Raw genomic sequence first — 144179 nt, forward strand, 5'->3', positions numbered from 1 at the left:
AGCCTAGGAAATCTCAGCCATGTCACACTTTATTAGTCATGCAAGCCCTTTAAAGCATGCTAGAAGAACCCGCTTCCTGGGATTGGCGGTAGCAGTGCTGAGAAGTGCCGTGCTGACTCTTTTAGGATTGATCTCAAGAAGCAGGATGGAGGGGAAAGCATGAAATCTCCTAAACAATGAGTGATTTTTCTTTTCTTCCTTGCAAGATTGACAAATGGGATATTCAAATGAGGAGAAAATGTATAAAGTGGGATAAATAGTGTTCCTGTGGCCTTTTTCTTAGACACGCCATCCACCCTCCCACCTCACTTTGAATTTAGAGATACATATAGTTTAGTTGCTAGCATTTGATTAACTATTTAAAGTACAGACAGGGAGAGAAAGTAACCTTTGGTGAGTACCTTCTTTGAGAGTACTTACCTACCTTCTCATTTCCTCAAGTTCTAGAAAATAATGCAATAGGCAAGTGGTGTGATTCTTATTTTACAAAAGAAAAAAATAAGAGAGGTGAATAACAAGGGCCATAACTTGTTATTCAAGGTGAATAACTCCTAAATTTCATGTTCTTTCCACAACTGTTACTGAACACAAGTTCGTGTGCCTGTTGTACAGTGAGGCCAAACAAACCAAAACGTTGCAGTATGGAGCAGAGAAAGGTTTATTGCAGGGCCATCCAAGGAGAATGGATGGCTCCTGCCCCCCAAAACCCTGAACTCCCTGAAGGATTTCAGCAAAGCATTTTTAAAAGGTGAGGGAGGGGCTTGGTTGGCTGCTGCAAACTTTTTGGTGCCGGGATCCTTTGTTCTTGCAGCTGTCCATGTAGGTCTGGTCACGATGTTCCCATAAACCTCCAGCAAGACACATGTTATTCTCTGTTCTACAATGTTTTAATCTGTATATGAATGGAAAAGTGTTATACCCTTAAAGGTCAGAGCCTTGAGAATGGGCTATCCTGTATATTTCAGGCTCTAGGCAACATTCTTAACTTGAAGCAAAAGCAATAGAATACAAAGGTTAGGGTAAAAGGAACAGGTCTAATAGGGAGTAAGATTTATTCTTCCCTGTTACACAACTAGAGTCAAGGTAAGTACATTGAGGAGTTAAACTTAATCGTGGTTTTGAGATTTAAATGGCCCTGTCTTTATATTGGCTTCCTATTTCCACGTGCACAGTGCTCTGTCAGTGCTGTGTAGTTGCCCTCTGCAAGACCAAGGGTCAGGACATGTGTTCAAGCAAAAGCTGCAGACCTCCAGCTACCTAGCACTCTCCTTGGGGTTGGCCCAGCTTGCTTTGGCATTTGCCAAACACAGTCTCCCATCTGAAAAAAGAGACATGTGTCTGCTCTTCCATAGCACCTCAAAATGAAAGGCAAACCCCTTTGCCATATAGAGGAAAAAAGAAATCTCCATAGCTTTTGTTCATCTGTGATTCTATGGCAGGTTGATAATTTAAACTCTCTCCTAACAAATCCTTCCTGTAAAATTTCTGGAGTTTCTAAATAAAGATAAATGCTTAATTCAATATGACAAGATGCCTCCAAGCAAAGAGTTGTCACCTCAGTGTCCTGACCCCACCCCATCTCCCCTTTCCCAGGAATTAAAAGCCCAATAAAAACACCAGTAGGGATTTTCTGAGATCTTTTCTCTCATCTAGAAGAACTTAATCGGATCCATGACCCTCTGTGAACTGGCTCTCTGAATGTTAGTGATAGAAGGGGCCTTGGAGATGAGAAAACAAAAGTCAGTAGAAGTGAAGTGATCCATGCAAGATTTGACTGTTACTGACAGAACCTGAGGTAAACCCAGGTCTTCTGACTGGAAGTTCAATGGATAACAGCATGGTAGAGTTGAAGGAAGAAGCCTCTACTCATTTTTTAAAAAAATAATTAATTAATTAATTAATATTTTTGGCTGTATTGGGTCTTCATTTCTGTGCGAGGGCTTTCTCTAGCTGTGGCGAGCGGGGGCCACTCTTCATTGTGGTGCACGGGCCTCTCACTATCGTGGCCTCTCATTGCGGAGCACAGGCTCCAGACGCACAGGCTCGTTAGTTGTGGCTCACGGGCCCTGCTGCTCCGTGACATGTGGGATCTTCCCAGACCAGGGTTCGAACCCGTGTCCCCTGCATTGGCAGGCAGATTCTCAAGCACTGCACCACCAGGGAAGCCCAGAAGCCTCTACTCTTGACGCCCCCCTCTTGATAAGCTACTTGACCTTAGGAAACTCTTAACCAATCTGAGTCTTAATTTCTTCATCCAAATCAGGATGAAGAGTTGTAAAGAGGATTAGTGATAATAGAGTACTCAGGTGAGTACTGTCGTGGAGTGGGTGCTCAATAAATGGCAGCTAGTATTACTTATTTAGGGGAGAAAACACTAAACGTTATAGGGGTTCAGAGAAGGAAGAGACCAGCATATTGGAAAGGACAATTGCTAAGAGAAGGATGTTGAGTTCAGCCTTGCAGATCTGATAATGTTTGGAAGGGAGTAAGAACAGGCCAGGCTTTCTCGATAGGATAATGAAATGAATACACTCTTGTAGGCAAGACGGCAGAGCTCCAACTTAAAGACAATGAGCAAATATGTTTGATTGGAGCGTTAGATTCAGGAACTTGAGTTGATAGAGATCAAATTGCCGCAGTCATTTTGAGAAGAACTTGAGCATCGTGCTAAGAAGTTAGAAATGCAAGTGTTTGGGAACCTTTTAAGTGTTTTGACCGGAAGAATTATGGAACTCAGTAAATCAGTCAGGTGATGACATGGAGGGTAAACGGGAAGACGGAACAGCTGGAGGTTAGGAGAATCATAGCGAGGTTCTTGCAGCGAGCAAGGCTGGAGAGGAGGAACGCGAATGGCATTGGTGGCAGCTGAGATGAATAGGAAACAATGAGTGTGAAGGATATTTTAAAGGAAAAGTTGGCAGGAGGAATCAATACTATTGTAGGAAGGAGAATTTAATTAGCTTTGTAAAGTGGAGAGAGAATATTCATAGCTTATTGGGTTGAATACTATATTTTAAAGAAAAGATATCTCAATCCACAAATTTAAGAGAAAAAGAACATGATAAATGATTAAGCCAAAATGACTAAAAGACTAAGAAATGATAAAATGAACTCAGACAAAGGTTAAATGTTCAAGATCTGCAAGTCTTGGCTCAAACAAAAACCCTTAGGGTTAACTTTCAACATGCATCTTGGTGATTCATCAAAGTCTTTTCACTAATGGCAGATCTAGTTGCTGAAAAGTGATGGTTGCATATTAAAATTGGTAGCATACACAGCCTTTTTTCTACCTTCCCTTATTTGTACAGGGAGGTTCACCAAGTCTTTATGAGCCTTTGTTAATGATCATATATATTTTTAACTTAATAGTAATGCTCAGAGCCTCCTCTCTCCAAGAGTGTTTGGCAGAAGGCTGGACTCTGGGCTGTCCCTTGAGGACAGGGATGTAGTCAAATAAGGTCCAGAAATGTCATGTACCAGTCAGAAATCGGTCAGGAGACAGAAACCTACCAATTATTTTAACAGAAATAAGTTGATATAAAGATATAAAATTGTTAACTACTAACAGAGAAGGCAGAACAAGAACACTAAGTTACCACAGAGGTAGCAACTGCAGGAAGCAGTGATCTCCCCTAGGACTGGTATTTTAAATATGCCAGCTGGTATTACAGGGCTGGTTCTATTAAATCATAGAAGCTTGCAGGAGGGACACCAAGTTGCTGAAACTTAGACCTCTGAGGAGGTGGTACAGCTTGTCAGGTGCTAGACTCTGAGCTTGAAGGAGGAGTCCCCTTGGGTCTGTGATGTAGACCTCTGAGGAGGGGAGCTAGCTGGCTAGTGCTGGCATCTTGGATGCAATGAGGCTGGTTCTGCAAGTGTTGGAAAAAGAACAGACTGGATTCAGCTGCTGCTAGGAGAAGTATTTGCTGCTGCCAACTCAAAGAAGTGCTGCTAGGGTGACACGGGAGTGAAACAGGCAGGAAACAAACAGGAAGTTCCTCCTCCATCCTCCCTGTCTCCCCCAGAGCCCTCTAGTGGCCGAGCATGTCAGGAGGCCAGTCATCAAAGCAGAGTCCTATCCCAGCACTGCAGACCCAGTAAAGAGCATGGGTTGAGAGCTGAGACACAATAATTTGATAACTGGCACATGCCACTTAGTGTATCAGTCTCTTGGATAGTCACTGTGTATATTAAAGGCTCTGAGCAGTTCCAGGGAAAAGAAATCAGGTTCGGTCCCCCTTCTTCAATATAATGAAATACTAATGTAAAGACGAATGGGCTGGATCAGTACATATTGGCATAGAAAAATACCCATCATGGATCACTTTACTTTTATATGAAAAACAAATTAGATGTTTATATAAAAATAGAGAAAGGCTGAAGGCTACACACTAAACTGTGAATAGTGGTTATCTATTGCTGGGGAAGTTATTAGTCAACGGGGTTTCTTTCACTTTCTACTTCACTTCTATAGTGTTTGAATTTTAACATGAGTGTATATTATTTCATAATCAGAAAAAAATGATGTCACTTTTGTGGTTAAACAAAAAGGACTGCCTTGGAAAGGCAGTCTTCACAGTGCTATCAGTGTTCCTGTTAATACGTGGCACCAAAATGAATGTAGTATTTTTGGAGAAAAGAAAAAAAGAAGGTAAGCAGCATTTACTAAACACCATCTACATGCCAAGCTGTTTAATCTCCTTATTAATCCCATTATTCCCATTTTCCAGATGAGAAACAAGGCTCAGAAATATATGTCATTTCCCCAATACCTGATAAAGAGAAGGAGTTACTACAAACCTGCTACATTCTACCACTTCATTATCTATTTTGTAGATGTACCTTAGGTTTCTTACATTTACTTTGTTCTTTCTCCCTGATAATTTTAAAAAAATATTTTAATATTATATTCCTATAATATCTAAGGAATTATATCTTATTTTCCTAACACACTTTAATCCTTTTGAGGGATGTTATGAGCCCCCTCACCAATTCATATGTTGAAGCCCTAACTTGCAGTACCACAGAATGTGACAATATTTGGAGATATAGCTTTTAACAAGGTGATTAAAATGTGGCTGTTAGGATGGGCCCTAATCCAGTCTGACTGGTGTCATTATAAGAAGAGGAAATTTGGACACACAGAGGGATACCAAGGGTGCATGTTCATAGACCGAGGGGTGACCATGTGAAGACGTGTAAGAAAGTGGCCAACTGCAAGCCAAAGAGAGAGGGCTCAGAAGAAATAAAACCTGCCAACACCTTGGTCTTGGACTTTTAACTCCCGAACTGTACAAAAATTTCTATTTTTTAAGCACCCAGTCTGTGATATGTTGTTACAGCAGCCCTAGCAGACCAATACAAGAGAATTATTATGGTTTATACTTGTTTAAATTAGCTACTAGTGCTTTGCATACAGCAGACACCTTGTAAGAATTTTGATTTCACTTTGATCATCTTCCTTACATTCATTTATTTGATAAGTCTTACTAAAGCACCTCCCTGTGTCAGGCACTGTTCTAGACCCTGGGGATAAACAGTGGGCAAAACAAGAAAAATCACTGCCATCAGGAAGCTTAGATTCTACTTGGGGAAAAGACAAGAAACAAGATAAATAAGTAAATATATACTACTTTAGACAGTGATAAATAAGTAACATATAATATGTTAAATAGTGATAAATGTTAAGGATAGAGGAGAAAAAAAGGTAGGAAGAGGCTGTGGAATGGGAGAGGGGCTGTCCAGGGAAGAGCTTATGAAGTAGGTGATGTTGGAATAAAGATCTTTATCACTATTAGAATCAGTTACCCCTGAAATCAGAGGGCAATCTGGAATAGGTTTACAAGTTCATTTTCAACTTCTCAGACTCCTAAAACTCAGCTAACACTTCCTGCTTGCTTCCAAATCCAAACCTGCGTTGCAATAGGTCATTAGCAGCTAAGAGGTACACAAGTCAATCCCAGACCTGCTTCTCACTGTGGAAAACTGATTATTCCCAGAGCAGCTTTTCTGGTTCAGAAACACTCCCTCCCCCTGACCCCCTTTCAAAGCTTTATCGTGGCAATCATTTAAAAAGAAGACAGAAAATGCCTAAAAGTTATTTTCATCCAGTCAAAACTGGAAATGGCTTTTAGCCTGTGTTTGCATACCCACTAGAAAGGACCTACAGCATTTTCTGTTTGCTCACACAGCTTTAAACAGCAATAGAAAACAGTAAAGGGTGGTAGTTGGAGAAGAGCAGAAAGACTGAATCATTTCCAGGATTTACTGATGTGCTGGCTAACCTCGACTAAATCTCCTTAACCTCTCTTTCTTGAAGCCATCATTTCACACAATAGCAGGGATAAAGAAATTTGCAGTTTTGATGTTGTTATCAAATGTTTAGAGCTTGTGGTTAGAAGAGACAAAAGCAGGCTGCTGTATTTGCATAGCATTATCATCTCCCTTCCTCTCTGCTTGCTCTGGTTTCTGTTGTAATCAACCCCAGACAGACAGTTTCTCTCCTAGCCTTCCCAGACCCCTAGGAGACAGGCTGCCTGTGACCTCTCTGGTTCCCTGGCTCTTTGGGGACAGCCATTGCTCAAGCCTGGTGGCTGGGAGCTAATGGTTAAGCCTGTGGCTGCCTTGACCTGCAGAATCCCCTTGTTTTAGCACAATTTCAGCTTCATGATACCTATCTGTACCTGCAGGGCAATGTCAGTTGCAGGAAAGAAACCTGATGGACAGGAAGAAGTGAATGAATTTCACAGACTCCACTAAGCCACCCTGATTCCCTAGGAATAAAGGGGATGGTCCAAGAAGGCAGCCTCCCAGAGAGGACCTTCCCTTGGGATGCCTCTCCCAGGCACTGGTCCTGAGACTGGTGGAAGCAAATCTTCTGTGTTCCATAACTGCAAATGTGAGATTCCAGCAGCCATGAAGAGCTCCCTTCCGGGCTCCTGAAACACACAAGTAAAGGCGGCACAAGGTGAAGAGGCTCTTGGTAATTGAGGCCTGGAGGCTACTTAGCAGCATCCCCAATTCAGCCCATTCCTAGGACCTCATCCACCCATGCCAGATCCCCTTAGGATTCCCCCATATGACAGATGGCTCTCCCGGATGGCCAGTCGGCACAGATGTAATCCCAGCCTTTAGATAAATAATAGCCCTTAGTGGCATGGACAGTAACCTAAATTTCTCCAATTATAAGTCCAGCAAATGCCACAGTCTTGGAAAGATGCTGTTTCTAGGCCCCCATGGTCAATTTAAGGACAGAGGCACTGCACAGAGTAGCAGATGGAATAATGTTTGGGAAAAGCCTGAGTGCTGGACCCACTTCCTTCACCAAAGGGCAGAATGACCTTGGGCAAGTCACTTCCCCACTCCAGGCCTCAGTGTACTCATTCATACTGATGGCAGCCCTAGGTCTTAATAGCCTGTAATCCATGTGTAATGCACATGTCAATTTCAGTATCTGCCCTTTGAGATCCTACTAAAGCTCATTTGAAACTCACCCCACTTGTAGTAAGACCCCCATCCTCCTAGGATCTGGGAATTGAGAGAAGGAAGAGGAGAAGACTCATGGCTTTCCCCTCACTTCTGGCTCTGAGATCTTGTTTCACGTTAATTCCCTCAGTTGATAGCTCATGTGTGTGAATCCAGCTCTGGCTTCTAATGATCTCAATATAGCAGTTTACTTTCTCATGGATTTCCATCAATGAACAATCACACATACAGATGCCTTGCACAGGGCCTTTGTGTGGGAGGAAAACCTAAAACATTGAGGAGGAGAATGAGGGAAACCATAGACTTTATCTTACACACACTGCTACTTAGAAATCTGTCCCTGCCAACCTGGGCTCCAGACTCTGACCACATGGGTGGGACCTCTTTCTCCCTCTCCACTCCCTGCCTCCTCTCAGGAATAAAAGGAAATCCTCTCACTTTCTATGTAGAGCAATTAATTTCCTGTTCTACCCTTGTCTCCCAATTCTGTTTTTTTTTTCCAGACCTTGTTCTGGAGGTTTTATTGTTTCACCCCCAAATGGCCCAATAATGTCTTTTCTCCATGTAGTTAGTTCCTTTCTAAGAGGAATTGTGGTGCTAGCTGTTATGCTGACTCACACTCATTTAATCCCTCCAGACTGGTGAATCCTCAGCATTTCAATCAAACAAGAAGGGGTTGAGTACCTGCTGTGCTTGGCATAGGGGCTGCTCACTATGGGATCTAAAAATGATGTATCCAAATTGATACCTGCTGAGGTGGGAAAACAAGATTAAAACACACAGAGAACTGATTATAATTAATTGGCAAAATATATGCTGGGAGAGGTTAAGAAAAGAAAGGACCAACTTGATACAGAGGGATCTTCACAGATGATAAATCTTGAGAGGGGCCCCAACAGGTTAGGCTGCCTGCACCAGGTAACTATTTCTGGAGAAGCAGGTAATTTTCAAAGTCTAAGAAACAGAGCTACCATCCTCTGAGAGGTGGAGTGATACTGTATTTGAACACATGCATTGTTGGGAAGTTCAGCTTGAGCCCATGTGTGATTCCTCCAACACAGAGATAACACTGATCCTCACCTGGTTTCCCTCTGTTCTCCCTCTTGGTGAGTGCTAACTATAAACCAGGCCCTAGTGTAGGCCCAAATCCCCACCCTCATGGAGCTGTATTCTGGATAGCTTAGTCATGGGGCTGGTGAGTGTGCGCGCTGGATTTCACCTATCATCAGGAATAGGCACCTGGAGTCTGATTATCAGCCCAGCTGCTTGGGTCAGTGACACACATCCGGGAGAGCATGACTAAGGGCAGAGTACAGTTTGTAAGTGTAGACACTGAGAAAAACGAAGACACAAGCCCAGGGCCTCTTAAGCAGCAAGTATGCACTCACTCTCTCATTCATTCTTTTTTTTTTTTTCTTGCTGTACGTGGGCCTCTCACTGTTGTGGCCTCTCCCGTTGCGGAGCACAGGCTCCGGACGCGCAGGCCCAGTAGCCATAGCTCACGGGCCCAGCCGCTCCACGGCACGTGGGATCCTCCCGGACCGGGGCACGAACCCGCGTCCCCTGCATCGGCAGGCGGACTCCCAACCACTGCGCCACCAGGGAAGCCCTCTCATTCATTCTTTCACTGGTCATTTTTAGAAAGTTCCGTATGTGCCAGGGCATAGAGAAGGGAGTAAAATTCATTCTTTCCCCTGTGGAATTTCAGTCTTTCAAATCCTGTATGATGACTTCCATGATAGAAATGGGTAATGAGAGCTCCAGGAGCACAAAGGAAGAAGCAGCTAACCTTCTAGGTCTAAGGGTCATTAGGGAAGGCTTCACAGAGGAGGTGACTTTTGGAAGAGAAGTATCAACTCTCTAGGCATGAATTGAGGCTGGAATCTACAGAAGGAGTCTTCCATAAATAGAAGTTCAAAATAACTGTCATAAGGTTGTTGAGGGTAGAGTAGGTGAGAAGAGAGGACAGGATCATGAGACATCAGCAGAGGGTAGTGTCCTTCATTAAACCATGTTTCCTAGCAACGTGGAACTGCTAGATCAACGGGCTCAGACGTTCACACTGTCTCTTAGACAACACTCTGGTATTGGTGTGAAGGGTGAACTGAATAACAAGAGGCTGGTAAACAGTAACACAGGTGGGAAAGGGCTACAGTCATCCAAGCGAGATGTGATGAGGGACTCAACGGACGATGATTGAAGAAATTAGAGTTGGCCTAGCCATAGTCTAGCTGTTGCTTTGTGAAATAAAAATGCATTATTAGGAGTGTGATAATGTTGTTATCAATGCATTTTCTTTGTATTAAAAATTGTACTCCATGATTAAAATGAGAGGCATTTATCCCTAGCATTCTGCTTGAAGGTGGCCTGTAAGAACCTGTGATAGTGGCTGCTGTGGAGTTGCAAGCTGGTCTGCGAGCCCCTCTTCTCTCACAGTGATTGCCTGAAGATGTGTCTGGTTGCTGAAAAGAATGGGCCTCTTTTGCTGCCTCTCCGTAATACGATGAAGTCCCCAAGTGCAAGGGGCAAAGTGGGCCATTCGGCACAGAAGTGATTGTAAAAGTTGACTTTTGTGTTGGCTCTAGATTCTCTGACATGCCTCCCATGCCGTGGTGTGAGAGAAGAAAAGGTGTCACAGGTCTCCCCCCGAAGGCAAGAGGCAGCACTCACCAGGAGCTTCTGCCAACCTGGCAGTCTGGTGCTACAGCCAACGTGTCCTCCAGAAACATGGAGCTGAAGGACATCGTGGCTGGCCTTTCCTCCCTCCCCTGAAAGCTGCTATTTAATAGTGAGCTCTCTTTTTGCTCCTCTAAATATTTCCCTGAATCTTTATGCTTAGGTGTGAAGTTGTTTTGCAAGGGAGTTCAGATTTTGCAGCTGGATTTTGGGAGGCCATAGAGAAAGAGTCCAATAAACTCCCTCCTCCTAAGCTACAAACACCAATTAAACAACTATGCTTGCACCTGCAATGGCAGAAATTGCTTTGAAATCCTCAATCCATAGCGGTAATTGCCAGATCATATGTAGAAATGTGGGATTTGGAGGTCATTATGGATGATAGTGAAATGGCCCATTTATTGCCCTTTCTTGGCCAGAAGGTTCTTGAGTGAGTTGTTTTCTCTTCACTGGCTCTGGCTATAGAATGCTAAACATCTCATCAATGGAGCCAAAATTTCAGCCCATTATTTGCTGAACAGTATGAAAATGAAATAATATGAAAATAATGGGGGAAAGGGGAGTACAGGGGAGGGGTGGGAAGGGGGTGAGCTGTCTACACCATTCCAAACATTTAGATTGGCTCAAGTTTTCACTTAATTGAAAAGCTCTTTCTCAATGGTGTGTTACAGACACAACTCTTTTGAGTGTCAGAGTGACTCTTAAGCCTGGCTTCATGAAAATTCACCCCCTTCTCCTGGTCAGGCAGTTATTTTGTTCTTTCAGCTTGGGCTTTCTGAGTTTTTGGAATGTTATCCCGATGGTGGTGTGCTAGGCCCAAAAAGTGTTCAATGGAAAATGAGGGAGCGAAGATGTGGTTTCCTCCTCGTCAGATTCTAAGGCAAAGCCCCAGTGGATATTCTCCCAAATTCCCCTAAATCCTGATGGTTTATAATAAATAACCAGGACCTTAGGTGAGTAATGTAAGGAATCAGAGACTGACTTAAGCTGTTTCTCACGAAGCATCATCTGATCTATAATATCCCTCTTTAGTCCACTTCCAAACAATCTATCTTTTTTTTTAACTTTTAAAATTGAAGTATAGTTAATTTATAATGTATTAGTTTCAGGTGTACAGCAAAGTGATTCAGTTATATATATCTATTCTTTTTCAGATTCTTTTTTTTTTTTTTAACATCTTTATTGGAGTATAATTGTTTTACAATAGTGTGTTAATTTTCCCTCTACAACAAACTAAATCAGTTATACATACACACATGCTCCCACATCTCCTCCCTCTTGCATCACCCTCTCTCCCACCCTCCCTATCCCACCCCCCCAGGCGGTCACAAAGCACAGAGGTGATCTCCCTGTGCTATGCAGCAGCTTCCCACCAGCTATCTAATTTACATTTGATAGTGTATATATGTCCCTGCCACTCCCCCACTTCGTCACAGCCCACCCCTCCCCCTCCCCATATCCTCAAGTCCATGCTCGAGTAAGTCTGTGTTTTATTCCCGTCCTACCACTAATCTCTTCATGACATTTTTTTCCCTTAGAGTCCATATATATGTGTTAGCATACGGTATTTGTTTTTCTCCTTCTGACTTACTTCACTCTGTATGACAGACTCCAGGTCCATCCACCTCATTATAAATAACTCAGTTTCATTTCTTTTTATGGCTGAGTAATATTCCATTGTATATATGTGCCACATCTTCTTTATCCATTCATCTGTTGATGGACACTTAGGTTGCTTCCATGTCCTGGCTATTGTAAATAGAGCTGCAATGAACATTTTGGTACATGAGTCTTTCTGAATTATGGTTTTCTCAGGGTATATGCCCAGTAGTGGGATTGCTGGGTCGTATGGTAGTTCTATTTGTAGTTTTTTAAGGAACCTCCATACTGTTCTCCATAGCGGCTGTATCAATTTACATTCCTACCAGCAGTGCAAGAGGGTTCCCTTTTCTCCACACCCTCTCCAGCATTTATTGTTTCTAGAGTTTTTGATGATGGCCAATCTGACCGGTGTGAGATGATATCTCATTGTAGTTTTGATTTGCATTTCTCTAATGGTTAATGAGGTTGAGCATTCTTTCATGTGTTTGTTAGCAATCTGTATATCTTCTTTGGAGAAATGTCTATTTAGTTCTTCTGCCCATTTTTGGATTGGGTTGTTTGTTTTTTTTGTTATTGAGCTGCATGAGTTGCTTATAAATTTTGGAAATTAATCCTTTGTCAGTTGCTTCATTTGCAAATATTTTCTCCCATTCTGAGGGTTGTCTTTTGGTCTTGTTTATGGTATCCTTTGCTGTGCAAAAGCTTTTAAGTTTCATTAGGTCCCATTTGTTTATTTGTGTTTTTATTTCCATTTCTCTAGGAGATGGGTCAAAAAGGATCTTGCTGTGATTTATGTCGTATAGTGTTCTGCCTATGTTTTCCTCTAAGAGTTTGATAGTGTCTGGCTTTACATTTAGGTCTTTAACCCATTTTGAGTTTATTTTTGTGTGTGGTGTTAGGGATTGTTCTAATTTCATACTTTTACATGTAGCTGTCCAGTTTTCCCAGCACCACTTATTGAAGAGGCTGTCTTTTCTCCACTGTATATCCTTCCCTCCTTTATCAAAGATAAGGTGACCATATGTGTGTGGGTTTATCTCTGGGCTCAGATTCTTTTCCATTATAGTTTATTACAAGATATTGAGTATAGTTGTGCTATGCAGTGGGTCTTTGTAGTTTATCTATTTTATTTTTTTTAAGATATATCTATTCTTTTTTAGATTCCTTTTCATTATAGGTTATTACAAGATATTGAATATAGTTCCCTGTGCTATACAGCAGGTCCTTGCTGGTTATCTATTTTATATATAGTAGTGTGTATCTGTTAATTCCAAACTCTTAATTTATCCCCCCAACCTCCAGCTATCCCCTTTGGTAACCATAAGTTTGTTTTCTATGTCTGTGAGTCTATTTTTGTTTTGTAAATAAGTTCATTTATATCATTTTTTTTGGATTTCACATATAAGTGATATCATATGATATTTGTCTTTGTCTGACTTACTTCAATTAATATGATAATCTCTAGGTCCACCCATGTTGCTGCAAATGGCGTTATTTCATTCTTTTTTATGGCTGAGTAATATTCCATTGTGTATATATATTGATACCAGGTCTTTATTCCTTTGTCAATGGACACTTAGGTTGCTTCCATGACTTGGCTATTATAAATAGTGCAGCAGTGAACATTGGGGTGCATGTATCTTTTCAAATTAGAGTTTTCTTCAGACATATGCCCAGGATCATATGGTAACTTTATTTTTAGTTTTTTAAGGAACCTCTATACGGTTCTCCATAATGGCTGTACCAGTTTACATTCCCACCAGCAGTGTAGGAGGGTTCTCTTTTCTCCACACCCTCTCCAGCACAAACAATCTATCTTTCAAGGTCACGTTGTCTTGTTTGTTTGTGTGCTGATGTTTGATTGAGCCCTTACCATATAGCAGACGCTGCTTCACATTCATTATCTGACTCAACCCTTTAAGCTGGATCCTATCACTATTCCCATTTTACAGGTGAGAAAACTGAAGCTTAGAAGGATCAAATAATAGTGTTAAGGACACACAGCTCCTCTGAGTTGAAGCAGGATTGGAAAGCACAGTGTGTTGCTCCAGAACCCTTTGCCTTAATTGATAAGCTAAGTGGCCTCCCAATTAAAGACCGAGCTCTTCCTAAAGCCTCTTCTAATGACCCCCATCCACAGTGCAGTCTCTGTCCTCTGAATTCCCTTTAGAGTTACTGTCTGCAGTACATATCTGGAAACTTCCTATCATCAAGTGAGTATTAGGTAACTTAAACAGTTTTTCTTGTTACCTTTAATTACCATTTAATTCTTGTGCTTTGTCTGTGAATTTTCTTCTCAAATGTATTTTAAATTATGGTAAAGTGCAGGCCGTATCTTCAGTGTCTTTACATTTGTTGTAGCCCTTCAAATTACACAAGGACCCAGGGGTGATGCAGAGATGGCAGGCCTACCTTACTTATTATCATCAGCAGCTGATCATTTGCCACAGTGAACTGAGTCGTGTTGAAGCTGACTTCATTTGGAGGCTCGCACAGTCCTTCTCTTCATTTGGGGAGCGTGTCAATAGGTGCTCTGAAACATCACAGTTCTGCTCAGAAATTTGGAGCTCTGAGTTATGGGTGAGATTTACCCATTTCTTAGTAATGGCTGGAACACTGGACAAATTTTGAAGGCTAGAGGCATTTATCTGACTTGAGTGTTGGCATTTTGGTAAGATCCCTCCCCAGAGTGTTAAATGGGGTCTTGAGAAATAGGTAGGGTAGGCAGCCAGTGTACAAATGTATAAGACTTCTTTTCTGGAGATTACACAGAATATGCCAGCAAAACTTGCAAAGTGGTTTCTGTGTTCTTGGAGTTGTCACTTTTGTCACTTTATTTGGCTGTGAAGCTGATTTTCACACAGGCCTGGTGGTTGTTAAGGTAAACACAAGTATAGTATTAATATCCCCTGCATATATTTAGGTAAAATGACATCCATAAGGTGAAGTCAAGAAGTGCTTTGCTTACTCATAGTTCTTGGAAACTGCACACATACCAATTGAATACTTATGTTCTCCATGTTTACTTCCTGACTAGCAGTATCTTCTCCTCAACTTTTACAAATTTTTAGAAATTTAAGCATACAAAATATGCTTAAAATATCAAGTGAGTATTTTGCAACCACTCTACTTTGAGAATCTGCCAGACCTACTCAGAGCATGATTCTGAGATATTTTGCTTTGAAGCTTTGGGAACTGGGGAGTTCATTCATTCCTTTGGCCTCCTAGGCCATTGACTGCTATTAAGTAGACACATATTTCTTCTAATTAATCACCCTTATTTTGCAAGAATCCTCATTGCACTCTTGAATTGACCTCTGCCACTTCTTATCAGCTCCAGCATATTTTAGGAATAAAGCGACCCCTCAGCCAACGTGATATTCAGCAGTAATTGCTCTAGCTAGGATAAGGCTCACTCCAGTCAGGACTGTGGTTGGCATTCAGATTGCTTAGGTGGCTCCAAAGTTTGACTTCCTCAACTGTGACTAACAGTATTTTATTTTATTCTACAGTGATGAGCTATTAACAGTTCTGTAGTCTATTTATGTATCACCCCCAGTTCTCTGTAGATCACTAGTACGCATTACATATTTGGTTCAAATATATATAAACCTAGTCCTTGACTTCAAGGAGTTTACGATCTATTTTGGAGAGAATAATTAATGACCCAATAATGTAAATTAACTAAAAATTCAATGTAAAGTGGAGCTTCCAAAAATTGTACAGTAAGTGCCAAATGAATGGTAATTGTAAGAATTAAAGGAGGAGATCACCATGGTCTGAGGCATCAGAACTTTGCTAAGAAGAAAGAGCTAGCGATTATTAAGTACCCGCTGTATGTCAAGCTCCAGACTGTTTATTTTCTCATAGTTAGTCTTCAAATAGAATCCAAATTATTTAATTTTAAAAAATTGTATTAGTATTTTTATTGGGATTGCATTAAGCCTATGAGTGCTTCCCAAATTCCAATATTTAGCCCATTCTTCTAGAAGTATTGAACATCTCTACGTTTATTCTACTCTTCTTTTGTACCACCTGGTAAAGTACTATACTTTCCTTCATATGTATCACATTTCTAACAAAGTTGTTTCTAGGTATTTTATGTGTTTAGCACTATTATGTATGGATGTTTTTTCTATTACATGGCTATACGGTCTAAATGGGTATTGTTGAAAAGCTTTTTGTTTTTTTAAATACGGTAAGTCTCCTACATATGAACGAGTACCATTGCAAGAGCACGTTCGTAAGTCCAATTTGTTCCTGAGTCCAATAAAGTTAGCCTAGGTACCCAACTAACACAATTGGCTATATAGTACTGTATGGACTGTAATAGGTTTATAATTCTTTTCACACAAATAATACATAAAAAACAAACACAAAAAAATAAGGAAAATATTTTTAATCTTACAGTACAGTACCTTGAAAAAGTACAGTAGTACAGTACAACATCTGGCATACAGGGGCTGGCATTGAGTGAACAGGCAAGAAGAGTTACTGACTGGAGGAGGAAGAGGAGGTGGGAGATGGTAGAGCTGAAGGATCGTCAGCAATAAGAGATGGAGGGCAAGCTGCAATTTCACTCACGCCTGACGTTGATGTCACAGGTTCTGGTTCCTTGCTGGAACCAGATGCACATTCGCATCTTTGAAAGCTCGCAACTTCAATGTTCATATGTAGGGAACTTACTGTATGTTGATTTTGTATCTGACCACTGTCTTGAACCCTCCTCTTGATTCTTTTGTTTTGTTTTTTTGGCTGCATTGGGTCTTCGTTGCTATGCACAGACTTTCTCTAGTTGTGGCGAGAGGGAGCTATTCTTCATTGCGGTGCACAGGCTTCTCATTGTGGTGATTTCTCTTGTTGCAGAGCACGGGGCTCTAGGTGCCCAGGCTCCAGTAGTTGCAGCACACGGGCTTCAGTAGCTGTGGTGCGAGGGCTCAGTAGTTGTGGCTCGTGGGCTGTAGAGCACAGGTTCAGTAGTTGTGACGCATGGGCTTCATTGTTCCGCAGCATGTGGGATCTTCCTGGACCAGGGTTCGAACCCATGTCCTCTGCTTTGGTAGGCGGATTCTTAACCACTGCACCACCAGGAAGTCCCCTCCTCTTGATTCTAAGAGGGCTCATCCTGAGAGAGTGTTCTGATTGTCTTCAAGTTTTTATGTTTAATGAAAGGCCATCTGAAAATAACAAATTTCTCTTCATCAACTATAGGTACACGTCTCCCTTCTATTTCATGACTGTTGCATTGCCTGGATCTTTCAGAATAGTAGTCAACAGTTTGGTAATATTTTATATTCTCTTATTTATAATTTTACTAGAAATGCCTCTAATTTAGTGATTCACAACTTTTGGTATACATTAGAAATGACCTGGGAGAAGACCCTCAGGCATGTGTATTTGGGATATGGGGAGAAGAATCTCCACAAGTAAATTCTGAAGTACAACAGTTTTACTATTATCACTACTAGTGTTTATTATTGATATCATCATCATAGAATTTGTTTAAAATGTTTTTATACATTTGTACAATGTGTAAATAACAATGTACAAATACAATGTGTAGGTATTAAACAGCATTTAATATAAGTGATATTATAGCCCTTACTGAGTATCTCTAAATTCCAGTTACTGTACTAAGCACTTAAAATGCATCACTTGAATTATGCTCACACTAACTCTATGTGGTAAGAAATTATAATGCCAATTTTATAGACAGAACCAAAGCAGAAAGATTAAGTAACTTAGTGAAAATCTCATAGGCAGAAAATGTATAGGCAGAATTTAAACCTAGGTCAGAATGATTACAGAGCACGTTACCCATAACTAAAATTGTTTATGGTTAAGTGTGATGATCAATGATCATATTAAGCATCCTTCTATCCCCAGTTTTATGAAATATACTTTAAAACTTTTACCTTCTGCTTGCTGAGTATTCATTGACATGATTTTTCTCCTTTGCCCTATTGATGTTATTCATTATAGGGGTAGTTTTCTTAATATTAAATCACTTATTCATTCCTGGATAGTTTATCTGATTGCAGAGGGAAATTCTTTTAGATGCTGTTGAATTTGATTGGCTAGTATTTTATTTAGTATTCTTCTACCTACATTGATTAGGGTCATTGATCCATAGGTAGGGTGTGTGTGTGTGTGTGTGTGTGTGTATGTGTGTGTGTGTGTGTGTGTGTGTGTAATAAGATTGGGTTTCAGGGTCATACTTCTTTCATTAAAAAACAAAACTGTGTAGCTTTTCAGCTTTTCCTATGCTCTGAAACAAATTATGTGGCAGCAGACTGATGTGATATAGTTTTCAACATTTGAAGGGATTCACTCATAAAGCCTCGTGGTCTCTTGACATGGTTTGTAGATAATTCTTTAATAACTTATAAAATTTCTTCCATGGTGATTGATCTATGGGAAATCATTCCTTACAGGTGAAAAAGGTGTCATTGTTATTTTCTGAAACCTGCTCATTATTGAAGACTTGGAAAACATAAAAAGTAGAGAGCAGCAGAAAAATAATCACCAGAGTCCTACCCCCAACATCCACTGCCATTAGCATTAATGGATTTCTTTCCACTTTTTTCAAACTCACAGTTTATTTTTTAAAATAAATTTATTTATTTTATTTATTTTTGGCTGCATTGGGTCTTCACTGCTGCACGCAGGCTTTCTCTAGTTGCAGTGAGCAGGGGCTACTCTTCGTTGCGGTGCGTGGGTTTCTCATTGTGGCGGCTTCTCTTGAGGAGCACAGGCTCCAGGCGTGCGGGCTTCAGTAATTGTGGCACGAGGGCTCAGTAGCTGTGGCTTGCAGGCTGTAGAGCACAGGCTCAGTAGTTGTGGTGCACTAGCTTAGTTGCTCTGCGACATGCGGGATCTTCCTGGCCCAGGCCTCAAACCCATGTCCCCTGCGTTGGCAGGCGGATTCTTAACCACTGCGCCACCAAGGAAGCCCAAACTCACAATTTTTGAATTTATGCTGCACACTGAATTTTGTATCCTGTTCTTCTCAATTAACATGATAGCATTTTACTTTTATTATAAAGATTGTTTTAAAATACTGAGTAATATTCCCTCATTTTCAGGGTACTCTATCTGGATTTAAGTTATGCACGCTTGTTTAAAGATTGCATTCTAACTCAACTAGCTGTGGAACAAAGGAACAAAGGAATGATAATAAACAAATGAATCATTATTAAGAACCATCATGTTCAAGCTGTGAGTGCATGAGAGAGCCAGGGTAGATTTCTGTGCCCTCCAATTTAACTCACTTGTATTTTAATATTAAATATTCAGTTGATTGATAATTGTGTCATTCTGCACTAGGAATAATCAGAGTGGAGAACAACTCCATTGGTGTAGGGGAATGAGGCAAGAGGATACCTGGAAAAATGGGCAGCTTTATTGTATTTTAAAGGACAGATAGAAATTTCTAGGACAATGGCAAATAGAACAGTCAGAAACATAGGGACGTGAAACAAGGAGGTGTTGCGGGGGAATCAAGAGGGAAGGACAGGTGGTAGAAAGTAGGCCCAGAGAGGTGGGTGCTGTTAAGATCAATGAACAGCAACCCTCAGTAGCCAGCGATCTGGATGCCAAGTGCAGTTGGACCCTCTAACTTAGCTGTTCCTATCAATATCATCTCAGCCTGCAGGTGCTGTCAAATTGCCAAGTTTTAAAAAATATTTTTTTAAGGAGATGCCTTTTTAATCCTGATATTCTCAAATTCTGATTTAGTAGATAATTATCATCTGCTTAGTTGTCAGTAATTGGTTGATGTCTTTGTGTTCTCCCAGAAGCAGACCCTAAGACAAGGATTTGAGTACAAGTAATTTATTTGTGAAGTGATCCCAGAAGGTATGAGTAGGGGAGTGGGAAAGGCAGAAGAGGAAGTAAAGGCAGCCAATAGCATTACTGTTGTGGGCAACTGGAGCTTCATCCCACCTGGGAACTCTCAGAGTATAAAACATGACCCCCAGAGTCATCCCACCTGGGAAGCAAGGGAGCTGGGGTATGTATACACCACCTCCTGCCAATAATCCAGTCAAGGATTGCTGAGGAACAGTGGGTGGTTAGTTCCCAGCATGCTTGGCCTGCTATGTATGCAAGCAGAGTAGGCTCTGGAAGCCTGAGAAAGACCTCAGGTAAAGAGGGACAGATGGAAGTCAGGCCAGCATGCCCTGAAATAAGGCTCAAGGGGATAGAAGTGGGGTGCTGACAACTGGATGTTTTGTACTCTAGACGTAATATAATAAACTGAAATATTCTAGCTTGAGATGCTACATGAAGCTTCTATTTATTAGGAATTATAGGAGATGAAGCAGTTGGAGGGTAGAGTAGAGGTGATTAATTCAGCTTTAGCCATGTTGAGTTTTTGGTGTATCAGGTAGAAGTGTCTGCTGGATAGATACGGAGCTCAGAAAACAGGCTAGAGACGTAAATTTGGAGCATATAGGTTTCTAATTGGTAGTTAAAGCTATAGAACTATTCCTCCTAGCTTAAGTTATTATTCACAGATTTTATCAATCATTTTAGTTGTAATACAGTCATTGAAAAAAAATACAGGACTGCAACATTGTTTTAAAGACATACCTCCAGGTTGCCATTGATTATCCAGAACATATTTCTGTATTAAACCCATTCAGACAGCAGAAGAAATCCTGTCAAATTTCTAAATGAAGTTCAGATATATTATTTCTTTCTCATTTCCCTGTTATCCCAGATTAATAACCAGGTAAGAGGAGGGACGTCTGACTTCAGGAACAAACCATTAGCAAATTATATTTCTGTTTACAATTCTAGTCACAAAATTATTTGTTCATAGTTTTAAGTGATGCCTTTTGGCTTGATCCAGAGTCTTTGCATATGAATTGCATTCCAAGCCTGGCTCTCTTTTAAGTTTTTGTATATTGTTTTAAGAGCTTTGGCGAACTAAACATAGTTTCGATGAGCACTCTTTCTCAAGGAGGAAACTTAAAAAAAAAAAGCACCAATGATGATTTAATTTAGAAAATAAAAGTAAGCCAAAACAATCTTAATGAGGGTACCAATGGTTTCTCTTTCTCAGCACTCAGGTCTCGAGTTGTGACATAGCTAAAACAAGAGAAAGCATTTTGGGGTTTCATTGGAGAAATGGTCCCTGGGATGAAATTCTCCTTTGACCTGACTTCAGACAGAACAGAGCAACAGGATGGGGTTCTCCGTGCTTTCGGTATGTATGTGATTGCTTCCTTGTTATGAATTGCTTTTAAATTATTCCGTTTGCTCCTGTTTACCTCATTATTCTTTGAGCATAAATCTTACCCTCAAATAATTTATGCATAAAGGAATCTGATAGAGGAACAGAACAGGCTCACCACGTGTCTCTTGCTCATTACAAGTGAATAAATAAATAGGAATACCAAACAATCATTCTCATCAAAAGAATGTGGTGGGTTTTTTTCTTTTCCTAGACATCTCTAATAATTACTAAGGGATTAGGGGAATCTAACCACTGTGAAACTTGGAAGGGGCCTATCAAAATCAGCACAGTCAAATATCCGGGATTCAGCCTTGGTGACATTATTTTCTGCCATAATAAACCTTTTCATAATTAATTGGAGACTTTATGCTGTTGGGAGCTCAATTCTCTGGAGATAGTGTGGGGTTGGGGTATGGTGTGTTTATTGGGGGAGGGGGTGGTCATAGTAGAGCACTATTTTGTCATGACACGATTCGGAGAATTGATATAATCTTTCGCCTTGAATTATCTGCTTATGCATGCTCACCCCAAGTTGATGATGAGCAAAAGAATGAATCTCATTGGCCCACATGGGTGTTATGCATATACCTTTAGTCTTATTAGCACAGCACACCAACGAGCTAAGTATTCTCACTTCTGATAGCCTTCTTTCTCTTCTATCAGATCTAAGAGTCAAACGTCCAGTGCAATTCAGTCTCACTTTATGCCCATAAATTGATCACTCAGAGTCTCTCACGCTGGGGAAGGGACTCCTTCCTGACTCTTCTTTGGTATCCAGGGCCTCATCCTAGATAGTGAGCTGAGGGAGGGCAGAGGATGTTGGGTTTCATCCCAGCCTAAATACAGATTAATCCCATCTGAAGTTTAACCCCATTGTAGTAGATGTGTGCCCTTCTTCCCAGATCCCTCTTCAGAAATTAAAAAAAAAAATGTTCCCCGGGTGCTGGGAATGCTTGCTGAAGGCAGCCCTCAAGCCCTTTCTGGGAATTGCATTGGGTGAGGAGAACTGTCCCATCAAAGGTCACACACACCTCCTTCCGCGGGCAACCCACATGCAATTCAATGACTGATCGACATAAGGGTATGAAAGCCAAGCTCCCTACCCCAACTCAGGACAATTTGGGAAGACCGTCCCAGCTCCAGAGCTGCCCACTGGGTCCCTCGGGGCTTGCACTGGGACTTCATTACAGCAAACATCTTCCTCTGCCCAATTCTGTTTCCTTCCCCTCCCACCCACAGGTGCTGTCCCCAGGAGCTTTCCCCGTTAAAAGCCCCGCGTGCTAATCTCCATCTCCGAGTCTGTTCCCCAGGGACCCATTCAGTTCTGATGTGTGTAAAGTAGCGTTATTTTATGTTATTTCATTGGTTATACCCCAGCTTGTTCCAAAAAAGATTTAGTTCAGACAGAGTCTGATTAAGCAAAATCCAGTGGCTATTGCTGCCACTTTAGTGACTCGGCTCTTTTAGCTGATATACATATGGTGGATCATCAGAATGAATGAGGGAGATGAGAAGGCTTTTAAAATAGAGATTCCCAGGCTCTCTTCCTTAATCGGACTCTCCAATGAGGCCTGGAGATGTGTATTTTGTTCAAAGTCCCCCCGGTATTCTGAAGTACAGTCTCGTTTCAGAATCATGGCTCTAGCCCATGCTGGCATCCTGACTTACTATGGAAAACTCAAGGTACCAAGCCCCCAAAATGGTTCTTCCAGTGCCCTGACAGAAATGTGACAGTTATTAATAAGTTCAGGATGGATCACTTATGTTGTCCTCTCGGCTCCATGAGAAAGGTATCTCTGGGGAAGTTCCCAGGGTGTTTTTAGGTCTGCCCTCTAACAGGTATTCAGATCTAGCCAACAACTGATACAAGCTCCAGACCTAGGAGCTCTAGTACCAGCTTGACTGTGCTGTGCTTAGAGGAGGAACACAATTCTTCGGCCACCAAAGAGGCCGGGGAGCTCGAGGCTTTGGGCCCAGATATGCCAGCCACTGTGCTCCATGAGCCAAAAGACACGCACATGCTCTGGGAACTTTGGACAGCCCTGGGACAACTGATCAAGTTTGCCAGCGTGAAGCTGCCTCTGGGAGCCGCTGGAGAGAGTGCTTGGGTATCGTACTAGGTCTTAAGAGCATGCTTCATTCCCCAACACAAAAGCCTCGTCTTTTTGGTGAAGATGAGTCAAGTGCTCGGTTGGGTCAAATGCTTTCCCTGGTGTTCTTGGGAAAACTGTTGAAGTTTGAAGATTTCTTCAGGGCTCACCCAGGACTGTTTCTCAACATGATGGCACCCCCATCCTCCAATACCACCCCCACCACTGTCACTCCTCTACTCTCACTTCTTTATCTGGTGCTCAGTGGCATAAGCACGTTATCTTGGAAGCTATTAAATTAATCCTTTCTTAAGGAGACTGGAGACCTTTGGGAGTCAATTTCCAATGGTGGAATTTCAGTCACTCTGGCAGAACATGGGGAGATATTTTTTTAGCACAACATGAATTCCTAGTTCACCTTCAAATCGTACAGGAAAAGAGACTGCCTCTTGTGTCTAACTCTGAAGCTGTCCCAAGGAGGGCAGAAGGGCGTGCAGGGGACTGGCCTGGGACAGCCAAGAGAATTTACCTACCAGGTCTCCAGTACAGGAATGCTTTAAGCAAGGGCACAGCTGCTGTGCTTTGAAATCCATCACTGCATTTGCACTGAGGCCATGCTTTCCATGGGTTTCTCTTAGCTACAGACTGAGGGTGGCAGAGATCATAAGGCCCCCATTTCTGGGAGACACAGAACTCCTCTGCCAGGCCACTGAGGTTCAAGGGCCCACCAACAACCTTGCAGACCCTTCCTTAGACTGCATGGTGGTCTGGGATTCTCTTTCTCTCCCCCTTTTCCACTGAGGAATCAGAGTTGCCTGGTGGTCTGACAGCTTTTTCAGAGTTCCCAGCTTTGCCCCGTTTCCTCTCACAGGCACTTCCTCTAATAAAATCCCTGCACATTTAATCCCTTCTTGGCTTCACCTTTTCCAAAACTCAGATTAATGAACCAGTCTTCTGTCTTAGCTGCCAATATTTGACTATTTACTAATTAACTCCTTCCACCTCCACCATCCCCCACCTGAGAAGAGTAAGAAACAATCCTTTCCATTGGGATAAAGGGTTTTACACTCAGGAAGCCTCAGAGGAAACTTGGCATAAGATATAGCAACCACCAAATAAAATAAGATATTAATTAGAATAGCTTGAAATCTTAAAAAGGACATTCCTATCTATTATTAATTTAATCTTCCTAGCTACTCCAAAGAGGGAGGAACAGCTAGTGTTTATTGAGCACCTGGCACATGCCATGCACTTGCCTCACAAGTTTCACAAGATGCATATGAGTGTCAACCCAGGTGAACAGATGAGGAATCCGAGGCATGGAATGGCAGTGTAATTGCTTACTCCAAGGTGACACTGCTAGCAAGAGATGAGCCGGTATTCAAACAGTGTTGTTGGACCTCAAAATCTGTGAGATGCCCACTTGCTGGGGCTAAAATAAGGATTTCTACTCCAGCCTTTTGACTGTAGAATGGTGAAACTGTTAGTTGCCTCGGCAGCTAGGCAAGCACTAGGGGTCATTTCCTGACCATGCTGATGAGCCAAGGGTGACCTCTCTGATGCTGTTAGTATAGAAGAAGCTCTTTGGAAGATTCTCCTTTTGCTATGACTAGAGAAGAACTTAGAAGAAAATTATACCAAAGTCTTTTGCATTCTGGAATCCTTCCAACTCCCAGCATATCATACCACTCTAGTCTAGAACAAGGATATGAATATATATATATTCCCCAAAGTTAAACAAGTTGAGCACAGATCCCAAATTTTAGTTCTTTACTTATGTGTACATTTATTGATAAATTATATAAACATGCTATTATGATTTTCTTATATCTCAAGGCACAATATATGTAATTGCATCAAGGTTTATGTTTCGTGGGAGTACGTATAAGTCTGTATTTCCGATAGTCTTTTATCACTTCTAATTTTTTTAGCTGACCTCTGGTTTTATCTAATTAGATCATCACTGTTTATATCATATAAAAGGGCTTGCTCATTCTGGAGGTAGGAGTCTAAGCTGAGATATTTTCTTATTTTCCTTTGTACTTCATTAATACATAATGTCTTCTGTGAGTCAGGTCTTCATTGGTCTCCTTTCTTTTCTGTTTGTCTGGTGAGCACAGGCTCTGGCAGCTTTCATTCTGGGCTATCTTTTCAAGGATGTTTATATAGCAAACAGCCTTGAAACAGAAAAATAGTGGTTCCTTCTAGAGCAGAGAACAGGTTTGTTTGCTGTCTAATATAAAGATAATGTCTTTCTCTGGGGCAGAGTGTGGGCAGGTTTCTAACAGTCCCTTTATAGAATATTTGGGCTTCCTTCATCAGACTTTGTTCAGCGGTGACAGCCAGGCTGTCCACGTTGGCCCTGAGGGACTTGGGGCAAGGAGAGCTAGGAGAGGCATGCGGCTCATGCTGCCTGTTGTACTGTGAGTAGTCAAGTATTTTGTCTCTGACCCAGGAGTCTTCTGCCAGTTTCCATGAAATGTGGCAAACCAGCTTATCAGCTTGCAAGCAGAAAAACCTCAGACCCCACCACAATTTTTTTTTTTTTTTTTTTTTTTTTTTTTGCGGTATGCGGGCCTCTCACTGTTGTGGCCTCTCCCGTTGCGGAGCACAGGCTCCGGACGTGCAGGCCCAGCGGCCATGGCTCACGGGCTCAGTTGCTCCGCGGCATGTGGGATCTTCCCGGACCAGGGCACGAACCCGTGTCTCCTGCATCAGCAGGCGGATTCTCAACCACTGCGCCACCAGGGAAGCCCCCCACCACAATTTTTTACCGTATCTTTGATATTCTTTTTTTGAAGTAGAGCAGGAATCCTTTTTAGTCATTTGTCCAGTTTACAAGGGTTAGTTTGCTTAAAACTCGATAATACTGACAGCCCACTTCACTGCAGACACAGTAACTCATATCAACACTCAGACATGAAGGCCAATGCAAGGGCCCCACTGCTCACCCATCCTTGTTGTGATGAGCCCGCCCGTTCCTTAAGATGGCTCACCTGACACACAGACTGAGAGAGGCCACAGGTCAACCAGTATTTTAATTGTTTGTGAAGCTATTTTCTTTCCTTTGTAGATAAAATACAAATATCAAAAGAAATCACCGTATCTTCTTTGCACACTACCAAAGGATAACCTTGACACCCTCTTGGGGACTACTGCTTCTGACTGTGTCTTCCTCACCATTACCTTAGTAGCCCTGTGCTGTTTATGGAGCACCTTAGGATGAACCAGCCCCTGAGCTAGGCACTTCAAATGAAGTGTTTTATTTACTTCATATGACATCTGAGCAACGCCACATCTTTTCCACATTTGAGTTAACTGTGGCTTAGATGCATTGAGTAACTTCTCATAAAACAAGCCTCTGTGGCCACAACCTGAGCTCTAGTACTGCCTCCATTTTGTAGGTGGCAAGATGGAAGGTCAAGGTGACTGACTAGTCCCTACCCAGCACCAGTTCCTATGCATGGCAGTACCTTCCTTGTCAGGATGGCATAGGATATGCCCTTTAGTCTTTGCTGAATAACTGCGGTTATGAGCAAAACTTGATTAATTTCTACTTAATGAAGTCTCTCTTGTTCTGAAACAGTATTAGAAGAAGACATTTAAATATGTTCTTTGTTTTTGTGTTTTGAATATGAAGATTGGAATTTTGTTCCTTAAAGATTTGGGGGGAGAGAGGGTGGGCAGATTTGGGATAAGAGAGAGCTTTGATTAGTTTAGGAAATGAAAGGATAGCCCATCAAGTGAGTCTGTCACACTTAGGGATATATGCACGATTAAAGACATACATGCATGGGAAACAATTAATCCAGCTGGTTCCACGGTTAAGATATGATAAATTATCCTCCTCAGCAGAGACTCCAGCAAGTCAGACACATCGGATCCGAGCTCTTGAGCACTGTCACACTTCACGCCTGCAGGTCTTTAAAAAGATTGATTATCCTGACATGCTCTGAGAAGACCACCATCGTGCTCCACTACTATTTTCCATGTTCTAAAAATGATATTTCAATTTACTAGAACTCAAGGAAACTTTCAAAAACTGCCAGGCAATCTCCTCCTCTGAAGTTTTAGAGGGAAAATCATCTAAGCTTCCAGAAGTAGGAAGAATGCTTGTGTTTGTGTGGATGAGGAGGCAGGGAGATCAGCGGGGAAGCTGAAAGAAAGGGAGAGGGGGAGGCACAAGTTTCAACAGGAGTTTAAACAGATGTGGCAATTTGTGGTGCATCCTAACCATGAAACACTGCTCAAATGCCCCATTGTATTCTGTAGCAAAGGACTAGACGGAAGTCTTTCCGGGAGTTACTGAATACATTTTTGTTGGAGGCTGCAAAGCCACATGGCAGGGAAGGTTCCCGAGGATGGATGGGTGGCAGGAGGATCAGGAAGGCAGGACAGAGAGGCAGGATTGGGGGTCGGGCAGCAGCAATGGGATTTCTGGAGTTAAATTATCTGCAAGTCTTTCTTACTTTCACATCCTTGAAAGCCCTGTGATATTTCAGTCACTAGCTACTTCTGTCTGGGCCACCCCCAAGATGATTCTGGCTCATGCTCATTTTATAGTTCATGACGGTGTGCTATAAATGCAGAAACAGTGGAGACCCATCTATCGCCTGAGACCGTGTCTCACAAGAGGTTGGCTGCGTGTTTCTGGACCTTTTGTGGAGGAGGAAGCAGAATGTGAATAAAGGTATCAAGAAAAACAAACCAACTCACCTGTAATCTAGGTAAATGTAAGTCAACAATTGTTCTTGACCACTGGTTATGAAATTTAAAACTTTCCTTACTGTTAGAAGAGTCTTTTTCTATCCTCGATTATCTTTCAAAACACCCCAGCCTTTAATTATAGATGAGCATAGTGAGATCATAGGGTTGGCATCTAGCCCAACCTCCTCATTTCACAGAAGAAACTTAAGCTCAGAGACAAAGGGTTTACCTGAGATCACACAGCACGCCAGATCCAAAACCAGGTCTGGAACCTAGGGGCCAGTGTTAAGTATCAGTTCTCCTTTAAAATGCAAAATTTCCTGGAAGGATCAGAAATAAGTATTTTATATCTCCCCTGAAATGAGTTTTCCCCTTGGCAGGAGAAGGATAGACAGCTGAAAATCTTTGGGTTCTAGAGAGGTTGAGGGCATAGAAAGGGTCACAAGAACTCTGAAAGCAAACTGTTCTTTAATATCACTGTCCAGAAGCGTGCAGTCCACACAGTCATTTTCTCAAAACTCTGCTGTCATTATGTCACTCTCCTGCTCAAAAATCCTCCACAGGCTCCATCATCACCTACAGAATAAAAACCAAACTCCTTAACTGCACAAAAACCAGCTTCAGCTTTCCTCCATACCCCTCTCCTGTAATGATTTCACACTTGGTCAGGCACCTATTTTGTACTGGGCATTGTGAAGAGATGGGGGACACAGAAGTAGTGGCCAAACAAGGTCCTTTCCCTCATAGGGCTCACATTCAGGAGCGGGGACAGCGACCAAGTAGAGAAAGGAATGGACAAAATACTTATGGCTTATGTTGACTTATGAGAATAGCAAACATGATGAAGTGACAAAAGTAGCTAATGATGGTGATAGAGGGGAGGGGTGAGGGAGTTCCTAACTACTTTATCTGGAAATGACATATGAGCTAAGATCCAAAGGCACTGATGAGCCAGCCCTGTGAAGAGCTAAGGAAAGAACTTTCTAGACAGAGAGAACTGTAGTTTCTCCAACCAAAAGGCTAGCTAGTGCTTACCTGTCTTCACTTCTTTGCTAATGCCGTTTGTACTGCTGGAAATGACTTTCCCCCACTTGCCTAGACTGGCCAGTCCCATTGGAAGCAATGCTTGTAAGAGTGGGCTCTGGGTTAGATGTGGTTGCTTCCCTGTTCACCACCTTGGGCAAGTCACTTCACCTCTATGGGCCTTAGTTTCCTCATTTTTAAAGTGGAGATGATAATGAAACCAACCTTAGGGGATTACTATGAAAATTAAGTAGAATATTTCATATAAAACACTTAACATAGTAAAACACTCAAAAAGCAATAAATCTTGGTTATCTACTCTTCCAGACCCAGTTCAAATCATCTGTATACTTTGTGAACAACAGCAGCCCCAAAGTAGAATTTATTTTATTGGACTTTTTATGTTTCTGGACCTGAATACCCACCTGACCCCAACTCCCCCACAATTTTCGGTATCAATATTTTCTTGTATATTTTGTGTAGCTTTTTCATTCATCTCCCCTAGTAGATTGTGAACCCTTTCACTATGATTGTGGCTGATCCTTACATTGCCTTGCTCGTAATAAGTTATACTATATGTGTGTTCAAAGTACATACGAATGGTTGTAGTCCTGGTTTTATTTGCCTGAGTGTGGTGGCCAGACCCTACGATAACACCCCCAATTATCTGCTCCTGGTATTCATGCCCTCGTATAAGCCTCCCTGCTTCACAGGCAGGTGATACTAGTGATTTGCTTCTTTTCAGTAAAATATGGCAAAGGTGATGGGATGTTGCTTCCATGACTAGGTTGTAAAAGTGTGACTTCCATCTTCCTAGCAGAGTACCTCTCTCTCTCTCTCTCTCTCTCTGTCCCTACTGAATCATAATTAACAAATTAGTTTCAGGTGTACAAGGTATTTCTATACATTATGAAATGGTCACTGCAATAAGGCCATCCATCACCATACAAAGTTGTTACAATACTATTGACTAGATTCCCATGTGTACATTCATTACATCCCTGTGACTTATTTGTCTTAGAGCAGGAAGTCTGTACCTCTTAATCCCCTTTACCTGTTGCATCCTTCCCTCCACCCCCCTTTCCTTTGGCAACCACCAGTTTGTTCTCTGTACCTGTGAGTCTGTTTCTGTTTTGTTTTGCTTTGTCTGCTGTTGGCTTTGTTTTTTAGATTCCACTTGTGAGATCATACAGCATTTGTCTTTTTCTGTCTGACTTATTACACTTAACATAATACTGTCAGGTCCACTCATGTTGCCTCAAATGGCAAGATTTTAATCTTTCTGAATTAGTGTTCTCATTTTCTTTGGATAAATACCCGTAAGTGGAATTTCTGGATCATATGATAGTTCTATTTTTAGTTTTTTAAGGAATTTCCATATCACTTTCCATAGTGGCTGCACCAGTTTACATTCCCACCGACAGTGCGCAAGGGTTCCCTTTTCTCCACATCCTCTCCAAGTTGTTTCTTGTCTTTTTGATAATAGCCATTCTTCTAGGTGTGAGGTGATATTGCACTGTGGTTTTGATTTGCATTTCTTTGATGATTAGCGATGTTGAGCATCTTTTTATGTACCTGTTGGCCATCTGTATGTCTTCTTTGGAAAAATGTTTATTCCGGACCTCTGTCCATTTTTAGTTGGGTTGTTAGTTTTTTCTGATATTGAATGATATGAGTTCTTTATATATTTTGGTTATCAACCCCTTATTGCATATATTGTTTGCAAATATCTTCTCCCATTCAGTAGGTTGCCTTTTTGTTTTGTCAGTGGTTTCATATGTTGTGCAAAAGCTTTTTACTTTGATGTAGTCCCATTTGTTTATTTTTGCTTTTGTTTCCCTTGCCTGAGGAGATATATTCAAAAAATGTTACTAAGGTCAATATCAAAGAGGTCACTGCCTGTGTTTTCTTCTAGGAATTTTATGATTTCAGGTCTAAAATTTGAGTCTTTAAACCATTTAATTTTTGTATATGGTGTAAGAAAGTGATTCAGTTTCTTTCTTTTGTGTGTAGCTGTCCAGTTTTCTGAACACCATTTATTGAAGAAACTGTCTTTTCCACATTGTATATTTTTGCCTCCTTTGTCATAGATTAATTGACCATATGAGTGTGGGTGTATTTGCTGACTCTCTATTCTGTTTCATCGATCTGTATGTCTGTTTTTTTGTTGTTTGTTTGGGGGAGTTTTGTTTTTGTTTTTGTCTTTTTTGCTTGTAGCATACTGTTTTGATTGCTATAGCTTTGAAGTATAGTTTCAAGTCTGAGAGCATGACACATCCAGGTTTGTTCTTTCTTGAGATTGCTTTGGCTATTCAGGGTCTTTTGTGGTTCCATACAAATTTTAGGATTATGTGTTTTAATTCTGTAGAGAATGCCATTGGTATTTTGATAGGGATTGCATTGAATCTGTAGGTTGCTCTGGGTACCATGAATATTTTAATGATATTGATTCTTCTAATCGATGAGCACAGTATAGCTTTCCATTTATTTGTTTCATTTTCAATTTTCTTTCCTCGATGTCTTATAGTTTTCAGAGTAAAGGTCTTTCACTTTCTTGGTTAAATTTATTCCTAGGTATTTTATGCTTTTTTGATGCAATTGAAATGGAACTGTTGTCTTCATTTGTCTTTCTGTTAGTTAATTATGTGTATATTAGTTTATGCAACAGATTCCTGTATATTAACTTTGTATCCTACAAATTTACTTAATTCATGTATTAGTTCTAATAGTTTTTTTGTGAAGTCTTTGGGGTTTTCTATATATAGTATCATGTTATCTGCAAATATTGACAGTTTTATTTCTTCCTTTCCAATCTGAATGCTTTTAATGTATTTTTCTTGCCTAATGCGGTGTCTAGGACTTCCAGTACTATGTTGAATAAAAGTGGTGAGGGTGGGCATCCTTGTCTTGTTCCTGCTCTTAAGGGAAAAGCTTTCAGCTTTTTACCATTGAGTATGATGTTAGCTGTGGGTTTGTCATATATGGCCTTGCATCCATGGAATGAATCCCACTTGATCATGGTGTATGATTCTTTTAATGTATTATTGAATTCTGTTTGCTAATATTTTGTTGAGGATTTTTTGCATCTGTGTTCATCAGGGATATTGGCCTGCAATTTTTTTGTGTGTGGTGTCTTTTTCTGCTTTTGTTATTGGAGTAATTCTGCCTTGTAAAATAAGTTTGAAAGTATTCCTTCCTCTTTAGTTTTTGGAATAATTTGAAAAGGATAAATATTAACTCTTCTTTCAATGTTTTGTGTAATTAACCTGTGAAGCCAACTGGACCTGGAATTTTTTTGGGGGGGTTTGATTATCGATTCAATTTGGTTATTAGTAATCAGTCTATTCAGATTTCCTATGTCTTCATGATTCAGTCTTGGAAGATTGTGTGTTTCTAGGAATTTAACCATTTATTCTAGCTTGTCTAATTTGTTGGCATACAATTGTTTATAGTATTCTCTTATAATGTTTTGTATTTCTGTCGTGTTGGTTGTAACTTAATTTCTCCTCTTTCATTTTTGATTTTATTTATTTGGGCTCTTCTTTGTTGATGAGTCTGGCTTAAGGTTCATCAATTTTGTTTATCTTTCCAGAGAGCCAACTCTTAGTTTCATTGATACTTTCTTTTCTTTTAGTCTCTGTTTTATTTATTTCTGCTGTAATCTTTATTACTTTCTTCCTTCTACTAATTTCGGGCTTTGCTTATTCTTCTTTTTCTAGTTCACTTAAATTTACTTTTAGATGGATAATTTGAGATTTTTCTTGTTTCTCCAAGGTAGGCCTGAATTGCTATGAATTTCCCTCTTAGAACTGTTTTTTTTGCATTCCATAGATTTTGGGTATTTGTGTTCCCATTTTTATTTGTCTCAAGGTATTTTTTGATTTTCTCTTTGATTTCTTTGTTGATCCATTGGTTGTTTAGTAGCATGTTTTTTAGTCTCCACATGTTTGTGTTTTTTCCAGTTTTCTTCTTGTAGTTGATTTTCTAGTCTTCATTGTGGTCAGAAAAGATGCTTGATATGACTTCAGTCTTCTTACATTTATTGATACTTGTTTTGTGGCCTAGGATATGATCTATCTTGGAAGTATTCCATGTGCACTTGAAAAGAATGTGTATTCTGCTGCTTTTGGATGGAATGTTCTATATATGTCTGTTAATTTCATCTAGTCTAATGTGTCACTTAAGACAAGCATTTCCTTATTAATTTTCTGTCTGGATGATCAAACATTTGATGTAAGTGGGCTAAGTCCCCTACTACTATTGTGCTGTTGTCTATTTTTCCATTTATCTCTGTTAATATTTGCTTTATATATTTAGGTCTTCCTATGTTTGGTACATATATTTTTACAAATGTTTTATCCTCTTGTTGGACTGACCCCTTTGTCATTACGTAATGTACTTTCTTATCTTTTGTTATAGCCCCAGCTTTCTTTTCCATTTGCATGGATTATCTTTTTACATCCCTTCACTTTTAGTCTATATGTGTCTTTAGATCTGAGGTGAGTCTATTATAGGCTACATATAGATGGTTCTTTTTTTTATCCATTTGACTACCCTGTGTCTTTTGATTGGAATATTTGGTCCATTTACATCTGATGTAATTATTGATAGGTAAATACTTACTGCCATTTTATTAATTGTTGTCTGATTGTTTTTGTAGTTCTTCTCTGTTCCTGTCTTCTTTTCTTGGTTTCTTCCCTTGAGGTTTGATGGATTCCTTTAGTGTTATGTTTATATTCCTCTCTCTTTATTTTTTGTGTATCCATTGTAAGTTTTTGGTTTGTGGTTACCATAAGGAGATTCATATATATCAATCTGTATAAAAATATCCATCTATTTTAAGCTAATAGTCACTTCAGCTGATAGTTCAAAGGCATTCGAAAAGAACTACATTTTTATTCCCCATCACCATGTTTTATGTTTTTTATGTCATATTTTACATCTTTTTATTTTGTGTTTCCCTTAACTATTTACTGTAGTTACAGTTGATTGTAATACTTTTGTCTTTTAACTTTCACACTAGCTTTTTAAGTGCCTGATCCACTGCCTTTATTATATATTTGCCTTTACCAGTAAGATTTTCCCTTTCATATATATTTTTTAATTCTAGTCATGGCTTTTTCTTATCTGCTTAAAGAAGACTTGTTAACATTTTTTGTAAAGCTGGTTTAGTGGTGATGAACTCCTTTAGTTTTTGCGTCTCTGGGAAACTCTCTCTCCTTCAATTCTGAATGATAACCTTGCCAGATAGATTTTTAGGTTATAAGTTTTTTTCTTTCAGTACTTTAAATATATCCTGCCACTCCCTTCTGGTCAGTAAATTGTATGCTGGAAAGTCAGCTGCTAGACTTATGGGGTTTCTCTTGTATATGATTAGTTATTTGTTTGTTTGTTCTTTTGCTGCCTTTAAAATTCTCTTTTTATCTTTAATTTTTTGCCATTTTAATTACGATATACCTTAGTGTGGATCTGTTTGGATTCATCTTATTTGGAACCCTCTGGGCTTCCTGCACTGGATGTCTGTTTTTTTCCCAGGTTAGGAAAGTTTTCAGCCATTATTTTTTCTAATGAATTTTCTGTCCCTTTCTCTCTTCTCCTTCTAGAAAACCCCTATAATGTGAATGTTAGTACATTTGATGTTATCTCAGAGGTCCCTTAAACTCTACTAATTTTTTTTTGCGGTATGTGGGCCTCTCACTGTTGTGTCCTCTCTCGTTGCGGAGCACAGGGTCCGGACGTGCAGGCTCAGCAGCCATGGCTTACGGGCCTAGCTGCTCTGTGGCATGTGGGATCTTCCTGGACCGGAGCACAAACCCGTGTCCCCTGCACTGGCAGGTGGTCTCTCAACCACTGCACCACCAGGGAAGCCCTACTAATTTTTTAAAATTCTTTTCTTCTTTTTGCTGTTCTGTCTGGGTGATTTTCACTATTCTATCTTCTAGGTTACTTATATATTCCTTTGTATCATCTAATCTGATGTTGATTCCCTGTAATATATATTTTTATTTTAGTTATTGTATGATTTAGTTCTGATTGGTTCTTTCTTATATTTTCTAAGTCTTTGTCGAAGTTCTCACTGAATTCCTCCATTCTTTCACTGAGTTTGGTGAGCATTCTTTTTTTTTTTTTTAAGATTTTTTTTTAATGTGGACCTTTAGGGGTTTTTTTTTGAGGGCAGTCATTTTGTTCTTTCATTTGGAACATATTTCTCTATTTCCTCATTCTGTTTAACTTTCGTTTTTTGTTTCTATGAATTAGGCAAAACAACTACTTCTCCTGGTCTTGAAGGAGTGGTCCTTGTGTGGGAGCATCCCTTATGTAGACTGCTTGCACCTTGCAGCTTTGGCAGGCCAGCTGGAGCTAGAGCAAGTGTGAGCAGGGGGCAGTCTCTAGGGAGTGCTATGCCTCAGGCCATCCTGGCAGGGCAGCTGGGGCTGGAATGGGCCTAGACCAGGGTTATTCCCTGGAGAGTGCTTAGCCCGAGGCTGACTTGGCAAGGCAACTGTGTCTGGAGCTGACCCTGGTCAGGGTCAGTCCCTGGGTTGAGGTTACCTTGGTAGGGCAGCTGGAGCTGGAGCATGCATGGGCCAAGGGGAGACCTGGGGGGACTCAAACAATAGCACTTACCAGTGCCTCTAACACTAGAGAGGGCTTCAGCAGTTCCCTGCTCATTTGCCAGAAGCTCTAGGGTTAGTAAATGGATTTCCTTCTCATATAGTCTATGTGCCTTTTAAATAGCTGGGGTTTTCCACTGGTTCCAGGCCTGGGGAGTACTCCCTGAGGGCCCTCAGCAATATCCCTCTCTACTGTAGGTCACCGTGTCAGGGGTGGGGTTCCTGTGAATACTGTCTCTCCATGTTTCCTACCACTTTCTATGTGGTCCTTCTATGTGCAGTAGCTGTTCATTCAGCCCTCAAGTCTTCAAGAGGAATTGCTTTGTATGTAAGTATAGTTTCAGTGTGTCCATATGGGGAGGTGAGCTCAGGTTCTTACTCCCCCACCATCTTAGACCTCTCTCCCAGACTCTTTGAAGAAGCAAGTGACCACATTTTGGGGAGGCCTGGAGGCAAGGAATGGAGGGTGGCCTCTGGCCAACAGTGAACAGAGAAGTGATTCCTGCTAACAAGCAAGCAAGAGCTTGGAAGAGGGTCCATCCCCAGTTGAGCTTTCAGATGCAGTGCAGCCCTGGCTGATACCTTCATTGCAACTGTGAGAGACCTTGAAGCAGAGGACCCAGATAAGCCACACCTGTATTTCTAGTTCAAAGAAACTATGAAGTAATAAATGTGTGTTGTTCTGAGCCCTCATTAATAATTTGTAATAAGTTTGTAGTCATTTGTTATGCATTTGTTAGATAACACATACACTTGTAGAGTGATCTTGGAAAGATAACTTCATCTCTCTGAACTGTAGTCTCCTCATTAAGGACCTTCTTTGTGTTGGGCACTAGAGTGGCCACCAGGTCTACAGCATCAGACAAGACAGTCTAGCTTCAGTCCCCATGGGCTGTTGCTTTCACTCTGCTGGCTGCACATGGAACTTAAGCAGTTCCAGTCCTTTCCATTAGAAGATCAACCAAACCACTAGGTAGAGAGATGAAAGCCTAAGCCATTCTTCAAGCTCTTAAGAAAGAAAATCATATCCAACAGATGGGGGCTTTCAACATAAACAGATGTACTTAGGCTTTTGTTTTTTAAATTACTGTGATTTTAAAATAAAGGCAAATGTGGTGTTCCTTCTAAGTAATGAATATATGACATGAAAGGCATTCTGTAACCAAATCACATTCTGTTTACCTCCAGCTCAGACTGGAAGCCTTTTTGCTTTTTCAAGAGAGAAACGTGATTGCAAATATCATTCGATGCAAGGAATATCAGGACATTACCTTAGTGCTGGGGTCAGTTTTGGACTATAAAATGGTATCCCTGTAAGAAGGTATTTTTCTTTCAACTATCCTCGAACAGACTATGAGATCGTTTTTAGAAAGGAGGGCCCAGTGTCCTAACCCTGGACCCCTGAGCTCCCCTCCACCACACTTCCCATAGACACCACTTTCACACTTACCTACAAAATTTTTAACTCTACCTCTTGTCTTCTTCATTAGTACTCAGTGACCTATGTGAAATCGCCCTTTGAAGGGATGAACAGCCCTTAAAAGAAATAAAACTTTTTTATCTTCTTTCAGGGCTAAGTAAAAGGCTTGAAACTAAATGGCCTGTTGGCCCTCCCTGGAAAGAAGATGCAGGTACTCTCTTTCTTCTTTGAGATACATATCCATAGGCCCTCCTAACCCTTATAAAGAATGGGCAGAATGTGGTCCTTAAGAGTAAGACTCATTCACTGGGTCCATAGTCCTAGCTCAGCCACTTACAGCTGTGTGGCCTGTGGTAACTTATTTAACCTCTCTGGTCTGTTTTTTAAATGGAGACAAAAATAGCACCTACCTCATAGACATGATATAAAGTACTTAGAATGGTGCGTGGCACAGAGCAAGCACTCAGTAAATGTTAGCTATTACTATGATGTACTAAAAGGAACAAACAAACAAAAACAGTTGTCATTTCTGATTACATTGAGTTTGACCAGGACACAACTAGGAAAAACGAGAAAGATGGACATTTGTCGTCCACGTTTTGGATTTTTTATTCAGATTCTCCTTTACTGCTGTCATTTACCAGTTCCCTTCCTCTTTTCCCTTCTTGGCCAAAGCCTCTCTGGGCAATACCCCATCTGGGGCCCCCTCCCCCAAGCCTCAGATTTTACTGTCCCACTTCCTTCCTCATCACATCTCTCCTCTCCCTTGTCCTTGTCCCTAGGGCTTTTGCTAGCATCTGATCAACTAATTTGTGCCAAAATGTTAATCACTCTTGGTTTCAATAAATTGTTTCACTTTTTAAAAAATACCTCCACACCATGCACATGAGACACATAATAAATCCCTATTTGTAACAACATCCTTCACCACCCCCATGATTTCGGCTCAGTAGAGAAAGGGGGGATTTAGTCTAGAAAAGCATCCCCACCCCTATCAGAGTCTCACCCCCAGTCCCTCATGACATTGAGAATCACAGCAAGTGCTGCCTCCCAGAGTCGTCTTTTGGCACATACTTTCAATGACTTAATCCAAATAATATCTGATAGTGAAAATTTGAGGTTCTATAGCAGAGCAATCTTTAAAGCTTATTGGGGATGTTGGGTGGGGACTCCGGAGAAGGCATATTTGATCACATTTCTAATCACAATTGTAATCTGTTCTCTTCATCCATCTCTAAAAAAACCAACTAACTGTGGTTTCTTAGGTTGATTTTACTCTGGCTTTCAAATACAATGTTAGACTAGCTCTCCAAGACCATCCTCTACTAGTGTGTTTAGAGGTGGCCCTGGGAAAAGGGCAACAACTTTGTTTAGAGGTAGGAATGCTTTGGAAATTCTGCTTTCTGCTTATTGAAGGCAGTATATTAACTGTTTAATAGGGGAACCCTTCTTGTTGCTGAGGGCCGTAGCTGGCCCGAAGGGCAGGGTTAGCTGGGAAAGGTAGCTATCCCTTTCTGCTTCTATCCCTTAGGCCAACCAGGGCACAGTGACTACCTACACCTGGTACTGGTGTCCTAGCCCAGGAAGTCCTTGATGTCCCCAGTTCCCAATCTTCATTGGATGACCCTAAGAAGAAAATTTCTCCAGGAGGAGATATACCTTATGCTATAGTTTCCATTCAGCTTGGCAGGGGAAAAGATAATTGGTCAGATCAAATTCCACGTATTTAATTCTGTCTCTGTAAAACCCTCTAAGAAGTTTAATATTTTGGCATCAGAGCGAAGTCTTCCAACTTGATCTGGGTAATGGTACATGGATGTTGCTTTAAGGTATACTGTAAATGGTACTCTGTGTGTGTGTGTGTGTGTGTGTATGGATCTGCTAGAACAGTGGTTCTCAAACATTGCCATATATTAGAATCAGGCTGCACCCCAGACCAATTAAATGAGAATCCCTCAGGCATTGGGGTTTTTTATTTTCTTTCTTTTTTTTGGCTGTCTCGGGTCTTAGTTGTGGCACATGGGATCTTCGTTGTGGCTCTTAGGCTTTCAGGCTTCTCCCTAGTTGTGGTGTGTGGATTTTTCTCTCTCTAATTGTGGCACACAGGCTCCAGAGTGCGTTGGCCCTGTAGTTTGTGGCATGCGGGCTCTCTCGTTGAGGTGTGTGAGCTCAGTAGTTGTGGTGCATGGGGTTAGTTGCCCTGCGGCCTATGGGATCTTAGTTCCCCAACCAGGGATGGAACCGGGGTCCCCTGCATCGGAAGGCAGGTTCTTTACCATTGGACAACCAGGGAAGTCCCAGGCATTGGTATTTTTTAATTTTCCCAGTTGGTTCCAGTATGTCACCAGTTTGAGAACCAGAGTGCTAGAAAAGAAAGATCTCTTGGAAAAAAACAGAACAAAACAAAACAAAAAGATTTCAGCCCCAGTGAAGGCTTATCTCTAAGATCCTTTTTTATGGCTCTAGTTTCTATGAATAAATAAATATTTGTTGCTTTACAACAAGAAAAATGTATCTGGGGGCTTCCCTGGTGGCGCAGTGGTTGAGAATCCGCCTGCCGATGCAGGGGACAAGGGTTCGTGCCCCGGTCCGGGAAGATCCCACGTGCCGCGGAGCGGCTGGGCCCGTGAGCCGTGGCCGCTGAGCCTGCGCGTCCGGAGCCTGTGCTCTGCAAGGGGAGAGGCCACAACAGTGAGAGGCCCGCGTACCACACACACAAAAAAAAAATGTATCTGCCAGACTATTCTCTTGCACCTGACAGTTACAAAAATATGAACAACAACAAAAAAATCTTTTGGTTCAGAAAACTCAGTCCCTAGACTGGAAACTTTGAGACTGGTCAAACACAATTCTGAGAATTTCCCAGTTTTCCTACAGGCTGGCCCTGTCTAGTTTCATGCAGATATTCTTAGATGTACATTTGATGTCTCCAGGGAAAGTGCCCTACCCTGGACAAGCAAAGACTAAAAACTAGAGGCCAGGTTGAAACCAAATTCCCTGGCTAAGTGTTGAGTCCTGCTTTTTGCACGTGGTAGGGGTGTGGGACTCAGTCTCGGCTGCTGGAGGGATCATTAATTTCAATTAGGTGGAAAGTCTTTGGAGCAGGTTGCTCCAGTGACAGTCATTTCAGGATGTCCTGCTAGCATGGTAGTTTGTTGTTTTTTTTTTTCTCCCAAGGATACTGCTAATGGAGTTTAAGGTCCTTCCATCTCAACAGAAGCTTTATTAAGTCTCCTCACGTCTGTAAGTACCTGTAGCTGCCCTGTTCCCTCTTAATTCATTTTCTGTGCCACATTCAAGAGTATTTGGAATCTCTACAAGAACAAATAAACCTCTGAACTCTGATACATGTGTAATCTGCCAAGGTCCACCCCGCAACTCCAGACTGTCCCCAAGCACGGCTGAAACAACATCAAAAAGCATCAGTGTTTCCTGTAATCCATTTGCCAAAGACAATGCACCAGACGTGTCACGTTTCCTATTTCAGCTGTGTCCGGCATTGCTTTCCCTCCAGTATCTGGGGCAAGGGGTCAAGGGAGACTCTCAAGGTGACAGATTTGTTAAAGAAAAAAAAAAATTCAGTCACTTTAGCCCCTAGGGCTCAACACTAACCACTCCTTACCTGTTTTCCTTTCTCTTTATTTTTACTCCGTGGATGAGTGCAGGCTTTGCGTACAGCAGATAGCACAACTGAAAGTTCTTACATGCACCAGCCATGTGACCTTGGGCCTCAGTGGCTGCCTCTGTGAAACAGATAATTCCTTAGCACACCCAGAATTTCTCTGATTCTATTCTAATAAGGATACAAAGGAAAAATGTGTTTATTTCTATTGCCACAGGCACCCTTCTGACTCACTTCCTCTTCACAGAAAGTTTGTGGTCCTAAAGATATGCAGACAGTTTTCTGAATACTGGACAGAGGCTCCCGCAGTTTATCGGGGAAGCAGGGAGACCAAGGACTTGATAGATGTGTGCAATGCACCTTTCCCTCTTTCTGTGTAAACTACCAGGAACCAGAAAGGCTGGGGACGCGTGTCCCTCTCATAATTACTTAGGAAGGAGTGTCATAGCCTCAAGCATAATTAACAGCATTTAAATTCATTCTCTCTTTTTAGGTTGTTCACATACTTGCTGTTGCAAGAATGAGCACAGCATTATGGTGTGTTAACTTTTTAAAATGAGGCCAAAGATGTTGAACTCTGGCCATCCCCATAAGGCACCATGTTCTCAGCTTAAACACAGGTTGGGGGAAAGCATTCTGTGGCTGCGATGATGATGTATAGGCCTGCCCTGGTCTTATGCTCCCCAAATGAGATACAAACAGCATTTAGCTATGCTTATCCGAAGGAGCGCCCACTCATTGTGTGACCAGCAGGGAAAGATTCCACAAATAAACCACCCACTGACAAGTTACACAGTAGACATGAGACTGTGATGGCACATCTGTGGGCTTGCCCCCCCCCTCTCTCCCATCCTCCTGATCCCTAGGCCAGCGCCTCTCCCTACCTGCCACGGCAGTCATACTCACCCTCTCCAGCCCAAATTTTAACGAAGAGAAAATGTTCCTGTGTATTTGCTTGTGAAAGATACTGCATGTTATTCCCTAAAGTGGAGTGTGATGATCTCCTTTCTCAAAATGTTTTCAACTCTCATGAATACCGCACAAAGACACATACCTATACACATGCACCTGCACATATCGACTTTACAGAAGCAAGTAGTTCTGTCTGTCTTTTAATTTCATACTCGGTGGTAATGAGTTTTTTCAACCAACTGACATTGGTTGAAATTTAGGGCATCCTGCTTTTGTATACATTATTCCTCACTTCTAAAATATTCATAACCACTTAAAGATGATTTATAGATGTATATCTAGAATTGTATCCTGATAATAAGAGCTTTACATATTTTTCTTTCTCAGAGTGTAGGTATGTTTGGTAGCAATTGGAGACTAAAATGTAGTAAAAATATATATGTGTTAATTATGTAATATAAATATACATGTAATATATATATAAAAATATACATATTGGCCAAAGTTCTACAATGAGAGATACCATGTCAAAAAACAGTAAACTGTCAGGAATCTATGAATATAAATAGTTTTTAGCAATAGCGTATTATCAAGGCATTCTTAACTACATTTGGCATTTTTGGAGCAAGAAAAATGCTGGGGTTTCATTAAACTGCAGTGCAAAGGAAATGGAGAATTTGGATTCTATACGGGAATGTCCTTGAAATGAATAGATTGCACAGAAAAGCTGAAAGGTATGTTCATGCAAAATCATACCCCCTCACCCCTGAAAATCTCAGTTCATTTTTAAGTGCCCAGAAGTTAACAGAAAAAATGTGGTAAATAATTAAGGGTATGTTTAAATGTCACATACAATATTATTCATGATGAAAGTGAAGTTCATAAAACATTCATTTGTTTTCTTACTCATGTAAAATAGCAAGATCAAATAGAGTGAAAAACTCTATTTTTGTGATTTATCTCAGTTGTATACATTGTTATTTGATCCTAGGAAAATTCCAGATGATGTTTAGTGATTTACTGCTAGAAAAATATAATTTTTTCAACCATGTAAGGTAAAGGTATATAGCAAATTGAAATTATAAATGATTCTTATTATGGAACACCAAGGCAATATTTTTACTGTATTTGGGGTGCCAGGATATCACCCCAGGTACCTCATTGAAGCCAGCCAATCTGTGCTGTTCTCAGAAAAGAAGAATGCATTTCTGGGATATTCGCCATTTGAAATTCCAATGGTTGCTTATCCCCTTCTTAGGCTAATGGTGCCAGTTGCTAAGAAAACAGGACTTCTTGGCTGGCCAGAGGACGTAGCTCTTTCTCTGTGTTGCTGCAGGATCAGGGATCAACTTTGAGACACTCATTGTCCTGGAAAATTAGTGTATTGTGAGCTTTCTCAAACCTGGCATCTGAGAGTATAATCCGTATTGCTTGTTTTTTGATCCCAGGGAAGGTGCTGATAACAGTTTTGAAGTCAGTGTGTGCCAGCTCCCAAGATGCTCATATTGTAAAAAACCTGAGGTCTGGCTGGCTCGTAAGAAGACTTAGGGGAAGAATTTCCTAAGACAGAGCCAAAGAAGAGGGGCTGGCTGCAGCTTTTAGTCATATTTTAACACCTCCCCCTCAGTGTTCTTTCTCTCTCAACCCTAATGGTAAAGTACATTAATTAAGGGCTATGTTCTTGTATGTTCTCTGTCACTTTATGCTCTCTTGGGCTCTGTGCTGGACCCCTGATGGTGATGCTAAAAATCATTGTTAGGACAGGGTCTCTTCATTTTTGTGCCTGCACGGGATGCCAGATTTGGCCAGAAACAAAATGGCTCACTGTCTCAAGACGAGACTCCATTATAAGCCACAGTTAGGCTACTGGAGGTCGTAGTCAGATCTGTGGACACCATCTTGACTCAAATTTTCTCTATCACACAAGACCTAATTCTCATTTATGAACTATATTCTTTCTCCAAACCCTCTGAGTGTGAAATGCAAAGCCTTTCTCTCTAGGCTTACTGGAGCAGAGTATGCTAGATGCAAGAAGTTGAGTTAAAGGGAGAAGGGTTCTAAAGGAAGCTAGTGATTTAGAAAGATCTGTTGAGTGAATGGTAAAGGAAAGCAGGGTAGACCAGCATTCTCTACCTGAGCAATTGGTTTACTCATTGGTATAACTTGCTGATTATAAACTCTGACCTGCTCCCTGACTGCTCTTAATATCCTCCCCTCCTCGTGGCAATGACGTTTGTCCCCTCTACCCTTCTTCTTTCTTCACAAAAATCATAATACAAATGTTATCATAAATAACCATTTATTATCTATTATGTGCAGGCCACATAGGTATGCTATTAACAATCCCTGCATAGGCCGTTCAAGGGAAGTTAAACTTTCCTTTTTACAGGTAAGAAAATCAGGAGTAAGAGAAGTTAAATAACTTACCTAAGACCACAGGGCTAGTTGGTAGCATAGCTGATTTCCAATCAAGTCAGTTTCAAATCCAGTCTGTCTTACCAGCCTGCAATCTTAACCATGATACAATACTCCTGCCTCTTAGGGGTATAGATAAAACCCTCTTCATTCTTGCTTCCTCTCTCCATCTCTCCTCAATAGCACCAGCTCAGGATCCTCCCCAAACCTGAAGCCCCCAATCCAGGTCTGTTTGATGCCAGAGTCTCACCATTTTCCATCAAACTTACACTGTCCACTACAGTAGCCACTAGCCGCTTGTGGCTCTTGAGTACTTAGAATATGGCTACTCCAGATTAAGATGTGTTCAAAGTGTAAAAAACACACAGATTTTGAAGTCTTAGAATGAAATGAAGAAGGTGAAATATCTCATTAATAATTTTATATTGATTTCGTGTTGAAACTATTTTTAATATGTTGGATTAAATAAAATATATTATTCAAATGAATATTATCCACTTCTTTTTACCTTTCATAGCATGCCTCCTAGACGGTCTAAAATTACACAGGAGGTTTGCACTGTTTTTCCATCAGGCAGCGCTGCATGAGACCAGACAGCATCTACCCAGAAGGGTGTAGTGAGAAGCACCACCACGCTGCTCCAGGGACTTTACTGTCTCTATTGCTCCAAGCCCTCATCTCCCTGCCCCAATATTTCAAAAGTAATTGCTCACCACTAAAAGGTTGGGGAACCCTGTCATATCATAGCATCTCCAGGTTAGGAGAAAACTTACAAATCATCCAGCCTAAACCACCCTCGTAGTAATTTTATAATCTCTATTTTGGCACAGACATTGTGGAGATTATGTTGCTGTTCCAGAGATTCACTGCCCCTTATGCTTCCGTGCCCACTGATGCCAAGCTTGGCCAGAGGACTTGTAGTGCCCCTCCCTGAGGAAGGACTATACATCCTCACCCTTTTAAACTCAGGAGTGTCCATGGACTTGCTTTGGTCAATGAAGTATGAGCACAAACGCCCCTTCTGAACCATGGCTTTAAGAAACAACTCATGGTTTATCATGACTCTTTTTCCTCTGACACAAGACCTGCAGTGTCCCTGGTAAAGGCTGCTCTGTCAGCCTGGGCCTCCAAGGGAGAATGATGAAGGGAATATTCGCAACAACCATGGTGGACATTTTAACCTGAGTGAAAAATAAGCCTGAGTTGTTGCAAACCACTGAGGTTTGGGGAGTCTTTGTTACTGTATCAGAAGGTACAGATGCTATCCCCACCACATCCTCACACAATTATATTTGAAACCTTTCAGTGACAAAAATTATAACTACTACCACAGGCAGAGCATCTAATCTTTGGATAGCACTGGCTACTAGGAAGCTCTTCCTCATATGGTATCAAGATCTGCTTCCTGGGACAGACTTCTTCCTGTGCAACAGAATGGGCTTCCTTCCAGCTGTCTGCATGAGTGAGGGAGTAGCAAGCTGAACTTGGGTCTTGGCTGAGATCAGACACCGGCAAAAGCAGAAGAGATCACTGTGGGTCCCTCCATAGAGTCAGTAGACTTGGGGGTGAGCCAAGGAACCCTGTATACAGCAGGAGGGGAGAACACAACAGGCTGAGCCCAAGAGACTGGTGAACTCTGAGCCATGGAGCAGATGAAGAGGAAAAGCCAGGGAGAGTAGGAAATCCAGGCGTGCTTGGTCTGCTAGAAGTTGTCAGGATGGCATTGTGGCATGACAAGCTGGCTTATGAACGTTCTGCCCACCAGGCAGACTCTGGCAGTATGAGGGACCCCAGACTCTGAACCTGTCATTGCCATCCTCAGTCGTCTACCTACTGGCGTCACCCGTGGACCCACAATGTAAAGTTTTCTCCTTCTGCTACACAACAGCTCTCCATATATTTGTAGACAATTTCATTTTGTTACCTGAGCAGACTAACATCAATGCTTTGTAATTTAGCTAGAAGTGTGGGGAAGTGGTTCTGAATTTGTATTTCAGAGTCAAGTTAGATCTGGGTTCAAATCCTGACCCTGGGCTTCCCTGGTGGCGCAGTGGTTGAGAATCCGCCTGCGGATGCAGGGGACACGGGTTCGTGCCCAGGTCCGGGAAGATCCCACATGCCGCGGAGCGGCTGGGCCCGTGAGCCATGGCCGCTGAGCCTGTGCGTCCGGAGCCTGCGCTCCGCAATGGGAGAGGCCACAACAGTGAGAGGCCCGCGTACCACAAAAAAAAAAAAAAAAAAAAAAAAAAAAAAAAAAAAAATCCTGACCCCATCAATCAATAGCTATATGACCTTCAGCAATTTTCTAACCTCTATAAACCTCATTTATCTACAAAATAAGTATGTTTTACAATATCCCAGTTTGAAAGGCTGTTGTTTTGAGGATTCAGTGAAATAATACAAAGTGCTTTCTACTGTATCTGCTTTCTACTGTATCTGCTCTTCGATAAATGGTAGTTATATATTTTTCTCTCTTAAAACCAAAGGAAAAAAAATTTATATGGTAGTAACATATTTTTTATCTCTTAAAACCAAAGGAAAAATAAAAAACATCCATTGTAAGATGGCAACCACACTGATAACACACACCATGCTTTTAAGGACTCATTTAGAGTCTTGCAGAATGCTCAGTAATTATATTGGTCCTTGTATTTTAGGACAGAATCATATGCTATTGAAATTTTGCCCCATGAACCCTTAAAGGTTCATTTGAGGTAATTCAGAAAAGGGATACATTCCTTATTTCTGTTTGTGTCCTATTTTCTGTTGTATTTCCTTATCTAATTTCTCCCCTTCTGTTCTATTGAAGTCAGTGCTGAGAATCAGCACCTTACAAGAGCATTACAGCAAGGGAGTGTAGGAATTCCACAGCCAATTTCATATAAATATTTGAAAGCACAAGAGAAGCAAGAAGGGAAGAGAACACTTATCATGCAGTATGCAGTCATAAAAGCATCAGAAATGCTGCAACAGAACTGGCCCAGCCAACCAGCCAGCTCAAGATCTGTCCCTGGCACCCAAGGTTGTCCTTCCCTATGTCACCTTGAAAAGTTTGGTTCTGCTGCAAACAACTTTGCTTCCTCTGAATATGTTGTTAAGCCCATTAACAGAGCATAACATATAGCTTGTAAAAATTCCTACCTGAGTGTGTGTGTGTGTGTGTGTGTGTGTGTGTGTGTGTGTGTGTGTGTAGAGAGAGGGAGCAAGGAGGGGGGGGAAGGGAGGGTGGGAGGGAGGTAAACAAGAAGGAAAGAAAATAAATAAGAAAATCTACTGGACCTCTTGAAATCACTATTCGTTGTTTGAACTTACACTCTACTTTTCTCCCGGTCTTCTTCAGTCCTGTGAGCAGGAAGCCTGGTTGTTTATTCCCTTAGTCACTTCAGATGACCTTCTCCAACCTTCTCCAGGGGCTTACATTTTATTGAGGGCCAATAACCAGAAGTGGTTTGGGTGTTAGGGCACAGTGAGGTACTTGAGTTCCCCTGTCAGAAGTGAATTCCCTTGTTGATGATATTCAGGATGCAGACCTTCTGAGCCCTACTACAGTCATCTCACAGCTCCAGTCTGTAATAATTTGTATACAAATCATACATATCTACAAATGATACAGAGACAACTAATGCAGACTTGGGTTCTATAAGTATTCCGAGGATTTCATATTTACATAATCCATTTTGCAGTATTTTTCCAAATTTCTAACCCAATTCAAAGTGTCACAGCTATCACCATTTGTTAATAGAAGTATTCCCCAATTACATTGTGCTTACTTACCTTCGGGGGTACAATAAAATAAACTGCCTACATTTTTGTAAAATTAGGGTTTTAAATTCCCTTGTACCACCCTAAATTAGCACATTTTCTGTCTTTATTCTTTAGCAGACTTTAAAACTCTAATACCTGTATATCATGAGTGGGGGATTTTGAAAAGGCACTCATGACTCTCAACTTTTGAGTTGTCATTGTGATAAATTGGATGTGCCCAGTAAACCTTCTCCCAACTTCCTATCAAAATGCTCCAAAAATACATTAAAAAGATAGAAATTGGTGACAGAATTATCAACTAAACTTGCCATGGTCAGGGATTTACGTTAACTGAGTTGCTGATGATTATGAGTTGAGAAGCCCATTGTAGGACTACACGTCACAAACTACACACCCCACCCTGTGAACCAGAGCAGGCCAGATACTTGCTAAGAAGGCTGGACTCACACCCACTGTCCAGGCTTAACCAGCACTGTTCTACTGAGGAAAATAGGAAGTGCAACCCAATTAAACACTGACTTCCAAGCCCAGGGCCCTACGCTTCCTTGCTCATATCAGCTATTTTTCTACATATATTCAGTCACTGTAACTCAGTTTGCAATACACCATGAATAACCGTTAGTTGTCAGAGGAAAAATATCACAGACGGGAGTAAAGGCAGGAAGAGATTTGTGAATGGTGGATGTTCTTTCAAACTCTGTCTGATTTTCCACGTCATGTCAAAAAAGCAAATATCAGATCAAGGTTCAACCAAACATGCCCATACTGGAAGAAGCCTGTCTGTGGCAAACTGAGCAAGGGCACCACATGTCAAACTGAACCAAGAAGCAGGAGCTGCCAGTACCCAAGTAAGCAGCAGGGACATCTAAGACCTAGGTTGCCATCTTTTTTGTTGATGAAACAGTAGTCCTAGAGAGCATTTTCTCTCTTTAAGGATGATAAAGAATGGCTAGCTGGCTGGCTGGCTGGCTGGCTGGATGGATGGATGGATGGATAGATGGATGCATGGATAAGAGGGAAGGAGGGAGAAAGAAAGGAAAGAAGGGAGGGTAGAAAAACATATAGCATGGGAATATATAGGTGTAGGTGTAGATACAGGTTATAGATACAGAAACATACATAGATATAAATATATGTCCGTGCACATGAACCAATAGTAAAGCATAAAATAAAGGGATATTCTTGAGACTTGGAGGAAGATACTAACTTTAAAAATGATTTTCTGAAACTAAAATTAAAATCTTACATTTCTCTGATTTCCTCAAAAAGATAAAGGAGGACATGACTTCTTTGAAACACGATCAGGTTGTCATACAGAAAATGACTAAGATGAGGACAAATATGCCCAAATGTTCTGGTCAAAATGAGAAACAACTATAGAGCAATCCAAATTTCAAGATCAGCCTAAAAAATTCTCATTGGAAGCCACAAAGCACAGCAATGAGACTGCAGAAATAAATTGACTCAGTGATGTAGAGACATATATAAGTCAGTCATCCAGAATACATATAGAAAGTCTAGGATAAAAATCAACGAGTTAAAAGCTGTTCAATAGGAGGTCAGAAACTGGCTTTAAAATTTAAAAATTACAAGTAATTTTGAGGATTAAACCAAAGCAGTAGAAACAGAAATAATAATCAAAGATATAATAGAAGGTGATTTTTCTGTGCTAAACAATGAATTGAAATAACTTAAATCGATCAAACAAATAAACAGAAAATAATGTTTATGAATTTTGAAAATAAGGAAAAACTCATACACATCAAGTAAAAAAGATACCTATAAATCAGGTTGACCTCAGACTCCACCTGCAAACAAAACAAACAAAAAAGCAAAAAACAATGGAGGGAGGGAGGGAGACGCAAGAGGGAAGATATATGGGGATATATGTATATGTATAACTGATTCACTTTGTTATAAAGCAGAAAATAACACACAATTGTAAAGCAATTATACTCCAATAATGATGTTAAAAAAAATGGAAAAATGCCTATATATTTTTAAAAAGAAAAGTTTGTGATACATTTCTAAACCTAGAACACTGATACTTATATGTGACAGCAATAGAAAGAAAATTCTAGGGATACCTCAACAGATAAAACACACCACTTATATCAAAATTAGAAACTCAAGAATTGGGAAGTTATAGAACAAGAAATAATAGTGCTGGGCATTGAAACAACTTAAATACTATAAGGGGAACTAGTGCTCTCAGTATGTGTCCATATTTTCAAAATTGTTAAACAGGTTATTAGTCCCACTTCTGATATACTGAATCAGAATCCTTGAGAGATGGAGCCTGGACGTTTGTGTTTTTCAAGAGCTCCACAAAGGATTGTGATATGCAGCCAAGTTTCAGAATCATTGTGATAAATGGACAATATCTTTGCTTGAATTTGCCTTCTTAATGAATAAAGTCAAATTTTTATCTGTTTATTAATTATTTTTATTTTTTATTTTGTGAATTATCTGTGTCATTGTTTCTCTGAATATAGCAATATTTTTCTTACAGTTTTGAAAATGTGTATATGTTAAGAACATTAAGCATTTGTCATAAATGCTGCAAATGTTTTTTACAGTTTATCATTGCCTTGGACTTTATAAAAAGTCTATCTAGTCATTCACATTCACAGACATGGATTTTACCTCTTCTGGACTCTCTGGGTCTCTATAATTTTAAAATTCTTGCATGCCTTTCCTGTGTGTCCGGCATTCATACATCAAGAAAAATGAATAAGGAAAATATGCACATCTCTAGGACGGCCATAACACTATGCATAGGGAAAATACATTATGTGGTAGAAACAGTCAAAAGTAAATGGGAAAGATTCTTTCAAAGGTTGCCCTGCCTCCTTCCCTCCTGTTTCAGGACCATGAGAATTTTGGAGAGCTTCTTCATCTGAAGAACCCCCATGGCTTCTTAGGAGACCCCAGTTGACTGAAGGTAACTGAAACCTCAGAAAGCAAAACCCTGGATAAAGGGAGATTACCGCATTTCCATATTGCCCTTGTACTTTAATAAAAATAATACTCCAGTCATTATCACCATCATTAATTAATCTTTAATGATTATTAATGTGGTGCTTCACACAAGGTGCCGTTAAAACATCTGCTTCGTAGGGGCAGACAGCAGAAGCAAGAAGATCTACAATCCTGCAGCCTGTGGAACAAAAACCACATTCACAGAAAGATAGACAAGATGAAAAGGCAGAGGGCTATGTACCAGATGAAGGAACAAGGTAAAACCCCAGAAAAACAACTAAATGAAGTGGAGATAGGCAACCTTCCAGAAAAAGAATTCAGAATAATGATAGTGAAGATGATCCAGGACCTCAGAAAAAGAATGGAGGCAAAGATCAAGAGGATGCAAGAAATGTTTAACAAAGACCTAGAAGAATTAAAGAACAAACAAACAGAGGTGAACAATACAATAAATGAAATGAAAACAACACTAGAAGGAATCAATAGCAGAATAACTGAGGCAGAAGAACAGATAAGTTACCTGGAAGACAGAATGGTGGAGTTCACTGCTGCAGAACAGAATAAAGAAGAAAGAATGAAAAGAAATGAAGACAGCCTAAGAGACCTCTGGGACAACATTAAATGCAACAACATTCGCATTATAGGAGTGCTAGAAGGAGAAGAGAGAGAGAAAGGACCAGAGAAAATATTTGAAGACATTATAGTCAAAAACTTCCCTAACATGGGAAAGGAAATAGCCACCCAAGTCCAGGAAGTGCAGAGAGTTCCATACAGGATAAACCCAAGGAAAAACATGCCGAGACACATAGTAATCAAATTGGCAACAATTAAAGACAAAGAAAAATTACTGAAAGCAGCAGGGGAAAAATGACAAATAACATACAAGGGAACTCCTATAAGGTTAACAGCTAATTTCTCAGCAAAAACTCTACAAGCCAGAAGGGAGTGGCATGATATACTTAAAGTGATGAAAGGGAAGAACCTACAACCAAGATTACTCTACCGGACAAGGATCTCATTCAGACTCGATGGAGAAATCAAAACCTTTACAGAGAAGCAAAAGCTAAGAGAATTCAGCACCACCAAACCGCCTCTACCACAAATGCTAAAGGAACTTTTCAAAGTGGGAAACACAAGAGAAGAAAAGGACCTACAAGAACAAACCCAAAACAATTAAGAAAATGGTAATAGGAACATACATATCGATAATTACCTTAAACGTGAATGGATTAAATGCTCCAAAAGACACAGGCTTGCTGAATGAATACAAAAACAAGACCCATCTATATGCTGTCTACAAGAGACCCACTTCAGACCTAGGGACACATACAGACTGAAAGTGAGGGGATGGAAAAAGATATTCCATGCAAATGGAAATCAAAAGAAAGCTGGAGTAGCAATTCTCATATCAGATAAAATAGACTTTAATGAATGTTACAAGAACAAGGAAGGACAGTACATAATGATCAATACATAAGGCAACTACTAACAGCTATAAAAGAGGAAATCGACAGTAACACAATAATAGTGGGGGACTTTAACACCTCACTTACACCAATGGACATATCATCCAAAATGAAAATTAATAAGGAAACACAAGCTTTAAATGACACAATACACCAGATAGATTTAATTGATATTTATAGGACATTCCATCCAAAAACAGCAGATTACATTTTCTACTCAAGTGTGCATGGAACATTCTCCAGGATAGATCACATCTTGGGTCACAAATCAAGCCTCAGTAAATTTAAGGAAATTGAAATTATATCAAGAATCTTTTCTGACCACAATGCTATGAGATTAGAAATCAGTTACAGGGGAAAAAAAGTAAAAAACAGAAACACATGGAGGCTAAACAATACGTTACTAAATAAACAAGAGATCACTGAAGAAATCAAAGAGGAAATAAAAAAATACCTAGAGACAAATGACAATGACCTATGGGATGCAGCAAAAGCAGTCATAAGAGGGAAGTTTATAGCTATACAAGCCTACCTCAAGAAACAAGAAAAAATCTCAAACAATCTAACCGTACCTAAAGGAACTAGAGAAAGCAGAACAATCAAAACCCAAAGTTAGCAGAAGGAAAGAAATCATAAAGATCAGAGCAGAAATAAATGAAACAGAAACAAAGAAAACAATAGAAAATATCAATAAAACTAAAAGCTGGTTCTTTGAGAAGATAAACAAAATTGATAAACCGTTAGCCAGACTCATCAAGAAAAAGAGGGAGAGGACTCAAATCAATAAAATTAGAAATGAAAAAGGAGAAGTTACAACAGACACTGCAGAAATACAAAGCATCCTAAGAGACTACTACAAGCAACTCTATGCCAATAAAATGGACAACCTGGAAGAAATGGACAAATTCTTAGAAAGATATAACCTTCCAAGACTGAACCAGGAAGAAATAGAAAATATGAACAGACCAATCACAAGTAATGAAATTGGAACTGTGATTAAAAATCTTCCAACAAATGAAAGTCCAGGACCAGATGGCTTCACAGGTGAATTCTATCAAACATTTAGAGAAGAGCTAACACCCATCCTACTGAAACTCTTCCAGAAAATTGCAGAGGAAGGAACACTCCCAAACTCATTCTATGAGGCCACCATCACCCTGATACCAAAACCAGATGAAGATACTACAAAAAAAGAAAATTACAGACCAATATCACTGATGAATATAGATGCAAAAATCCTCAACAAAATACCAAAAAACAGAATCCAACAACACATTAAAAGGATCCTACACCATGATCAAGTGGGATTTATCCGAGGAATGCAAGGATTCTTCAATATATGCAAATCAATCAGTGTGATACACCATATTAACAAACTGAAGAATAAAAACCAGATGATCATCTCAATAGATGCAGAAAAAGCTTTTGACAAAATTCAACACCCATTTATGATAAAAACTCTCCAGAAAGTGGGCATAGAGGGAACCTACCTCAACATAATAAAGGCCATATATGACAAACCCACAGCAAACATCATTCTCAATGGTGAAAAACTGATAGCATTTCCTCTAAGATCAGGAAGAAGACAAGGTTGTCCACTTTTGCCACTATTATTCAACATAGTTTTGGAAGTCCTAGCCATGGCAGTCAGAGAAGAAAAAGAAATAAAAGGAATATAAATTGGAAAAGAAGAAGTAAAACTGTCAGTTTGCAGATGAAATGATACTATACATAGACAATCCTAAAGATGCCACCAGAAAACTACTAGAGCTAATCAATGAATTTGGTAAATTTGCAGGATACAGAATTAATGCACAGAAATCTCTTGCATTCCTCTACACTAATGATGAAAAATCTGAAAGAGAAATTAAGGAAACACTCCCATTTACCATTGCAACAAAAAGAATAAAACACCTAGGAATAAACCTACCTAGGGAGACAAAAGACCTTTATGCAGAAAACTATAAGACACCAATGAAAGAAATTAAAGATGATACCAACAGATGGAGAGATATACCATGTTCTTGGATTGGAAGAATCAATACTGTGAAAATGACTATACTACCCAAAGCAATCTACAGATTCAATGAAATCCCTATCAAATTACCAATGGCATTTTTTATGGAGCTAGAACAAAAAAATCTTAAAATTTGTATGGAGACACAAAAGACCCTGAATAACCAAAGCAGTCTTGAGGGAAAAAAACGGAGCTGGAGGAATCAGACTCCCTGACTTCAGACTATACTACAAAGCTACAGTAATCAGGACAATATGGAACTGGCACAAAAACAGAAACACAGATCAATGGAACAAGATAAAAAGCCCAGAAATAAACCCACACACCTATGGTCAACTAATCTATGACAAAGGAGGCAAGGATATACAATGGAGAAAAGACAGTCTCTTCAATAAGTGGTGCTGGGAAAACTGGACAGGTACATGTAAAAGAATGAAATTAGAACCCTCCCTAATACCTCACACAAAAATAAACTCAAAATGAATTAGAGACCGAAATGTCAGACCAGACACTATAAAACGCTTAGAGGAAAACATAGGAAGAACACTCTTTGACATAAATCACAGCAAGATCTTTTTTGGCCCACCTCCTAGAGTAATGGAAATAAAAACAAAAATAAACAAATGGGACCTGATGAAATGTCAAAGCTTTTGCACAGCAATGGAAACCATAAACAAGATGAAAAGACAGCCCTCAGAATGGAAAAAAATATTTGCAAACGAATCAGTGGACAAAGGATTAATCGCCAATATATATAAACAGCTCATACAGCTCAATATTAAAAAAACAAACAACCCAATCCAAAAATGGGCAGAAGATCTAAATAGACATTTCTCCAAAGAAGACATACAGATGGCCAAGAAGCACATGAAAACCTGCTCAACATCACTAATTATTAGAGAAATGCAAATGAAAACTACAGTGAGGTATCACCTCACACCAGTAAGAATGGGCATCATGAGAAAATCTACAAACAACAAGTGCTGGAGAGGGTGTGGAGAAAAGGGGACCCTCCTGCACTGTTGGTGGGAATGTAAATTGATACAGTCACTATGGAGAACAGTATGGCAGTTCCTTAAAAAACTAAAAATAGAATTACCATATGATCCAGCAATCCCACTACTGGGCATATACCCAGAGAAAACCATAATTCAAAAAGAGTCATGTACCAAAATGTTTATTGCAGCTCTATTTACGATAGCCAGGACATGGAAGCAACGTAAGTGTCCATCAACAGATGAATGGATAAGGAAGATGTGGCACACATATACAATGGAATATTACTCAGCCATAAAAAGAAATGAAACTGAGTTATTTGTAATGAGGTGGATAGACCTGGAATCTGTCATACAGAGTGAAGTAAGTCAGAAGGATAAAAACAAATACCGTATGCTAACACATATATATGGACTCTAAGGGAAAAAATAATGTCATGAAGAGATTAGTGGTAGGATGGGAATAAAACACAGACCTCCTAGAGCAGGGACTTGAGGATATGGGGAGGGGGAAGGGTAAGCTGTGACGATGTGTGAGATTGGCAGGGACATATACACACTACCAAATGTAAATTAGATAGCTAGTGGGAAGCTGCAGCATAGCACAGGGAGTTCACCTCTGTGCTTTGTGACCACCTAGAGGGGTAGGATAGGGAGGCTGGGAGGGAGGGTGACACAAGAGGGAAGAGTTATGGGAACATGTATATGTATAACTGATTCACTTTGTTGTAAAGGAGAAACTAACACACTATTGTAAAACAGTTATACTCAAATAAAGATGTTAAAAAAAAATAAAATAAAAAATAAAAAAAAAACAGACGAATGGATAAAGATGTGGTACGTATATACAATGGAATATTACTCAGCCATAAAAAGGAATGAAATTGGGTCATTTGTTGAGGCGTGGATGGATCTGGAGACTGTCATACAGAATGAAGTAAGTCAGAAAGAGAAAAACAAATATCGTATATTAATGCATATATGTGGAACGTAGAAAAATGGTACAGATGAACCATTTTGCATGGCAGAAATTGAGACACAGATACAGAGAACAAACATATGGACACCAAGGGGGGGAAGCTGCAGGGGGTTGTCGGGGGGTGTGATGAAATTGGGCGATTGATATGTATACGCTAATATGTATAAAATAGATAGCTAATAACCTACTGTATAAAAAAATAAAAAAAATTCAAAAATTAAAAAAAAAGTAATTGGGACAAGAAAATAAATATACACACATTGGGCCTTTTAAGGCCATGCTGTGTTGAGGAAATATTTCAAATCCCTGTTCAAACATAGAAAGGAGAAAAGGTAACCATTTTTAAGGCCATAAATCCCACACAACGCACCCAATTCTGACTGAGAACTTTCTTTCTAAACCCTCAGAGGAGGATCCACTGGTCTTTTCCTCTTAGGTTTTTTCCTTTGTTTTCATGTTTTAGGAAAGCCTTTCTCACCCAAAGGTATTTTTTTAAATTGATCTGTATTTCTTCTGGCTTTATGGATTCATTTCTTACCTTTAACTTACTAATTCATCCTTACAATTGGTGTACTATTATATTTTCCATTTTTCAGAGGACAATATGAAGGCTTAGAAATGATTCTAAAAACTTGGCTCAAGGTCAGGTCTTCTGATTCTAAATCAGTTCATTTCCAAAAACCCTAGGATATGAACTTGATTTTCAACCATGGTAGCCTCCTATAATTCTTGCTGTTATAGGAACTGGGCTAAAGGACATGGACTGGCATGGGCCAAAGACATGAATGGAATAATGTCTGACTTATCAACACCCTACCCTCGCCAGTGCAACAACAGTGGTTGGAGGGTTGCTCTGACACTGCACAAGGCATTGGGGCTCCGATCTGCCCTAGGGACCAAGTGGGAGCCACCAATGTGTGTGTTCAAACTTCAGCATAAACACCTTTTCCAGGGGGAATCTGTGGAACCTTCTCATATTTTACTTCCAGTTATTTTTCAGTGTATATTAGCTTTTCAAGAAACTACAGGACTAGAGCTCTTTCAAAGATGAAAACAGAATTGTTTCTCTATATAGTAGGTACCAAAGAAATTAATCAATCTCAGTGGTATGAATTGAATATTTTATTCCAGTGTTTGTCTGAGCCTATTAAATGAAAAATAATTACTTTGATCTTTCAGAAATGTGCTTGGTTCTGTTTTGAGAATTATTGAGAAACATAACATGAGAGAAAAATGGGCTAGATAGTGTCACATTTACTTCTACCTTTTCTAACATCTCTTTAGTAACTCCAACTCTGAAACGTGGGAGCCCACAAGTACCTTTTGGGCTAAGATTGACCCAATAGTAAATATGTCAGTTTGCCACTACAGAGATTTACATAATGACTGAGGAGAGATTTATGTATGTTTTTCGAAAAGTGGATAAATCCCTGCTTGGTATAGTGGATTTTTATTAAGGAAAAGGAAAGTGATGCCAGTGTGCAGCCTTAATTAAAACTCAGCTCTGCCATTTGTCCTTTCTTCCTTTACAACAGAAAAAGAGAAGTGATTAAATAGAAAGATTCTGTTTTATAAACACCCACATTTTTCTCTTGATATCTCATTGATAGGAATATACTGTTCTTAAGGTATAAACTACTCACCTTGGCTTTCTGTGTTTTTATTTTTTGTGTGGTAAGGATAAATTGCAAATCATCGTGTTGTTGTTGTTGTTTTAAAATATTTATTTATTTATTTATTTTGGCTGCACTGGGTCCCAGTTGCGGCATGTGGGATCTTCCTTGCAGCATGTGGACTTCTTAGTTGCGGCATGAACTCTTAGTTGCCCCATGAATGTGGAATCTAATTCTTGGACCAGGGATCAAACCTGGGTGCCCCCTCATTGGGAGCGCAGAGGCCTACCCACTGGACCACCAGGGAAGTCCCAAATTGCATATCATTTTGGATGCTATCTCTTAAACTTTCGCTGTGAACAGAGCACGCTTTTCTGTGAGATGACTAAGGTAATTAAACGAGTAAAATGTAACTTAACACCCTATGGTCAGTGTTCCAAATTCACAGGCATTGTCTACAAATCATTCATTCATCAAGCACTTATTAAATACTTAGATAAGTCAGGCACTTTGCAAGATATTTGGGACACAAAGATGCAGACAACTGCCCTCACAGAGCTCATAGGCTAATAAGGGGCTCTAATGAGTGAGTTAATTGCAACATGATGGTGATAAATGGTATAACAGAAGCACATATAAAGTATTAAGACAGAATGTAGGACAGAGGAGCCAATCTTCTTGTGGGAGTTATGGAGTCTTCACAGAGATTCTAATATTTGGGTTGAGTCTGAAAGAAAGGAAGTTTAGCAGTTTTAGCAGCATGAACAATGTGTTCAGAAGTAAGCAATCTTAAAACACAATGATATGTTTGGGGAATAGTAAATAAATCAGTCGAATTTTAGAATATGGGAAACATGTTGGGGACAAACATAAAAGGAGACTGAAAAAGTGGATTGAAGCCTAGATCAGAGTTGGTAGACTTTTTCTGTAAAGACAGTAAATATTTATGGCTCAGGAGAGACTTATTCCACTCTATACTTGCAGTGTGAAAGCAGCCATAGACAATATGTAAACAAATGGGCATGGCTGTGTTCCAGTAAAACCTTATGTACAAAAAGAGTTGGTCGGTCAGATTTGGCCCATGAGCCATAGTTTGCCAACCCATGACCGAGGATCTGAAGGGTAGTTTAATGTCATATTATAGATTTGAACCCTATCCTCTGGACGTCTATAAGCATGGCATGATCAAACTTGTTTTCTAGGAGGTTAACTGTCATATCATCATGCAGGCACAATGGGAGCAGAGATAGACATTAGGACAATGGTCTGGGTGCTGAGACAGAAAGATAGTGGGAAAGAGAAAAAGGGCCAGATGTTTGAAATAGTTCCAAAGCAAAATGAATAGGAACTGAAATTAGAGTGGAGAACGAGAGGATGAAGTTGACTTTGACTCTGAAGTCTCCCCTATGTGTCTTAACAATCAATATAGGGAGGATGGGGTCCTTCACTTCTGTATCCCAGTTATCTTTTTGTCTGTTTAGAAGCTGAAACCAGAAGATAAGCCCCAAAGGTCTGTCTCTAGAATAGGAATTATCTGGTTTTAGGTCTCAGCTCTTATTCTAATTGTCAAGCCCTAAGTTATAAAATTCCTGGAACTGGCCACACCCAAGACCAGCAAATCAGTCCCCTGCTAAATCCCTGATGTTAAATGCTGTCATATTCTGGAGAATCCTTAGAGATCTTAGAATCTAAAGATAAGGTATAAAGCAAAAACATAAAGGATGAAAATAAATCCAAAATTTTTTTCATTTACATTTTTGTTTTACATTCTTTTCATGGATGTTAAATGTTCCAAATGGTTGTATCTTGACTACAAGATGTCCAGAGTACATTGGAACTTAAAAATAAATTACTGCCATGACTCAGAATTGAAATTACCATATCATAAATTTCTTAGTAATCTCTCTATCCCTGGGCACCTGGCCTTGTCACCATGTGTTTAAATCCTATGATTTACTCCTCACCCCTCCTCTGCTCTCTCACCTCCATTTTTGCTGTAATAGACAAGAGTCAGCTCTTGTAGACAGAACATTTTTGCTCACCATTAGCGTTTTGGCTTAGTCTAATCGACATAGATCAACTCAGAGGTTTCCTGAAGTGGCTTTTAAAAACTAAAATGCTTGACTTTCTTTGGTCATTGTTTTTATTTATTTATTTATTTATGTTTGATTTATTTTATTTTTTCTTTATTTTATTGAAGTGTAGTTGATTTACAATGTTTTTTTATTAATTTTTATTGGAGTATGTTTGTTTTACAATGTTGTGTTAGCCTCCACTGCACAACCAAATGAATCAGCCATGCACATACTGATATCCCCTCCCTTTTGGGCTTCCCTCCCATTTAGGTTACCACAGTGCATTAGGTAGAGTCCCCTGTGCCATACAGTATGTTCCCATCAGCTGTCTATTTTATGCATAGTATCAATAATGTATATGTGTTAGTCCCAGTCTCCCAATTCCTCCCACCCCACCCCTCTCCCCCTTGGTATCCATACATTTGTTCTCCACGTCTGTGTCTCTATTTCTGCTCTTCAAATAAGAACATGTATACCATTTTTCTAGATTCCACATATAGGCATTATTATACGATATTTACTTTTCTGTTTCTGACTTACTTCACTGTGTATGATATACGTTCTAGGTCCATCATGTCTCTACAAATGACCCAGTTTCATTCCTTTTTATGGCGAATATTCAAAACAACACATGAGCCCCAGTTTTCATAGCAGCACTATTTACAGTCGCCAGGACATGGAAGCAACCTAAATGTCCATCAGCAGAGGAATAGATAAAGAAGATATGGTCATTGTTTTTAAAGCATGACTTACCAGTGAAGTTCATCTGAACACTTTTCCTATATCTTTGTGATGATTAATTGCTGGCTTTGCGACCTCAGTCTTCCCTGTTTTGGGTTCCATTGTGGGGGCCATCTTGCTTTGCGGGATTGTTGAGAATCCCTGACTTCTCTGCCTCCTCAAGGTATCACCTGGTGACCCCGGGATTCACAGTACTGCGGAAGTGTGCTTGCCTTCCATTCCTTGGAAAATACAGATCATCTCACAGCTCCAATATAAGTTACAAGCACAAGGTGATAAATGAATATAGGTAGAATTTGTACTCCAGAAATCTTCACTCTGAAAGTTGTCTGCATGTCAAACAGGAAATTGCAGCTCATGTTCTTACATGTGCTCTGTTTTCCTCATTGGATGTATAGGCAAGCCAAGTACTTTTTTCCCAGGGACTTTGCTTTCAAAAAAAAAAGGAAAAATTAAACACATTCTAGGCTTTTAAAAAAATAGTTTAATTTGACTAAAATTTTATAGGTTAGGAAAACTTTTAGAATACCATACACTAAAAATATTTTATGGACAAAGAGCCAAATATAATTAAAGCACAGTTTTAAGTTAAGAGAAGTAGGTTCTTGTTTTGATTACTGCCAAAAAGTGTGTGCTGTGACTGTGTAACTAATTTCTTGCCTGTAGAATAATAAAGTTGGATTAATTCTTGATATCCTGACCAATTTTAAAGCATTGTATTTTTTGTATATATAACTACAACAACTTTTGACTTTTGGTAGTGCACCAAAGTAACTGTACTAAATGTGTGGCTAAAATCATTACTATTAAACCTGATTGAGGAATTCGCCGTTAGATTGCAAAATTATTTTTAAGTATTTGTCTGATGGATATAGGGGTTCCTAAAAGATAGCGCTGTGCAAAGAAGATGAAATATGTCAGCAACTCTTCCTATGGTTTTATGGTAGAGTTCCTTACTGCTTCTTTTCCTACTTCGAGGATGGAGGAGCAGACATTTAGATAACTAAGAGGGGTGAAAGTCAGTGATTCTCAGAGTGTGACCATAAGACCATCTTAATTCAAATCACCTAATGTTTTTTTCAGTGATGATTTCTGGATCCATCTTATATCTACAGAATCTAAATCCCTAAGTGTGGAGCTCAGGATTTTGCATTTTAAGCAAGAAACCCAGGTGAATTTTTTTCTAAATTCAAGGTGGAAAACCAGCAGTTCTTTTGTGAAGGTTTAGAGTTAAGTAGCTTGAAAGGCTTTGGAGTCCAATAAACTCATTGTCAAAATGATGGTAATGAAATCCACATCACAGGATTTCAGGGCATCAAGTGCCTGGGACATAGTAAACATTCAGCTTGACGGTTATCGTCATCATTTTTGTTTGAACTGTTTAACTATTTGACTCAATTCTCCATTTGACAAATGGAGACAGGCTGTGTTTTGTGGCAGAAATCTTTATCGTTCAAAGTGGGACGTTGGCAGTTTGGCATACCTCTTATGACTGTCATCTTTCCTCAGGAATGAGCTCTGTCTGGGAATTGAGATGTACCTTCTGAGCTACATCTGACTCTGCCACGGTGTTGTTGATGCAGAGACAAGGCTGCTACTGTCTGCTTGTCGCTGCGAAGATGAGCCCTTATCACTTTTAGGGAACCTTTGTTTCCTTTCCTTTGCTGGACCTAGAGCTCAGAGAACACAGGAAATTCTGGGTTGGGTTGTCATTCTCTTTTCTTGCTTTCTTCTCCCTCGTCGGAAAACAGGAGGGATGGATGGAATGGTTTGGAGGCCTCTTCAGGTTCTGAAGTTCAAAGATCGCATATAATCTAATGTTTTTGAATCATAATGTTTAAGACCTGGAAGAGAATTTAGTGGTGGTATTCTATGACATCAAGTGACATATCGTCTTTGTGAAAACTGGTAAAGCAGAGAGAAAATCATAATGATTTGGGAATATTGGGAAATGTCAGGTTTCTTAGATCAACAACCCTCATTTCAGTCCACATAGTCAGCTGGCCTAAAATGTTTCTGTGGCAGAATCTGACTAGATATGGCTATATTGTGCTATTACATAGCAATGACAGGGAATATTTTCTCTGCGGAATAATCTAGTCAGGGAACTTGACATTGACATTTGTTCAGTGCCTTAGGGTTGGGCTTCCTAGAAGCAGTCAGAGATGGGGTTTCTTGTCAACGGGATTTATTGAGGGGAATTGCTCTCAGCTGAAACTTGCAAGAGAGTAAGGGGATCAGGAGAGGGCAGGGGAAACAGCTAGGCAAATATGTGGGTTGAGCTGACACCTAGCCATGGCCTGACACACCCCCGCCCCCCAAGAACTCTGGAGCATACTGGCATCTCCCAGTCATCCTGCCTGGAAGCAACAGAACTAACCTTTTCTACCCTATTTAGTGAGTCATTGGCCGTAGGCTATCATCCCTGTCCCCCTCCTTGTCGGATTCTTGATCTTAAAATATCTTATCACCAAATAGGTTTGCCCTAGGTTTTTAAGAACTTTTTTTTAACATGATGGTATTTTTCCTCTGTTCCTAGTTTTCTTAGAATTTTATTTTAATCATGTAAATATTCTGAATTTTATAAAATGCATTTCCTGTATCTGTTAAGATAATTCTGTATATTTTTTTCAAGTTGTTAATAAAGATTAATAGTTTTTCTTCTGTTAAACTACCCTTGCACTTCAAAGATAATCCCTTCCTAGATAGAGTATATTATTTTTCAGGATGCTCACTTTCTGTTTGAAATTTATGTATCAGTTGCCATAACTGAGTTTAGCTTACTTGGTATTGAGGTTGTACTAGGTTCATCAAATGAGTTACAAGCTTTCTCTCTTTTTTTCCTATTATTTAGAACAGCTTTTTATAATATTGGGATTATCCATGTATTAGTTTCTTGAGGCTGCTTTAACAAATTATCACAGACTTGGTGGGTTAAAACAAGAGAAATTTATTTTTACAGTTTTAGAAACCGAAAGTCCAACATCAAGGTGTCAGCAGGGCCATGCTCCCTGCAGAGGCTCTAGGGAAGATTCTTTGTCTCTTCGAGCTTCTGGCGGCTATTGCTGCATCTCTCCAGTCTGCCTCCAGGGTCACCTGTCCTCCTCCTATTCTGTCTGTGCCTCTCTCCTCTGTGTAGCTCTTATAGATCACACCAGTGGATTTAGAGCCCACCTGGATAATCAAGGACAATCTCCTCATCTCAGGTTCCTTAACTTAATTACATCTGCAATGGTTGTTTGCTCAAATAAAGTTAATATTCACAGGTGCCAGTAATTTGATGTGGACATAACTTTTGGGGAGGCCACCATTCAACCCACTACAATCTGTTTCTTGAAAGTTTAGTAGATTTCATCTCTAAAATCATATGCTCCTGGAGGGTGGTTTGAGGTTAAATTTTTGAATACTGATTCGACTTTTTAAATAATTTTAGGCTGATTCACTACTTCTTCTTGAATCTGTTTTGATGCTTAATTTTTTTCAAAAAAAGTATTAGTTTTGACTGTGTTTTCAAATTTACTTACATGAAGTAGTACACTGAATTCTCTTAAGATTTTCTAATCAAAATGTATTGTATATATACTTATGTGATCTTGTGCTATCCTAATATCATTTTTATACTTATTACTGTTTATATATATTCACAGATATATAGTATATTACATTACATATAAATATTTGTATTATCTACTACAGTGCTAATATTATTTCACTGTACACTGTTGCTCTCCTTTTATTAATTTTTGATCAAATTTTCCAGTTATCCAATTATATTCATTTTTAAAAGAACACAAGTCACTTTCTTTTGAGATCTTGGAGAACCAGATCCTGTAAGATTTTTACCTCCCAGGCCCCATGTAATTTCCATATCCAACTTCCTTGCTTCATTTTTTCTCCATAATGCCTATCAGCATCTAGCATACTATACTTTTTATTTGTTCATCTTATTTATTTTCTGTCTCCCAAGTAGAATATAATTTCCATAAGAGCAGAGATTTTCATCCTTTTGGATCACTATGAATCCCTGGTACCTGTAACAGTCAAAAAATATTTGTTGAATGAATGAACCAAAATTTGTCTTAAATGTGTCAGTCTCTGCCGTTGCTTTGTTTTCTATTCATTAATTTCTACTCTTTATTAGTTATCCTTTATTTTCCCTAAATTTCAGTACTTTTTCTACTTGTTTTAGCTTCTTGTGTTGAATACTCAAATCATTAATTTTTTCTTTCTTTTTTCTAATATAAACATTAAAGATAAGCATTTTTTCTCTTGGTACCTCTCTAGCAGTATCCCAAAAGTTTTTATTTGGAGAATTATCATTGCCATTCAGTTCTAGATGTTTTATAGTTTCTTTATGATTTCCTCTTTCATCCATGAATAATTTAATAATGTGTGTATTATTTTTAGCATTCTTAAAGTGAAACAGCTATTGTTGATTTACAATTTTATTGTACTTTGGTGGAAATATGTACTCCTTGTAATATTAACTCGCTGAAATTTGTTGAGACCTAGTAACATGTAAATTTTGCAAATACACCATTTTTGTGTTGTGGTATTTGTGGTATTACAGATAAGATAAATTCTTCTATTATAGTCTGCCCTCACTATCCACAGGTTCTGGATCTGTGGATTCAACGAACTGTGGATGGAATTTCGGTTGGTGGCATGTGGAACCTATGGATACAGAGGGCCAACCGTATTTTGTTCTTCCTGAACTGGGGCATATAATTCTCCTTAGTAACATTTGTACTTCAAACCTTTTGAACATTCCCTCTTATCACATAGATTTGTCTTCCTAGTGACATGGTCATTGCATTACAATTTATCAAAATCCACTGACTTTCACAAAAACATATGTATTTTGCAACATACACAAAAAATCAAATTACAGTTTTTTTTTTTTAAATTTATTTTAGGCTGTGTTGGGTCTTGGTTGCTGCGCGTGGGCTTTCCTCTGGTTGTGGCCAGCGGGGGCTACTCTTCATTGCGGTGCGCAGGCTTCTCATTGCAGTGGCTTTTCTTTGTTGTGGATCATGGGCTCTAGGCATGAGGGCTTCAGTAATTGTGGCACACGGGCTCAGCAGTTGTGGCTTGCGGGCTCTAGAGCACAGGCTCAGTAGTTGTGGCGCACAGGCTTAGTTGCTCCGCGGCATGTGGGATCTTCCCGGACCAGGGCTCGAACCCGTGTCCCCTGAATTGGCAGGTGGATTCTTAACCACTGTGCCACCAGGGAAGTCCCTCAAATTATAGCTGAGTATCACTCATCAGGCTATTCATATCAATGGTATTAAATACTACTACAAAGTGTGAAACTTAAATTTCAGGAAAAAAGTGTCTTAATTTTTGCAAAATATCATGAAATATCTAAAATGTTGTCCCTTACAATTGAAAAAAATCTTATAAACATTATTTCCTCTACTTGATAAAACTAGTGAGTTAAAAATGAAAAAAAAATGGCTGTCTCAAATGTACATAATGCTCTAACTTTTAAAATGTTAATTTTAGGCAAAAGCTTTTTTTTTTAAACATTCTTTTCTGGGAGAAAGAGCTTCTCTTTCTGAAATGAGATTTTTTAACCTAAAAGAACATTTCCTTCAATTTAAAAAATATTTTTGTCAATCTAAGAGTTAAAATGAAATGTCCAAAATATTAAACATCACAAATGTCAGCAGCACCTAGTGACCCAAAATGTGGGTATTTGAGTATATATGTCATGTGTTATGAGATCCAAGATAGTACAGGCAAGCCTCAACTCACAAAAAAGATGCCTTAAAAAAATGTTCCTTTATAAGCCAGTTTTTGGAGCTTGACCCACAGTGGTCCTCAAATAACGTTAAGACAAATAATGAAAGAGAGTGAGGTCCTAGGATAGCCCCTTCCCTAATGATCTGTTAAATCCAAAGGTACTAGGAATGCAGGATAATATTATGTAATCACTGATAAAATAATGTTTCTAAAAGAAAATACATTTAGAGTTCCAGCTTAGAATGTTAGGCACCCATCTACCCATTCAGCTGAGAGATAGAGCCTCCCCTTCCTCTGCCCCCATCAGCCTCAGGCTGCCAGTGAGGGACTGCTGAGCACAGTTACAGGAGCAGAATTTGCTTGGGAGCTTGGGCCGTTGCTGGTGAAATACCCTCCTTTCCTAACCCTAACTTTGGTGCCCTTCTCTCTTCTTTTCTTATGCCATTGCACGTACTCATTATGAATTAGTGGAAAGCCACCAGACTGAAAATAGCAATGGAGACCAGGAGAAGGGCAGCATTGCCTTGTGGTTGGAATCTTTCCTTTGCCCCTTGCCCATGGTCCAGTCTCGGTTTTCAATGCCCTCTCTGAATCAAAAGAGCCTTCTCTTTGAACAGACTCCTGCACAGTGCTTGGACCAGGTGATTTAGAGCCTCTGCTAGATCTTTGAGCTGTAATTCTCTCCCCATGAGTTTACTTCCTGCTTGGTTTTGTGAGCCCTTAATTGCCAGTTTTGTAAGAATCAGACTTCATCCCGTTCAGCCTGATGCCCTTGATTCTAGGATCTCTCCAAAGGAGAGCAGCTAGTCCAGGCTTGGGTCAAACACTGCAATATGTTTGTCTTCTTCAACTTGGAATGCAAATTTCTTGACTCTAAAAACAAGCTGAAAATTTTGCGCAAAGCAGGGATGCAATATTTTTTATTCCTAGATCCGCCTAGTACCGGGGGCTGACACAAAATAGTGGTTATATTAGTTGACAATTCATTGGCTACTAGTAACTGAAAATCTGACTGCTGTTGCTTTCACAAAGAGAGGTTTGTTTTTCTCAAATAAGCAGCCCGGATTAGACATCTGTTGGTGTTGGTTCAGCTGCTTAGTCACGCCACTTGGGATCTGGGCTTTTTCTCCTCCATTCCCCCTAGTGTATCGGATTTTTGTTCTCATACTTGTCAACCATGTTCACAAATGCCCACCCCAAGGTCTGGGCATCACAAGGCAGCGTGCTCGTCCAAACCTGGCCTCGTCTGCCTTCTGACGTACCACAACGATCTCCAATCCATCTCTGCTTCCACTCTGCCACCACCCCCAAATCCATTTTCCATGTCACAGCCAAGATGGTCTTTCTAAAGATAAAATCAGAGTCTATTTTCTTCCGTTACTTAAAACACTCATTTGTTCCTAGTAGAATTAGAAGAAAACCCAAACAGGCTGTAAGGCTCTGGGGGATCCAGCCTCTGTCCCCTTTGCTCCTCAGCTTCTGTCCTTCATCCTCCCTCTCTTCTTATCTTCAACCAACCTGCTTTCTTGCTGTTCCTCAGAAAGATACTGCTTAGCGTCACTCTAGGCCCTTTGCACTTCCTATTTGCTTTGCACGGAATATCTTGTTGCTTGTTTTCCGTATCTCTGCTCAAAGACCATATATTCAGTGAAACCCTCCCTGACCATCCAAAATAAGTAGCCATACCCTCTGCCCTCTTCCCCCACCCCCAGTCATTCCCTTTTTCCATTCCACCATGGCTCCCCAGTGATTCTTGCTCCTGGCTGCGGGTTTGAATCACCTGGGAAACTTTAAAAAAATACCACATTCAGTCCCTATTTCATAGTTCAAGTCTAATTGATCTGGGATGGGCCCCAAGCACTGGTATTATTTTTAAAGTGTCCCACGTGATTCTCTGCAGCTATGATTGACAGCTACTGGGCCACATGGTTAAAGGTAAGAAACTGTGAACAATAATTTTGGATAATCCTATAATACTGACTTTTTTTCTTGATATAACTTAAGTTGATGAGGAGGAATTAGGATAATAGCCATTCTTGGTATGTATCTGTACTAAGAAACTAGTGAGTATTTGTATTAAATCAAAACTTAGGGTAAAGAATTACTTTCTTGGAAGAAAATGATCCAAATGAGAAAATAGTGTTTGTTGTGTGTGTGTGTGTGTGTGTGTGTGTGTGTGTGATTCTCAGAGTGTGGTTTCTCAGTTTACTTTGCCCTCTGCACCCCCTCTTCTAACTGTGTGGGAGTTGTCAGTTTTGGGGAGATGGACTGTGGAGGCGGGGACCTCAGGGGGCTCTCAGCAAGCCTGGTGCCGACCCCAGTGGTCTATGAGAGGGAAGGCACGGGTCAGAGGCTGACAGATGGTCTTTCTGCCACATGGACGGCAGGCAGATGGCTCTGACAGTTTGGACAAGGCCACCACTTTGGGCTGCTAAGGCGGAGCTCTGAAAAGATGCTTGAAGAAGCTGCCGATAGCAACCCTCTCTCTTGCCCTGAGCAGGATTGAGCCTGAAGACTCACATGAGGTAAGGAGGGGGAAGAGAAGCAAGAAAATGAGAAAGAGTGAGAGACTATGGCTTGCTTGCTCCACGAAGGCGGCCCTTCCACTCCCCGCCCCTTTCCTGCTGCGGAGCGTGCGGGAGAGACCTTGGAGACAGGACGGGGAGAGGGTAAGCGCCCGACCATCCTCATGCACAGCTGCCTAAGTTACAGCTCTGCATAGCCTTCAAAGTGTACCAACATCTTTTCATTCCTCTTTGCTCCTAATGCTTGAACCTAACTCAAAGCATTGTCTTATGGGGCCACATTTGTACCATTCTCAGCGTAAGGCCTGGCCTCCAATAAGAACTCCCAGCAAGTGGGCTATGATTTAACATAGCCCAAGGTTTAAAAGGAAGTAAAAACCAAATCATGACTGCCTTATTAACACATCCAACGGTTTTCCTTCTGCTGTGTGACACCAGTCTTCTCTTTTCCTACCGTATGCTCTTACTTTCATTGACCAGTAGGGTCCGTTTCTACTGAAAGCAAGGAGCCGCTGTGTCGTGGGAAGGGAGCGGCATGAAAAGGTGAGAGGCTAATCCCACGTTTACCTCTAATTAGTAATTACCTTTACTAATCCCACGAGGCCCGGGCACATTACTTAACCCTCTATGACAATTGTTTGCACGGGCAGGATTTCTTTGTTTCCAGTTACCTCCACAAGGGCCCAGAGGAAGGTCTTTATGACTCTCCCACTTTGCCAGGAGACATTTGGGAATGGCCGCTGCAGTGAGCACGCCCGTCCTTTTTTCCCCACGCACTGCATTTTGCAAGGCCTCTTGGCACAGAACTGCAGCAGACATTTAATTAACATAAAACACTGTATAACACCATCAAGACAGTAGCTAGATTGGGAAGCTGGCAATTCCCCAACCCCATGCAGCCAAGTTCTCAGACCCAGGTCTGTCCTTCAACTTGCTCATGGTAGTTGAAGATGCAGGAGGTCTCTTCCATCCCAGAGCTATTTCCTCTGAAGCTCCTCTACCAGCATTTTCTGGTGTAGACTCCTGGGGTAGAAGTTGGAGGCACTGCTGCACCCCGTTCTTCCATCTGTCTTTTGGGACTCACCGTCTTCTTTGCAGCCACTGGGTCACCCCAGCTACAGGCTGAACAACTTCTGAAAACTGCAAGTCTGATTCAGGACGCTTGTGGCCTTTAGAGTCTCATCATCTTTCCTTGCTTATGTCCATGTGTCTTCTTCAAAGCCCACTCCAAGTCCCCACTCTCCAGCTTTCACCCTTGTTGTGACTAGAGCCTGACGTCCCCTTGGAGGCCTTCATGTCACACCTAATTTGCATGTCATGCCTTGTTCTCCAGTTAATTGGATCATCCCCATTTTAACTCATATTACGTGGAAAAAAGGAATGTGTTCGATTTCTTGGCAAAATGTAACTGAGCACTTGCTGTGTGTCCAGCAACTCAAAACCTAAGGCTGAATAAGGTGTGGTCCTTATTGCTGAAAGGACCTGTGGTCTGATGAGACGTCTCATACATATACCTCACTTTAATGCAATGTAAGAACACTCTGGAAGCAGAGACAACGGATTGACCCCTTTGCTAGGCAGGAGCGACATGTAGAATCAGAGGACAGCAAAGGTTTCTGAAAGCAGCAGTTTTAGCCGAGCTTCTCTCATGGCCCCACCCAGCCTTCTTCCTTGTTCCAGGTGCAGGTCTCAGGGTTCACAGATGTGTGGAGTTGAATGATTTAGGGGTGCCGAGAAGGGCTTTCATAGGATCGCCCTCTGTGGCCAGGCCTAGATCTGAGATGACAGCATTTGAGATTTGTTTTAATTGTCATCATTTATGGAGCAAGCCCATTAAGCTAGAAGATGTCATTTTGGATTAATTTATCCTACTTTTCTCCTTTTGGTCCTCTTTGGTCATTCTTTACTCCTTCTAGGAACATGTAACAAACTCTGATTGAAAGGTAGAGGTGCGCCTAGAGATACTTAGGGTTAGGCCTACACATGGGCAGATTTCCTTTTCTCCTTAATTTAGCCGAGAGGATTGCCTGATTTTCCAAAAGTTACTTTATTAGAAAACCAGTGACGGGGGTGGCGGTGGGAGTGGTGTGTAAGGGGAGGAAACATAGCAGATGGAAGCACAAAGCCAAAAACAGAAGTAGTAGCATTTACTATTGCCATTTGCAGCAACATGGATGGACCTCGAGTTTATCATACTAAGTGAAGTCAATCAGACAGAAAAAGACAAATATCGTATGATAGCACTTATATGTGGAATCTGAAATATGATACAAATGAGCTTATTTACAAAGCAGAAACAGACTCATAGAAAACAAACTTATGGTTACCAAAGGGGAAAGTGGTTGGAGGAGGGATAAATTAGGAGTTTGGGATCAGCAGATATAAACTACTATAAATAAAAAAAATAACAAAGTCCTACTGTGTAGCACAGGGAACTATATTCAATATCTTGTAATAAGCTATGATGGAAAAGAATATGAAAAAGTATATATATATATATATATATATATATATGAATCACTTTGCTGTACAGCAGAAACTAACACAACATTGTAAATGAACTATACTTCAGTTAAGAAAAACAAACTAAAAAACAAATAGAAAGGACTGAAATTCATGGGTCTAAGAGAGCATTTTAGTTTGGAAATATATATGAATGTGCTAAAAAAAAAATGGTAGCATTTACAAAGGCAGTATGATGTAGAAGGGAAATTATGATTTTGAGTATTAGGGAACCTGGGCTCAGGTCCTCGTATAACCATTCACTGGCTTGCAATTTTCTCTGAGCTTTACTTTCCTCCCATGCACTGTCTACCTTTCAGGTTTGTTTTGCAGATCCCATTCTATACTGTTATATGAACGTCCATTGTTTGGTTAGATAAGCCCAGCTTATTTCACACAGATCCTATTCCAGTGTGATACATGGACCAACAGCATTGGCCTTACCAGGTGCTTGTGAGAAATGCAGACTTTTGGGCCCCACCCCAGACCTAATAATAAATTGGAATCTGTATTTCAACAAGATCCTAAGTGATTCATTTTGAAAAGTCCTCATCGAGACCACTAGTTCTCAAATGTGGTTGCACATTAAAATCACTGAGGGAATGTTAAAAAATACTGGGGGTCAAAATTCCTTTCCCAGAAATCCTCATGTAATTACTATGGGGGTCGGCCTGGGCATCAAGTTTTCTAAAAGCTCCCCAAGGTGATTTTCACATGAAACAACTTTTGAGAATCATGGCTCTGAACCAGTGCTTCTCAAACCATCTCTTACGGTTTGAGACCATTTTGCTTATAAATTTCCAATCCATCTGGTTGTAAAATTTAAAAGTGTCACGTGCCTTGAATATAGCAGCAAAGTCAAATTGGTATAAAAGTAGATAAATTCCTACTTTCAATTTGTTCCTTCACTTATCACAAACCTGTAACAGAGAGTTCTTGGGCCAACAGTGGTCTTTGGGCCACACTTGGACAGAGATATACTGCAGTCTAGGCCACACTTCACCCCAGTTAGGAAAACAGCATCACCCGTCCCATCCACATTGACTCCCTTCTTCTAGGTCAGAGGTTGGAGTATATTCTTTATTTTATTGACCATGCAGTTATATGGCACCTATCTTGTACCAGGTACTGTTGTGTTTTACATGTTTTCACTAATATTAGTATTAAACTTATTTATCATTATCCTCTTCGCTTTTTTGTGAGCAGAAACATGGCATTGGAAGGTTAAGTAGCTTGCCCAAAGTCACAGAGTTGGTAGATAGCAGAGGCAGGATTTTGAACCCAGGTTGTCTGGCTCTTTATCACTATGCTGCTTCACCCACAGGTGCTTGTGGGAGAAAGGGCTAGTCTCCCACATACACCACATCTCATCGGTCATCTGTCCTGTCCCCTTGACCCCTAAGGGTCTCTGAGTCCCCTCCCTACATCTCCATCTCTTCATCCTCTTCCTACTCACTGCCTCTGTCCAGGCTCTTGTCATCTCTCTTCTGCGCTGTTGGAATAATCTCATCTCTCCCTTCTAATGTGTCCTCTGAACATTCATCAGGGTGATCTTTTTCAAATGCAAAGCTGAGCAGGTTCTAAATCATTTAATGGATCTAAATCAGTCAAGTTCATCTTCCTAAGGTCTGCACAGCAGCCACTTTGCAATGGAGCACTGCCTGTCTAGCCTCTTTCTTGTCCCTCCCCCTCCTCTCACTCCAGCTATGCAGAACCAGCCACACTGGTCATGGACTTTGCCTCAGCCACTCATGGTGTCAGGTCTTTTGTGCATTTGGTTTCCTGGATGGAGGTCCTCTGTCTGAGACTAACTCACCCTTCAAGGTGTAGCTCAAGTATTGCCTCTCCAGGAAGTCTTTCCCGAACACCCTACCAGTACCACACCACTCCTGGTGGCTTGTCACTCCCTCTTCATGCTTCCCCCGTAGCATTTGTGACACTCTATCCTGGTTCCTGGTTTCTGTGCCAGCATCCCTTTTGACTATGACCTCTTCAACTCTGTGTCTTTAAAGCTAGTACAAATTCAGGATCATAGCAAGTACTCACAATTTATTTGGAATGAATGAGTGAGTAAATGAATGCAAGCAGAACCGCTGTACCTCTTTAGAGACACAGGGGCTGCCCTCCTTGCTCCTTTTCTCCCTTTCCTACTGCACTCCCTTGCACTCCCACCACCCTCTGCCTTTGAACAGGAGAGCTCTGTGTCCTCATTTTGGCCTTACCAAAGCTCCTCAGACTGTTGGCTTAGGGAGTCTGCCCTTTCCTCCTGAGAGCCTCAGCTGTTGGGTAGCCAGCACCAAAGAGTGGTCTAGCTTCTTCTTATCACTTCCCTGCTCTGCGTGCCCTGGAGAGAATACTAAATGTGTACACAAAATAGATGCTAAAATATTCATGAATATATTTGGAATATATTTTTTGCTTAAGCCCCTTTTGTCTGAAAATAGAATAGAAGAGACAAATAGACAAATGTGACACACAAAAGTGTGGAGAGAAATATACAATAAGCAGTTAGATGCAATTGATCACTTTGCACTAGGTTAGCTAAAGACCAGTCTTAAAACATACCTGAACATCAAAGGAGAGACATCCCTCTACTGTCAGAAGAGATTGCTTTTTAATGAATGTCTTCCTTCTGTTTTCAGGACCATGAGTCACAAGGTTGTTCTACCTTTTTCCCCACCTCTTTAACATCTGTCCATTATCCCTTGAGGCGATCAGGCTTTAGTGAACATGGAGAATTGGGTCAATCTGGATGGCTTTGCCTCAGCTTGCTTGGTGTTGTGCATGGGTGGATCGTGGCGAGCCCCCAGGGCAGGCAGCTGGGTGGTGATGGTGGCTGGTGCTATCAGGTAGCCTTAGACAGAAGCAGGAATGGACAGCCTCACTTGAATAAGAGAGAGGGGCCTCTCTGTCCTTCTGGGCCTCCTGCTTGTGTTCTCCATGTCATTGGTTTCCATAGAGAAACCCAGTTCCTTCATCAAGACCGTCCCAATCAGCCTTGCCCACAGGCGTGTCTCACACTTCTAAACTCCTATAATGTTAATCACCTTTTCCATTCATTTCCTTCCATCTGTCCTTCCTTCCCTCCTTCCTTCCTTCCTCCCTCCCTCCCTTCCTTCCTTTTTTCTTTACCTTCCTCCCTTCCTTCATTTTTTCCTTCCTTCCTCTGTCTGTCTTTTCTTCCCCACTGTGAATCATCATCTTCCTATCACTGCCAAACCTGGAACAGTAGATATGCAGTAAGAGCTATTTCACCATTTACTAAACGGTATGGAAGTTATGCTTCAGTGAGGAGACCATTGCCCACTGAGATATGGCTCTTTTCATGGAGCTAATATGTGTGAAAAGATACTTGTGTAAAAAGATGACCATGCTAACGTAAAACTCGGGCTTTGGGAAATGGACTGATGTCAGACCTGAGACCAAGCGGCCAGGGTATGAGGGCAAGGCCACACACTGGTAATGGGGACAAGGGTGGGGTTTTTCCCAAAGAGTGGACTTTTTCCACTATGTCTTCATCCTGGAAGGACAGTCCCAGGGCAGGAAATGAGAACCTGAGAGACAGGACTTAGGCTGACCTGAAGAGAAGACAACAAATGTCCACCTTCCTTAATGCAGAGCTTGGCTCAGCCCAGATTCTAAGGCCTAGAGCAGTTTCTGCAATGGTGGGTGAGCTGCCCTTGGCCTGGGGAGGCAAGCAGCTGACCCCATGAGAGGTTCCAACAGCTGTGATATTGCTCTCTGTTCAGTACATCCATTTTTCTTTTTTTCTTATCTTTTGTTCAGCTCTCACTTGAAGTTACCGTTAGTTTTTGTGGTGTGTGGAAAGCTAGGGAGAGACCAGTGTCCGTGTCTGGGGGTATGGAGTGTGGGAGAACAGGATCCTCTCCCTGAAACAAGGGTGGGTGTGGAAGCAGCTCCATCACCCTCAGCCAGAGCCTGGTCTCAGCAGAGCCATGGGAAGCCAGTTAGTGGGTGGTGAGGTGGCATGACCAGGGAGTCCAGATAAAGAATTTAAGTGTTCCTATCCTGAGCAATGAGAGGCCTGGGAAAACTCTCTGATACAGATGCGGGCCTCTGAGGGGGCTAACTTCCAATGCAACATCATCAGGGTCTGTGCCTCCATCATTTGTGGCCAACGTAGATTTGACCTTGAATAACAGTGGCTCCAGCCTGAAGGAAGACAGGGGCTGATAGGCTGAATAGAGACAGGATCTTTAAGGTAGGCAGAGCAGGGTTGAGACTTCAGACCCACTCCCTTTACTTAACATTCCACTACCTTAATAATGGTTTCCACAAGTTAGAAAGTGTCTCTGAGAACCAGTGCATTATCAGTAACATAGGGATTTGTACGTAACAAGTAAGAAGTCTGGTTAGCATTAACAAAAATAAAAGCAAAATAACTACAGTGCCTTATGTTTATTGTTAGATAATCTAATGATCGTGATTGTTAGTTTCATTTCCCTTATATCCAAAATGGCAGCTGAAGGACCCTTGTCCCAGTGACAAGCATATCCAGTCATACTACTTTTCACAGTGTTTGTATCAACTTTACAAGCCTCAGTAGGAAGGGGTACAGGTAGCTGTTGCTAACCCCTGAAATCGGTGTGAGAGATGGACTTTCTCTGCCATTTTGCCTGCAAATCATACCATTTAAGCAAGTGTTTAGTTCTCATGCTAATTGCTGAACCTATTTCTAAGTCTACCAAGCGATGCAGGCAATGGGTATGGAAGGTCTCCTACTTCAAAGGTCTAGAGGCTGAGGATACTGAGAATAGCCCCTGAACTCTGTAGCCTAGTGACAAAGACAGAATTTCATTTTTATGTGGTATATGCTATGGCAGAAGTATGTATAATGTCTTATGGAGGTTATGGCAGAAGGATAGATAATGTTTTCTGGAAGCAGCAGCAGCAGAGAGGGGAGTGGGATAGCCAGAACACTTCCTGAAGAAGACAGCACCTGAGTTGAGTCTTAAAGGAAAAAAAAAGAGAGTTGAGCAAATGAAGAAGGGGTATGGCATTATGTAGGTAAGAAGCCATACTGAGTAGGGAAACGGATGGAAGAACTGAGTATGTGCAGAAGAATAATGTTTCTGGAGAATAAGATTCAAAGGATGAGATGAAGGGAAGTGAGTGTTGGGTGTTAAAAAAGGAGCCAGGTCATCGAAAGTCTTAAATTCAACGTTAAGGAGCTAGTACTTTCATCCATAGGCAGTGGTAACCACCAAAGGATGTTTACCAAGGAAGGAGCATGGCCAGAATGAAGCCTTAAATCTGAAGAGCAACGTGTGGACTTGAAGGGAAATGACTGGGAAACAAGTTAGGAGGAAGCTGCTGCTGTGTGGATGGGGGTATAAAGGAGGGGGCTGGTCTGACAACTGTTTAGGAGCTTGACAGGGGGCTGCGTGACTGACAGAAGGCCACAGGAGCAAGTCTGGAAAACAGAGGAGGCACAAGAAGGCCCCAGAGGTCCTGCCTGCCTCGAGTCCGTACAAGTCCACTGTAAGGAGAAACCAAGGTACAAGGACAAACCTTACTTTTCAAATTTGATAAAGGTGGCCCTTGAGCTTGGGACACCTGGACTAAAGAGAATAGCCCTCCTCACATGGAAAGAAATTCTTCTTGCTACATAAGACAAAGGAAAATAAGAAGTGGCACCTTTTAAAAATAAATTGACCTCTGTGGTCAATAATCTGTAAGATTATGGACTGTACGATCACAGAGTACCCAATACCTTCTATTTACTGTAAAGGTAATTTTCGTCTTGATATTTTTTCAAGACGTAAGCTCCACAAACACTTATAGGCATGATATTATTTTATAGCCAAAAAATGAGTGAAAGACAAAGGGAGGAAAAAGGGGGAGAAAATTGAACCTGAGTCTGTTGTAGAATGAGGATACTACTACTCACTTTCCCAACCGTGGCCACCCCTCTTCTAGACCCTGCTTTCCCAGCTGGGGTGGAAAGTTGGCAAGCTGATTGGTCATAGTGCAGAACACTCACTGGGCCACATTTTACCAGCAAGCGTGGTCCACTGTGTCTGGGAAGGCACAGCCCTCTACTCTCCTCCTGCTCTGCTCTTGCCCCTCCTTCTTCCCTACACCTGAGCTGTTAAGGTGAGACCGCCCCCCCAGAGCTCTCGTCTCCCTCTTTCTTTTCTCTGTTTCCATATGGTGCAGTGGATGAGTAAACCCACTCTGGCTGTCTCTCTCCCTCTTCACAGCCTCACTTTGTCCATTCTGGATTTCAAAAGATTTTTATTATGCATTATATCAAATTTACCACTTACGAGTGAAAATTAAGACTTTATGTAGTTTTTATACATTGTAATATTTCTTCAAATAAATCTCTCCTGCAAAAAAAAAAAAAAAAAAAATCACAGCGTAGCACACTGACCTCCTCCTAGTTGAGATTTGGGTTGTGGGCATAGAGGCGGGGAGAGTGGTGGTTGCTTGTCTACTTTAGTCTCCAGTTTAAGCCACATGCTGCAGTGAGGTTTTGTATCAGCATTTTAGTTTGGGGGCTGGACTCTTGCACAGCTATTAATAAAGTGGCACCTTTGTTCCCATTCTGTTATTGTACCTTGTGCATATAACACTCTCAGGGGAGAGGGCTGGGGGTGGAGGGAATGGGAAAGAGTGGCTATCGGGACAGGGTATCACTCTTCTTGGGTCTGGGTCTCTCTCTGGTCAAAATCTCAATGTTGTGGGCAAACACAAACATCAATTTCTAATGATTATAAAAAGGAAAACTGTCCCAGCAAGGATGAACACCAGTGTGGAAATCTGATCTAGACTTGAGGTTTGGGGATCCAACTTTCCTTTGAGATCCGAGGCCGTGGCCCTTTCTGATGTTTACAATGATCTATCATTCTCCCTTTGGCCTATGAAGTCCCAGATTACATGCTGCCCGTCCCATGTTCTGACTTTGAAACCATTTTACTCAAGGAAATCAGGCAGGGAGACTAAATGTGATGGCCAATCTGAACTATTTTATTACACCCCAAGCTTAATAAAGGTTATGATCTACACAAATCCTTTGAGAAAGGAGAGCAGTAAACAGTATATGAATAAAAAGGGACAGAAGCAAGTCCATGTATTGAGTGCCCATTATGTGCTAGGCACGGTGCTGTTACTTTACCTGCATCACTTCCTTTATTCAGAATTATTGGGCATGTGCTTTGCACTTCACAAGGCACCATGCTGATGTCAAGTACACCTATTATAGTAGAGGGGAAAGCATGGATTCTGGTGAAGACTCAGCTTTACATCCCAGCTCTGTACCAACGAGTGATGTGACCCTGAGCCACTACCTCATCCTTCTGGATATCTCCATCTTCATATGTGAAAATTAAATAGAGAAGGACTGTATCTATCATGCCTGGGATAATATCTGCAAAAGAACTTTATAAACTAGAAACACAGTGAAGCATTTTGAACAGAGATTGTTAATTAGAGGTCCTTTATATGTGTGTGGTTGGGGGTTGGACTTGCCCTATGAACTGGCGTCTGGTGAAGAGGCATGTGGGGAGAGACCACACAGAATCATGCGGTCTGCAGGGTCCTCAGATAATTCCTATCAGTGTTTTCAGCTGTAAATGAGCACTCTGGCCTTGTAAGTTCTGGATTTTGCTAAGTCATTTAGGAGTTACATGCCTGCCAAGGAGGTGCCAGAGGAGTATAACTTGCTGTGCTGCTCTTGTGAGTGTGAACTACACTTCTCAGGTACTGGCAGGACTATTATAATATTTGGTGTGATGTCTCCTTCTGTTATCACCACCTTACCCTCTCCTCTTTTCCCAAGCTGTGAGAATAGGAGAGGTGCTATGTGGTTCATATGACTGGGCTGTATTTGAGGGTTTGAAGAAAAGACAGATGCATGCACTGTATCTTAATAAATTGCCCTTCATGATGTTAGGGTCCTTTATACAGAGTTTGGTGGTAGTGACCACCCACAATTTACCAGAAACTGGAATATGTATTTGTTTGGGATTTTTTTTTTCCCATCTGAAGACAGTATTGTATCTTTTGTATTCAATAAATATTCAACAAATGTTGAATAAATTTTTCTTAGGTTTAATCAGTTCACCACTCAAAGAACTACCCAAATGCTTAAGGAATCGAACCCACTGTTGTAAAAATTCACCAGTACGTATTGGCAATGCCTAGTGTGGTGGCTAACATCAACAGAAGGCCTCAAACCAGTGGTTCTCATTCCTGTCAACACGGTAGACTCACCTGGGGAGCTTTGGGGAAAATCACAATGCCTTGGCTTCTTCCCAGAGATTCTGGTTTAATTGGTCTGGGGAGGGCTCTAAAAATTTATATCATTAGTAATCCACTGATACCGAAGGCTTGGTTTTACTTTGAGTAGAGGGTTTCAACATTGACTATGCATTAGAATCACCTGGGAAACTGGGAAAAGTACTGATGCCTGGGTCCCACTCTCACAGGTTCTGATTGTGACCTGGGTATCAGGATTTTTTTAAAGCTCCCTACTTATTTCTAATGGAGCCAAGGTTGAGAAGCGATGACTTAGAGGGAGCTAGAAACAGCTTTTCTTACAAAAGTACAACTCATAATTAACACAGCCAAACTTAAATAAGAAGATATATAGGGCTACTCCTATTCTGGTCACTGTTTAATGTTCGTTGAAGTACATTTTATTTAAAAAAATTTTAAATCAAATATCTCATCCTTTTGCATAAATCCTAGCCCTGAGTATAATCTTAGACTTGAATAAATTGCTTCTTTCTTAACTTAAATCTTGGTTCAGACTCTCGCTGAGATGACTCATGATTTTTTGGCCAGTTTGTTGTCAAAAGTCTGTGGAAATTTATTCTCAACCTTCTGCCCCCTTTTTCTTGCCTCAACCATAAAGAGCCGCTGCCCCCTTTCCATTTCCATGTGGATTTATAGAACCCTGAAGGCTCCATTTACTCTGCCATTTTGAGAATCAGTTAGGAAAATCAGCTACTCCTCTGACTCCCCAGGACCCCCTCTCTCCACACAGCTAGAACAGATGGTTCCCAGCCGTACACATTTTGGTTTCAGCTTTTAAGTTCAACCCGAAATCCTGCCTGGATTTTGCTTGGGATGCAATGACTATATAGATCACTTTGGAAGAGAATTAATATCTTTGCTATATTAAGTGTTCCCATCTATGAAGACAATATACTTCTTTAATTTAGATATTCTTTAATGTCATTCAATAAAGTTTTATAATCTCTGAAAGATCTTATACACATTTCATTATATATATTCCTGAATTGTTAAGGCATTCATTATATCTTTTAAAAATTTATTTGTTGCTAGTATATGATTTCTGTATATTGATTTTTTAACCTGTCAGTCTTACTGTACTCTTAAGAATTCAAATAATTTATCTGTAGATCCTTTTAGATTTTCTAAATATAGAATCACATAATGTGGAACAAAAAAGACAGTTTTATTTCTTCTTCATCAAAAACTATGCTATTTCTTTTTTTAAGTAAATGTAGTTATTTATTTATATTTTTATTTTTTTGGTTGCGTTGAGTCTTCATTGGTGCACGTGGGCTTTCTCTAGTTGTGGCGAGCGGGAGCTACTCTTCGTTGCAGTGTGTGGGCTTCCCATTGCGGTGGCTTCTCTTATTGTGGAGCATGGGCTCTAGGCGTGTGAGCTTCAGTAGTTGTGGCACGTGTGCTCAGTAGTTGTGGCTCGCAGGCTCTAGAGTGCAGGCTCAGCAGTTGTGGCACACGGACTTAGTTGCTCCACGGCATGTGGGATCTTCCCGGACCAGGGCTCGAACCCGTGTCCCCTGCATGGGCAGGTGGATTCTTAACCACTGTGCCACCAGGGAAGTCCCTGCTAATAACTTTTTAAAGTTACAAATGAATTTTTAGTTGTATCAAGGGTTGACACTTTCTCTATCAAGATGAGTATTTTTTCCCTTTAATGTGTTAATATGGTGATTAAATTAATTTGTTTTCCTAATGTAAATCAGTCTTGTATTTCTGGAATAAATCCTACTTGGTAATGATATATTCTAGTTTTCATGAGTTTCTTGATTTGGTTGGTTAATTTTGTTTAGGACTTTTGCATCAATGTTTATGAATGAGATTCCCTGCAATTTTCTTGAATTGTCCTTGTCAATCTGGGTAGCAAGGTTATGGTAGTCTTACACAATTAAAGATGGGGATCACTCCCTCTTTTTCTGTTCTTTGGAAGCTATCATATAAAATCGAAATGATCTTTTCCTTAAATAGTTTTAGAACTTGCAGGTGAAGAAACTGGGTCTAAAATTTTCTTTGTGGGAAAATTTTTGACTGTTGCTTTACTTTTATTTATGGCTATGTAACTATTCAGGTCTTCTGCTTATTCCTGAGTCAGTTTTAGTGTTATATTTTTCTAGGAGTTTGTTGATTTTATCCAAATTATTCATAATATTTGTTTATCTATTTGACATCTACAGCAATTATTGTGTTCTTCATTTCATTTCAGATAATGATTATTTGTAACTTCTCTCTTTCTTTCATTATAATTTTGCTCAATCTCACCTGTTTTAAAGTTTTTCAAACTATCATCTTTTTAAAGAATAAACTGACTTTGTTGGTCTTCTCTGTTGTGTGGTCTCTCTCAGTTTTATTCTATTCTTGTCTTTACTATTTCTTTTCTTCTACTATATCTGCATAATTTCAATACTTTGAAATTTGTTGAGAATGGCTTTATGGCTCAATATAGAGTAAATTGTTCATATTCTATCTACCTTTAAAGAATGTACAGTATGGAGTTGCTGGGTGTTGTGTTCTTTATTTGTCAACTAAAACAAGTCTGTTAATCATGTTGTTCAAATCTTCTGTATTTTTACTAGGTTGTTGTTGTTGTTATTGTTGCTTTTGCTATCAGTTACTCCTATAGTGATTGTGGAGTTTTCTCTTTCTCCTGATAGTCCTTAAATTTTTGCTTTATATAGGCCCTCTGAATTTCAAAGCATTATATCTCCCTGGTTAATACAACCTTTTATCTTGATGAAACTTACTCTTTATCTTTACCATTTTTTCCTTTTGACTTTAGGTCCATTTGGTCTGATGTTAATGTAGTTATACTAGCTGTCTTTTGATTAGAATTTGCCTAGTATGTCATTTTCCATTCTTTTACTTTTAAATTATTCAATAGTTATATGTTATAGATGTGTATCTTATAAATAGTATATGGTTAGCTTTTTAAAATCCATTCTGATATTTTTGTCTTTTATTTGAAACATGTATCCATTTATATTTAATGAAATTGCCAATATATTTACCATCATATTTTGTGATTTCTTTTTGACCCTCCCTTATGACCTTCTTTTTCTTTTAATTATTTTTATCTTATTCGAGTTTTCCCCACTACTACTTTGGAATTTATGTTCTATGTTTCTGTTCTTTAGGGTCTACCTGGGAGATTACAGTAGGTCTATGTAATATATCAGAGGCTAAGGTTAATATCTTTATCTTCCCCCAGGACAAGAAGTTTAAAAGAGTTAAACTCCATATCTACCCACTACCCAACTTATATGCTATTGCTGTGGTGTGTTCTAATTCAGTCTTAAAAAAAAAAAAAAAAAAAAAAAAACCTTAGTAAATGTATTAGGTAATGTTAGAGGTTATAACAAATAAATCCTGGAATCTTGGTGGTTGTATTATGAAAACTCATTTCACTCATGTTTCAGTCCACTGGAGGCTATTTCTGGTTGGGCTGCCTTCCATGTGATCATTCAGGGATTCAGGCTACTTCCAACCTGTGGCTCCACCCTCCCTTTTGTCTTTCGTTCACTCTCCATTAAGCCAGCAAATGGGAGACGGTTTAACCATTTCTTTACCACTTTACACCAGAAGTAACCCATATTACTTTTGCTCAAATGCTAATGACCAAAATGCAGTCACATGCCCATATCTAATTGCATTTAACACAGGTTCCTCATGAGAAAATAGAGAGAACAGTTGTAACTACCTTACAGCATTTTGTGAACATGAATCTCAGTGTATGGCTGAATATTTAATAAGTGCTCACCATGTGCCAGGTACTGTACTAAGTGTATAGTTTTTATCATCTGGTATAATCCTCACAGTAACTTGTAATGTAGGAGCTAGCTCATTTCCATCATCAGACAAAGCAACCAAAGCTTCAGGTGAAGGTAACTGTCTCATCGGGAAAGTAGCCTGTAGCAATTTCTGGCTCATGGGCCCAGCTGCTCTGCGGCATGTGGGATCTTCCTGGACCGGGGCATGAACCCATGTCCCCTGCATCGGCAGGCGGACTCTCAACCACTGAGCCACCAGGGAAGCCCCCTGCCAATCTTTTCATGACAGAAGAATCCTTCAAGGCTAAGTAACTCTGGGAAACCTCTTCTGTCTCCTCCCATGCCTACTTATTTTCTTCTCCTATTTTCACATCTAAATCATACTATTTGCACTTATATGAGCCCCCTTCCATGTTTCTCTATTTGTTCCATGTGAATTAATGTTGTTTTCGCAACTAAATTGTTACTTCTTTGATGGCATGTAACATGTCTTACACTTAATTTATCATCCCCAAACTGAAAGCTGAGAGCACTGCACACAGAAATGTCCTAATGCCTATTGTTGATAATGCCTGAGGCTCTTTGTTTTTTTAATTCTTCACTATTTTTAACACAGTGCTAAGCAATTAAAGCATACTCCATAAATTGTGTTGATTGATGGATAAATGTATCTTTATATGCAGGATCTGCGTAATGTCAAGGTGGCCAGAAATAGAATGGACTGGACTGCCATTGACTTAATTATATGATTTTTGGATTTTAATTCCCTGGGCTTTACCTTTCTAATTTATAAAATCAAGTGTCTGAACTCAATATCATAGGTCTCTTTTACTTCTAAAATTCTATAATTTTGTGGAGTTTGGGGATGACAAATATATTAAGTTCTAACATGATTAGTTCATTTAATCCTTGCAACAAACCTGTTGGTAAGTAACCATTATCCCAGTTTTATAGAAGAAGAATCTGGGGCTCAGAGAAGCTGAATAACTTGTATAAGGTCACACAGTTACTAAATGGAAGAATTGGGATTCATGCCTGGGTCCCATAGAAACCAGAGCATGCATTCTCCCTCCTTTACCGTTCAGCCTCCTAAAAATCTCTGCCTTAGCGGTAATGGAAGTTTTTTTAAATCAGATTTCCTTTAACTGCTTTTCCTCGAAATGGACTGTCTCAAGCCTAACCATGTCAGAGAAAATCCTAAGGCTATTAGATCAGAAATCAGTCGCTGGCAGCTCCTCCTTGCAAGGTGCGTGTTTGGCTCACTTTAATTTGTCATTCATTAAGCCTGGAGGAATGGAAAGAGAGACATCTTTGACTTTGCAGGAGCCAGAAGAACAAAGTTTTTACCCAAACTCGACATAAACACTTGGGTTTCGTTTGGGTTTGAGATTTTGGCAAAGGTTCAAAGCTTTCCATTTTCTGTGAAGCCATTGCCCATTCCTGTCAGGAGATCAGTAAATTTTGAAAGAGATTCCAGAGCTGATGGATGAGTCACAGACGTCCAGACTCCATAGAGCCTTGCTTGAGCAAATGAAATGACCAGATAAGATCCTGTGGCTTCTTTCTGTTGCATGGACGTTTGCCATCAAATGCGACATAGAACTGGGTTGTTAATCCCAATGGATAAGAGGACATATTGTAAAAAGGACACTTAGAGGAGTGTCCAGAGGATCTCCCGAGACTTTGGTTTGATTTTGCTTTATGATACTGTCAAGTGCTACAGAAATATCAAGGGTATGTCAGGCACAGCTCAGAGTAGTGGGTAAAGATGTGCAATTTGGAACAGGAAACAAGCTGGCCTGGGATTGAATTCTAGTTCTGCCATCTACCCATGAACTTGACCAAGTTGCCTAACCTCTCTAAGCTTCAGTTTTCTCATCTATAAAGTAGGGATAATATCAGTAGGATGGGCTATTGTGAAAGCAAAATGAAATAACATATATGAAGAAGTTAGCAGAATTCCCAGAACACAGTAAATACTCTGTAAGTTGGAGGATTTTTTTTAAACATTGAAATATCATGTTTTTAAAGCCTTGGTCCTCTTTATCGTTTTCCGCTGAGGGGACTGAGGCCCAGACAAGTGAAGTAAACAGGTCCTTCGTTTCACAAGTGATGCAGAGGAAGAGGGGAACTTACGTTTCTTGACACATAAAATATCTCTCCCCTATTTCTTGACTGAACTAGCTGGAGAACCCTTCCAGCTTCCTTTCTTCATCTGGCCCGGGATGAACAGAAAGCAGGAGGATGAGAAGAGCAGGACAGCCCCGAGTGTCTTTGAGCTATTGGAGGTCTCTGTCCGGCTGGGCCAGGTCACGCTAGGTGCTTGTTACACTTCATGGAACTTCAAGTTATGACTTCATCCTGGATTGTTTTGTTTTGTTTATTTTGGCATTTCTGATCCCTTAGACAACCAGGCTGTAAAAAGTTTCTGAGGGAACTTTGGGAGAGAGAAAACCTCTTTCTGGTTTGTGCCTGGCCTTTAGCAGTCTGGCTAGGATTTCAGGTAGCTGACATTTTCAACTTGGGGCAGACCTGAGAGGCAAGTTGATTTCGTGCTGGGAGAAATTGCCTACGGTTGTCAAAACTTCACAGAAAACTGGAAAGTATCTTAAGTATCAGGGGAAATACCATTGAAATCCAAATTCTAGAAAACAAACAAAAAACATAATAATGAAGAGATTTCACATGTTGGATTTGTTTTCATACTATCTCATTATAGCGTGGAGTATCAATGGAGTAAAATGTTCCTGGCTAAAAGGACTAGCTCTTTGCCATCAGGTTTGATTGCAAAAAAAGGGGCACCATTGACTGCCATAAAGCAATTCTGTCTTCCTGAGAATGACCCCTCAGGCCAATATCCCCTTTACTTAAATTCAGTGTCGGGGCTGCCAGATAACTTCAAGAAAAGGACCACGATCTTTATAAAAATCTATCAAAGTGTTTTTCCCATGAATGACAAGAAATACAGTGATGATATACATTACAACTTGTATTTCAGATTAGATTTATATGGTTTTATTAGTTGTTATATCTGTGAGTGCATCAAATATATCCATTGTGTGTGTTATATCTGTGTGTGTATGTGTGTTACTACAATGGTCACTGCAGATGGGTTAATTATTCATTCAGTAAATAAATATTGAGGCCGTACTATATGCCAGGCACTTTTCTGTTCAGTCTGTTGCTGTCTTTGTTTTATAGATAATCATATCCCTAAGACTTCTTCCACACTATCAATTGACAGGAATTGAGAGAGCATATTTAACTTATTTTAAGCAACTTTGGTAGAAGTAGAGTCTCCACTGAAAGCTCATGTTTCCATTTATCAAGATATATTCTTTAAAACAATAAGAATATTATGTCCAAAGCACATGCTTCCTCATAAGGAGAAATCAAAGAGGACTATTTGTCCAAGGTAACAACAACCAGATTTCTACTGATTAGCTAAAATTAAGGTATTCAGGTCATGGTACTGTAATTTTTCAAAAGGAAATCACTTATTCAGATATCTAAGGCTCCTCTGCTTTTAAGGGAACTTGATCTACAAATGAACTGGTAAATAATTCTTCTGTAATGGAACTATAACTTATTTACTGAAATATTTATCAGCTGTTAAAAGAAGAATTTTGCGCATAGCACGGGGAGATCAGCTGGGTGCTTTGTGACCACCTAGAGGGGTGGGATAGGGAGGGTAGGAGGGAGACGCAAGAGGGAGAAGATATGGGGATATATGTATACATATAGCTGATTCACTTTGTTATACAGCAGAAACTGACACACCACTGTAAAGCAATTACACTCCAATAAAGATGTTAAAAAAAAAAAAGAATTTCTGTGCTCAATTAGATTTTAAAGCTTTTTTAAAAACAAAACTGTCAAACATTCTTTACCTTAAAAGAACACTGTGGGATAAAAGATAAATAATTGGTAGATAAAAGATTCTGGTTTATCACATTATATGCTTTAAATATATGTATTAATAGTAATTAATATTTATAGAGCACTTGTTATATGCCAGGCACTGGTGCTGAGTTCCTTGGATTCATTACTTCATTTAATCCTTATAATAGCACAATGAAATAGATGCTATTCTTATTCCTTTTTAGTGGCTGAAGAAAGTTAGGGATAGAGAATGTAGGTAACTTGTCTGCAGTTAGGTAGCCGGTCAAGTGGTAAAGCCAGGCAGTCTGTGTCCAGAGCCTACCCTCTCCAGAAGCAGCAGAATGGAGTAGAGGAACATGGGCCTTGGAGAGAGAGAACATCTCAGGTTAGAATTCTGACTTCACCACTTACAGGCTGTGTGACCTTGGGCCACACTATATATTCAGCACTGCTATGTTGCAGACTGCTTGGCTGGTAGACAACACTATATTGACTAGGAATCATGCCAACTGAGTCACTGTGTGGTGCTGCATACAAGGTACCTGTATTAACTCATCGATAAGTTAATACAGTACAGAGATGCACTGGTAAATATGTAACCACAAGCCCTCCAGGGAAAAGAGCGCCCCGAATGATGGTTGGGGTTTGCCAATTTCTGTGGTGTAAATATTCCCTTATGGCTGATTTCAGGGTGAGAAAACTGAATGCTGAGTTGGAAAGAGATACACACAATCAAGTCCTCCAAGCTGACACAAGCAGCCTCCAGCACACCACTGAGGGAGATTCATTCTCATACACAACACCAGGTAAGCATCTGGGTACATAGTTCAGGTCTGGAGGGTGAGTGAGAACATCTGGACATCAGGCAAATCAGAGCACGATCATGACACAGTTTACTTAAATGCCTGCAAGGAGGTTGATTACAGCATTGCTATAGCAAAAAACTTGGACAAAACTCAAAGACAAAAAGTAGGGGATTCGGAGATACTACAGTGCAATGCTGACGTACTCAAAACATTCACCAGAGTGAATTTGGATCAATGAATGAAATTATATTTCTATTGCAATTGAGGCACATACTGTCACGGATACATTCAACAGGTGGACTATTGTTTTGTGTGGGCATGTAGACTAGGAATAGAAAGAAACAACATTTTAGAGGTAGGAGGAATAGCATAATGCCAAACCAATGCCAAAGAAAGATTTAGTGTTTACTATAAAATAAGGCAACTTGTCCTATTAGCAATACAAAAATGTTGTATGGCAATTAATAATGTTAGTTACACAGTAAGGAAATGGGACTAAATGAATATTGCAAAGCTCTTAGCATAGTGCCTGGTACACAGTAAGTGTTCAATGTATGTTGGCCATAATTATTATTATGATTCATTACAGTGTCCCATATGATAGAATAAAGGTCATTAGACTTTTATAGAAGATGTATTAACATGAAAATATATTCACAATTTATTTCAAAATGAAAAAAGTTTTATCTTATTTCTGGAAAATATATATAATTATACTGTTTTTTGATAATAGGAAAAATAGCTGAAATATCATAAGTGGTTCTTTATGGATGGCATGATATTGCATCATTTTAATTTCTTTGTTGTGTTTGTGAAGATATCCAAGTTTTTCTACAATGAATTTGCCTTGTTTTTATTATTACAATAATTTATTTAAATTAAAAAACAAAACACACCTGTATAATTACTTAATCTCCTTGTTTCTTTGGAAGAAAAATCAATACTTGCTTTGTGGTTCAACACTGGACAATCCGGCAAATCTTTTCCTTGTTAGTTTTGTTGAATAGTAGATTGGTTAATACCTAGACAGAGGGCTTAGATAATATTTTGAGTCCTATACTACCCCATGAACTTGCATGGCTGAAAAACAGAGCAAGCCCGAGAATGGGAAATATAGCTGGAAAAAATTTTAAAAATGTAAAAAATCACCTCAGGTCCTTTGTCTATTTTTTATTTTAAACTAGGTCTTCATCTGTAGATTTTATTTTATTTTATTTTATTTAACATCTTTATTGGAGTATAATTGCTTTACAGTGGTGTGTTTCTGCTTTATAATAAAGTGAATCAGCTATACATATACATATATCCCCATATCTCTTCCCTCTTGAGTCTCCCTCCCTCCCACCCTCCCTATCCCACCCCTCTAGGTGGTCACAAAGAACCGAGCTGATCTCCCTGTGCTATGTGGCTGCTTCCCTCTATCTATCTATTTTACATTTGGTAGTGTATATATGTCCATACCACTCTCTCACTTTGTCCTAGCTTATCCTCCCCCCTCCCCATCTCCTCAAGTCCATTCTCTAGTAGGTCTGCATCTTTATTCCCATCCTGCCCCTAGGTTCTTCATGACCATTTTTTTTTAAAGATTCCATGTATATGTGTTAGCATACAGTATTTGTTTTTCTCTTTTTGACTTACTTTACTCTGTATGACAGACTCTAGGTCCAACCATATCACTACAAATAACTCAGTTTCGTTTCTTTTTATGGCTGAGTAATATTCCATTGTATATATGTGCCACATCTTCTTTATCCATTCATCTGTGGATGGACACTTAGGTTGCTTCCATGTCCTGGCTATTGTAAATAGAGCTGCAATGAACATTGTGGTACATGACTCCTTTTGAATTATGGTTTTCTCAGGGTATATACCCAGTAGTGGGATTGCTCGGTCATATGGTAGTGCTAGTTTTAGTTTTTTAAGGAACCTCCATACTGTTTTCCATAGTGGCTGTATCAATTTACATTCCCACCAACAGTGCAAAAGGGTTTCCTTTTCTCCACACCTCTCCATCATTTATTGTTTGCAGATTTTTTGATGATGGCCATTCTGACTGGTGTGAGATGATATCTCATTGTAGTTTTGATTTGCATTTCTCTAATGATTAATGATGTTGAGCATTCTTTCATGTGTTTGTTGGCAATCTGTATATCTTCTTTGGAGAAATGTCTATTTAGGTCTTCTGCCCATTTTTGAATTGGGTTGTTTGTTTTTTTGATATTGAGCTGCATGAGCTCCTGGTTAATTTTGGAGATTAATCCTTTGTCAGTTGCTTCTTTTGCAACTATTTTCTCCCATTCTGAGGGTTGTCTTTTGGTCTTGTTTATGGTATCCTTTGCTGTGTAAAAGCTTTTAAGTTTCATTAGGTCTCATTTTTTAGTTTTGTTTTTATTTCCATTTCTGTAGGAGGTGGGTCAAAAAGGATCTTGCTGTAATTTATGTCATAGAGGAGTGTTCTGCCTATGTTTTCCTCTAAGAGTTTGATAGTGTCTGGCCTTACATTTAGGTCTTTAATCCATTTTGAGTTTCTTTTTGTGTATGGTGTTAGGGAGTATTCTAATTTCATTCTATTACATGTAGCTGTCCAGTTTCCCCACTACCACTTATTGAAGAGGCTTTCTTTTCTCCATTGTATATTCTTGCCTCCTTTATCAAAGATAACGTGACCATATGTGTGTGGGTTTATCTCTGGGCTTTCTGTCCTGTTCCACAGATCTATATTTCTGTTTTTGTGCCAGTACCATACTGTCTTGATTACTGTAGCTTTGTAGTAGAGTCTGAAGTCAGGGAGCCTGATTCCTCCAGCTCCGTTTTCTCTTTCTCAGTATTGCTTTGGCTATTCGGGGTCTTTTGTGTTTCCATAAAAATTATGAAATTTTTTGTTCTAGTTCTGTGAAAAATGCTGGTGGTAATTTGATAAGGATTGCATTGAATCTGTAGATTGCTTTGGGTAGTATAGTCATTTTCACAACGTTGATTCTTCCAGTCCAAGAACATAGTATATCTCGCCATCTATTTGTATCATCTTTAATTTCTTTCATTAATGTATTATAGTTTTCTGCATACAGGTCTTTTGTCTCCTTAGGTAGGTTTATTCCTAGGTATTTTATTCTTTTTGTTGCAATGGTAAATGGGAGTGTTTCCTTAATTTCATTTTCAGATTTTTCATTATTAGTGTATAGGAATCTACAAGATTTCTGTGCATTAAAGTAGATTTTAGACTACATATCCAGTGTGTCAATCTCTGTCTTTCAGTTGGAGTATTTAGAGCATTTACATTTAATAAAAGTATTAGTATATTTAAGTTTAAGTTTATCATCTTTGTATTTCTTTCCTATTTGTCCCATTTGTTACTGTTCCTTTCTTTTTGCCTACCTTCTCTTGGACTGAGTTGTTTAACAATTCCATTCTGTGTCCACTGTTGGCTAATTAGCTATACATGTCTTTTTCTGTTTTTTTGTTTGGTTGCTCTAAGGTTTACAATATGTATTTTTACTTATATATGCATATCACAGTCTACTGTATACTTTATTGTAGCAGAAATCATAAGTTCCATATCCTTTTTAGAGCTTAGGTAGTAAGTAAGTTGAATAGAATTAATGAGTGAGACATGACAAACAAAAATACAGTCAATGAATCTTTATGTGAGATAGAGTATAGACGTACTTTTCATTGTAGGAGTATCTGAGTAGATTTTATTTTAAGACTTTTCATCCTTTTGTTTTAGAGTTCTAGAGAAGCAGCTCAGTGTAATAGAAAGGGAATGTGCTTTGGAATCAGGCCATCTGAGGTTAAATACTCTGGACCACCACTTTCTGTTACATGACTTTAGACAGATTGTTTAAAATGTGTGAACCTCTTCTGTATAAAGGGGGTAATAATATCCATTATTCTGGAACTTTATGAGGATTAAATGGCATCATATGTGTAAATGCTTTAGTAGTAGAGAGCACATGCTTAGTAAGTGATAGTAGTTTTCAATTAGGAAGATGTGTTCTTCTTCATTTAGTAATTTTTAAATAGCTTCTTTTTGTCAAATTTATATTGGAGTCAAAGTGAATTTTTATTTCTCTGAAGCTCTCCCCACACCCCCCAAAAAGTCAGGTTTCAAATTCTGGCTCTGACACTCTACTACTTGAAGTCAGGTAAATCACAAAATTTCAAGTCTTTGCTTCCTCCTCCATGAAATGGAGATCATTTTGTCATAATTTTTTCAAAAAGTGATTGTGAGAATAAGTAGAACTCTTTTTAAAATGGTTGTACCAACAGTATATCTTTATCCAAATGTAAGGTACTATTAAGACTTTGATGACGATGATAATGATAATAAATACTGGAGTTTGTTACCATGTTCTTACCCAAACATGAATAATCCAGACATGGATTGTGCCCCCAATGATCTCACCATCTAGTTGGAGGGAGATGGATGAAAATTTGAGATCATATCTAGCAATAATGGGTAGCATGTCATTACCAGATAAGGGACATAAGCAGAAAATGCTAAACTGTTGCAGGGAAGGGAGAAGTTTGTAGACTCAAAGTCTTCCATCTTGGTGAAGGGATGTGTGACCAGGTTCATAAAGATGGGTAAGAGTCATGTGAGTAAAGCAGAGAGAGAAAGGAGAGGCCAGGTGGAGCAGGACTACAGCAAACTGTTGGGGTGAGCAATGTGGAGGCTGATGTGCTTCTCCCAGAACCTAGAATCCACCAGTGCAGCTGGGGTATGGTCTTGTAGTGGGAGACAGGGCCAGACAGGTACACCAAGGCGGTGAATCCTCAGTGAAGAATCTAAACATTTTTCTGTAAGCTAAATGTTTTGGGAATGGAGTAGGATAGAGACAGATTGGCACTATATGAGGAAAGGGTTGTTAAACTTATTCAGACCCTGTATTTGTTGTTTCCATTAAGGTTAACATCTAGCCAAGAGCATCATTCCATTAAACTAACATCTTGCAACCTACAAACATGTTTTGATAAATACAGTACTTTTTCAGGAATATGGCAAACGTTTTTATATAACCCTATTTATCTGGAGTAGTCAACTAGTTTTAAACTAGATATGCATATTTTATATAATAAGAGAATGTTATGCAGAAAACAGTACGTCTCTAAACAGTTTTTGTTCCACTTCATTGGAAACATTACGTAAGCACCACACACTCTTTCAAAATTGAATATGGAACCTGAGTTAGAAGACATTTTTCTTTCAAGGCTGCATTCCCATAAACTACCAACACTGGAAATGGATTATTCAAGAACAGGGTTTGGTCTCCAATTTAAGAGACAATCCACAGGCTTTGACTTTGGCTCTTTCCAATCTGTGGCTTCTTTGTCCTGTTCTTTTTTTTTTTTTTGTGGTACGCGGGCCTCTCACTGTTGTGGCCTCTCCCCGTTGCGGGGCACAGGCTCCGGACGCGCAGGCTCAGCGGCCATGGCTCACGGGCCCAGCCGCTCCGTGGCATGTGGGATCTTCCCGGACCGGGGCACAAACCCGTATCCCCTGCATCGGCAGGCGGATTCTCAACCACTGCGCCACCAGGGAAGCCCTGTCCTGTTCTTTATTGATGAGTTTCCTCCTCATAAGGGAAAATGTGGGTAGCAAAGTTTCGCAGGTGAAGTAAAAGTTATTTTTAGCCTTTTTATAAGCTACTGGGGAAAATTGCATTTCATTTACCATATGTCATAATGGCTCTAGATAGAATGGAAGACTATTGGACCTGAGGAACGTGAAGATTCAGGCCAGTAATATAAATGTTGTCAATCCAAAAACACTCAAGGACAGTACTCACTAGAATAATTATTTTACTTAAGCTATGGCTAGTTCAGTTAACTTGGCAGTCTTGAATTGAGTTGAAATTCATTTTGGTTTTAAAAAACACTCAGGCAGGCTTATGGAGTTAACTAGTTATTTAACTAAATTGACTCCCAGTGTGAAGTAACTAGTCAATTTAATCAAAATGTTCCAACTGACTCTGCATGCAGAGGTAAACGCAGACACTTGAATGTGCTCTCCTGGCTATTCTTTATTAAATGAAATAACAAATGTGGGTTTTATAAAATGTAATATGAATAGCAGATGATATAAAATGGGCCAGAAAGCAAGCAGTTTCTGCCCTGGGATTAGCACTCAGCAATCTCACTCACAGAGTTTGGATAATCTAAATATTTTTGCCAGATTACTGTTTAAACTCACAATCCACCTTGGGTCTTCCTGACTATATCCGCTAGGATATTTCTGGTCATTCTCTGTAGAGCCAAAATGTTTTGAGGATCTACTCTGTTCTATACATGCCTTTATGCATACAAAGATTACATTTTCCTACTTAAGAGGAAAAAACAGAAAATTAGATCATTTGTAACATGCTCTAACAATGGACTAAAATATTTTCTGCCTGGGATGTATCACTGCCAATTCTTTTTGGTCACAGGAAGAAAGGAAAGAGGGAGGGAGGGAAGGAAGGAAGAAGGAAGGAAAAAGAAAAGAAAGTCATTGCATATTAGAGAGAAAATATTAAGTGGAATCTGCATCATATAAAATGAGTAGTAAATTGAACCGAGTTAAAGTATAGAATCAGCCCCCTTCTAACCGTTAAGAATCTCTGGGTCTCAAAAACAAAATAATCTCTTAGCATCCTCCTTCCTCCCTCTTTTGTAACATTTTATTAAGATGCTGTGGTTCTTCTTTTTAAAGAAAAGGACAGATTTTTAAAGACGCAGGATATATTCAGTAGCATGCAGGACTCTAGAAATAGGGGTTTTGAATGATAAGCCTGAATGTTACTATCTTTTGAGAAATGGGTTCAGTAGATGAGTCCTCCTTATTGTGGAGAAAGAGGAAAGTTGAACAGTTTGAAGACTTCTTAGCAGTGAGACTTGACTCTGAAGAACCTTTGAGGTGAGTGAAATGAATCAGAAACATATGGATTAAATTTCACTTCAAGTGCCTCAGGGCTCAGAGTGTTTGGCTAAGTACATTTTAGGTTTTTCCCAGTACAGAATTAAAAAAATACGATTGCCTGAAGCAGTTTCCCAAGCCCAACTTGTACTAGGATTCAGTTCAAGGAATGTCTTGCCCCACTTCTATTAGAAATGCAAATGAGCCCCAAGCATTGGATTTTTCAGAATGCTCTCAGGGAATACACGGCTGATCTGTAGGAGGCAGCTGTATAGATGGCATCATTATGAGAAGAGAAACAGAGAAGAAAGAGAAAAAGAGAGAGAGAGAGGAAAAAAAAAAAACCCTTTCTTCAACTATCCAGATGATGAGTTATCAAATTCAACTACTAGAATCTTCTCCCTTTGTGCTAAAGCATTATTTGTGTCCTTTCTAACTGCCTCTTACCCTGAGCGAAGGCAATTCACAATGGTGTGTGAACCCCTGAGTGTGAGTGAGGTCCTTAGGTTGTCTCCAGTGAAGGTCACTAGAAAAGACTGGTCCAGAGGATCATACCAGCAACCTGTCAGATCCTCCAAAAAAGGAGAGACTAGTACTATTGCTAAAATGAATACAGGATACATTTTTCTTCCCTACGACAAGGGTATTGGTGGTATTGGGACTAGATTTCAGTTGATTAACCTAGGACTCAAATAATAAAGATGATAATAATGTCAGATATTTACTTAATATGAATAATCTGATTTTGATAAATTTTAAGACCTCATCCCTAGACATTCTGATTTCATCTTCTGGAATAGGGCATGGATATTTAGTGTCCAAGACAGAAGATGTGCCCCAGGAAATTCATCTCAGGACTGTTGGGAGTAGCATTCTTTTTGTAATTAAAAAATGAACGGCCTGAATGTTCCTAAGCAGCAAAATGGAAAAATAAACTGTACTATTTTGTATTATGTCATACAATGGAATTTCTCTACAGCAGTACAATGGAGTGTGGACACAAGTTATGAACACATAAATATGGCAGCATCTTAGAAACACATGGAGTGGACACTCCCACTGGAACAACCACTCCTCTTGCCTCTGGAGACCAGATGTAGCTGTCACTGCTGCCCCCTCCCATCATTCAGACAGATATTTGCTGTCCTTGGGGTGAGGGTATCTGCTTGGCATGCCTGGCCCCTGCTTTCAAGGCAGCCTGGTAAAGCAAATCTCTCTGACTTTAAAATTCTCTAGTGGTTGGTAGAGTAAGGTCTAGATTGTGAGGTAGGAAATTTTCAAACTAGGGGAAGGAAGATTGATGTTGGGAAGCTGAAAAGAATACCAACCGTATTATAAACTCCAAGAGAAAGACATGAGATACGAGAAGCAGGAGTGAGTCAGGAAACCAGTGAACCCGTTATTAAGTCTAAATAAGCTGTAGTTGATGCTTTAAAAATACTAGTAACACACTAGAATTTAACTCCTAGAGAGTATCTTATGGGAGATGAAGAAGAGATGGGGAATTAAACACATCATAAATCTTTTGTCCAGTTTTGGAGAATAATATAGATAATGAGTAACTAGGGATTGATAGAAAAATATGTCTAAATATTAAATTTTAAAATGTAAGGATGAGGGGAGAGAAGTGAATAGCTGGAGCACAGAGGAGTTTTAGGGCAGTGCTCTGTATAATGCCAAAATGATGGAGACATCATTATATGCCCAAACCCATAGAATGTACAGTGCCAAGAGTGAGCCATAATGTAAACTATGGACTTTGGATGTCACATCATAATCATGTGACATTAAACCCAGATATCATTGGGTCTTTTAGCCTTCTGAAAGTTCCTTGAGTATTGTTAAAGTAGAAATAAACTCTGGCTTCTAAAAAAACTGTGACAGTGTATGTTCATCATTTATAACAAACGTACCACTCTGGTTGCGGGTGTTGGTAATGGGAGAGGCTCTGCACGTGTGGGGTCAGCGGGGAGATGGCACATCTCTCTACCTTTCCTTCAGTTTTGCACTGAACTTGAAACTGTTCTAAAAAAATAGAGTCTTAAAAAATTATAAGGATAATTTCTTGGGGTAATCGTTAGAATGGGCCACAAGAACAGCTTCAGAGGTGCTGGTAACGTTGTACTCTGATTACATCAGTGTGTGAAAATATATCAGGCTGTATGCTTGTGATATATTTTACTTCAATAAAGGTTTTTATATTTTATGAAAGAGCAATATGGGTACATGGTAAAAACACACACACAGTTTTTGAAAGTATAGAACGACATAGAGTAAATAATGTCTTCCTATACCTCAGACCCACAGCGTTCTATGTCCCCTACCTAGAGGCAGTGCTGTAATAATTTCTTCTGAATCCTTTCTGAGATATTTTAAGATTGTGTGGATTCATGTTTGTGTGTATGTGTGTACTTATGAGATATATATGTATATATACACATATATTTATGTACATATTTATATGTATTTCCCCCTCTTTTATATAATCAGTGTACTATTATATTCTACATGGTGTTCTCCATCTTGCCGATTGGGTTGATTTGCTTCCTCCTTTTCAAGGGCTGCACAGAAGTCATGGATTCTATTGTATGGTTATACCATTATTTATCCAGTCTGTGCCTACTCAAAGCAATACAGCAGAGAATATCTGTATAAATATGTCATTGAAGACATGTATGACTGTATTATATATCAGTTATACATATGTGTGAATATATGTATATAAAATATGAAATTGCTAGATCAAATGGTAGGTGCCTTTCTAATTTTGATCTCACCAAATTGCTCCCTGAAAATGTTGCACGCTTTATATTTCACCCTTTATATTTCACACTGTGTTACCAGAGTTTTTCAACATGGCCAATCTGATCAATGAAAAGCAGCACTTGTTAATTTTAATTCACCTTTATTCAACTAGCTAATTTAATAGTAGTTAGAACTTCTCTCATGTGTTTAATAGCCATTTGTATTTAGTTTTTTGTATATTCTTGTTTTGCTCATTTTTATAGTGAGTTGCCATTTCTTTATTAATTTTTATTGTGGTAAAATATACATAACATAAAATTTATAATTTAAACTATTTTTTTAAGTATACAATTCAGTGGCCTTAAGTACTTTCACAGTTATGCAACCATCAGCACTATCCAGGTCGAGAACTCATCATTCCCAACTAAAACTGTACCCACTAAAGAGTAACTCCTCATTTCCTTATTAATTTGAGTCCTTTATATATTAAGATAACTCATGATTTATCATTTGAATCCCCTTAATAATCATCTGAAGTAGGCAGTTGCTTGTATGATTCATTCCAATCAGACTTTTACCCTTGGCCCTCAACTAAATCTGCTCTTACCAAGGTTGTCATTGACCTCCATATTGCTAAATCCAGTCATCAATTTCATTTCTCATCTTGCCCTATCAGCAGAATTTGACACAATTGATCACTTCTAGTAAAACTTTTCACAGTTGGATTCCAAGGTGTCACAATCTCATGGTTTCTCTTTTATCTCATTTGCTTTTCCATCTCAGTCTCCTTTGTTAACTCTTCTCCAAGTTTTCTAATCTTTGGAGCAGCCCAGGTCTCAGTACTTACATTACTTCTCTTCTTTGTCTATACTCACTCCTTTGGTGATCTCTTCCAGTCTTACGGCTTAATAGCATCTATATGCTAATGACTACCACATTTATAACCCCAGCCCAGATCTCTACCCTGAACTCCACACTTGTATATTTAATTGCTTCCTCATTGTTTTTACACAAATATTTAATAAATATGTCAAAAGTAACAGGTTCAAAATTGAATTTGTAGTTTATAGCTTCTGATAATAGTACAACAACTTAGCTGGACTATCCCTCCAACAATAAATAGCAGTTTAAAACTGTGGGCAAAATATTTTAAAAACACATTAGAAAGCACTACAGAGCAAAAAAAATGTAGAAAGAAGTTGTAGGGAAGTAGTCCCATGAAAAAATAGGAATTGTATGTGATATATATACATTTTTGTGGCTATTTGCCTGAGGGCACTCCCTGATCCACATGAGGCAAGGCTAGAGAAAATCACAGACTTGCTGAATTGAGGTGTCAGAGGACAGAGTTTTGGACTAGCAGAATGACTTGAAAATTAATGTTGGGAGAAATACCAGAAAGAAGGGGCTGAAGAGGGGTCAAAATCCCCAAAATATGACTATAACTCTTAAAACTATTGAGTAATCATTGAATCGTACATATCATGGGACTATTCCAGGGGCCCTGCAGAAAAAGCATATGAAGGCTAAAAGAACTGAGAAGAAATCTCAGCTGCTTCCCACTACAGGAAAGACAGTTTTGGGTTTGAGTTAATGCCCTTCACAGGGAGATAATGGAATTCAGAGTGTCTACAATTTACTACACACTGTCCAGCATTCAGTAAAAAAAAAAAAGAAATACACGCACACACACACACACACACACACACACACACACGCACACTGGACAGATGAAGAAACAGAGAATTGAGGTCCAGACCAGAAAAAAAAAAAGCAATCAATGGAAATGACCCAGAGATTTTTCAGATGTTGGAATTAGTAGATAAGAACTTTAAAGCTGATATTATATATATTGTAAGGAAATAAAGTTGTATTCATAATAAATATGAGAAATCTGGCAGAGTAATTAAAACTTTAAAAGAATACAATAATTGAAATTAAAATTCTATAAGATGGATTTAAAAGCATATTGCAAATGGTAGAAAAAGAGTGAATTTGATCACATATCAATAGAAGTTAATGAGTTTAAAAAAGAGAAAAAAAGTACTTAAGCAATTTACTTCATCTACCTATGAGAATATATCAAGCAGTGTAATATATGTGTAACTGGAATCCCCAAAAGTAAGCAGAATGGTGCAGAAAAAAACATTTGAAGAAATAATGGCAGAGACTTTTCAAAATTTGATGGAAAAACACTAAAATTTCAGATCCAATAACCTTAGTAACAATGGAAATTAGAGAATATTTTGAATTAAATGATAATAAAAATACAACATGTGAAATGTGTGAGGTGCAGTTAGAACAGTGATTAGGGAGTAATCTGTAGCTATAAATGCTTACATTTTTTAAAAGTTTTAAAATTAATGATCTGAGTTTTCACTTTAGTGAGCTAGAAAATTAAGAGCAAATTAAACCCAATACAGTAGAATGAAAGAAATAATGAATACAGAAATCAATGAATTTGTAAATGGAAGAATTTAAAGTCAATTGTGTTTCTACATATTAGCAACAAATTAATATTATTCATTTATAATACCTACCAAAAATAACAGATTTAGGAATAATTTTTATGTGAAAGACTCATATCCTGAAGATTACAGACCATTACTGAGAGAAATTATTGAAGACAAACAAGTGGAGAGATATATCATGTTCATGAATTAGAGAACTTAATATTGCAAAAATATCCATTCTCCTCAAATGATCTATAGATTCAACACAATTCCAATCATAATCCCACCACAGCTCCTTATAAGAATTTAGAAGCTAATCTTAAATTTTATATGGAAATACACAGTACCTAGATAAACTGAAGAAAAGGAAAAATAAAGTTTAAGGACTTGTACTCTCTGACCTCAAGACTTTTTATAAATCTATAGTAGTCAAGGCAATGTGACATTAGGTATAGAAAGACAGATAGATCTATAAGGACAAAAAAATAGGACCTTAACCATCACTTCATATCAAACTCAAAGATCCATTTGAGAAGAATCCTAAAATATAAAATCTAAAACTATAAAATCTTAGAAGAAATTATAAGAGAGTATCTATGTTACTTAGGGTTAGGCAAAGATTTCTTAGAAAAACAAGAAAAACAATTACCATAGAACAACAGAAAAGATAAATTAGACCTCATCAAAACTAAAAACATTTGTTCATCATTAAGGAATATTAAGGAAATTAATAAATACGCCACAGATTGAGGGGAAATGTTTGTAAAAATATATCTGGTAAAAGGTATTCTACAATCAAAAGGCAAGCAAACTGATAAAATATTGATACAAAGACTCGAATAGACACTTGACTAAAGAAAATACAGGAATGGTCAAGAAGCACATGAAAAAGGGATAACATCACATTCATTAAGAAAATACAGGGCTTCCCTGGTGGTGCAGTGGTTGAGAGTCCGCCTGCCAATGCAGGGGACACGGGTTCGTGCCCCGGTCTGGGAAGATCCCACGTGCCACGGAGCGGCTAGGCCCGTGAGCTAGGCCCGTGAGCCATGGCCGCTGAGCCTGCGCGTCCGGAGCCTGTGCTCCGCAACAGGAGAGGCCACAGCAGTGAGAGGCCCGCGTACGACAAAAAAAAAAAATAAAATAACCACTTATTTTTTAAAGGTCTGATAATTTCTTTAAACATCTGTGACCCTAATTCCACCTCTACCTCTAGTATTTACCCAAGAAATAAAAGCATATATCCACAGAGACGTGTATAAGAGTGTTCACAGCATCTTCATTTATAATATCTCCAAACTAGAATCAGCCCAAGTATTCATCAACAGAATGATGATATACAAAGAAACACTAAGGGGCAATAAAATGCAGTATATTCATATATTTATGCCATGGAATACTATTTAGCAATAGAATGGAATGAATGAGTGAACTGTGCAACAACATGGATGAATGAAAGTAGACTTACACAAAAGTGTAGTGCTGTCTGGATCTCACAGATATCATGCTGAGCAAAAGAAGCCAGACAAAAAAAGAGACACAAATGGTTCCATTCATATAGGCAAAGTAACTCTATTCTGAAAAATAAAAAAATAAAAATTGGAGCAGTGGTTGCCTCTGGTAACTGAGAGGGACAAGGGGAAACTTTACTGGGTGATGGAAATATCTCATGTCTTGATGGGGGTTTAGTTTACACAGGTATATTTTCTTGCCAGATCTCATCAAATTGTGTAGTTTAGATTTATGCATGTGAATATATATAAATTTTGGATTAAGAAAAAATGTAAACTAATATTAAACTCAAATTAATAGGTTTTCTTTTCACTACCTTCTGTGTATTCCAAGCTTACACAAATGAGCAAATATGTGAGGATAAGGAAGTTAGCTTTCTCACTGTTGGGGAAGGGGGTTACACTCAGGGGAAGGAAAAGGTAAGAATGTACCCTGTGCTTCTGGATTGGAACTGGAGATATCAGTATGAAGTCATGGCTCTTAAGGCAGGTATATAGATAAATAGATGGATAGATGAAAGAAAGAGAGTGAGAAATATTTATGTATAACACAGGTGTGTATATATATATATATATATATATATATATGAATTATATATACTTTTGTATGTCATAGATATTGACACATATTACCCAGCTCTATTTGCTGAGAGGGTACAGGAGCAATTACATAGCAGTAGGAATAAACATACCTAGTGCCCAGATCTTAGTTTCTGCCCAAATATCTTTCTTTCATACACCCATCCTTCAAGTATGTTCTTAAATGTCTTCTCAGTGAGGCTTAAGCTGATCTATCCTATGTAAAATTACAACTTTTCATCCAGTCTACTCTTCCCATCCACCCTCCTTGGTTTTTGTCCACAGTGCTTTTTGTATCAATTTCTAACATGCTAATTAATTAATTATATATATTTTCTCTCCTCCTGCTAGGGAGTGAACTCCTGGAAGACAGGGATTTTTGGTTCATTGCTGATTATCTAGCACCTAGCACAGGGTCTGGCCCATACTAGGTACTCAGTAAGTGTTTGTTGAATGAATGAATGTCTGACCACGTTACCGGAAACAAGGTTTAAATTCATGGCCAGTAAGTAACAGAGGTGGGATATAACACATCTTATATTAACTGCAGGATTCATTACACAAAATGCCTTTATCATGTGAAAGATCTGTAATATGAAACCAAACCGTGACTCTGAGTTGTAAACACTATATCCCCTGTGGCACTGAAGGTAAACTTTCTTGCTTCCTAGTTCAGCCCAGGCTAAGGTTAGGGCCAGTTCAGAGTAAACTCAAGAGATGTACTTAAAGTCCTTTTGTTCTGAATACTCATTTAGGTCACTGAAGATAGATCAGGCCTTTGAGGTAGATATGGTGGCACCTGCCAAATGAGTTCACCTTGAGGGCATGGTTTCTCAGCCCCAGGACTTGCTGGGGCTGCAGGTCCTGTGTATCGTCTTTATCCTCACACGCTCACCAACAACCTGGTAAAAGAGTGTTCATGTGAACTCCTGAGAAATTTGTCCACATAAGGGAAAAAGGGGAGTGAAAGGAAGAAAGATGTTGCATCTAGAGATCAAGAAGAAACAAAAATTAACATCAAAGAAACAGCTACTTGTTTGGCAACTGATGACTGTTTTTCAAGAAAAAAAGTTTATTTTCTCTAATATTAGTTTCTAAAAGGGTAACTGCAGAAGAAAGAAACAGCTAGATTTCTCCTTAGCAGAAGCACAAAGCTATAGACAACAATAAGCAGCTAAAGCAACAAAAGAGGAAAAGCTCTGTCTGGACATTTTGGCTTAAAGCAATTGGAATTTGGAAGAGGAAAAAGAATGTGACAGTTTAGGTATCACTCAAGTCTATTCAAGTGCAAATATGGACCTAGAGGTCTAGTAGTTCCTTTAGATTCCCCAGTCCATTAGGTTCTGATGGGGCTGCTAATTATACAATATATTCCTTTGGTTGTAGGTAAACATATGACGTTTGCCTGGCTGATCTTAGTACCAAGAACCCTTTGGCCATGGTGCTTGGCTTAGGAATGATCTCATGCCCTAATGGGCAGGATCTTTCTGTAGATTTCATGCAGAGACTAGGCGAGATAAATCCTCATTTTCTCCTGAGCTTCCCAACCTGGAATGGCATAAACCTGACTTTGTCGGTGGCCATGCTCCCCACTTCTTGTCAATGGAGGAAGCCTGTGGACAGCAAAAACAAAAGAAGCCAAAACCAGGTATGAACAGAGAGAGAAAGAATGAGGGAAGCCAGGTTCGCTGTCTGAATTCCTGGGAGCCTTCGAGACTAATCCTGCCCCTGGACTTTCTAGTTGGGTTTTTTCTAGCTACTTGCAGTAAAGAGTGTCCTGACCAACAGACCCACCCTTCAAAATGCCATTTGTCTATTTGTCAAATGATTCTTTACACCGTTATCTAAGCACTATAAAGAGGAAGAAACTACCATGAACCCAGTCTTCTGAGAGCTGAAAACAAAAAACATGCAATAATAGCTGTTGAGATTCTAAGAATTCCCACATTTCAGTTTAGTAAACCTCAGGGTAGTTTTTTCATTGAGCCATGCTTAGCCATTGGTTGAACTCAGGTGGGCTCAGGAACCAGTCCCACTGGATCTCAGCAGCATAGATAAGTAGGAGGAGGAAACTGTGAGGAGACCAAGTCCAGAGGAACTTATGTAACTATAGGAATGACTCTGAGAAGAGCAGTCAGGAGACCAGCTAAGAGTCCTAGATTTAGGCCAGCCTCAAAATCAAAGGAGATCCAACATGAGAGCGAGACAAAGGGGTAGAAGTGGATGAATCTGTGAGTCACCAGAGGTAGGAGAATTACAGTTCTAGGTGCCTGATCCATGGGAGGAGTGGTATCCAGACTGTGGCTGGAAGTATGGGAGATGGTACCAAGTTATACTGGCCAGAGTCCAGAAGAATTCCAGCCTAACAGGTTACAATTCTTTGGAGATCTGGTTTACCTTTTCTGTGTGGGCAAGACACCTATCAGCCAAATATTCGAGGTCCATGTGAGAACCCAGAGTTCAGAATTCACAGTGAGCTCTGAGTCTTCACCCAAAACAGTCTGGAGAGGGTGAGTCAGATGCTGAGTGTAAGCTACAGTCCTAGAAAGGGTCCAGGGACAAGCCAGAAACCAGAGTTCAACATTCACATCCAAGGGCTTGTGGGGAATCCAGAGCTGGAAATTAAGGACCAGAAAAAGTGGTTCAAGACTGAAGAACCAAAGGAACAGAGTAGGAGACAGGAGAGATGATGAGAACAAAGTGACTGCTTCTAAGAAAATTTCACAAAGGACGTTGCAGTGCTCCCAACTTGTTTTTATTAATGGGCTATTAAGTGTGATGTGGCAGTTGGTGGACATCAGGGAATAGAGGAAGCAAAGGCAGAGGCCATTGACACACAATGAGCAAACAGTGGGCTCTGGGAAAGGCAGTATTCAGTGGGTATGCAGGTGGTTTGGGCCCTTTTCCTGAATACTGTTGGGGTGAGGTAGTGGCACTATACAATGGACTTATAGTCATGTCCCAAGAATGACAGGATCCTGTTCTGCCATCTGCCCTATTCACTCCAATAGAAGAGAGAGGTATAATGGGTATGAGCAGACTGCCTGGGCTCAAATGCTAGGTTCACTGTTAACTAGCTCTGTGACCTTGAACAAGTTATTTAATCCCTATTTCTTAATTTCCTCATCTGTAAAAAAGGAGAATGTTTTGGTACTACTGCATAGAATTATTTTAATAATATCATTAATACACATTAAACACTTAGAACTGTCCCTAACAGATATTAAGCACTCACTTAATGTTGGCAGTAATTACTCTCTCAAGAGAGAAATACATAGGAACAGTTAGGAAATAGGAAACAAAGGGCCACTTTGCTTTTATCTTGCAAGTAGCTAATAAGCCCAATGCAGAGCACATGATTTGAGTTTAAAGTCTAAGGGATCTTTGCTACTCCCTAAAGCTTAAATCCAAATCTTGGATCTTAACAATGTCTGGCCTGGCTTGTTATCAGAAACTAGAGGAATGACCCCTGTGCTTGGGAATGTTTGAGAAAAGAGTCTACTTATTCACCAGCTGCAGCGAAGAGAGGACAGCAAAATGGGGAATGATGATACCCCTAGTAAACGTGGCCCAATGAATGCCCCAGGCTGCTCCCCAGTCATATTAGTAGCATATTTCCCTACCTAGGTAGGGGTACTTTGGAAAGTGGGAGTGGGCTGAATACATAGGGAGTAGAGCTGGGTCTCTGTGGAGAGAGCCGTGGCACATACGTCCATGCCTATACATGGATATCCAGCCAATTATAACAAAGCTACTTCCAGAATCCACAGGCTGGTGGGTCTAAGCTTATTTCAAAAAATTCTGTCTCCCACATTCAGGATTTGCTTAGGAACTGGCTGGAACAAGAAGCAACTCATCGCATGCATGGCTAACTGGGTAATATGGCAATTGACTGAAACTTTACCCTTGACCATACTTGTATCATACCTAATAAAAAGTGTACAGACTTGGGTGATACTTTACATAACAATGAGTTTATATTGATAACATTTTATTTCTATCTTTTAAAGAGGCTATTTTTTATTACTAGTTGGCTCAGTTAAAGCTGTTTAAGAGGTGTGAACAGTGGTGCCTTTCAGTGCAGGGTCCTGTAATGCTCTTTCAACAACTCCTCCCGAGCCTTCAGCACTGCTGCAGGCTGCTTTCACACTTAAAGTTTCTTTTTTTTTTTTTAATATCTTTTTTGGAATATGATTGCTTTACAATGTTGTGTTAATTTCTGCTGTACAACAAAGTGAATCAGCTATATGTATACATATATCCCTATACCTCCTCCCTCTTGAGTCTCCTTCCCACCCTCCCTATCCTACCCCTCTAGGAGGTCACAAAGCACTGAGCTGATCTTCCCGTGCTTCCCTAGCTATTTTACATTTGGTAGTGTATATATGTCAATGCTACTCTCTCACTTCGTCCCAGCTTACCCTTCCCCCTCCCCATATCCTCAGGTCCATTCTCTACGTCTGCCTCTTTATTCCTGTCCTGCCCCTAGGTTCATCAGAATCATTTTTTCTTTTTCTTTTAGATTCCATATATATGTCACACTTATAGTTTCTGATGATACTGAAAGCAGCCCCCCATGCAGAAGTTATATAGAGATATACATAACCTTGGTGTGCACCCTAATTTGAAAGGATGAGAATACACAGAAGGAAATGTGTGAGCAAATATTAAGAATATTGTATACAATTAATATTTATGTACATCATGAGATGGCGGCATCTACTGGAAAGTAGTGGTTGCAGCTGGGGAGGGTTGTTACCTTCGAATCCCAGTTTCTCTTCATTTTTGGCATATTGGATTCTACAGATAAGATTTGTGGCAAGCCTCCTATAGTGAAATATTGCTGCTTAACCTATGAGAGCAGAAATTTTGTTTTCCCTTTCTCGCTTCTCTCTTACCCCAAAATAGTCTCTTCTGCTAAGGTATAGACAAATTTCAAAGAAACACAGCATTTCTGGTCTGGAAGCAATCTCTTAGCTCATCATTCTTTTTTTTTTTTTTTTGATACATATTTCCCTTCTAGAATCATGTTTCTTTTTCTTAAAATACATCCTTTAGATATTCCTTGAGTGTACATCTGTTGTTGGTAAACTCCAAATTTGTTTGTCTAAAAATGTTTTTGTTTCATTTTCATTTTGGAAAGATCATTTTCCTGGGTATATATGTGTAGATGGTGGTTATTTTTCCTCAGAATTTTGAAAATATTACTTAACTGTATTTGATTTTTGTATTGCTGTAAGGAATGTGATGTGGGTGCAATTGTTATTTCTCTGGAGATAATCTTTTTTTAAAATTGATTTATTTTATTTATTTATTTTTGGCTGCATTGGGTCTTCATTGCTGCACGCGGGATTTCTCTAGTTGCGGCGAGTGGGGTCTACTCTCTTTGTTGTGGTGCATGGACTTCTCATTGTGGTGGCTTTTCTTGCAGAGCACAGGCTGTAGGTGCACAGGCTTCAGTAGTTGTAGCATGAGGGCTCAGTAGTTGCGGCTCTCAGTTGTGGCAAGTGCAAGCTCAGTAGTTGTGGCGCAAGGGATTAGTTGGTCCTCAGCATGTGGGACCTTCCCAGACCAGGGATCGAACCTGTGTCCCCTGCATTGGCAGGCAGATTCTTAACCACTGCACCACCAGGGAAGCCCCCTGGAGATAATCTTTTTTTAAAAACTGTTTTTGAGATTTATTTATCTTTTTTATCCTATAATTTTAATTATAGATAGAGATTTCTATTTCAGATTTATTGTGCTTCTTGACTCTGAGAATTTGTGATTTTTATCATTTCTGAAAAATTTTCATTATTCTTCCCACTTTCTCTGGTCTCTTCTTCTGCAATTTTGATAAGATGTTTTCTAGACTTTCTCTTTCAACTGTCCATATTCTATTACATTTTCATCTTTTCCTGTAAATAGTAAGTGCTTCAGTATGCACTATGCAGTAAGCTATTTCCTTAGAGCTATTTTTCAGTTCACTAATTCTCCCTTTAACTCTGCCCATTCTGTTATTCAGTCCATCCACTGATTTTTAATTTTAAGAGTTATATGATTTTTTGTTATTCATAGACATAATTTGTTTGGTTTTTCTCAAAATGTGCTTATATTTTTTCTTAATATATTGTTCTTTGATCATATTTTCAATTTCCTCTCTTATTTCTTTACATGCCAATTGTTTATTCTTTTCCTGGCAACTCCTTCCTGAAGTCCATGGAAGCCTAAATCTCTTTCTTTGTAGTTTTGTCAAATCTTATGCATTTCGATTTGTTTCTCAGAGTTTTGTAAATTTGGTTTCTCAACTCTTATTCACTGCAATTATACCTGTATGAATTCTGCAAAGTCCGCTTTGAGGGTGATTGTTTTTTTTTTTTTGGTGGTACGTGGGCCTCTCACTGCTGTGGCCTCTCCCGTTGTGGAGCACAGGCTCCGGACGCGCAGGCTCAGCGGCCATGGCTCACGGGCTCAGCCGCTCCGCGGCATGTGGGATCTTCCCGGACCGGGGCACGAACCCGTGTCCCCTGCATCGGCAGGCGGACTCTCAACCACTGCGCCACCAGGGAAGCCCGAGGGTGATTCTTTACAGGAATAATTTGCTTTTGTTTCTGCCTGATACTTTGTCCATGACCATTGTAAGTTAATTTGGGGCTGAGGCTTCCTAAGTCATCTACATAGTATAGTAATCCATGTAAACACAGACCTGTGTTCACAAATTCTCAGGAGAGACTTTTTTCCTCACAGGAGCTTACATCCAGATTAACAAGTTTCTCCTCTTCCCAGCAGGCTAATGTTTTCTACCCAACCTTTCACTGAAATTAAACTCCTTTTAAAGCTCTTGATTCTGTATAGGAGTCCTAATTTCAACTCTGTATCTTACATAGCCCCAGTGTTTGTCTCATGTCATCATATGCAACCATTAAATCACACTGAGTCACAGGGACTAGCAAAGGCCTTGAGAGCAGCCCAAGCTTCAATATCAGTCTATTACTCTTGTTCCCATTCCTTTTTAGTTTTTGGCCCCTAAGGATTTCTCTTACTTTGTTGTAAACTTGGCCAAACCTTTAAACGTCTCTGTTATATTTTATCCCATGTTTCAGGAGAGTTTTTCAAGATATTTTTAATAGTTCTTAATAATTCCCTGATATGAGTTGCAAGGTTAACTTAGATCAATCTGTTCTTTATCATAACACAACTCTTATTTCAAATGTTTGTTAAATCAATATGTTTAATAAAACATACAAAAATACAATAAAAGCAGAACTTCTCTGGCTATATAGCTGGGCAAGCCCAGAATTCTGCCTCTTTGGAGTTTTCCTTCCTCTTCATGGCAGCATCCAAGATACCTGCTAGGACCTATATGACTACACAGGTAGTGTAGGACTTCTCTGTTAGATTGAGTCCATGCCACAGAACGAAATGAGTTAAGACAATAAATTGAGGTAACATCTCTCTGTTGAGGCATTTGGCTTCCTATTTGTAAATACAAGTGGGGTTTATACCTAAACTTAAGGCTAATGTCTTTATATGGTTCTAATAAGTTTAAGTGCAGGGTTACCTTGATTTCTATAGTTATGCTCATGAAAAATTTAATGTAAATCAAATCCTACATTCCCACTTACTTTCACTGTAATAGCAGAACTATGTTACCATGGGAAAATTAGTATGGCCCCAGGACCCAAAATTACCTTAAAGAATGCAGAAAATCTATTATAAGTACATATTAATTGGAAAAAAACCAATTCTTTATAATAAAATATTATCTCTTAATAAAATATTAAGCACAAAAAATGGAACATTGTAAATTAGATTGTAAATGAGATATGGAAGGAAGAAGCTCCGTTTCATTAACCAAGCACTCCAGGCTTTAAAAAATTATATTTATTATATCCACAAACCCTATCACATGCAAAGACAGCTGAATTAAGCATGTCTTCTCTGATAGTTTCTGGTTCACACTTTTCCCAGGTATGTTAGAACAGTTGAAAATGTACTGGAGTAAAAAGCTGGTCATAGACACAGACAGGTTTAGATATCTGTAACCAAGAACCTCTGTCAGTGTGAAGCTCCCACACTTTCTCTTCTGGTCACAATTGCAGGCAATACCTTTTAGTGGCTGGTTTCAGAAGTCAGAGCCAGAAAGATCTGTGATCGGAAAGGTTGGAAAAGTGGGATTGGGTGGAAAGACCACATGACTTGGAGGTTTGTTTGCTTCCTCAGCAGGACAACAAGAGCAAAGGGAAAAACATGAAGGTGAGGCAGGAAAGAGGGAAGGGACACAGAACAAAGAAAAACACAAGGCAGGATGCAAAAACCAAAGTGCCTTTACTGGAATGAGCAGAGTCAAATTTAGGAAGGGGCACTTGTATGTGTTGGCTCCTCCAAACTCCCTCACCCAGTGGCCAGTATTCTCTATATTTTGTGACATGTCTTGTCTTCCTTACTTGACTAAATTTCATAAGAGTGGAGCATAAATAATAATTGTTATATTTCTGAAACACTTTGTTTATAATGAGATTCTCTCCTACCTTATCTCACTTATTATTCGAATTAAGGAAGGCATTTGTTAAGATTATCTCCATTTTACAACTAAGGAAATTGAGTTTCAGGAAAGTTAAGAGATTTGCCCAGGATCTCATAGCTAGTAAATGATAAAGCCAGGAGTTGGAACAAAGTACTTTGACCAACCTTCCTGTGTTTGTCCTACCAAACCAGTACCCATGTCCAGTTCACTTCTGTATCATTTATCACATCTTGCGTAGGACTTTACACAGAGCAGATGTTTATTTATTGAAGGAATAAATGTATCTGGAGGGAAACAAACTCCCTATTGAGATGGCTTGCGGGAATCTTTTCAAGTATTGATGTGAAATTATATCATGTCCAGTTTGACTCTCCAGTTGTACTTCATCTCTTATGTTATATGTGGTTATCTGTATAGCCATGATTTTCCAAATGTCTCTAGACCTTTCTCCCACATGGGAGGGGCCCATTAGAAGAATACAGCCTCTTTCTGTAATAGCTTACACTTCATGATCTCTTCTTCTGGACGCTGGAGTTGGCTTACACCATTGGGAGTGATGGTTAAACTGCTAGAACTAACGTTTGTAAGCCATCCACCAGAGGCCAGGACAGTGCTTGGAGTTTTAGAATCTTCATATCATTTAATCCCCTCAAAATATGATCATGTGAGAAAGAATTATAATCTACAAGGCTCAGAGACATTGCCCAGATTAAGTAATTTTCCCAAGACGATTGTGCTAAGTGAGAAAGTACAGATGCAAACTGAGGGTGACCTCATTCAGCAAACATCTGTGGCAAACCTACTCTCTTCTAGTAGGCTAAAATGCTAAACACTGCCTCTAGGGAGTTTTCATTTAGCTGATGAGGCAGATAGGCAAAGAGATAGAGGATTGCAATGCTGTGTAGCAAGGGCTATGTGAGAACCAAGCCCGATGTGCTGTAGGAAGGGATTTTGAGGAGTATCAAAAGAAGTCTTCACGGATTACCATATGATCCAGCAATCCCACTACTGGGCGTATACCCAGAGAAAGCCATAATTCAAAGAGACACATGCACGCCAATGTTCATTGCAACACTATTTACAATAGCCAGGTCATGGAAGCAACCTAAATGCCCATCGACAGACGAATGGATAAAGAAGATGTAGTACATATATACAATGGAATATTACTCAGCCATAAAAAGGAACGAAATTGGGTCATTTGTAGAGACGTGGATGGATCTGGAGACTGTCATACAGAGTGAAGTAAGTCAGAAAGAGAAAAACAAATATCGTATATTAATGCATATATGTGGAACCTAGAAAAATGGTACAGATGAACCGGTTTGCAGGGTAGAAAATGAGACAGAAGTAGAGAACAAACGTATGGACACCAAGGGGGGGAAAGCAGCGGGGATGGGGGTGGTGGGATGAATTGGGAGAGTGGGATTGACATGTATACACTGATGTGTATAAAATTGATGACTAATAAGAACCTGCTGTATAAAAATAAAATAAAATAAAATTCAAAAATTAAATGAAATTTTTTTAAAAAGAAGACTTTGAAAAGAAAATTATCTTGAACTAAGTCTCTGGGGACGTTTGGAAGTTAGTCATATACAAAAAAGAACAAAATACATTAAAGGCAGGGGTTATACTATATATAATGTACACAAGACAATATATGTGAGAAAGGAAAATGAAATATCACAGGTCCTTGGACATGATAAATATTCCATAATAGTTTCATAAAGAATGAACAAGAAGGACTTCCCTGGTGGCACAGTGGTTAAGAATCCACCTGCCAATGCAGGGGACATGCGTTCCATCTCTGGTCCGGGAAGATCCCACATGCCGTGGAGCAACTAAGCCCGTGCACCACGACTACTGAGCCCGCGAGCCACAACTACTGAAGCCCATGCACCTAGAGCCCGTGCTCCGCAGCAAGAGAAGCCACCACAGTGAGAAGCCCACGCACGGCAATGAAGAGTAGAGAAAGCCCACGCACAGCAACAAAGACCCAATGCACCAAAAAGTAAAAAATAAATGAATTAATTTTTTTAGAAAAAGAATGAACAAGTGAATAGATAATTGGTTGTTCTACTCAGAGAACTGTCAAGAGAGCCAGAACTTAAGAGGGTGCATGCTTTAGTGGAGCTAAAGAAGTAAGAAAAACATTGGGCATCAAGCTTAAGAGTTTGAATTTGGTCCTGAAGTTAATAGGAAACCATTGGAAAGTTTTGAGCAGGGGAGTGCTATGAGATTTAAGTTTGGGAAACATCACTCTTACAGCAAGCTATGTATAGGGTATAAGTAAAGAAGGCTCAAAATCTAAGCAGGGAGAAGAATTAGGAAGCTCCTGTAATAATAACCCAGGAAGATGTTGCAAGAGGCTAGACTAAAGCAGTAATAGTGAAAATGGATGGGATGGGACTAACTTAAGAAAAACTTAGGGAGAAAGAGTCTATATATAGGTTTGGGGAATGATTGGATTTGAAGATGACCTGGTGGTGGTCTTCTCTTTTAATGACGTTGAAGATAGTGAGAGTGGCAGATTTAGGGGAGGGGAGTGGATTGTTACACTTGGTGATGAACACATTGAATTTGAGACCCATATGAATACCTCAGAGGACATCTAGATGAATGTATCGGCCTGGAGCTCATGAGAGAAATCTACTCAAATGTTGATTTGGGAGTTATCAACCTATAGTTGGAATTTTAATCAAGAATTAGTATGAGATCACCAGGAGATAGGAATGGAGATCCAAGTATACAGCTTCAAGGGACACTGAATATAAGATACAAGAAGAAGAGCCCAAAATGAGCCTGAGAGGGATAATGCTGAGGAGGAGAAAAACTAGGAAGGAGGGAGGGAAAGGTGGTATGGACACCAAGCCAAAGAGTGGGTAGTTACTCCTCTCAAATGTCAGACAGAAAACACTTGAAACAAGGACACAAAGTTGTTTTGTGGGTTTCACAACAAGGTGACTTTGGAAAGGAGGACATCGGGTTGGAGGCATAAACCCCAATGCAGAGGGTTGCAGGACAATGTGAAGAATAGGCAGCAGTAAACAGTCTTTCAGGAAGTTTGTCTGTGGAGGAAAGAACTGACATAGGACAGTATCAGAAGGAAGACCACATATATGTGTTATGAATATTTGCTCCCAGTCTGAGGCTTATTGGTTTCTTAATCATGTCTTTTGATGAGCTGACGTTTTTAATTTAGATAGAGTCCAATTTATCTTTTTTTTTTTCTTCCTTTGTGGTTAGTGTTCTCTATGATCTCTCAATGAGATCTTTACCTAGCCCCAAGGTCATGATGATATTCTCCTATGTTTACTTCTAGAAGTTTTATAGTTTTAACTCTATGTTTAGATTTATGGTCCACTGTCAATTAATTTTTGTGTATGGTGTGAGGTAGGTATTGAGGCTCTTTTTTTTTCCAATGAATATACAATGGTTCTAGCATTACTTTTGAAAATACTTTCTTTCCTCATTGAATTGCTTTGGTTCCTTGTCAAAATTTATTTGACTACATAAGTGTGGGTTTGTTTCTACCCTCTATATCCTAGTTCATTAATCTATCTGCTTATCCATTTGTCAATACCCTATTCTCTTGATTAGCATGTCATCTTGGTTTCAATTATTCAGTTTTTAACTAAACAGTTAGTTCATTTGACTCACCATAATTATAGAGACATTTGCCATTGTTTTATTCTTTCATTTATTTGTTTTTTAGTTTATTTAATACATATTTATGTATTGCCAGCCTTGTAACAGACACTGTGGTTGGTACTGGAAAACAGCAATAAATTAAATAAATGTAATTCCTGTCTTAAGGAACTACCATAGTGAGGGAGACACTTAAAAAAACAAATAATTATTTTACAAGGTACTACAAGTACTACAAGTAATCAGTCAAAAAATATTTATTGAGCACATACATATTGAGCTTGGCAGTGCAGGTTACTGAGCTCATGTCAAATTTCAGCTTTGCAAATGCAAGTGTGAGCTGCTCTTCCTAACCTCATGTCACCCACATATTATCTTTTCCAAGCTACACATTCACTGCTAATTAGTTGGATCCTTCTCTTTTGAACATTTTCCTACCACAATAGTATGAATAGTAATACCTTATATTTGCATAGTGCTTTCAACTTTTCAAAGTAGTTTTACATCCATTATCTTGTTTTTCTCTACATTTCTCCTGTAATTTAGGAAGAGCAAATAATGTTATTTTTATTTGACAGAGCCAAGTAGATCACAGAAGTGTTAAGTGATTTGCTCACCATCACACAGCTAGGTTTACAAACCTTCCCCTTTCCACCCCCTCAACTCCCTTTCTGCTTCTTTTCCCATTACTCTCTCTTTTCAGCATCTTACCAGTACATGCTGTACTGGGAAGGCTTCCAGTTTCAGGTACCACTCCTGGGCTCCAAGTTAAGCTGCCACAATGGTTCCTTATTTTGAAAGACTACAGTAGATTGTCAGTGTTATCTTCAAGTGCTGACAGAGATTTATGAATGGGGATGGAGAAGAGAATCATGATCATTTTCACTATTACAATTGCCTGCAGAAGATTCATAAAATTTCTGACACATTCTTCATCCTTTTTGCCAGACATCAGCTGTCAGGGGAAGGTCACTCCTTCCCACCCAGCTTTGGAATGAAGTGATAAATGTGTCAGAAAGCTCATGCCAGGTGCAATCTTCTGCCTTGTAAACAGTTTTCATTGATAATACGTTAAAATTTGCTTTCTTTTCTTAAGCCTTCGTAAAGTTGCTTGAAAAACAGCACTGTCACTGATAAGTGTCTCCCTTATTGTGGGCCTTTTATGGATTTGGGCTTGTTTAAAAAAATTAAGTTGTATAAGTGGCTGGATATCTTGAGTCTTGTTTGACAATACCTTGACCAGAGTGTCAGGGCAACTGCTTTTACATGAAGAAATCTACACCAGAGTTCTGAATTTTCATGAGCTCATTCCCTTCTTCCATCCCCTCTCCTTTCCACCTCCAATAGCTTACAAAAGAAACCTTATCAAGCCTCTAAAGACATGGAAATGTTAAATGCATATTTTTTAAAAAAGGATTTTTAGGTCAGTTTATTTTTTTTCAGTGTTAATGCAGAAAAGGGCCCCAGTTTGCATCCCCGTTGGCAATGTAGACAGAGTGAGGAGTTTGTAATTGGGATCATGGCAAGAAGTATGCTAGGGACTGAGAAAGTTTTGCAAAATTAAACTATCAAGAGGATGTGAGGGGAAAAAGGAAGAATATCTCTTTGGGCAGAATATGGGATACAGTACATGCCCATTTTTCGACAGAAGATGAAAGGGATGCATTATCCTACCTAATCAGAAAACAAAAAATGCCGGCAAAAACAGAACATGAAATGATCAGTTTAGCTCTAGTTATTATCATTATTATTATTAAATCACATATTATCCAACCAAGCTTCAGGGTAGGAGAGTAAAGTCAAAGATGGATTGGAATTTTGAACCAAGAGTACGTCTACAGCGCTCTCACACTCTCAATTTCTTAGTCACCCAAACTCATTATCTTGGGCTCCATGGATGGATAAGTCAAGAGAAGCAGAGGTTTACCTAAGGTTACACAGCTGGAGACTATCCAAGCAAGAAACTAAGTCTTTTTGAGTAATTCCTCCTTTGCCCGATTCTTATCCAGTCTGTTACAGTGCCCTGACAGTTTTTCTGCTTCTGTGCTTTCATTTCATCCCTGCTGCCTCCATGCTTACCAAGTCTCTCAGCACTTCACCTCTAAGGTTCTTCATTCTGACCTCCTCCTGTCTTACACGTACTGAACTCTGACCTTCAGAAACATGGCTCTCACCATGTTACAGCCAGGCATGCCTGTTCTCCCTGGGCTGCCTTTTTCTCAATGCCAATCAAAATCCCTATAACCCATGTCCTTCTGTATTCATTTCCTAGGACTACCATAACAAATTACCACAAACTGGGTGGTTTGAGACAACAGAAATGTATTGTCTCACAGTTCTGGAGGTTAGAAGTCCAAAATCAAGGTGTCGCTGGGGCCACACTCCCACTGACTCTTTCCTTGACTCTTCCTTTTAGGGCTTTGCCAGCAATCTTTGCCATTCCTTGACTTGCAGCTGCGTAATTCCAATTTCTGCCTTTGTCGTCCCATGGTGCCTTCCCTGTGTGTCTCTGCCTTTACCTGGCCATCTTCTTATAAGGACACAAGTCAGGTTGAATTAGGGCCCACCCTTCTCCAGTAGGAGCTCATCTTAACTAATTACATCTGCAATGGCTCTGTTAATGACCTTATTTCCAAATAAGGTCATATTCTTAGGTATCAGAAGTTAGACCTTCAATGTATCTTTGTTTTTTTTTTTTTTTTTTTGGTGTTTGTGTTTGGGGGGTACTTTTCAACCTGTAACATCTTGTTAAAGTGGCCACATCCAACCTAGCTAGTTTTAAATCCCAAGCCTCCCAGCATATAACCTCAGTCTGGTTCCACGTGTGCAATACAGACAGGTCAAGTGATAGCACCACCGTGAAGGAAAAAAGGCTCAGTCCTGGGGAGAGTGTCTACCTGAGAGGGAAGTTAATTCAAGGCCTCCTAAGGCATAACAGCTGGAAGGTATTGTGGTCAGGGGGAGCATAAAGTTGCTGGAGTGGACTACATACTCTTTCTTGTGTAAGACTCATCCATATTCATTCCCACTTCCAAAGCTTGACGTATTCTGTTCCTTTCCACCCCCAGATAACATCCATTCTGCTTAGCCTTCAAAATCCTATCCATTCCAGAAAATCATTTGCACAATACACATTTTCTTGGAAGCTTCTGGCCAACAATCCAATCTTTATTGTTTTTAATTCTCCAGCCCTCATGGGACCTGCAGTTTGCATAGCTCAACTTTACACTTAGCTATGTACTGCCCATTACTGTTTGCACCAGGTCTGACCATTCATTCTCTGTCCCCCAGAGGGCTAAGGTCTGGGATGAACACTTGGAAAGCTGGGACTCTTTGGATTAGATAAAGCTTAGACACCATCTATTTCCTGATTTCTTAAACTCTGCTGAGAGGTGCCATGCAGGTGAGTTTGGTGAGAGAGGATGTAAGTGCAAGAGCTTCTAAGCCAGCCACCCCTGTTCAATTAGTCATCCTACTTTGATCTTTTTTTTTTTTTTTGGAAGAGCTACGTAAGACATTATTTGGATTTGAAAGAGTTCTCCAGCTAAAGAAAAGTTTGAAAACACAGATTTAATTTAGTTTCCTCACTTTACAGGCAGTTTACAGTTTAAACTGAGATGCGGACAGACTGAATGTCTCCTCCACCATGACACAGCTAGTCTGAGAACTAAACACCTTCTTTCTACTAGGAGTATACCTACTTCATCTGGTATAATTCTCTTAACAAACTTGGGGAACAGGTGTGTTATTATTATTTCTCTTTCAAAATGAACAAAATTTAATACAAAATAAAATTCACATGATTTGCTTGAGCTGTGCCAGTTAGCAGGGGTGGAGTTATATCCTAAAGCGCCTGTTCATTCCACTGGACCACAGTGTCTCAGAAGAATCAGGAACTCTTGGAGGTAAACCATGAAGATCATTTAGTTGAACCACTTTTATGTTTGTGGCAGACCTCTAATCATAAACTCATTAAAGGCTGGTTACCATCATGATGTGTGACACATTAGGGATTCAGTGAAAATTGATTTGAATTATTGTGTCATTTGGTCATATTTTATATAAGAAGTTTATATATTCAACTTTGTAATAAAAGTAGTATTCTGTTTCTCTATATCCTTAGTGAGCCTGAGATAGAATAGGTTCTTATTTAATGCATAGTCCTGCTGAAATTGTGCCATAATGAGGTATTTAATCTATTGGTGTCTTCTTTTTCTCATGTATTGTACTAAAAAGCTTTAGTTTTCATTCATAGTCCCTCTTTTTTGTGCCTCATGATTTCCAAACATGGCTGGCTTCTTCTAAAAGCACTACCATAAGTCCTCTTGGGAAAGTGTTTCAGTTCTTCTGTGGAAGCCCCTTTATAATCCAGAGAAGCTAAATTAGGCCACAATAACCTAAGGGTCTGCAATGGTCCTGTTTTTTCTGACCTCAGGCAAGAGACCTTCTCTGGTAACGAATAGGGATACCTAATCTCTCTTTCCCCCTGAACAGCATGATCCTGAGCCCAAGATGCTATAGGAAGGTGGTGTATAAGAAAGCTGAGGAAAGGATCTTTTAAGTTTCAAGTGGTTATTAAATATATTACTTTTGCAAGCATTTAAATTGCCACAGGTGCTGGCTGGTGTCTCTTTGTGTTAGTTATGGGTGATATAAAACTGTCTGGCCAATGAAAATTTAAAGGGATGCTTTCACTCTTGTCTGCCCTAGGTGATATTTCTTCTCAGCTCACTAAGCATATAAGAATTTTCAATTTCTGGTGCTGTGCTATGTAAGGCAGTGTTTGAATATAGGGAGAGGTAGAAATTTGTCTCCAAAGTAAGTATCCATTTAGAAAAAGGGAAAGGCTAGCATGAACCCAGCAGTGTTGGATTGGAATTAGGGGTATCAGAATGAACTCATGGTTTTGTAATATATATACAAAATGATAGATAAAAAAAAATTATAGATGTGTGTGCACATGGGTTAATAAACATATATGTATTTCCTATCTCTGTCCAGGGAGAGGGCCTGGAGGAAATGGCACTCTAGCAGCCATGATCACACCTAGTACCCAGATTTTGGTTTCTAAATACCATTCTCCAATAAAAGGAACCTGGACTTCTTGGAGAAGTGGTTGATTCCAGGGCTGGGGCAGGGAAAACACAAGATGAGCCTGGAGTATCTGTGGTGCCACAAAGTAAGAAGGATGAGGGCATGCTGAAAAGGCAGGAAGCTCTCAATGGCCAAAGCCAGCACAACTTGAACAACAAAAAATAATGATAGTATTGGATTAGAGACCATAAAATAAAGCAAATATTCATTAGTCTATGTTAATATAAATAAAAAATTGAATAAGAAAATACATGGGGAAGAAGGGACATTTTTTCCTTACAGAAGAAGGGCCACTTCATCCTTGTAAAAAGAATGTGCCAAATATGAAATCAACATTAGAACACCATAGTAATAATTGTTTTAGGCAAGATCCACCAATGGATGCTAGAATTAGTGAGAAGAAATAGGATATTTGCATAGTCTAAAAGTATCTCTCCCAAGATTCTTATTCATTACAAAGGGAAAAATAGTAACTTTACAGTGGTGATGTCTGCAAGCAGCATTTTTACTAAGTGACTAAGGTCAGCTTTGACATCATGTATCCCCTGGTACGATGCACTGTGATGTACTTGCCAAGGCAGCAAGACTTGACATATCTTGCCAAAATGTCTGACCTCAATCTAATCATGAGAGCTCATCAGACAAACCCAGATTGCAGGACAGTCTACAAACTAACTGACAAGTACTCTTTAAAAGCATCAAGGTCATGAAAGACAAGGAAAGTTTGAGGAACTGTCACAAGATTGAGGGAGGCTACGGAGGCATAACAACTGAATGCAACATGGGGTCCTGGGTTGGATTCTGAAACAGAAATAGTCTGTTAGTGGAAATACTGGTGAAATCCACACGAAGTCTGGAGTTCGTTAAAATTACTGTGCCAGTATTAATAACCTAGTTTCAGTCATTGTACAGTAGTTATTTAAGATGTTAACATTATGAAACTGGGTGAAGTGTATATGAGAGCTACCTGTACTATTCTTGCAACTATTCTGAAAATATATAATTATTTCAAAATAAAAAATGTAAATGGTAAGTAAGCATCCAGCTAGGACATTTTCTTTCACAGTGAAATTTGATTAGTTGCAATTCAACTAACTGAAACCTTAAAGTATGGAAAATTTTCTTCTCTTTATCTTCTGTAATTAGCAAAAAACCTAGCAAATAGGCTGTTACCTAGGATTTATTCAGAAATTTCAAGGGAAAGCCTGGAGTTCGTGTAGCTCCAGTATAGTCTACAGTCCTGGATTCTGGGGTGAGCCCCACCTCCCTGTCTAGCCTCTTCTTCTCTGGGCAGCCTACTCTCCAGTTTCTAAGTCAGTTTCTGAACCCATCAGGCACTTCCACATCTGTACTTTATCCATGCTCTTTCCTCGACCAGGAACTGCTTTTTCCCTTCATCTAAGCACTGGCTCTGGGCTTGGTTTGATTTATGGATAGTCCTGTCAAAAATTTGTTATACAAGTCTAAGTGAGTTACTTAACTCTCTGAACCTTGGTTTGTTCATCAGTAAAACACAGGCACTAATCCTTGTTCTATGGATTTTAAGGTGTTGAGCTCAGTGGCTGATCCCCATAGACACTCCGTAAAGGGTAGCCCTGCAGTTGGTATTAATGATGCAAGGTTCATCTATGTCATCTTTCCTGCGAAGTCCTTAATTGGTTAATTTATTTGTGTACCCATTAAACAAAGGTCTACTGCAATCTACCCCGTGCCAGGCACTGTGCTAGACCTTAGAAAGACAGCAGTCCGCAGGGCAGACGGGCCCCGCTTACAAAGGCTAATGCAGGAGGCATGTATCAAACAAGTCCTTCCAAGTGAGAACAGTGCTAGGAGAGGGGAAATGTTGGTTTCTGAAACCCGCTCCAATCTCATTGATAAGAATCAGTTACTCTTTCCTCTGCTTTCAGACAGCAAGGACAGATTCTTGATATTTACCGATTTCCTCTGGTTAAGCAGGAGCAAGGGGAGTTAAAATTAAAATAGATTATTTACGACTCTTTAAGAAACGTAGACTTCTCCAGAAAAACTTCATTTCAATAGCAAGTGCTGCTCTCATTCATCATGTCCTAATTATCTAAAAATTAACTTTAATTCTTTATCAGTACTACTCACTTCATCTATGCATTCAACTGAAATCTCTGAGGGCCCTAACTTGGGCTGGATACTTTGTTGGACTTCAGCTTCGATGAGCTCCCTGTCTAATGGTTGACGTCAAGGTACATAAATATTATAAATACAGTGTGATGAGTTAAAACCCAAAGGCGGGAGCATTAAATGCTGCCTCGGGGGAGAAGTCAGAGAAAGCCTAACCAAGGAGGTGACATTCATCTGGGTCTAAAGGAAAACAAGACTACTTTCTGTGAAAAGGACCAGGATGTCCTTTATCCTTCTACAAAATGGTAGAGAATGTACTGCAGAATAAAAAAAAAAAAAAATTCCTTAAATAGTCAGTAGTGTGTTCCCAGACCAATAACTTGTCGTTTTACTTCTGTCCTACTGGATTTTGTAGGCTAGGAGGCAAGGGCCAGCTAGGGCTCTGAGAAGGAGCACACTGGATGTTGTTTGCAGACTGTCCTGAGTGCCAAATGTAGGCTAGGCCTCAGTATGTATGTTCATCAAGTTTGCAGTCGTTCTGGGTGATTCTATTCTTTCTCCAAGTGTTAAGTTTCTTTTGATTAATATCTGCATATGAGTCACTCCCCAAGCTGTATCTGTTCATACTCGTCATATCTCTTTCAGTCATTTCCAAACACCTCCCTGCCTCTCAAATGCTCCTCTGCTGTGGGTGTTTTTGCAGAGAACACGTCCTGCCCAGAAGCCTCAGACTCCCGTGTGTGCCACCAAATATATCAGCAGTCTATTCAGAATGAGCTTAGAAATTCCTGCCTGAAGGGCACCATCTCACCCCCAGCAATGGTTGCCAGAGGTTCCATAAACTTGGTTTCCTGGAAGAGTCAGACAGTGGGATGTGCCAGAAAGGGGTCATAGATGCTGCACCTGGAATCTTCTTCAGAGTCTACTTTTTATTTTAACAGTATACAGTGGGGATGCTACAGCTGGGATTGTAGAAAGAGCTTTAACCTTGGAGTTAGGTGATTTGGATTAAACTCCAGTTCTGTCTCTTGTGAGCCACTGTGAGTGAGCATTAACCTCTCTAAATTTCAATATCCTTTTCTGTTAAATGGGCAGAATAAACATTGATCATGCCCATCTTGTTGTGAAAGTCTGATGAGATAATGAACACGAAAGCTCTGTAAACTGCAAAGCACTGTAGAAATTTGAGCAAGGTATTAATTTCAATGATAACCCTAAATAATTCTGAATATAATGGAATGATTCTTTGTTGACATTTTCAGTTTTAAAAATTAATCACTGCCCTTTTTCTAGACAGCTTATTATGATTATCATACATTGTTGGAAGAAAGAAATGATCATTTATCTGTGCTTTTCTAGATACATACATTTTTACTCTGTATGGTTAGTTTGTCATATATTTCAAAACCCCACCAAACTGCAAAATGTTAACAAGAGGTGATGTATTTATATCCCTCCTGCCTTTGACGTTAGAGGAAGAAAAATACTGAGAAGGCATATTCTGTGTTAAGAGCTCAGGCTGGGGGTCCAGGCACATGAAGTTTGGATCCTGGCTCATCTGGGTCACAGCTGTTTGACCTGGGCTTCAACTCCTCATGGAAATAATGACACCTCCTTCATAGGTTAGAGTGGATGTTAAATAAAATAATGCATGTGGAGAATTCTTGGTAAACTGTTCAATGCCTCAGATAAATTATAGTTACCATCATTAGGTGAGAGATCTTGTATTCTTTTTTAGATTGCCACGAATCAGTCATATCTCTGGGCGGTGATGTGTGTCTGACAGTGCTCCGTATCATAACACATTAGAACATAATGGAAAAGACCATGAATTACAGTCACACTTCTTGAGTTCAACTCCTCTTACTAGCTCAGTGACCTAGGGCAAGTTATTTAACCTCTCTGTGCCACGGTTTCTCGTTTCTAAAATGGAAATGACAACTCCCTCAGCTTCACAGGGGTGTTATGAAGAGAAAATGAGTAAGTTAATGAATGAAGACTTGGTGTCAAAGGTTAATTCTTTTTATTACTGCATATTTTGTGTGCCCAGTATTTCAAAAGAGCCCCTTCTTTCGTGATCAGAGTGAAGACATGCCAAAGGAAACACTTAAATACTGTTAATGGACAGCAGCCCCCCGCCTCAGAAGCTGTTTTCCTTTGGCGGGTTTATTTATGCTGGTTTTCCATTTGGGAGGGCTTGCTTTTCCCCATCTTTCCACCTGTGTCATAACTGGCTGCAACCTCCAAAGGAAAGATGGGCTTTTTCTTGGAACCCTGCTGTCATAGGACACATCCTAAACTAGAAAGGCTTGTTTGTAGTTTGCTCATCATATTTTAGACACCGCTGTCCGCACGATGGGACACTGGTCTCGGAGTTGCCAGCTTCTGGCCCTAGCTCTGCCACCAACTCACTGTGGCCTTGAGCAAGTCTTTCCAGCTCCCTAGCTCCCAGGGTCCTCCTGTGCACTACAGTAGACATTCTCTGTTTAAAGAAATGTTCCAATTGCCAAAATACTTCCTTTCTGCATAATTTCTAAAACAAATTAAAACAAAAGATGGTGGGCGTAGTTGATAGGTTATTTAGGGATTGTTTGTTTTGATGCTCATTTTGAGGCAGAATTCAAGGTGGCAATTGTCTCTTGCTATACATTTGTGCTTCTTAAACCTCAATCTGAAAGCCACTGCACTAGATAAGAGGCTGGCATTAGTCCCTCAGGGGTAACTGATAGCTGAACCCCACCTCCCCAAGCCCCCTGGAAAGAAGGACATTTGGAGCTCCACCTTGCTATTATTCTTTAGGAAAATCTAGATTCCCGAGTGTGTTGCAGAATTATTATTTCCTGGGAACAAAGCGAACAAATACAAAATGTTTAATGAACAGTTATGAGAAGAGATTGTTGCTTTCCATTTTCCTTTCTCTTTCCTCCTGGCACCATATCCTTCATCACCTCCTACTGCAGGGATCTGTCTCCCCTTTCTCCCCTTTAACTGGAAGCACTTCCTTTGGGGCAGGGGTTATATCTTACTCCTCTCTATGTTCCTAGTGACTAGTACCTGACTCTGCACATTATAAACACTTAATAAACTTAGTTGAATGAATGAATGATGGTGGATGATCACTAAGATCCTTCCACCTTGCACACTCTAATTCCTATACCAAAATATTGACTAATTTACTTTTTCCGTTACATCTGGCATGGTCTCTGGTCTTTGAAGACAGCATTAAAGTATAATTTATTAAACATTGACGCATGTCCTTTCTCTTTCCCTTTTTTCCTTCCTTCAGTCTGTAACAGACACTGGGTAGGTACGACTGAACAAGACAGACATAGTCCTTGCCTTCAAAGACCTTACAGTCTAGTTAGGGAGACAGATATTAAACAGATAATCACAAAACAGAAAATTGATTACAACTGTGGACAGTAGGAAAGCAGAGTGCATGAGGTGGAGGGAAAATACAAGCTTCCTAAGGTGGAAAACTCTGAAAGGCCAACTGGGATCTTTCTGTCGTCATTTCAAGGATTAAAGTAAGCTATGTCATAGACTAGTCAAGTGCTTCTCCTGAGACCATCCCTACTTAAATTCATTTCTGCCAATCATAATGTCCTACTTGTGCGAGCTTGCTCAGGTATTACCTCTGTCTCAGTAACGTAATCTTCTACCCTCTCCTCCCCGTGCTGCCATCTTATTTTTATCCTCATAGATCACACTTCCCTCTCGATCTGACTCAACATCATATTAACTCCTCATTGGCCACCTCCCTCATTTCTCTTTTTCTGTTTTTTAGTGTTGATATTTTCTGCTTGTGTAGCTGGCCTTTCCACCACTGGCACCGTTAGCTAATGGGAGGCAACATGTTAGAGAAAGAGCCTGAACTTTGAAGACATTCAGACTTGAATTTAAAGTCTAGCTTCACTAATTAACAGTTATGTGACCTCGGGTAAGTGTCAATAATTACAAATGCCCAGAGAGGTCAAATAAAATGAGGAAACTGAGTTTCAGAAAAATGTCTCTTACTGTTTTCATTCAATCTTGATTGGCTATGTGCCTTTTTTAATAATAGCACTTAGGATGTATTAAGTGCTTTTATAAATACCTTGCGCGTATCCACTCATAAATTCCTCACAGTTTTCCTAAGAGATGAAATAATAATCCTTATTCTCATCTCTATTCCTGTTTTATATAAGAGAATGCAGACACACAGGACATTGTGGTATGTGCCCAAGGTTGCAATAGCTCACGAGAGTCAGAAGCCTGATTTAAACAAGGGCATTTCCACTCCACACCATGCACTCTGGCGCCTCCCTGTTCCCAATTATACTTAACTTTCTTACCTATAGAATGAGACTAATAATATCCATGTCATTTTCATGAGAGTTAAATAAGATAATGTGTAGAAAATCCCTGATGCTCTCCTGCCATTTAGTAGATGGTAAACAAATGTCGGTTCTAACTCTCTCCTTTATTAAAAAAGAATACAGTCTGTGGTTTTACATTTGTCTTCATTTTGTTATGATACACCCACTGTGTTCTACCTCTTCTTCATTCCACATAGATATAAACAATGTGTCATGCTTTTCCTTTTATGAATATTCTCTCTTCTGTGTTCACTCATAATTAAGTCTCCTAGCTGCCATCCCATAGCCTTTATTTGACAAAAAGTGATTTGCATCAGTGTAAACGTCTATGTAGTTCAAAAAGGCAAATGGTACTAAAAGATTTATCCTGAAAATATCAGTACCCTGCCTACTCTGCCCTGCATTCAAGTGCTGCTCCTAAGAGGCAACTACCTTCAACTCTCTTAGTCTTTTTCCTAGAGTTTGCTTTTATATTTTTAAATAGTATGTATATGCTCTATATCTTGATTTTTAAATTTTATTGAAGAACAACCTTTTTATTGACATCTTATGTAAGATGAAGGTTTAACAACTACTACCACCACTCCCAGTCACAAACACAACTGTCCCACACATCCTTGTATCTTAATTACACCACAGTTTTGAAAAACGTCATGTCCAATCTCTATATCATTATGAACACTGAGTTAAACGTGTATATAGATAGATAGATAATGTGTGTATGTCTAGCTTATACATCATGTATATATACATATATAATGTGTGTGTATGTGTGTGTGTGTATATATATATATATCTCAGAGCTTAACCAAGTAGTATTCTATGATTACATTTAGTTTCTCAATCACCTTTTCGTTTTCCCTGGAGTTAATAGCTGCCTTTAGCTCGCTGTGTCTCATCACTAAATCATCTGACACGAGGGAGAGACCAAACTTTTAACAGAAGGAGCATCTACTCTACCTAACCCCTGGCTTCCAGTCCAACACCTCACCTTTCCCTTCTCTGTGCCTCCTGTTCCCAGGTTTGGAGCTTCTCTGGTCCAGTGTATTCACAGAAAAGACCTCTGGTTACTTTTGGGGTGGAAAAGCAATAGGGATTTGTCTGCACGAGTTCAGAGAGGGGTGAGGGATCCTTTAAATTAATAGTTCTCAACTGGCGGGAAATTTTACACCTGAAGGGATACTTATCAATGTCTGGAGACTTTTTTGGTTGTCACAACTGGAGAAGGGGATGCTTCTGGCATCTAGTGAGTGGAGGCCAGGGATGCTGCTACACGTCCTATGATGGAAGACAGCCCCCAAACAAAGAATTCTCTTGCTCCAAATGTCAGGAGAGCCAAGGTTGAGAAACTGCTTTTGACAGGATTTCCAGCAGTCATCTTGTTTGAAGCCCCTCTGCTGTCTCCAGAGGAACTTGCCCTCTCTAATTCCTGAGCTTTTCAAAGGCCCTAAAGAATGAACCAACTGGCTTTTCACTCGTACCTCCCCGTGCAGACACTTATGTTCCAGTGATCCCTCATCTACAAGTTTCCACCTTCCAAAATACTTTTTAGCATTTCTGGTCCTTTCTTGTCTCCCATCCCATTTTCCTTGTCCTCATAGGCACAGACCTGTTTTATTCCTTACCTGTCTTTTCAGTTGAGTTTTGAGAGAGAGCTGAAACAAATGTGTGTGTTCAATCTGTCATGTTTAACTGGGAGTTTACAGCTTTCCTAAAACTCTTAAAGAACTATTTTCCCACTTTCTTTTTACAGTCCTATGTCATGAACTACAGGTTGTTCCTACGTTTTTTATATTGGTTTGACCAAAAAGTTCATTCGGGTTTTTCTACATCTTATGGAAAAACCCGAACGAACTTTTTGGCCAACCCAATACAAAGATTCTGGGAGTGAATTGTCATATAAGGAGGATGGACAAGAGGTATTTTGTCCTCTGTAAATGTGTTTGCATTATCAATAAAAAACAGAAGTCAGAGGGCATGAAACATGAGAAAGCTTAGGCTCAAGTGGTGTAAGGGCTCTGGGTGGTCATCTAGACCAGTGTTTTCTACCTTCAATCATATCACTTGACCATTCCAGCCATATCCATTTACCTCTTGTACAAATAATAGTACTCAATAGGCATACTTTTAAAACTTAAAATTCAACTTATTTTCAAAGAGAACGTTGTATTACTGCTATCAGTGGAATAGCAGGATCACTTGCCATAATTAAAAGGTGACCTTAAAATCAAATACCGTTGGAGGGAGTGGTGGTGGTGGAGACGGTATTTCAATTCTAGCCAGATACTGCTGCCTGCCAAAGGCTCTGAGCCTGAGGCCCACTCTTTTTAAAAGGAAAGTCAGTAAGGGATTAGAGGGGTGTTAAAGACATACCAGCACCAAACTGAGCCTTTCTCTATGATGATACAATGTGAGAAAAGACTGAACGAAAGTTGAAAACGGAATTCATGTTTTTGCTATGTAAAGACATACCAGCGCCAAACTGAGGCTTTCTCTGTGATGATACAATGTGAGAAAAGACTGAATGAAAGTTGAAAACGGAATTCATGTTTTTGCTATGTGGTTCAACATGATCATATGTTCCCAAATCCCAGATCAGCAGCATTAGGCCTCTGCTCCATTGGGTAGCTCTAGCCTAGTCCAAACCTGCTCTTTATTCTTCAGATGATGAATTGAAGGATGAGGGGGAAATACCCTTCACAGCATCCCCAGCTGGGTAACAGCAGTGTGGGTGCCCAGTTCCTGGTCTCCAGGCCCTAGTCTGTGCTTTCTCTCCAGTACATATCCAGCATCCCACCAAAGTACAAGCACTAATAAGGAAGTGTTGAAAGAACTGAGTAACAAAATGCAAAATCAAAGACAGTGAGACCTGTTTCTCTTCCCCCTTTCCCTGCCAAACACGCAGTAATACACAAGGATTGTTAAACTTATGTGCACGTGTCATGGAAGCCTGCTGGGTTCCCTCTTCTTTTGGACCATTTTTCGGTTAAGGATTGTTTTCCTTTTGAAAATATGTTTTAGCTACTTTTTCACAACATTATCCACACTCTACAGAAAGGAACCTTATTAAAAATTAAAAAGGAGCACAGAAAATAGCAGTTACGTTGGAGCCGAACAAAAGAATGCACACGGTGGTAAAACTGAGAACCGTGCCTTTATTAATTGACAGTATTACAGGTTCCATTTTCATATACAGTTTTAACCCAACAGATTTAGAAATAGATATTGAACAGTCATGATCCTGAAAATATAAATCATATTTTGACTTGGAATTTCAAGAAAAAGAGAGGAAAGCTCATATCAGGCTAATTAATTCAATTCACCATATCTACAGTAGAGATTCTCACAAAGAAACAAAACCAAGGAAACAAAGTAATTCCCCCAAATTCCTGGGCTCTTTTATTTCTCCAGTCTTTATTGCTAGATGCATTTCAAAGGCAACTTTCACTTCTACAATTAGGCTAATTTTTGCTAATCAGGATGCCCCGAAATACAGGGTGCTGGGGAGTCTAACAATTATTGAACACCTTTTTGTGTAATGCAAGTGGGTATTTTTTTAATGAGGTGGAATTCATCCAAAAATGTTACTGCCTACATATTTTAAACATCTCTTGTTTTATTTGTTAGTCACATCAACCATAATAGATAAAGTGTTGGCATGTTAGTCATGATACATATGCCTCCCTGGGTCCTTTTTCATCTTAACACATGGAGCCCTCCCTGGCCAGGAAGGCAGAGCTGTGCTTCCCTTTGCACAGAAGTGGCCCCTTACTGAGGAAGGTGGTCATTTGACCTGAGACAGGCCTGTCAGTCAGTGGTCACCACCAGTGACCTGTTGTGAAGGGCTTTATCCAACTGGGCTGAAAATAATGAGCTAATTCAACCAGACTGTCTCCTTCCTCAAACTGGCATTCATAATACACAGAGAGGGAAATGCTTTGCAAGAGAGTCATTTGGGCCATTACAGAGGAGTGGAGAGATCCGTGGGCCTGATTCTGATCAAGTTTCTACTTCCAGGCTAATCTGCTTATATTTTTCTAATCACTCCCCTTTCAGGGTAGTCCTAGGAAATTCTGTTTCCTCACTGACAGAGGTAGGTATTAGCAGGCCCATTTTATAGGTGAAAACACTGAGGCTATGAGGTAGGTTATAAAAATCACTCATATAATTCAAATTCAGGCCTGCTTTTGTCCCAACACAGTGCTCTATTCACCGTGCCATGCTGCTTCCCCAGATTCATCATCTGAGACCCCTTATCCCAGGATCACACAAGTCCAGAAACATTCACAAGAAGGGAGAAGAGACCTCAGTCAGTCCTATCTTCAAAATGCATCCTCATCCTTTTCTCTCTCTCGCTCTCTCTTTTTTTCTCTAACTCCCTCAGTTCTGACTTGGCCCCCTTATCTTGCACTTGAAACAGGTGCACTTGAACCTAACTAGACTTTTATTTCCAACTTCAGCCCTCAGCCAAGCCCTCTCCACACATCAGCCAGAGTGATTTTCTCAAAACATCAGTTGATGTTCAGCTGATGCTCTAAGCCCCTCACCCACCCCTCTTCATAAATCCCATCAGGCTTAGGAAGCATAGACTGAAGCACACTTTTCCAAGTGTTGAGAACAGGAAGGGGAGAGAGATATCCATAGCAGAGATTTTGATAAATTTAGGGAGGACTATAAGGGGGATGGAATCGTGTTAACTGATAAACCAGGGAGAAGGGAGACCCAAGTCAGAAAGGCTGCAGGAAGGTGGAGGCTCTTCTTTGTGCAGAGCCCCAGAGCAGCTCTGGGACAGGAGGCAGCAGACAGAAATCCTACTGAGGACAGAGGCCTAGAGGGGAAGCAGGTCCTAACAAGTCTGTGTTGAGTACTCTCTTGGGTCTGATGCTCAACATGTTTCTTCATTTGTAAATATGGTAGGATGACCAAGGACTACCAGACAGCTGAGGCAATCCAATAGCAAGAAGGTAGACATCCACAACCAATCACCCAGGAGGTACAGAGAGAATTCGGGAAGAGAAGCAAGCTTTTAATAAATTCTTACTAGTATCCTCAGAGAGACTTAAGAATGTATTTTCCCTATAAAGCACAAAACAGGCCATTATGGAAAGAAGCAGTCAAAGAACAAGAAAGAATTCATGGAAAGAAAAGATATATATTTGCTTGCCAACAAATTCATTTAAAGAGCTACTAGAAAACATGGAGGAGTTTTTCTAAACATGGAATGGAGCAAAAAATACAAATACAGAAAAAGAGGAGGTGAAAAAATATGAGACACAGAAAATCAATCAAGAAGGACCAACATCCATCAAAAGAAAGAATGTTTAGAATTCCCAAAGGCAAAGCAGAAATAAAGAAAATATAATCTTGGAAATAAAAATAATATTAAAATTAAAAACTCAATAGATGAGGTAAACTAGATTGGACACAGTTTAAGGAGAAACTAATGAAAGAGAAAAATGAAAAGTACTAAGCAGATGAAAAAGAATGTTCGGCTTCACTAGTTATCAGGGATTTGCAAATTGAAACAGTGGATTCTATTTCACATCTCTTTGGCTGGCAAAATTTTCAAAAAGTCTTAAAATGCTAAGTGTGGATAAAGATGTGAATAGAAATGGGAAATCTCATATACTGCTGAAGAGTACAAATTGGCACCACCCCATAATTAAATATTTAGCAAGATCTAGTAAAGACGAAGATGCATATACCCAACAAACTAGCAATTTCACTACTTAGCATCCTAGAGGGAATTTCACACATGTGCACAAGGAGATATTTATAAGAAGGCGTATTGCAGCATTGTTTGTGATAACAAAAACTTGAAAACAACTTTAATACACATCAACATAAGGGATAAATTTAGATATAGCCATACTGTTGAATACTTTAAAATACCTAAAAAAGAATGAATTATAATTATTCATGTATCAACATGAATAAATTTCAAAAACTCTGTTGAAATGTGCAATATATAAATTTGGAAAAAATGTGCAGACCAGTTCTATATATCCTTTAAGACATGTATGTATGTGTAATAAAACTATAAAATTATGAAAGGGAATGAAAAACACCAAATTCACAATGGCAGTAAACTCTGGGGAGGAAGGGAGGAGAATAGTGTTAGAGAATGTTACCCAGGAAACTTCAGTATCTATAGTTTAAAAAGATATTGTGGGAAATTTCAAACATACACGGAAGTAGAAAAAATAGTAAAATGTACCCCCATGTACCTAACACCCAGCTTCAGTAATTATCAAATAATTATCAAACACTTTGCAAATCTTATTTCATCCTTTTTCCCTTCACACATATCCTCTTATTTTTCTGGAATTTGTAAAGAAAATATCAGACATCATGCCTTTTTTACCCATAAATATTTTAGTAAGCACTTGTAGCAAATGAGAACATTTAAAAAACATAATTACTATACTCTTCTCATATTTATCAAAATTATCAATAACTTCTATAGTAAGATGAATAGTGGTCCCCCTAAAGATATCCATAGCTTAATCCCTGGAATATGTGAATATGTGAATACGTTACTTTACATGGTGAAAGGGACTTTGCAGGTGTGTGAAGTTAAGCCTCTAGCAATGGGGAGAGTATCCTCAGTTATCCAGGTTAGTTGGATATAGTCATAAGGGCAATTATAAGAGGGAGGCAGAAGTGTCAGAGTAGGTGATATGAGGAGGGAAGCAGAATAAACTGTGAAGATTCTACACTCCTGGCTGTGAAGGTGGAGGGAGGGGATGTGAGCCAAGTTATGCAGGTGGCCTCTTGAAACTGGAAAAACCAAGGAAACAGATTCTTTCCTAGAGCCTCCGAAAGGGATGCAGACCTACCGAACCCATGATTTTAGCCCAGTGAAAGCCACTTCAGAGTTCTAACTTCCAGAGATGTAAGGTAATAAATTTGTGTTGTTTTCAGCCACTAAGTTTGTGATAATTTACTGCAGCAGAAAGAGGAAACTAATGCAATTCCTTAATATCATCTAGTGGACAGTCAATAGTTAAATTTCCCCATTGTCTCAGAAGTATCTCATTACAGTATTTGTGCTGGTACATCAATAGAAGAACTAATTTAGTGGACTTCCCTGGTGGCGCAGTGGTTAAGAATCCGCTTGCCAATGCAGGGGACACGGGTTCGAGCCCTGGTCCGGGAAGATCCCACATGCTGCAGAGCACCTGGGCCCTTGAGCCACAATTACTGAGCCTGCGCTCTAGAGCCTGCAAGCCACAACTACTGAGCCCATGTGCCTAGAGCCCGTGCTCCGCAACAAGAAAAGCCACCAGAATGAGAAGCCCACACACCGCAGTGAAGAGTGGCCCCTGCTCGCCACAACTGGAGAAAGCCCACATGCAGTAGCGAAGACCCAATGCAGCCAAACATAAATAAATAAAATAAATACATTTAAAAAAATAGAAGAACTAATTTAGGAATCAGAGTCCGGCCAGGATTTGTTATCATGTGACTTTGGGCAATTCATTTGCCCTCAGTGTTGTTTCTGGTTTGTTTTTTAATGTGTGTAATGGGAAGTTTTTAATCAGCATCCCTATCACAGGGAATGAATTACCAAATGTAAACATACTTTAAATAGTTTAAAATGCTGTGTACTATCAGGTGATTGGCTCATAATCCCAGTTAGCCAAATAATATTTATTGAGCAACTATTATGTGTGGGACGCTTCCAAGCAGAGGCAGGACACCAGTATGAAAAAACATGATTCCTGACCACAAGAGGTTTACCATCTGGTTGTGAAAAGCATACTAATGTCAGTGGAGGCCGTATGAAATAGTGGGCACCCCAAGATCTGAAAGTCAAACAGACCTATGTCCAAACCCAGTCCTATTCCCAGCTTGGCCATGTACTCTTGGAAAAGTTGCTTAAGCTCTGAGGGCTCTTGTGTCCTTCAGAGAGTTGATAGGCCGATTCAAGGAGTTAAGCCCTGTAAAGCTTTGGGTAGGTAAAAAGTGCTCCAGGTGAGCTGGTTTCCCTTCCAGGTGTTTTAGCAGCAAGATTAGCATTACTCAGCCTAGATTCATGACTCAGCAGGATGAAACTATCTAAAGGATGTCCAAGCCTGAGGTGTTGGCAGCTCAGAGAAGGTGAGACCATTGTCAGTGGAAGCCCAGAAAATCAATGGCTTAAAGAAGATGTAGGATTTGACCCAAGCCTTGCCAGGTGTGGATCATGTAGACACGGAGAAAGTGGGGAGGAAGCCGTTCCAGGTGGGAGAGGACAGGGATGGGGAGGCAAGCTCACATTAGGAGTCAGACAGCAAGGAGATGGGGTCAATGGCAGAGAAGATTTACAAAGGGCAATAGCAGAATAAAAGATGGGGATGGAAGCTCACAGCCAGATTACAGGAAGTGCTTTATCAATTCATCCTTCATTTACTGAGTAAGTCGTAGGATCTACAACGTGCCTGTCATTATGAACCCTTCCCTTTCCCACTGCTACTGCTTCTTCAAAGAACCTTGAACCCTACTTTGTCTTGCCTTTTGGAATTCTATAGCTTAAAAAATAAATAAACATAGTACAAACAAAATTCATAAATCCCAGACAATGGCATCGTGACAGAGAGCAGAGCACATTGAGGCCACTGCCAGAAGCCAATTCCTGCTCTGAACCTTCCATTAATCCCCACAGTTTCCATTTAATTTGGAGGCCTGTACAGAATGTCCCACACAGAATTGCTTGCTGTCTTACTCACCTTCATCTCTGAGTTCCTGTTTGACCCTTACATCAGCATATATTACCCAGCCCCATACCCTTCATGGCTTTTTATTTGAGGGGAGTGACTCCGAGTGAAGCCATTCCTGGGTCATGGGCCCAAAAGAAGCTGGGTGAGCAGACATAGGGAAGGGAAGTTGTTTCAGTGTGAAGTACTTGTTTCTGTCCTCCTTTCTGGCTGTGGGTTAGGAGGCTGGAAGGAAACAGTGCTGTTGGTTAGGGTTGAGAATAGCAAACAGAAACCCCCTGTGTATTTAAGACAGAAAGGCATTTAATATAGGAGAAGGACTTATCAGATCACGGGGAGGGCTGGAGAGTGAGCTCTAGGCTGACCCTGCTCCCGGAATGGCTCCCAGAGCACTGCAGAACTGACCCACCAAGGGAACCACCTTCTGTGCCCCAATCAGAAGGCTGTCCCTGGAGCTGAGGACACTCCAGGGTAACCAAGATTCTGGGATAGAAAGTCACTGCTACAAACACCATCCAATTCTGTAACTGACTCCCAGCTCCACCCCTCACCAGTTTATATGCTGAGCAACATACGTAATTCTCTGAGCCTCCGTTTCCTCTTCTGGGAGATGGATGTAAAAATCCAACCTAGATGGTGGTGGTAAATAGAAAAAGGGTTAGGGTAGTGGAGGAATCTACCCCCACTGGTCTGAACTCAATGAATTTCCATCCCCTCCTCTTCCTTCTATGACTGCTGAATGCCTCAGAGAAAAAACACGTCCGTATGGGAGTGAAATGTTAAGTTTCTGGCTACTGGCTGAGGGAGGAGCATCTGGGACGATATCAAAGAGCAAGTGAGAGAAGTTTTAACACTGTGTTAAAAGTCCACAAGAAAGTCGTCAATATATGCAATTTAGTTTAAAAACAAAGCTTTAATTTGCATGCGTTGTGGAGGTGAAATCGACAGGTGGACAATGGCCTTTTCCACTGTCCAGGAGAGAAGGATGGCTTCATATGGACACTGCCTTATCATTCTTTGCCCCTTACCAGCTCCATCCTTTTTCTCAGCTGTAGAGAAGAGCTTCTCCAATGGAGCCCCAAGGAGCCAGCCCTGGGGCTGTGGTTGCCATTGGTGTCCACGTCTCTATTACGATGTTTGCCTGCTCGTTTCTTACCAAAATGAGTCATGGCCCCATCATAATTTTCATGAGTATCTCTTCAAACACAGTCTCCTCAGGACTCCTGCTGGTGATCAGTCTTTTTAATTCTCTTAACATTTCCTGGGAACTTACATAAGGCCAAACACTGGGCTGCCTGTGGAGGAAATGAACTAGGATCACTCTGAGACTAGAGAGGGTGGCAGGCATGTTAACAAAAAACTATAATTCAGTGTAATGAGTGTATAAAGAGGATCAAGGTTGGGGGTGGTGTAGAGGAGAAGAGCCCTGACTTTGCCAGGGGAAGTTGGCAGTGCTTTCCAGAAGGACCTTACTTTCTTCACTCTCTCAGCAGCATCCCACAGTCCACCACTTCATCCTCTCTGGACCCTCCCTGCTTGGTTTAGGGGGACACTGCTTCCCCCTTGCTTACTCCTCCTTCCTCATCAGTCTCCTTTGCCATCTCTTCCTCTTCAAATGCAGCTCTAAATGTTGAGCCTACCCAGGGCTTCTACTGAATCCAATTTCTTCTTTCCCTAAAGTTTGTCACCATGTGATCAAATTCACTTCCATGGGTTTAAATGCCCACTTTTTGCTAATACACCCAACACCTCTTTTCTGAACTCATGCATCCAACTGCCCACTTAGCATCTCCCCTTGAAGATCTCAAGAACATCTGGAAATTATGTCCAAAACAGAACTCTTGATCCCATGTCCCCGACCCAGGTTCCTAAATCTCAATAGTAGTACAATCATCCACCCTGCCTTTTGTCCTCCTAAATACCTACTTTCATTCCTCCCATATCCAACCCATTAGCTTGCTGATCTTCAAACTCCAAGCTTTAGCTCTAATCTTTAAGTTTAGGCCGTCATTTCCGGCCTTGACTACTGTTAGCCTGCCTCCGCTTCCATCCCTTCCAATTCATTTGCACAGAGCAATAAACATCATCTGCTAATAATGAGAATTACAGCACATCAATCATCTGCTTAAACCTTCTAATGGCTTCGCATTGCATTTAGTGTAAAATCCCAATTCCTTCCCTTCCATGTAAGGCCCTGTATTATCTGGCCCATATCTACATCCCTAGACTCATCTCCTGCCATGAAACTGGATGTGTCAGAGAAGTTGCTTCAAACCTGGCTCCGGGAACACAGCAGTGCTGACAAGACCAGTGAGCCAAAAGAGGCTTGAGGTCAGGATGAGGGGTGGGGACATGGCTACCTGAGCAATCTCAGGTTCCTGACCCCTGGTAGTGGTACCATCAGCACACCCAGATCAGACAGACTCAGTGAACCCCAGAGCCATATCCCCAGTGACCAAGCAGGCCATGTGTGCTTTCATGGGAGGCCAGGGCAGACCCAGAGGACAGGCACACTGCCTCCTGTGCCCTGGTACCATGGAAGGAGGAGATGGGAGAGTCTGCTTGAAAGCTGATAAAAGTACAGATAGGAAGTTTAAACTTTGAATTGATTGAACATTTATCAAAAGAGAAACTATTTTAAGTCATAGTCACTTAAGTGGAAATGCTTCTTTTCTTTTTTCTTTTTAACTCCATCACTTGGAATGGGGCTCCAGAACAAGGTGAAGATAATTACAGTAAGTTTTAAAAGTTCTTTATTTTGAACACATCTTATTTGTGACCCATTACAGATATAAATATAACTATAGATGTGGACATAAATTGGAAATTAGTTAACCTAAATGTTAATGATAGTCATTCCTGGGATGTGAGAGCAAATATTTTAACTTTTTAATATTTTTCTCCATTCCAATTTTTCTGCAATGAGCATATGTGACTCAGAATCAGAATGGCACAGTTAACATTTTTTTGAGAGTTCAAGCATCTCTTCATCTGTGAAGACATTCCTGACTCCAAAGGCAACACCTAAGAGCTCCTTCCCTGTCCTCCAATAATTTTCTGGCTTCCTCACCAGGTTGTGAGCTCTGCAGAACAGGGGCAGTGTCTCTTCATCTATATATTCTCAGTGCCAGCCCAAGACACACAGCCATTGGACATTGATTAAGCATTTCTTAAATAAAAGATTAAGAATCCACCATGAGAGATTCTTCCTTTTGGCTTTAGACATTGCATTTTTAGGATACTTTTGTTCAATTGCTAATTTCTAATAGGATAATAAACCCTTTGTCAGCAATTAACATTCAATACAGATTAACCAAACAGGGCTTAGAAAAGCAAGGCAGCAGACCATAAATTGGGCTTGTCAAGGAAGAAGCTGAGGGACTTCCCTGGTGGACCAGTGGTTAAGAATCTGCCTGCCAATGCAGGGGACACAGGGTCAAGCCCTGGTCTGGGAATCTCCCACGTGCAGCAGAGCAGCTAAGCCTGTGTGCCACAACTACTGAGCCCGCGTGCCGCAACTACTGAAGACTACGTGCCGAGCGCCGGTGCTCCACGTCAAGGGAAGCCATGGCAATGAGAAGCCCGCGCACTGCAATGAAGAGTAGCCCCGACCCACCGCAACTAGAAAAAGCCTGCGTGCAGCAACAAAGACCCAATACAGGCCAAAATAAATAAAGAAAAGGAGGAAGCTGAGATGGGGTCAGGGGCCAGTACAGCCCGTGAAATGATGTAACGTGGAGGGAGGCAGGACCAGGGCTGGCGACGTGAGTGAGGCACTGACCTTGGGCACAGAATTTCAGAGGGCCCAAAAAACTAAGTGATCAAGATAAATCATATTTCAGTGCAATATTTTTAAAATCAAAATTTATGCAAAAAAATCCACAATACGCAAAAATCAAAATTGTTCAGTAAAAATAGGCTCAATATCACTAATTTTTCTTTTTGCTTCAGGCTACAATGTGGTCAGTACAGTGCTGCTACTGATCTTGTCTTGACTTAAAAGTTTGGTATTTTGTTCATCCTGGAATTTTTTTTACATTAAGTTTAATTTTTTTTAAATAATACATGGAAATATTTATCTTGATGATGGTGTTTTTGCCATCACCTTAAATTTTGCCCCAGGGAGCGTGCCTCCCCTCCTCCTAGTCCCAACCCTGGGTGATTGCCAGCCATGTGGGTTGTGGGGGTGGGGCGGTATGTGAAGTCCACACTCTGGGGCAGGAGAAGGGATCTCCCTGGTCTAACACCAAGTGTCTTAGTCTATTGGAGCTGCCATAACAAAATACCACAAACTGGGGGGCTTAAACAACAGAAATTTATTTCTTGCAATTCTTGAGTCTAGAAACCTGAGATCCAGGTACCAGCATGGTCAAGTTCTTGGTGAGGGCCCTCTTCCTGGCTTGCAGACAGCCACCTTCTCCCTGTGTCCCTTATGGTGTAGACAGAGGGAGAAAGCACTCTGGTGTATCTTATTAAGATACTAATCCCATTGCGGGGGTGCTACCCTCATGACCTCATCTAACCCTAATTATGTTCCAAAGGCCCCATCTCCAAATACCATCCCATTAAGGACTAGGACTTCAACATATGAATTTTGGAGGAGCATAATCAGTCTGTAACACCAAGGGTGAGGATTGCTTTTAACAACAGTGCCCCAAACAACAGCAGGGATATTAATAATATTAATAATGTCTTAGAGCATGTCCCAGTTTCACTTCCATTGTCTCATCTAATCATCATGGAAAGTCTGTGAGGAAGGACGAGCAGGCATGGTTAGCCTATTTACAGAATGAGGGGACTTGATGAAGGCAAGTGGTACGTGACTAGCAGGGTGTTGTTTGAACTCAGGGCTCCTGGTTCCAAAGTGATGTTCTTTCCACCACTACAGAACTCTGTCTCCCTCTCCCTTGACCGGTGAAGGACATTTACTTATCAGGTACTTTAACCTCTGTTATCTCCTTTATGATTCTAACCACTCTGTGAAGTAGGCAGGATAGGGATTCTAATCACTATTTTACAGTTGCGGACACTGAATCCAAAAAAACATTGCATTGGCGCAAACCATAGAACACCTAAGTGGGAGAGTCAGGTTTCAACCCAGGTTCTGTGAGCACACCTCCTCCCTTGCAGAGACACCCAGGTCCCCACACCATTCCATTGTGAGAGGTAAGGGGGTCCTGCCTGCTTGCTGGGCCTGGACTGCTGTGATGACAGGAGACCTTGCAAACCTGCTCAGTGAGAGGGTGTCTTCCTGCCAAGGCACCATGGGGCAGCATTTGGCTTCTTGGCATGATGGAATGTGCTGGCATGCTGGCAAGCTGTTCACATCCAGCTTCAGCCTTTCCTGGAGGCCCCCTGATGTTCACAGTCCTTCTGTGGACGATGGCAGTTCCCAGGCTCACAATTTGCAGATGGTCCTCAGGACAGGCTGTGGGGAGCCAGGCTCAGGTCCCTCATTTCACCTGCACTGATCAATTGGTAGCATGAGGGGCTTTCAGAGTCTCCCATATACCATGTTGTCCTCCAAACAGGAGATATGCCCAGAGTCCCTCCAGGAACTGTAAAAATGCTAGCATGTGGTAAATGGACCACACATCTTGAAATTCAAGTATGGCGACAGGAGCAAAGTACTGGGGAGAGAAAGTTGATCCCAGCCAAAGACATGTAATCAAAGAGGAGCCAAATGAAATCCCTTGAGGAAGAATTCAAGGGGTGTCTCATACAGAACTCAGCCCTTTGAAACCCAGGGAATCAATCACTAAAGGCTTTCATCTGCTTAGTGGAGTAATGATGATGAGTCTTTAGAAAGAAGGATGTCAGGTAAATGCATTTGTGGCTCAGAATAAAGAATTAATGCACACCAAAAGTTCCAACTGCCACAATATTAACTGTAATATGAATGACTGAGAACAACAATATCAGAGGCTGGCAATGTGTTGGAAGCTGCCAATGGGACGAGCACCCAAGGAAAGTATTATCTTCCTTAGAAAGCATCTATCGTGTGAGAGTCTAGAGCAGACCACATTAAATATGAAAACACTAGTTATTTGCCTCTTCCTCTTCCCCTTTTCATTCCTTCTCTTCCTCTTCTCTTTCCTCCTCCTTTACGTGTTTTCCATCTGTGTCATATTGTTTCTCGTTTTTCCTCTTACTTCCTCCTTCTCTTCCTTTGTCTCTCTCTTCCCTCCTCCTTCTAGCTTTCTCTCTCACCATTTATTCCTTTTTCCACTTCCCCTTTCTCTACCCTTTCCAGCTAGATTTTTTGCTCCTGAGTTCCTTTGGCTATGTGATCTGGGGCCACCTGGAAACTGAGAAGTCACCCTGGAAATGAAAAGATTATACAAGAGGCTTGTTGGCACAGCAAAGGAGAGCAGGTGTATTGCTTGTAAGTTTTCCAAACTGGAATGTTATACAGCCATTAAAAATGATGGCCCTTGGGCTTCCCTGGTGGCGCAGTGGTTGAGAGTCAGCCTGCCGATGCAGGGGACGCGGGTTCATGCCCCGGTCCGGGAAGATCCCACATGCCGCGGAGTGGCTGGGCCCGTGAGCCATGGCTGCTGAGCCTGCGTGTCTGGAGCCTGTGCTCCGCAATGGGAGAGGCCACAACAGTGAGAGAGGCCCGTGCAACGCAAAAAAAAAAAAAAAAAAAAAAAAAAAAAAAAGATGGCCCTGAAAACTATGAAATGGGTTGAAAACAGCTTATCTGCTACATTGAAATGAAAAATTCAGGATGCAAAATTGTATGTACAGCACGATTACAATTGTGTTTAAAATCCAGCCTAAATCTATGCACAGGGAAAGCCTGGAAGGAAATACACCAAAAGGTTGACAGCCATCTTTTTCAAGTAGGGAGACTTTAGGTGATTGTTCTCCATTTTTTACTCCTTTCCAAGTTTTATTTAGTAAGCACACATTGCCTTTATAGTGACAAAACAAGCAGTAGGATGGTCTTGCCAGGAACTTGCTATCAGGGCACTACCACTTTGCAGCTTGAGATCACACCTTGTAATGGGCAGGGCTTGGTGCCAGCTGAGTGAGAAACAGCTACTTATGAAATTTCATACCAATCCCCACACAATGCATGGTTCATGGAACCCTACTTGCTTTTCAACTTCGAGACAGGAAATTCATTCTTATTGAGTTCCCCAATGAGGGATCAGGCATTATATTGGAGGCTTCACATACCTTATCATTGCAGCCCTAAGAGAGAGGGGCTATAATCATCCCCCTTCTACAGAGGCAGAAACTGAGACTTGGTAAATGATTCATTCACCATCACACAGAAACTCAAGTCATAAAATAAACTTTAGCTCAGTTTGGTCTGAATTCTCCATTACCCCAAGTGATCTCCAAGGAGTTCAAGCTTCTGAAAGAACCAAAGGTGGGGAAAAGCTCCCGGGATAGTGAAAAATTATAGAAACCAGACAAGTTTGGGTTGGGAAAGGAACTAGCTTATTGTATGGAGGTAAATTCCCTGAGTATTGCATGATATTGGTTATCACTACTGGCTTCTGAGAATGTCTTTTCCCTTGACATCTTAGTTCAAAATGTTTCTATATGGAAGCAGACTATTAACTAGGGACCCTAAGAGTTCCACATTCAGTGCACATTACCATGCACTGCAAAAAGTAGATTTTTAAAGTAACTTTTTGGTCTATATCATTAATTATTTTTACTTACTACTAAGACAACTTTATAATATATCATGAGGAAAATAAAGATATAATATGACCATTCAGTCACATTAACTGTTCACATTTTTCATTGGTGTCTATAACTTTTTATACCTGTGTGTATGTGTTTATACAGTTGCAATCATACTTTTACACAATTTTTGTCTCAGTTTTGTCCCTAACATTTGATGTATGCTTTTCCATTTCCTATACTTTGTTATTATAATTTTCAGTATGTACCTAGTGTTCCTGAAATGAATACGCCACAGTTTTCTTAATTCCCTATCATTGGGCATTTTGTTATTTTAATCATTACAAATAATACTGTTATAAATATGTTTTATATATCACTTTTTAAATATGAATTATTACCTTAGGACAGATTCCCAAGACTTAGATTACTGGTACAAAATATGTAAAAATAGTAATGGTCCTAAGTATGTGCTGTTGAATTGTAATCCCAAAAGGATAGACCAATATATAGTACCTGGATCTTAGTAAGTACTTAATACATGTTTAATGAATACATGAATAAATGTCATCAGCAACATATGTAAATCTTCTTTTGAATATATAAACTGTTTAAGTGAAAGAGACATGTCCTTAATTTATTAAATGCGTGTATTCTAGACATATTGGTTGAAACCAGAACTTCTGAGAACCATATGTTCTTTTCTCATTTATTTTAGTTGTTCTAACCAAAGATTTCCAATAAGGGAAGGTTCTTCAGGAGACTGATTTGGAGACTTTTGCTAGGGAAAGGGTAGAAATGGGCCCCTTCACTGTGACCACGGGGAGCCTCGGTCTGGGTTGGAAGCCCTTGGGATTTCCAGGCTCCCTCAACCCTCCAAGTTCTCCCATGTCCGCATTGGCTTCCCAGGTCTGTGCGTATTTCCCCCATCCCTCAGGATCTCTTGAGTTTCAAGCTCCAGTGTTGCCAATTCTCTCCTGATTCCAGACTTGAGCAGAGTCTTAGACAGTAGATCCAGCACAAACAACCCAAATGAAGACATTGGAAATGAAGAAATGCACCAACTAGAACTCAGAATGTAAGCCTCAAAACCAATGTGTAAATTTGAGGGAAGTAAGAGGGAATCTTTCAAGAAAATACTCATTATACTCCCCAGAGGACTAGAAAGCCAACAAGAACACAGAGAAGACACCAGTAATGGTGGAATCACCCTAAAGGCAGCAGAATCATCAGATACTAGCTCTTTTGACAGATCGTAGGAAAAATAATAACTACAAATGGGAGCTTGCAGGAACAGCAAAAGATAGCACTAAACTTGTAAATATGATAACAGAACCAAAGGTATCCATGGACACCTTTCCATCAGGGTAAAGAATTAGCTATAGAAGCCTATGCCTATCCAACCCAAATCCCACAAAATGTACAAACATTTGATATAATGCAAGAGAACAAGAGACCTGGGCAAAAGAATGTGGGGTTGCAGCCAACGGACAAAAGAAAACCAGGCCCAACAAGGCCAGTGGTGAAGAATATAAAACAGGAGGGTGGGAGTGAGTTCACACAAAATGAATGGTATTTATGTGAAGAGTGTGTTTCTCAACAGCTGTCCTTAAAGATAGACCATCAGAAGGTGACTGGTCAGAATTGAAACTGAGGCTCTCCTAAGTGATCATATGAAAAAAATAAGAATTATGTCACACTTCACCCATCCACATTTGGCCCAGAGCAAAGGCCCTTGGAGGGACATCCACCCAGAGCTAAGAGAAATAAAGCTAGTACACATACAGCTTCTTGCCAAGATTATTGTTCTCCTTGTAAGCACAAAGAGACTGTTCCAAGACCCACCCACAGGATGTGAAATGATTTGTCACCAAAGCTCCACAGATACAATGATCACTTTAGGAAGTAATGTAGATTTAAAGCTCAGCAGAGTATAACATTTTTTTTCTTAAAGGTATTTCCTAGTAATTAATATTCATTTTACCAAACTTTGCTGTCTCATGTGT

The sequence above is a fragment of the Kogia breviceps genome, chromosome 3 (assembly GCF_026419965.1).
Source record: "Kogia breviceps isolate mKogBre1 chromosome 3, mKogBre1 haplotype 1, whole genome shotgun sequence".
Taxonomy (NCBI): domain Eukaryota; kingdom Metazoa; phylum Chordata; class Mammalia; order Artiodactyla; family Physeteridae; genus Kogia; species Kogia breviceps.